The 144,179-nt window shown below is 38.8% G+C and overlaps 8 protein-coding genes and 2 pseudogenes across 8 annotated transcripts; all 10 read right to left on the reverse strand.

Annotated features, from left to right (window-relative positions):
* Positions 1 to 9,246: 9,246 nt before the first annotated feature.
* Positions 9,247 to 10,211, reverse strand: LOC138420506 (olfactory receptor 52N4-like). Its single transcript, XM_069553745.1, is given in 2 exon segments — positions 9,247 to 9,641; positions 9,644 to 10,211. Coding segments are annotated over 2 exon segments (963 nt in total).
* A 17,039-nt stretch (positions 10,212 to 27,250) lies between these two features.
* LOC138420998 (olfactory receptor 56B1-like) lies at positions 27,251 to 28,507 on the reverse strand (annotated as a pseudogene).
* A 16,278-nt stretch (positions 28,508 to 44,785) lies between these two features.
* Positions 44,786 to 45,748, reverse strand: LOC138420513 (olfactory receptor 52N4-like; annotated as a pseudogene).
* Positions 45,749 to 61,490: 15,742 nt separating this feature from the next.
* On the reverse strand, positions 61,491 to 62,456 carry LOC138421250 (olfactory receptor 52P1). The gene has a single exon (XM_069555253.1). It carries the CDS (start codon positions 62,454 to 62,456, stop codon positions 61,491 to 61,493), a length of 966 nt encoding a protein of 321 aa, XP_069411354.1.
* An 8,232-nt stretch (positions 62,457 to 70,688) lies between these two features.
* Positions 70,689 to 71,678, reverse strand: LOC138420067 (olfactory receptor 52P1-like). The gene has a single exon (XM_069553172.1). The coding sequence runs from the start codon at positions 71,676 to 71,678 to the stop codon at positions 70,689 to 70,691; it is 990 nt and encodes a 329-aa protein (XP_069409273.1).
* Positions 71,679 to 87,646: 15,968 nt separating this feature from the next.
* LOC138420057 (olfactory receptor 52E4-like) lies at positions 87,647 to 88,624 on the reverse strand. Its single transcript, XM_069553160.1, has one exon. It carries the CDS (start codon positions 88,622 to 88,624, stop codon positions 87,647 to 87,649), a length of 978 nt encoding a protein of 325 aa, XP_069409261.1.
* Positions 88,625 to 105,803: 17,179 nt separating this feature from the next.
* Positions 105,804 to 106,781, reverse strand: LOC138421391 (olfactory receptor 52E4-like). The gene has a single exon (XM_069555708.1). The coding sequence runs from the start codon at positions 106,779 to 106,781 to the stop codon at positions 105,804 to 105,806; it is 978 nt and encodes a 325-aa protein (XP_069411809.1).
* Positions 106,782 to 116,817: 10,036 nt separating this feature from the next.
* On the reverse strand, positions 116,818 to 117,768 carry LOC138420605 (olfactory receptor 52D1-like). The gene has a single exon (XM_069553914.1). It carries the CDS (start codon positions 117,766 to 117,768, stop codon positions 116,818 to 116,820), a length of 951 nt encoding a protein of 316 aa, XP_069410015.1.
* A 12,346-nt stretch (positions 117,769 to 130,114) lies between these two features.
* LOC138420537 (olfactory receptor 52H1-like) lies at positions 130,115 to 131,065 on the reverse strand. Its single transcript, XM_069553774.1, has one exon. The coding sequence runs from the start codon at positions 131,063 to 131,065 to the stop codon at positions 130,115 to 130,117; it is 951 nt and encodes a 316-aa protein (XP_069409875.1).
* An 11,626-nt stretch (positions 131,066 to 142,691) lies between these two features.
* LOC138420625 (olfactory receptor 52H1-like) lies at positions 142,692 to 143,633 on the reverse strand. Its single transcript, XM_069553939.1, has one exon. It carries the CDS (start codon positions 143,631 to 143,633, stop codon positions 142,692 to 142,694), a length of 942 nt encoding a protein of 313 aa, XP_069410040.1.
* Positions 143,634 to 144,179: the final 546 nt, after the last annotated feature.

Raw genomic sequence — 144,179 nt, forward strand, 5'->3', positions numbered from 1 at the left:
AAGCTTTGAAATAAGATACTTAAAGTAATTTTAGTTAACCATTTGGGCTTCCCAGGTGGTGCTAGTACTAAAGAACCCGCCTGCCAATGCAGGAGGCATAGGAGACATGGGTTCGATTCCTGGGTCAGGAAGATCTCCTGGAAGAGGGCAGGGATTCCCACTCCAGTATTCTTGCCTGGAGAATCCTATGGACAGAGGAATCTGGTGGACTACAGTGCTTTGGGTCACAAAAAGTTGGGCATGACTGAAGCGACTTTGCAGTATGCATTAACAATTTAGTTAAATTACCTATACATTTATTCTTGACACAATTGCTTTTAAATCAGAAAAAAAAATTCTAAAAAGAAATTAACATTCTCCTTTTGACATTACCAGCAAAAGAAGATTCATATCAAAAACTAAATGATAATAGCCAGGACATGGAAACAACCTAGATGTCCATCAGCAGATGAATGGATAAGAAAGCTGTGGTACATATACACAATGGAGTATTACTCAGCCGTTAAAAAGAATTCATTTGAATCAGTTCTGATGAGATGGATGAAACTGGAGCCGATTATACAGAGTGAAGTAAGCCAGAAAGAAAAACACCAATACAGTATACTAACACATATATATGGAATTTAGGAAGATGGCAATGACGACCCTGTATGCAAGACAGGGAAAGAGACACAGATGTGTATAACGGACTTTTGGACTCAGAGGGAGAGGGAGAGGGTGGGATGATTTGGGAGAATGACATTCTAACATGTATACTATCATGTGAATTGAATCGCCAGTCTATGTCTGACGCAGGATGCAGCTTGCTTGGGGCTGGTGCATGGGGATGACCCAGAAAGATGTTATGGGGAGGGAGGTGGGAGGGGGGTTCATGTTTGGGAATGCATGTAAGAATTAAAGATTTTAAAATGTAAAAAATAAAAAACTAAAAAAAAATAAAATAAAATAAAAAAAAAAGAAAGTGAAAAAAAAAAAAAACTAAATGAATTCTTTTCAGATATTTTTTGCTACTTCTCTGAATAGGCATGCATGGCCTAATCATGATACAAATCACCCTTTTAAATGATTTTTATGATCTGATGAAAATTAAAATCATCTAAATGTGTTTTTAGCAAATTTTAATGGATATGACAAGTAGATTTGGAGATAAAACTAGTTTGACTGTGGACTCTTAGATGAGAGTTCTGAAGGATCCCAGTACAATCCCTTCATCATGAGAGTTTGGAGGTTTGTAGCCCATTCAGTCGCTCAAAGTCTGGTATTTTTTTCAAACACTCATTTATTACCATGCATTCTTGTATCATTCTTGTAGCTTTGACATTTTTCCCATTTTCTTTAAATTTTTTCCTTTGATTGATATTTGCTTGCATGATACATGTAAGAGAAGGAACAAGTCTGAGTTCACAAAAAGAAAATAACTTCTTCAAAAATTTTCAGCAATTTGAGGTTATCAGTTAATATATGAATCTTGAAGATAATCTGGCAATAATTTTTAGAAGAGGTAGTTTCTAGAGCAACCATTGTTCAGTCTCTAGGTGATGTCCAATTCTTTGTGACCACCTCCCCCTTGTGTTTCCCCCTGGCCATGGATTGCAGCCCATCAGGCTCCTCAGTACATGGGATTTCCCAGGCAAGAATACTGGAGTGGGTTGCCATTTCCTTCTCCAGGGGATCTTCCTAACCCAGGAATTGAACCGGGGTCTCCTGATTTGCCAACCTAGATAGCATATTCAAAAGCAGAGACATTATTTAGCCAGCAAAGGTCCATCTAGTCAAGGCTATGGTTTTTCCAGTAGCCATGTATGGATGTGAGAGTTGGACAGTGAAGAAAGCTGAGTGCCGAAGAATTGATGCTTTTGAATTGTGGTGTTGGAGAAGACTCTTGAGAGTCCCTTGGACTGCAAGGAGATCCAACCAGTCCATTCTCAAAGAGACCAGTCCTGGGTGTTCTTTGGAAGAAATGATGCTAAAGCTGAAACTCCAGTACTTTGGCCACCTCATGCGAAGAGTTGACTCATTGGAAAAGACTCTGATGCTGGGAGGGATTGGGGGCAGGAGGAGAAGGGGACGACAGAGGATGAGACGGCTGGATGGCATCACGGACTCAACGGAGGTGAGTTTGAGTGAACTCCGGGAGTTGGTGATTGACAGGCAGACCTGGTGTGCTACAGTTCATGGGATCGCAAAGAGTCGGACATGACTGAGTGACTGAGATGAACTGAACTCCTGCATAGCAGGCAGATTCTTTACCAATTGATCCACCAGGGAAGCCCATGACAAACCTAAACAGCATATTAAAAAGCAAAAAAGCAGAGACATCACATTGCCAACAAAGGTCCATAGAGTCAAAGCTATAGGTTTTGCAGTAGTCATGTACGGATGTGAGAGTTGGACCGTAAAGAAAGTTGAGCACCAAAGAATAGATGCTTTCGAACTGTGATGCTGGAGAAGACTCTTGAGAGTCCCTTGTACAGATCAAACTAGTCAATCCTAAAGGAAATCAACCTTGAATATTCACTGGAAGGATTGATGCTGAAGCTGAAGCTCCAATACTTTGACCACATGAGGAGCTGACTCATTGGTAAAGACACATGATGCTGGGAAAGATTGAAGGCAGGAGGAGAAGGGGATGACAGAGGATGAGATGGTTGGATGGCATCATCACTTCAGTTCAGTTCAGTTCAGTCACTCAGTCGTGTCTGACTCTTTGCGACCCCATGAATCGCAGCACGCCAGGTCTTGCTGTTCATCACCATCTCCTGGAGTTCACTCAGGCTCACGTCCATCGAGTCTGTGATGCCATCCAGCCATCTCATACTCGATCGTCCCCTTCTCCTCCTGCCCTCAATCCCTCCCAGCATCAGAGTCTTTTCCAATCAATCAACTCTTCACATGAGGTGGCCAAAGTACTGGAGTTTCAGCTTTAGCATCATTCCTTCCAAAGAAATCCGAGGGTTAATCTCCTTTAGAAGGGACTGGTTGGATCTCCTTGCAGACCATGGGACTCTCAAGAGTCTTCTCCAAAATTACAGTTCAAAAGCATCAATTCTTCAGTGCTCAGCCTTCTTCACAGTCCAACTCTCACATCCATACATGACCACAGGAAAAACCATAGCCTTGACTAGATGGACCTTAGTCGGCAAAGTAATGTCTCTGCTTTTGAATATACTATTTAGGGTGGTCATAACTTTTCTTCCAAGGAGTAAGCGTCTTCTAATTTCATGGCTGCAATCACCCTCTGCAGTGATTTTGGAGCCCCCAAAAATAAAGTCTGACACTGTTTCCACTGTTTCCCCATCTATTTCCCATTAAGTGATGGGACCGGATGCCATGATCTTCGTTTTCTGAATGTTGAGCTTTAAGCCAACTTTTTCACTCTCCTCTTTCACTTTCATCAAGAGGCTTTTTAACTCCTCTTCACTTTCTGCCGTAAGGGTGGTGTCATCTGCATATCTGAGAGTCTTGATATTTCTCCCGGCAATCTTGATCCCAGCTTGTGTTTCTTCCAGTCCAGTGTTTCTCATGATGTACTCTGCATAGAAGTTAAATAAGCAGGGTGACAAGATACAGCCTTGATGTACTCCTTTTCCTATTTGGAACCAGTCCGTTGTTCCATGTCCAAATGGACATGAATTTGAGCAAACTCCAGGAAATGGTGAAGGACAGGAAGGCCTGGCATGCTGCAGTCCATGAAGTCTTAAAGAGTCAGTCACGACTTAGTGACTGCACAACAACTTAAGATCATAACATATAAGCATAATCACCATTCTACTTTCCAATTCTATGGGAAGTACATTAGGTACTTCATACAGTGGAATCATGGCTTCCCTGGTGGCTCAGATGGTAAAGAATCTGCTTACAACACAGGAGACCTGGGTTCGATTGCTGGGTTGATATATCCCCTGGAGAAAGGAAGATCCCTGGAGAAGGAAATGGCTACCCACTCCAGTATTCCTGCCTGGAGAATTCCATGGATAGAGGAGCCTGGTGGGCTACAATCTATGGAGTCACAAAGAGTTAGACATGACTAACAAGGGCTTCCCTAGTGATTCAGATGGTAAAGAAACGGCCTGAAATACAGGAGACTTGGGTTCAATCCCTGGGTTGGGAAGATCCCTTGGAGAAGGGAATAAATACCCACTCCAGTATTCTTGCCTGGAGAATTCTATGAACAGAGGAGTCTGGCAGGCTATAGTTCATGGGGTTTCAACGAGTTGGACATAACTGCAGTACTAACACATTTTTTAAACATAGTAGAATCATATTTGTCCTCTTGTGACTGGCTTGCATTTATGTCTGATTATTTCATCATGTATATAAACTACAAACTGGAGCCTATTATACAGATTGACGCAAGCCAAAAAGAAAAACACCAATACAGTATACTAACGTTTATATATGGAATTTAGAAAGGTGGTAATTATAACCCTGTATGCGAGACAGCAAAAGAGACACAATGTATAGAACAGTCATTTGGACTCTGTAGGAAAGGTACAGGGTGGGATGATTTGGGAGAATGGCATTCAAACCTGTATAATATCATATATGAAACGAATCACCAGTCCAGGTTCAATGCATGATACTGGATGCTTGGGGCTGGTGCACTGGGACGACCCAGAGGGATGGTACGGAGAGGGAGGAGGGAGGTGGGTTCAGGATGGGGAACACGTGTATACCTGAGGCAGATTCATGTTGATGTATGGCAAAACCAATACAATATTGTAAAGTAATTAACCAACAATTAAAATAAATAAATTTATATTAAAAGAAAAACTAAAAAAAAAATAAACTACATTGTGTTTTTGTTTGTTTGTATTTAAATTTTTTAAATTTTATTTATTTATTTTTTTATTTTACTTTACAATGCTCTATTGGTTTTGCCATACATTGACATGAATCCACCACGGGTGTACATGAGTTCCCAATCCTGAACCCCCCTCCCACCTCTCTCCCCATATCATCTCTCTGGGTCATTCCGGTGCACCAGCCTCAAGCATCCTGTATCCTGTATCGCACATAGACTGGTGATTCGTTTCTTGCATGATAGTATACATGTTTCAGTGCCATTCTCCCAAATCATCCCACCCTCTCCCTCTCCCACAGAGTCCAAAAGACTGTTCTATACATCTGTGTCTCTTTTGCTGTCTTGCATACAGGGTTATCATTACCATCTTTCTAAATTCCATATATATGTGTTAGTGTACTGTATTGGTGTTTTTCTTTCTGGCTTACTTCACTCTGTATAATAGGCTCCAGTTTCATCCACCTCATTAGAACGGATTCAAATATATTCTTTTTAATGGCTGAGTAATACTCCATTGTGTATATGTACCACAGCTTTCTTATCCATTCATCTGCAGATGGACATCTAGGTTGCTTCCATGTCCTGGCTATTATCAACAGTGCTGCGATGAACATTGGGGTACATGTGTCTCTTTCAGTTCTGGTTTCCTCCATGTGTATGCCCAGCTGTGGGATTGCTGGGTCATATGGCAGTTCAATTTCCAGTTTTTTAAGGAATCTCCACACTGTTCTCCATAGTGGCTGTACTAGTTTGTATTCCCACAAACAGTGTAAGAGGGTTCCCTTTTCTCCACACCCTCTCCAGCATTTATTGCTTGTAGACTTTTGGATTGCAGTCATTCTGCCTGGCATGAAATGGTACCTCATTGTGGTCTTGATTTGCATTTCTCTGATAATGAGTGATGTTAATCATCTTTTCATGTGTTTGTTAGTCATCTGTATGTCTTCTTTGGAGAAACGTCTGTTTAGTCCTTTGGCCCATTTTTTGATTGGGTTGTTTATTTTTCTGGAATTGAGCTGCATAAGTTGCTTGTATATTTTTGAGATTAGTTGTTTGTCAGTTGCTTCATTTGCTATTATTTTCTCCCATTCCGAAGGCTGTCTTTTCACCTTGCTTATAGTTTCCTTTGTTGTGCAGAAGCTTTTAATTTTAATTAGATCCCATTTGTTTATTTTTGCTTTTATTTCCAGTATTCTGGGAGATGGATCATAGAGGATCCTGCTGTGATTTATGTCGGAGAGTGTTTTCCCTATGTTCTCCTCTAGGAGTTCTATAGTTTCTGGTCTTACATTTAGATCTTTAATCCATTTTGAGTTTATTTTTGTATATGGTGTTAGAAAGTGTTCTAGATTCATTCTTTTACAAGTGGTTGACCAGTTTTCCCAGCACCATTTGTTAAAGAGATTTAAGTATAGTTGGTTTATTTAATGTTGGTTTACTTAACGTTTACTTAATGTTGTGCTAGTTTCAGGAAAGTGAATCAGTTATATGCGTGTGTGTGTGTGTCTATATATATATATAGGCTTCCCCTGTGGCTCAGCTGGTAAAGAATCTGCCTGCAATGCAGCAGACCTGGGTTTGGAAGATCCCCTGGAAAAGGGAAAGGCTACCTATTCCAGTCTGACCTGGAGAATACATGGACTACATAGTCCATGGGGCCACAAAGAGTCACACATGACTGAGCTAATTTCACTTTCATATATATATATGTGTATATATATATATATATATATATATATATATATATATATATATCAATTCTTTTTCGGATTCTTTTCCCATGTAGATTTTTATAGAATATTGAGTATAATCATGAGTAGAGGCCTTGTTAGTTATCTATTTTATACATAGTGAAGTGAAATCACTCAGTACTATCCAACTCTTTGTGACCCCATGGACTGTGTAGCCCACCAGGCTCCTCCATCCATGCAATTTTCCAGGCAAGAATACTAGAGTGGGTTGCCATTTCCTTCTCCAGGATATCGTCCCAACCCAATGATTAAACCTGGGTCTCCCACTTTGCAAGCAAACACGTTACCATCTGAGCCACCAGGGAAGCCCATTTTATATACATAGTAGTGTGTATATGTTAATTCCAATCTCCTAATTTATCACATTTCCCCTCTGGTAACCAGAAGTTTGATTTTGAGATATGTGAGTCTGTTTTTATTTTGTAAATAAGTTCATTTGTACAATTTTTGTTAGATTCCACATGTAAGTGATATCATATGATATTTTACTTTCTCAGTCTGACTTACATCACTTAGCATCATAGTCTCTAGGACCATTCACATTGCCGCAAATGGCATTTCGTTCTTTTCTTTATGGCTCAGGTGTTTCATATAGCGGAATGATATTTGCCCTTCTGACTATCTTTTTTCATTCAACATTATTTTTTAAGTTCTATCTATGATGCAATCTATGACAGGATGTCTTATTTTCATGTATACAAATCATATTTCCTTACTTAGGCATACATCCATGTACTTTAGCTTTTTTTCACATCTTAGATACTGTGAATAATTGAGTGATGAACATGAAAGTGTGTATATCCCACTGAGATTCTATTGTCAGTTTTGGGGGGTAAATAACCAGAAATGGGATTGTTCTAACCATTCAATAAGTCTATTTTTAATTTTTTGAAGAACCTACTCTTTCCATAGTGGCTGCACAATTTTATATTCTCACAGAGGAGTTCACAAGAGTTCCAATTTCTTGACATCCTCATTAACAAATGTTTGCTAATTTAATTATGATTGCTATCATAACAGGATGTGAAAAGATATCTCATTTGTGATTTTGATTTGTCTTTTCTGATAATTAATGACATTGAGCATGTTCTTATATATCTGTTGGCCATTTTTATGTCTTCCTTCACAGGAGTGAAGAAAATCATAACCTGTATTGTGCATCTGTAGTTTTAAAAATGGTAGTTTTTTAAAAATTAATTTATTTATTTTAATTGGAGGCTAATTGCTTTACAATATTGTGTTGGTTTTCACCATACATCAACATGAATCAGGGTGTAGAGGGTGTGGTGTTTCAAGATACTGGAAATGCAGAATTGCGTTCTTTATTCCTGAGAGGAAGCATTAGATGAACCCATAAAGAACTTTATTTATTAATGTGGAAGTCCTTAGTGAGACTGACAGAAGCAATTTCAGTAAATGGAAGGGATGACAGAAAGAAACACTAGGGAAAGAGTGATTTCAAGTTGAGGGGAAAAAATGGAGAGAATGTTGAAAACTCGTTTTAGAAGTTTTGAAGTCAAGGTGAACAGAGAAATGGGATGATACAGGGAGGATAATTGCAGTTTAGCGGGTAGAGTTGCTCTGTAGGATTTTACAAGATAGCAAAGACAAGCAATTAAATAATTCAATGCAATTTTGTGTGTGTGGTTAGCTGAATTGGGGAGAGACAATGTATGTTTTTTTTAGTTGAAAAGAGAGATAAAAGTAAAGATTCAGTTTACTCTAAAATTCTTATATATAGTTGACTAAGTTCTGAAGAAACTAATAAAAAGTACCATTTCCTTTAGTCCCTCACTTGTTTATTAACTTGGAACAATCTTAATGATTAGTCCCTCACTTGTTAATCAGAATCTTAATTATCTGAAAGATTTCATTTTATTAGTTTAACAATTGGGGATAAGATGAAAAAAGTCAACTTTGATCCAATCTCATGCCATTCTTATAAAAATAAGTTATGCTGTTTTTGTAGATTTGCTTGAGACTTATCTACCTCACCTTCCAGAAGTGTGCTTTCAAATACAGTTTCAAAGGAAAATGAACATCAGATTAGTCTGTAGTATAATAGTGTGTGTAGTCTGGCTAAGAAAGATCTATTCAGTGTAAGTGAAGTGAAGTCGCTCAGTGGTGTCCAACTCTTTGCAAACCAATGGACTGTAGCCTACCATGCTCCTCTGTCCATGGGATTTTCCAAGCATTTTATTCAGTGTAAAGTAAGATTCTAATAAAATTCCCAGAAACTTAAAATTCATCATAGGATACTTTCTACCTGTTCCTTGGAAAGAAAGAGATATTTTGTTAGTGATTAAAAGTAGAGAGTATATATTTTCAGGGGAAAGTCACAACTGGCTATCACTATTTAAAACAAAATTCACTATTTAAAACAAAATCATGTCCTCTCATTTTATTCACCTTTTTATGAAAAATGGTCTAATTTGTTTATGTTCAAGAAAACTTGGGTTAGTTATTAGATTAGTCTTTCACAACAATGAGAAATAAGATATTCATAGAAAGATTGCTGGGTGTGCAGGTGATATTGAGATTCTCATGACAGGACATGCATTTGGAGATGCACTTACTACTAGATAAGTCCCATTTTACTGGCCAAAATAGAACTTGCAAAGGTTTTGCCAATTCCTGCCTAAACAGATAACTAAAAGTCATCTTTCTCTTTCCTTTCCTGGGAATGCCCATTCATATGTTTTGGGATTTGGTATTCTTAGAACCTGAAAGGATTCCTGAAACACAGTCTCTTATCTGCTTGGTTTTCACCCCATACACAACAGGATTCATAGTTGGAGGCAACAGTAGGTAAATATTAGCTATAATGATGTGACAAGAGGGAGGGATTGTATGGCCCCCAAAGCGATGGGAAAAGAAGGAGAAGAAGGCTGGGCTGTAGGAGAAAACTATAGCACAGATGTGAGCCGTGCAGGTGCTGAAGGCCTTCCGCCGAGCTTCTGCTGAGGAGAGGCTGACCACTGCCCTCAGGATCATGGTGTAGGAGACTGTGATGCACAGGATGTCAAAACCCCCAATCAGGAGGGCAACAATCAGACCATAGATGGCATTGACCTTGATATTTCTCAAGACAACTTGGCCACAGACATGTGGTCATAGTAAGTGTGGGGGATTACATTGCCTCTGCAGTAGGGCAGGCGCTTGGTGAGGAAAGGGAAGGGAATGATGAGCAACACCCCTCTGAGAAAGGTGGACAGACCCGCCTTTGCAATGACGGGATTTGTAAGGATAGTTGAGTAGCGCAGAGGGTAGCAGATGGCCACGTAGCGATCCAGGGCCATGAGCATGAGCACCCCAGACTCCATCCCCGTGAAGGTGTGGACGAAGAACATCTGAATCAGGCATCCATCAAAGCTGATTTTCTTGAGATGAAGCCAGAAGATGGAGAGGGCTTTAGGGACTGTGCTAGAGCACATGACAAGATCCGTTAGGGAAAGCATGGCCAAGAAGTAATACATAGGTTTGTGCAAGGAGTCCTCACAGTAGATGAGGTAGAGGAGGCCACAATTCCCTGCCATAGCTACAACATACATGGAGCAGAATGGGAAGGAAATCCAAATATGCACCTCTTCCAGTCCTGGGATTCCATTCAGAATGAATGAGGATGGGACCCGCTCTGTTTTATTCAGTATTAGCATAATCAAATAGACTTAAACTTTATGTGACTTTTCCTAGAGTAAGATAAAGACAAGAGAAAACATAGTTTATGGTTACTTTCTCTTTTTCTGTGTTTTAAAATTCTGTAGTTTATTTGATCAAACAGTCAACTTTCCTGAGTGATAGTGAGTATGTCTTCTGTTTGTTTATTGATTAGTTCATTTATTCACTCAACAAATTTTTATTAAGCAATTCAAGTTCACATCACAGACACTGATTCAAAATTGTTTTCTGAAACTAGTTTTTCATCCTCATAGATTTATAATAAAAAGTAATTCTGTTATATCTTCTCTAAAGAGATTTTGGATAGAATACTTCATTTGTTAATAAATCTCCCTGTGGATGTGATCTTAGTGTCCTTTGGTCACTATACCCATGAACCAAAAGATATGAGGACTTTAAAAATTCTTATTCTTGTTTAATAGCTGATCGTTGATATTTAATTATTAAGGCACTGTTTGAAACCTTTTGTAAATATTAAATTATGCATTTCTCAATGGAGATCGAGGTCTCACAAATCAGAAAAATTTTGATTTGTTTTTTTCACATTTAAATTGACTTATTTTTGCCTTTTCTTATCATGGTCTATGTGCATTTATTAGAATGCTCTTAATTTCTAATCAGAATAAGCTTTCAGTAATAGGTTGTAAGTGGCTAATCTTGTTTAGGATGCATAAATATATCAATGGTAATGAATCCTTTTTTAATTATGTTTTTCTACCAATCTTTCTACTTTACCTTTAAACATTGTCCTCTGAGATTATCTGGTATCTTTAGTAAAAACAAAGCAAACTAGTTTCACACTATTATACTTTACTAAAATAATTCATGTACTTTGCCTTGATTATGCTTGTTTCTCTAGTAATATTTATCATTCAATAAATACACTGACATCTCCAATTTTTATTGTTTTCTCATTGGTTGTCTGATCTTTTGAATTTACGTTTTCATATATTTCACAATGGAACACGTTAGTCGAGTTCTAGTAGGAGATGGTATAAACAAATGCAACTTTACATTTGATATTTCTTACTTCACATCAAATATATTTCTCATCTAAGAGAAAAATTAATTCCAAATTCCATGCTTATGGCTAAATCTCATTTTCAATTTAAGTATCTGAGATAAGTAAGTGCTACCTCATCCTTTTATTAATCTTTTAATTTCTCATATATATGTATTGAACATCTAAAATGTGACAATGTGGAGTAGAAGGGCTTCACTCATTAAGGACATCAGAGTTAATGGACAAAGATGCAAACAATTTATCACAGTAAATGTAATAATTAAAATAAAAGTATGTGCAACCTCCTAAATGAGCACTAGACTATTAAAGTGATGTTTATTGTTGTTGATGGGATTTTGAAGGAGGAGTTGGTGATTATAAAGAAAGACTATGTTGAAGAGAAGGTGTTTGGTACCTATTCAGAAGGGAAAACATGCTGTAAAGGAGACACATTTATAAAAGGAATTCCAGAGAAAAGACTCAATAAGCAAAAGTATGGAAATCAAATGATCAAGTCCGTGAGAAGTCACTGGGTTTGAGGGGACAAGTGATAATTTAGATGCTTGACCAGGAAGTAAACCACAAAAAATCATGCAATTATCAGATAATAGGAACTTCATTGTTGCTAAATAATAAGTGTTAAATAATTCATAAATATCCAGAGAGCCATTAGTTAACTTCATGGTGCTTGGAAAGCATTGGGCACTGAAGAAGCTAGAATCCTCTCCTACCCCTCCCTTAAGAAATATGGTCTGCAGTGTCTAGGAGTCAGGTCAGAAGAAGGAAGGAAAAAATTTAGTGCTATTGTAGTCTCTGCTAAACAGGTAAGAAAAATGAGCTTCATGCAAGCCTAAGGCTGATTGCAAACAACAGATAATAATTTAGCCAGTGGGCTCTAAATCACCAAAAATGTATGTAAGCTTTATACTTGGAATGAAAATAATTCTGTGACCAATTTCCCAAGGAAAAAAGAATTGGTTTCTATTAAACACCTTAATAACCCTACAATTACCAGAATATGAGACAGTTTATCATATTTTTCACAGAAACATGGTCAACTATCATGATGGAAATCCCACCAATTTATAGGATAGAAAACTGGATTCTATAATTGATTTTTATAGTTCACTTAATCTCCTTGAGATTTTATTACATCTCAATTTTTCCAAGATCAGGTAGTACAAAAAGAGCAGTATAGAAGAGAAATATATAGATTTTAACCTTATCTTTCCATTTCTTAAAGATATGCATGAGGATAATTTCTATAACTTCCTTAGAAAACAAATTACTCATCCCTTTAAGTGTAGTTAAAAATACTATTATAAGAAGTACAGAGTCCAGAAACCAAATTCTGAAACACACATTAAGCCATTTAATTTATGGCAAAGGAAACACTATAGATTGGGAGAAAATACACCATTTTCTATAAGTATTACTGGATCAGTTGGATATACATTGTGGGAAAAGATACACATTTTGTTCATACAACAGTTTTTTTTTAATGTAGAGTTAAATGTGAAATGCAATATACATATCTTCTTTAATATTTGGAATAGACCACAAAAGGTGCTTCCCACAGAGAAATAACAGTGTGATTTAAGTTAAAATTAATTTTTTAAATTAAAAAACACTGCCAAAAATATGAAAAATGAGCCACAGACTAGGATAAGATATTTGCAACATATAAGTTCAACAAAAATGAACATTCAAAATATCTAAAATACTCTTAAAATAGCAATAAGAAAAAGAGGGAGGGACAAATTACATAAAATATATATTTCACAAAAGAGGAAAAAAGTGACAATAAACATGTAAGTAGTCACCAATTTTTACAATAATTTGGAAAATAAATGCAATCTGAATGTCTCATGGCATAGAAACACATACCAAACTAGATAGTTAAAACAAAAAAGCATAAAAGATACCAAGTATTGGTGAAGACATGGAATGACTGGAATTCTCATACACTACTGGTATGAGTGTAGGTTTGAAATAATTTTGGCATATCTTGATGGTGAGTGTACATATAGCCATCACATCCATTCCAACTAAAAATGTGTACATATATTTGCCAAAACAAAGGCTTCCTTGGTGACTCAGACAGTAAAGCGTTTGCCTGCAGTGCGGGAGACCTGGGTTCGATCCCTGGGTTGGGGAGATCCCCTGGAGAAGGAAATGGCAATCCACTCCAGTACTCTTGCCTGGAAAATTCCATGGACTGAGGAGCCTGGTAGGCTACGGTCCATGAGGTCACAAAGAGTCAGACACGACTGAGCGATTTCACTGCACTATCAACTATTAATTGAATGATTATTCCAATATTATTTGTAGTATATTAGTAATCTAGATCTAGAAGATATCTAAATTTCTATTGATATCAGAATGGGTAAATAAATTTTGGTGTGTTCCAACAGTGAAACTTGATGACAATAGACAACCTATAACTACATGCACAATATGAAAAATATAAATCTCACAACTGTTAATTTTAAAACCTAAACAAAATAGAGTGTAATGTTTAACACCATTTACATTAAATACAAAAATGGGTCAAAGAAATAGGTGCTATTAACACACAAGAGTGTTTTTCCCAGGTGTGAATGAGTGAAAAGAAGCATGAGGAGGAGGGGTCTAGTGACATGCTGGGAATATTATCTTTCTTGATCTAGTTGTGAGAGAAATGGGTTTCCAGTTGTAAAATATCATCAAGATGTAATTGTGAAAATTTCATGTGCATATTATGCTATTAAAGTCAGAAAATCATATTGAAAAGAACATTGAAGGAGCATACTGAAACATGCTACCACATTTTGTGTGTTCAATATTTGTATATTTTTTTCAGACTGACAGCAATTTTGCAATGCTTACAAAAATTAATGCTCTAGAAAACCATTGGGTGCCACTAAATGAATCCTTTACTGCGTTCCATTGGAGAGAATATTCATTCTACCTTCCATTAATAAATGTGTCTATTTCAATATCATTATCTATAGGGAATATAATCACTTCGAAATTCTGCATCAGAAAGTGCCACCAAGAAATGACAGATTAGATTTGTTAAAGGTTTGTTTTGGAAAAAAAAGAAACACAGGTTGCACATATTGATATACACACCCTTCAAGGACTTCTCCTTGTGTCATTACAAAATCTAAGACAGTTATACTGACTGTCACAGGACGCTATCTGCTGTTTTCTATTCATATCACACTGATATTCTCTGCTTTGTGATATGTGGTTCTCTGCCATTTCAGTGCTCATCTTCCAACCTTCATCAAATATAGTTAATTCATATTCATTAAAAAAAATTCCTCAGAAAGAATTGAATGTCTCTTGAATGTGATAGTAGTGAAACATTCTATAAATAATCTTAAAATAATATAGTTATAAACTGCCATAATTAGAGGCAAGGAACTGATCTATTCAAATAATAATCATTTTCATTGTATTTAACTCATGGTGCTATAAAAATCAATTTGTAGTGGGAATCCTCCACAACTCAGTAAAATTATTTATGTTAAGGACAGTTTGTATAGTTTTAAAAAGGACAGTTTGTATTTATATTAAAATCCCCAGGATCTAACAACCACCTGATACATATCAGATAACCTTTAAAATAAATGAACAGATGGATGAAAGAAGAAATAAATAAATGAATAACATTTTATGTTTGACTTTGAAAATTTTTAAGTTATAATCTAATTAGTATTACTTGGAATGCATAAAATAAACTAGTAGAATACAAAATACAAAGCATCTTCCTCAAGATCTCTAGAGTCACACATATAGGAAACAAACAAGGTTATCAAGGGGGAAAGGAGGAGAGGGATAAATTGGGAAATTGAGATTGAAATATACAGATATTATATATAAGATAACTGATAAGAAATTTTTGTATTAGCACAGGGAACTCTACTTAATATTCTGTAATGACCTATATGAGAAAAGAATCTAAAAAAGAGTACGTATAAGTATACATAGAGCTGATTCACTTTGCTGTACATGTGAAACTAACACAACATTGTAAATCAACTATACTCTAATAAAAATTAATTTTTAAAAAAGATCACTAGAAAGATACACAAATAAACATTCCCTTGATAAAGTAGGGAAACAAAATACAGAGTGGTAAGAATAAGATGACAAACACAGAACAAATATATTCTTTTGGTCAATAGAGATAAATTACTTAAACCACCTATCAGTTTTAACATAATTCTAATTAAATGAAAAATAGGATTTCTATTCCTTTCTCCATCTATCTACTTTAAGGCATTGAAGAGTTTCTCTTAACTGTGATATTCAATACCTGCTTTGAACTGTATTGTTGTTTAGCCACCCAGTTGCGTCCAGCTCTTTGCAACCCCATGGGCTGCAGCACTCCAGGCCTCCCTGTCCCTCACCATCACCTGGAGTTTGCCCAAGTTCATGTTCATTGCATCAACGATGTCATATAGCCTTCTCATCCTCTGAAGCCCTCTTCTTCTGCCTTTGATCTTTCCCAGCATCAGGGACTTTTCCAGTAAGTTGTCTGTTCGCATCAGATGACCAAATACTGGAGTTTCAACTTCAGTATCAGTCCTTCCATTGAATATTCGGGGTTGATGATCTCCCTTAAGATTGACTGGTTTGATCTCCTTGCTGCCCAAGGGACGTTCAGGAGTCTTTTCCAGCACCACAGTTCGAAGGCATCAATTCTTTGGAGTTCTGCCTTCTTTATAGCCCAGCTCTCACAACCGTACATGACCACTGGGAAGCCCATAGCTTTGACTATATGGACCTTTGTCAGCACAGTAATGTCTCTGCTTTTCAACACACTGTCTAGGTTTGTCATCACTTTCCTGCCAAGAAGCAATCATCTTCTGACTTTATGGCTGCAGCCACCATCCGCAGTGATTTTGGAGCCCAAGAAGAGGAAATCTGTCAGTACTTCCACCTTTTCCCCTGTTTGCCATGCAGTAATGGGGCCGGATGCCACTATCTTAGTTTTTTAATATTTAGCCTGAATCTGGCTCTTTCACTCTCCTCCTTCACCCTCATCAAGAGCTTCTTTAGTTCCTCTTTACTTTCTACCATTGGACTGGTATCATCCGCATATCTGAGGTTGTTGAGGGTTCTCCCTCCTGTCTTGATTCTAGCCTGTAACTGATCCAGCCCAGCATTTCACATGATATCCTCAGCATACAGGTTAAACAAACAGGGTGGCAGCAGACAGCCCTGTCATGCTCCTTTCTGGATCTTAAACCAATCAGTTGTTCTATGCAGGGTTCTAACTCTTCCTTCTTGGCCTGCATACAGGTTTCTCAGGAGACAAGGAATATGGTCTGGTATTCCCATCCCTCTAAGACCTTTCCTCAGTTTGTAATGATCCACACAATCAAACGCTTTAGCATAGTTGACGAAACAGAGATAGATGTTTTTCTCTGAAATTCCATTGCTTTCCCTATAATCCAGCGAATTTTGACAATTTGGTCTCTAGTTCCTCTTCCTTTTCTAAACCCAGCTTGGACATCTGGAAGTTCTTGGTTCTCATAATGCTAAAGCCTAGCCTGCAAGATTTTATGCATGTCCTTACTAGCATGAGAGGAGTGTGATTGTCCGATGGTTAGCACATTCTTTGGTACTACCCTTTTTGGGAATTGGGATGAGGATTGACCTTTTCCAGCTCTGTGGCCACTGCTAGGTCCTCCAGATTTGCTGACATAGTGAATGAAAAACCTTGAACTGTATATTGCATTGTAAATAGCAGTGTACAATGCAATACTGCAGCTTCTCTTGGAGTAAAAGGGTCTCTTGACAAGAGTGAACAATGTCAGTTCAGTGCCTTAATAATTTCTCTGCAGAAAGAATAATTACTTGTGTTGAAGACAAATAGGGTACTGGGGTGTGTTCAGAGTTACTGGAATAATAATACAAACACAGGAATATGGCCACTTATAAAATACATCTCTGATATATCTGTTGCCTATCTTCATCCTTAAACTTAATAGGTAATAGATGTATTTTCATTAGACCATGTTTAATCCTTGGATTCATATTTTTCTTTTCATTTGAGGGTTGTTTACTCCATGTAATTTTTTCTATCCAAAATCAGTGAAACAAAAGTCATAGGTCTGTCTCTGCAGTACATAATCAAGGCAAATTACATTATGATTAGGAGGAATAAGAAAAGAATCAGGGAAAAACAAGAGCACTTTTACCATCAGACTAATGATTGAGAACCATTTTTCTAACTATTTTCCTATTTCTCTTTGTCATGGGAGTGATTTGCTTCTAATTTCTCTTTGGATAGAGAAATAAGAGAAATAATCATAACCACAATGTTACACTTGGGGAAATGCATATTTTTCAAGAATGTCCAATATCATACAACACTTCTGCCTTAAAATTGTGTGACTAGAATCAAAGATTTATTTCTGGAGAAATAATAAGCAATTGCTATATATCCATAGACCTTCTTCACTTTGTCTTACTGCCTACAAGACAAAAAGAAAAAAAAGTAATCCTGCCATTATTCTTTCTTTTGTATATATTAATTACCTTATGCTTTGCTTTCACAGCAAAACAGTGAGCTGAAGGCAATCTGGTCCAAGTATTCAGGGTCTTGGTTAAAAAATATTCAAATCTTAGAATAAATGTGCTTGCATAGCAAGCAACCTCTTGCTTCCTTGCTATCTGTACTATCAAACTGAGCCTTTAAAGGAAAATGTGTGTTAAATGTCCCAATGGGATATTTCAGAGTATCAAGATACAAGTGTTGATGTGGGAATCAATCCTTTATAAAAGGAAGAAACAGAGTAAACACTTTCCACTTTTAGTGCTGAAATAATGATACACAAATATGTGAATACTCTCATATATGTGTGTTTGTGCATTAGCATGTATATTTGTTAGGGGAAAGATTGAAAGTAAACACAAATTATTTTAATGAAAACTAGGATTAAATATTTTCTTTTAAATATTTTATCTCATGTGTATATTTGCCTTTAGGGTTTTCCTGGTGACTCAGCAGTAAAGAATAGCCTGCAATGGAGGAGACACAGGAGACATGGGTTTAATTCCTGGGCCAGGAAGATCCCCTGGAGGACGAAATGGCAACCCACCCCAGTATTCTTGACCGTGAAGTTCTATGGACGGAGGACCTTGGTGGGCTACAGTCTCTGCGGTCACAAAAGAGTCTAACAGAGCTTAGTAACTAAACAGCAAGCAATATTTCTCTTTTACCCACTGCCCTTTGGAAAACATATCAAGAGCAATTGAGTATGGACTCTCTTTCATTCATACCTTGATTTATTTGTTAACATTTCTTCTTTTATTCATGCATTAGTTCATCTCCACATTTAGTAATGCTTATTGAGAATTTTCTACTCTTTAAGCTAAGCTAGGAGGTCTATGAGCATGGCCCCTGGTTTATAAAGTTTACTTTCAAGTAAGGGAAGTGATAAACATTATGGTGGTCTAGAAAAAAAAGTCTTGGACAGTTTAAGCATATTATACTTACATATTAAGTTAGGAAAAATTAGATTAATATATATCCTTAGGATAATAATCATGATAATAGCAGTAATTTTAAAGATAACTGATTCAATTTTTATCTACTTAAAATAGATAATAAAAATAATGTCAACATATATTGAATAATTTGGAAAAACAGGAGGTATTTTAAAAAGATATTAAAAAGCACCCATAGTCTACAACTTAGAGGAAACCTCACATGTATTTTATCCTGATTAAAAAAAATACATGTATAAAATATAATTATATATATATATATATTTATTATATATGTTTTAACAAAAAAATCATAATATGCTACAGTATACACTGGTATTTTTATTTAACATTTATGAGTCCATTTTCATCAGAATTATTATAATTGAATAAAAGTTCATAATTTACTTAAAGATACCCTAATCTCATATTATGGATCCTGTTAAAAATTCTATAGCAATTGATCCATATGTGAAACTTTTGCATTTCTGATCTGATTATTTCCTCAAGACAAATTGCTGTTTTGTATTGGACTCCTCCTCTTCCATTCCAAAAGTTATGTGCCAATTTGGTAAGAAACTGCTGTCTTATTGTCAGTTAATTATGCTCTTGGTTACTTATTAAAAATGCTATTTTAAAATTTTATACTACTAGTTTTGATTCACTGTGATGAGAGCTGCTTGTTTCATTTCTCTCTATAGGGCTTGTTGATGGTATTGTGTAATCTGCTTTACAAAAGCATGATATTTTGTTAATTTTTCACATGCCCCTGAGAAGAATGAATATTGTCTGTTATTGGGGTATATATTCATAAATATCTCATTTATTAGGCTTACTTTTTGTGTATATTCTTGATTTGCCTTGAAAAAAAAATAGTGTATTCACATCTTCCACTATTAGTTTTTCTGTTTATTTCTTCTTGCAATTGTGTTAAGCTAGAAAATAAAATGCAATCATAATAGTTATTTAATCCTCAAGAAGGCAAAAAAAAAGAAAAAGAAAAAAAAGCAGCAGCAAAGGTAACAAAGAACACATAATAAGTAAAAAAGCAAGTAAAAGATGATACACTAAAGTTAACCATTTCAATAATCTTGTTTAATAGTAACGGTAATGTTGAAGTAAAAAGACACAAATAGGTTAAAAGTTAAAGGATGAAAAAAGTTACACAATGCTAGTACTAGGCAAAAGGGCTTCCTAGGTAGCGCAGTGGTAAAGAGTCTACCTGCCAAGCAGGAGACGCAAGTTTGATCCCTGTATTGGAAGGACTCCCTGGAGAAGGAAATGCCAACCCACTCCAATATTCTTTCCTGAGAAATCCCATGGACAGAGGAGCCTGGCAGGCTAGAGTCCATGGAGTCACAAAGAGTCAGACATGACTTAGCAACTAAACAACAATGACACCACTAGTCAAAAGATAGCTGAAGTGACTATTTTAATATCAAATACTCTTAGAGCAAATAATTTTACCAAGGGGACAGCCATTCTCCAGGATCTATCTTTTTTTCTGCAAGGGCTAGACTGGAGAATTAAACCAAAATAGGATAGGGACAAGGTAATGGCACACTGCTCCAACACTCTTGCCTGGAAAATTCCATGGATGGAGGAGCCTGGTAGGCTGCAGTCCATGGGGTCACTACGAGTCAGACACGAATGAGCGATTTCACTTTCACTTTTTACTTTCATGCAAAGAGAAGGAAATGGCAACCCACTCCAGGATTCTTGCCCAGAGAATCCCAGGGACGGGGGATCCTGGTGGGCTGCCGTCTATGGAGTCTCACAGAGTCGGACACGACTGAATCGACTTAGTAGGAGCAGCAGCAGGATAGGGACAATCACTATTTTCAGGTACTTTAGATCTTTAGTGTAGCTCTGAGAATGTCTCAGCCAGGCTACCAGGGAGTCCACAAGCAAAGTCAGATCATTAAAAAAGCTCCATTTTTGGCAGGAAGGACCTAGCTCAAGTTCCTCTACTTTGTTCAGTCTTGTCTTGGAACAGCCAAGGGAAGCACGGTCTTGGTGTGAGTGTCACAGCACGTTCCAAGGTGCAGCAGTCAGCTGTCATCAACAGGGCTCACAAATCAGCTTCTCTTGAAGGCACATGTCCAAGGCCACCACACTAATTATGAGAAAACCCCAGTCAATCCCAAATCCAGGGCTGTTTTGCAAATGCCTACCATATCTCTTATAAAATATAAAGATCAAAGTAATGCGAGGAAATCTTATATCAAAATGAAAACATAGAGAAATCAACTAAAATGTTTGGTATTTTATCCCAAACCTAGAAAGATTTGCTACAAATGACATCATAAAGACCATTGACAAAATTTGGATGTGTACTGTGGATTGGATTATTGTAAAGTATCAGCATAATTTACCTGATTCTGTTGTATGTGTTATAGTTATGCAAGTAAATGTCTTTATTCTTAGAAATACACACTAAAATTTGTAAAAATAAACAGTCATAGTCTCTCCAACTTACTTCAAAACTGCTCAGAAAAAAAAAGTATATAAATATACACACATACAAAAGGAAAGGGAGAAAATTATTTTTTTAAATTGATGTAAAATGCAACCTATTGGTGAATCTGTGAAAGAATATGCAAAATTTGTTTTACTTCTATAACTACTCTATAAACATGAAATTATAGCAGTAAAATCTATATCTAAATTTTGTTATTGATATTACCTGGTAATAAATTATATTTTTCAGGATTCTGTAGTATATGTGAAATTATAGCTGTTAAATTTGTGTTATTAATTTTTTCTCAATTCTAGGTAAATATTTATTTTGTGGTTAATTTTTAAGTGGATCCTTAAATTTGCATGTGCTTCAGAATCTAGAAAACCTGAATGTACTCCTGTCCACACTCATAGAGAAGTAGAGAAAACTGACCTACATGAAGAGAAAATTGGGCTAGTTCTCTTTCGATGTCTCTCTCATAGGCACAGAGAAGGTAAGAGACCATGCTGCTCAAAGGCATAAAATACTTAATATGGGAATTCAAACTTCTGTGTTAGGAAGCCCAGTTTCACTTTCTCCCTGGCTTTTGTGATAAGCCTCTGAACCCTCCTAAGTCACATACTTTTGGCTGATGTTGGTTTAAGGGAGATTCTGCTTCCTAAAACCAAAAGAAACCCTCTTGATTTCCAGTCTCAAGAGTCTACATTTGTATAGAATAAATGCTCATTACAACTTTAATGCATGTGCTTGACTTTATTTTCTTTATTACATAAATCCTTTATTTTGAAGTAATGCATTGCTACCAAGTTAATTCAGTATTTAGAGTTAGAGTAACATCACGATTTTGAAAACCACAGCTAACAGCTTGACAATGCAAGAGTACATTAGGTCCTACATATACCAGGTGGCTCAGATGGTAAAGAATCTGCGTGCACTGTGTGAGACCTGGGTTAGATCCCTGGCCAGGAAGATAACCTGGAGTACAAAATGGCAACCCACTCCAGTGTTCTTGCCTGGAGAATTCCATGGACCGTGTAGTCCATGGGGTTGCAGAGAGTCAGGCACGACTGAAGTGACTGAGCACGCGTGTACACGCAGCACACCTGACTGCCGTTCATGTTTGAGTCTGAGTGTAGTCTCGCCTCAAAAGCTTCGCGTTCAACACCATTTCAAATTTGAAGAGAGTTTGATGACAAAGTTTTAAAACAAATAAACATTTATCAAATCAAGTATTTTGGAGAAATTATGTCAATTGTTTACACTTTGGATATGAGAGAAAAATGCACTTTTAAGGTAGTTTTTTCTCTATAACATCCATTTATACTTACTTTTCACATACCATGCCAAGTTGCTTCTGTTATGTCCAACTCTTTGTGATCCCATGGACTGAGCCCGCCAGGCTCCTCTGTCCATGGAATTCTCTAGGCAAGAGTACTGGAGTGTGTGGCCATGTCCTCCTCCAACTTCTTACATAATTGTATGCTTTTACTTATTTACTTTTCCCTTTTAAAAGGTAGAAAAATCTGCACTTATTGAATGCAACAAAATATTGTTAAAGGAACAAAAAGGATCAGGCAGATAGAATATCGTAGAAATCCACTGATTTTAAGAATTAAGTCTATAAAGAGTTTGCATTATATTCTTCATAGTTAGTGACACTGGCAAATTTTTACTGCTATAACAATAAGCAAAGGACACTCATATCCACATACCTTCTGACCAGAGTTCTCAAGTAAAAAATAGAACACTGTATGGCAATCAAAATTGCTGTCTAATAATATTCATATCTAATCATCTAAACAAGCTCCAAGAGATGGACATTCTAACAGGGAAAAGGATACATAAAGATAAAATACAGGCCAGTGTAAAGGGCAGAATTTAGAAGGAGAGCATAAACTGATTCCTTCACTGGCGGCTCTGAAGATCCTGACCGCAATTCCATTCTTCCCTGTTAATTGCTTTGTGGGAGATTTTGTCAATTATCACTACTTTTTACCTCTTGGAAAATATAAATAAATTTGTCAAAACATATCTTCCCATACTTATTCAGCAAGTTGCTATCCAACATAGAATTTTGCATAATTTCTCTCATTTAATACCCAGGTATGGCATATTGGCTTCCTTCAGCTTAAGGAGTTCATAGTCACAAATGAATCCATTGCTATTGAGGTCAACTACTGCAAAAGACTCTTCAAGTGCATCAAATCTAAGTGGGAATCATCTTGCTTATTTTAAGAAGATCTATGATATTGAAATGCTGCTAAAGATGAACAGCTCAGTAGACAAGTTGAGTAAAAACAACTTTCAGAACTGTTCAGAATGTAGCATCACAGAGTACCAGTTCTGGCCCAGCAGCCTGTAACCAATGCACCAAGACAAACAACTTCAGCTGCTCAAAATCTCTGCAGCTGATTGATTTTCATTTCTGTAACAAAGTTAATGGGTTATTTTGAAAATTTATGGTCTGCACTTCTTCAGTGCAGTGCAGTTCAGTTCAGTCGCTCAGTCATATCCGACTCTTTTCGACCCTATGAATCGCAGCACATCAGGCCTCCCTGTCCATCACCAACACCCGGAGTTCACTCAGACTCACATTCATCGAGTCCGTGATGCCATCCAGCCATCTCATCCTCTGTCGTCCCCTTCTCCTCCTGCCCCCAATCCTTCCCAGCATCAGAGTCTTTTCCAATGAGTCAACTCTTCACATGAGGTGGCCAAAGTACTGGAGTTTCAGCTTTACATCATTCCTTCCAAAGAAATCCCAAGGCTGATCTCCTTCAGAATGGACTGGTTGGATCTCCTTGCAGTCCAAGGGACTCTCAAGAGTCTTCTCCAACACCACAGTTCAAAAGCATCAGTTCTTTGGCACTCAGCCTTCTTCACAGTCCAACTCTCACATCCATACATGACCACAGGGAAAACCATAGCCTTGACTAGATGGACCTTATTAGGCAAAGTAATGTCTCTGCTTTTGAATATACTATCTAGGTTGCTCATAACTTTTCTTCCAAGGAGTAAGCGTCTTTTAATTTCATGGCTGCAGTCACCATCTGCAGTGATTTTGGAGCTCTCAAAAATGAAGTCTGACACTGTTTCCACTGTTTCCCCATCTATTTCCCACGAAGTGATGGGACTGGATGACATGATCTTCGTTTTCTGAATGTTGAGCTTTAAGCCAACTTTTTCGCTCTCCTCTTTCACTTTCATCAAGAGGCTTTTTAGTTCCTCTTCACTTTCTGCCATAAGGGTGGTGTCATCTGCATATCTGAGGTTACTGATATTTCTCCCAGCAATTTTGATTCCAGCTTGTGTTACTTCCAGTCCAGCGTTTCTCATGATGTACTCTGCATAGAAGTTAAATAAGCAGGGTGACAATATACAACCTTGACGTTCTCCTTTTTCTGTTTGGAACCAGTCTGTTGTTCCATGTCCAGTTCTAACTGTTGCTTCCTGACCTGCATACAGACTTCTCAAGTGGCAGGTTAGGTGGTCTCGTATTCCCATCTTCTCATAAATTTTTCTTCATTTTTTTAATGCCTTTGAAAATTCTCACTGTTACTCTTGCATAAATTCTTGACATTTAAATTCTGTTAGACTGTAATGTGTAGATTATCTCTGCTGGAATGACATGCAATTTTTGTTTTCTTTCATGGCACTTTGATGGTGTCATTGTTATTTAACAGAAATACCATTTTCTTGTATCTTTATTGAAAATATCAATCATGTGTTTACTTAAATTATTTTAGTGCTCTGAAGTATGTTACTATTAAAGAACATAGTTTCACGAGTGCATGGAACATTGGGTTTTCTCTTTGTCAGCCTCTAAATGAATATAAATAAATGCAAGTTTGTGTGGAAAGCCAGATTAATAAGGAAAATTACTCCATGCTGTTTTCAGAATACTTGAGAATGATAGAATTTACTTTTTAATTCTAGCTATAAAATGAGTGACTATAATCAATGTGAAATAAAAATACTAACATCTAGTGGGCCTGCATACAAATTAGACCCCATTTTTCAAGTGGTAACCCATAACATATCTCAGCAAGTTAATGAAATATTCTGAGCATGGCCTCAATTTAACCAGCCCAGATCATAACAAAATATATGATGCAAAGAGCCATTTCACTGGAAAAGATTGTGATCCTGGAAAAGATTGAAGGTAAAAAGAGAAGGGGGTGACAGATGATTAGATTATTAGACGGCAAAAGAATAAGGGGATGAAACAGGACATGTTGGTTGGATGGCCTCACCGACTCAGTGCACATGAATTTGAACAAACTCCAGGAGATACTGGAGGACAGAGGATCCTGGAGTGATGCAGTCTATGGTGTTGCAAACGTCAGACAGGACTTGGCAACTGAACAACAATGATAGCAAGCATGAGCTCAATGTAAACCAGCCCAGAACATAATGAAATATATGACACTAATAGCCTAAGCTTTGTTTCTGCTATCTTTGGTCCTAAGATCATGGGAAAAAAAAAAAAATCAGGGCAAGATTTTTCACTGGGTTGAATATTCTGCATTTGCTTCCTGCCTTACAGATATTTCTGGTTTGATCATCTATAAATTCCTCTCTTACTCAAGCAGCCTATATCCTTGTGTGACTGTTGTCATAGAGGCCGAGAAGTAGCTTGTAGCAGAGGTGTGGTGATAGAGGTAAAGCTGATGAATCAGTCACAAAAATAAACAAAAGACTCACAAACAATGTGACTCAGAAAAGAATTCAGTGAAGTTGATATTAACAGAGTTGTAGGAGGGAGTAGGAAACAAAAACAAATGTTGAGAAAACAATAAATACTGGATTGTTGTTGTTCAGTTGCTCAGGCATGTTTGACTCTTTGCGACCCATGGACTGCAGCACACAGCACACAGCTCTGCACCATCTCCCAGAGCTTGCCCAAACTCGTGTCCATCGAATCAGTGATGCCATCCAACCATCTCATCCTCTGTTGTCCCCTTATACTGCCTTCAGTCTTTCCCACCATCAGGGTCTTTTCCAGTGAGTTGGTTCTTGATATCAGGTGCCCAAAGTATTGGAGCTTCAGCTTCAGAATCAGTCTTTCCAGTGGATATTCAGGGTTGATTTCCTTTAGGATTGACTGGTTGGGTATTCAGAGACTAAGATCATAAGAACTTAATTGCTCCCTTGCCCTAAAGGGGAAAAGAGAGAAAAAAAGTGTTCTTGGGTAAAAACCATAAGAACTGTAGCTGCAAGCAGATGGTCAGCAAGGCAAGACCTTAAGGGACACATCAGAGCCCTGATGTCAAAGCAGGCTAAGGATAAAAGAAAAAAAAAAAAACAAACCCCAAACTCTTTCAACTCATGAACAGTAATCTCCAGCCAGTGAGCTCAATCCAACTGAGTGCTAGACAACAAAGGACACTGGGTCATATGGTATATGAGCTTCAGACTTCTAGGGCACAGAACAGTGTAGAAAGGGCAGAGAGCAGATGTGGAGAAACCAATGGAGCAAGATCATGATCCTTCTGAATATTTCTCTCTCTCCCTCTCTCTCTCATGCATTCATCTACTGATCTAGGACTTTCTCCTCAGTCTGCTCATCTAGCCGTATTCTCCCCAAGCCTTGTTATACTCCAGCTGGGCTTTGCTCATCTGCAGTATTTCCTACCACTGCATCTGCATTCATATTACTGGAATGATGCTTGTCAGCAAGATTGACTTTGCTCCCAAGTCACAGCTCTCAGCAAACAGGCAATATTTGCAATTCACATCCCATTCACTTTTACTTATTTGAATGCAAATGTGTATGTGTGTGTATACCATTCTGACATCCTATTTATTATAGGGGAAAGAGCTAAATCATTAATTACAGTTTTTTATTCCATTTGATTTGTTTGTTAGAAAGTGTTTCCTTTCTTCACATATATTTAGCTCTTGTCCATAATTTGGAGCTACTGTGAAGGCTTTTTTTTTTTCTTTCAAGTAATTTCATGGTTTTTTATATAAAAATGTGAGAAAGGTATCTCAAAGGCATTCACATTTCCCATCATCTCTGAATGTCTAATATCTACTCTCGAAGATGTTGAAGTACCTATACATCATGGAGAAGGTCTTGGGTGCCTTACTTTCTTTTCTAAACTCAGACAAAACCCCTTTTGGAAACCTGCCCTAAGTTCCTTAGTTCTAAGTGAGTACACCATAGGGTTGAGGGAAGGGGGCATAATATTGTGCAGCACATTTAGTAGAACTGGAATCAAAGTAGCTTTTGCCTCTGCCAGGTGAGTTACTCAAATCACTACAACAACTGTATAAAAGAAGAGGATGAGGATGAGATGAGAGCTACAAGTGCTCAATGCTTTAGATGCAGCTTCAATTGAGTTCAGTCTAAGTACAGAGTGCAAATCAAAGTGTATGACAATATTATAAGACTTAGATCATTCCCCATTTCAAGTGCCAAAACCATTTGGCAAATCTGTTCAGCCTCCTGCCATCACAAGCTAGGCTAGTGACCACAAGATTAGAGCATGCTGCAGCTGCTGAGTCGCTTCAGTCGTGTCCGACTCTGTGAGACCCCATAGATGGCAGCTCACCAGGCTCCCCCGTCCCAGGGATTTTCCAGGCAAGAACACTGGAGTGGTTTGCCATTTCCTTCTCCAATGCATTAAGGTGAAAAGTGAAAGTGAAGTCGCTCAGTTGTGTCCGACTCTTAGCAACCCCATGGACTGCAGCCCACCAGGCTCCTCCGTCCATGGGATTTTCCAGGCAAGAGTACTGGAGTGGGGTGCCATTGCCTTCTCCGAGATTAGAGCATAGGCAATGCTCAGTCTCATTCCTGGAGCAATAATTATGCTGGGCAGCAAGCAGAGGTACTGTTATGACAAGCAAGCCATTCTGAAGCACCTTGAACAAGGAAGATTTGAAGATTAAGGATTGGTGATAATTGATGGATTGTGAACAGGGTGACAAATAGCTATGTATCTATCAAAAGCCATGCGGAGGAAGATACCAGACTCCATGCCAACAAAGCAGTGAAAAGCATAAATTTGAGCAAAACACAGGGAGGCTAATGACTTTGGACTCAAACCAGAAAATGGCTAGAATCTCAAGCATAATAGTGGTGGCCAGACCCGTGTCCATCACAGGATGCCTAAGAAGTGGTACATGGGCTGCTGAAGAGCAGGGTCCTGGCAGATGGTGATGAGGATGAGGATATTAGCGCCAACTGCTGAGAGGCAGGGTAACGCCACTGGTAAAGAAAGCCAGTGTTGCCAACTGTGAATTCCTGGGAATCACATCAGGATGATCTCAGAGATCTGGAATTTAGAGCTATTGGAGACTTTAGGAGATGCAGACATATTTTCCTAAGAGTAAAACAAATATATTTTTAAAGTTGCATTCTCTGAGCCTAATTATACTGAACATCATTTTGAAACAGTCTCTGCATAGCATAGTTTATAGTTTGCTGTTATTGAAATGATTCTGTAGCACATCTCACAATAAATTACAATGAATTTCTAGGAATTTAAAGCGGAAAAGTGGAAGTGAAAGTGTTAGTCGCTCAGTGGTGCCTGACTCTTTGTGATCCTATGGACTGTAGCCTGTCAGACTACTCTGTCCTTGGAATTCTCCAGGTAAGAATACTGGAGTGGCTAGCGATGCTCTTCTCCGGGGGAATCTTCCCAACCCAGGAATCAAAGGGGAAAGTAAACACAAAAATAGCAATTATCAATACTGGTTACTCAGAGAAAATTCTTCACGAATCTCAAATTTTTATGTACATTGTCCTCAGTTATTTCAGTTTGGGACCAACACAAATATAGTTCTAGGGTTTGTTGTGGTTGGTGTTGCTGATTTGATTTTTAAACCTTTCATTTTCTTTTCAAAAATTCTGTGAAGTCAAGCAAATGTGTTTGTTTTCTTCATATGTATCTTTCTTGTTTCAGACTATCATTAAGTGACCTTAAGTAGATTTTGTAAATTCAGATTTATTTCCTTTATGTATCATTTTGGAACATTAGCTATGTTTTCTTACTGTACCACTTGAACTTGTAACCGATATGCATTAATATTTTATATACCATTGCAATAATTTGGTATTACAGACTTTTAAAGATTTGTAGACATAAAGCATGTTGCAGATTGAAAGGGGAAAGCTTTCTTTGATGTTTGACTTTGTATGGACTTCTGAGGTGGCCACAGAAGAATAGTTGAAAAGAACTTAAATTTAATGACTAAGTTTGTTAATATAAGTATTCATACAGGAAACAACATTAGCAAATTATTAGTTTTTAGTTGAATCTTAAAGAACATACAAAGACATGTAAAACAGGATTTAGGGGCAGGGAATAAGGTGCTTTTGATTTTACTTAATGAATAAGAATGATGTGTCTTCACAGTGGCCAGTGTAGATTTAGAGTCATGTTTAAATCTAGACTCATTGGCTTTTCTCAGACTCTATTGTTTTTCACGTACTTTAAAAAAAATTGAAGTATAATTGCTTTTCAATGTTGTTTTAGTTTCTGCTGTTCAACAGCATGAATCAGCTATAGGTATACATATATCCCCTTCCTCGAGAGCCTCCCTCCCATGGCCCCTCTACCCCACCCCTCTAGGTCGTCACAGAACACCGAGCTGAGCTCCCTGAGCGATACAGCAGCTTCCCACCGTCTATCTCTTTCAAATATGGAAGTGTATATACATATATATATGTCAGTGCTACTCTCTCAATTCGTTTCCGCCCTCTCCTTCCTGCCATGTTTTCTATATCTACATCGTGCCTACCACAGAGTTCTAAAGAAAAGCCCTGCCTGGACTGCTCCTCATGAACTTTTATTCTGTCCAAGGGCCCAACTAGACAAGCTTGAAATTGACTAACCGGGCTTTCCTTTCCACGATTGCTTCCTCACTCTGTTGTTGATGTCTTTCTTTCGTTGCACTCATACACCCCTTCTCGTCAGTATTATTGCTTCTGTCATCTCACCTGGTCACACCTTCCCTCCCCATGCGTCTCTCTTTTTGTCAACAATCTTACCTTTCTAAAATTGATATTCCCTTGCTTAAAACAATGTATGCCCTTGCACTGTCTTTCAAATATAATTCAAATTCCTTTATAGTGCAGAATGCACTCTTTGACATGAGTGAGTCAACTGAGCATCATCTCTTGATTTTACCTCTTTGTATCTTATACTTCAGATACACAAAATATTTGCTTTTAACTAAATTTTTTTATTTTGCAAGACATTTAATTATCAATATTTTGACCATGTGAAATGCTATTGCAGATTTATGAGCAAGAAAACAGAGACTGGAAAATTATGTTTTAAAACATCGTATGAGAAAGTTTTGAAATAAGATACTTAAAGTAATTTTAGTTAACCATTTGGGCTTCCCAGGTGGTGCTAGTACTAAAGAACCCGCCTGCCAATGCAGGAGGCATAGGAGACATGGGTTCGATTCCTGGGTCAGGAAGATCTCCTGGAAGAGGGCAGGGATTCCCACTCCAGTATTCTTGCCTGGAGAATCCTATGGACAGAGGAATCTGGTGGACTACAGTGCTTTGGGTCACAAAAAGTTGCGCATGACTGAAGCGACTTTGCAGTATGCATTAATAATTTAGTTAAATTACCTATACATTTATTCTTGACATAATCGCTTTTAAATCAGAAAAAAATTCTAAAAATAAATTAACATTCTCCTTTTGACATTACCAGCAAAAGAAGATTCATATCAAAAACTAAATGAATTCTTTTCAGATATTTTTTGCTACTTCTCTGAATAAGCATGCATGGCCTAATCACAATACAAATCACCCTTTTTAAATGATTGCTATGATTTGACGAACATTAAAATCATCTAAATGTGTTTTTACCAAATTTTAATGGATATGACAAGTAGATCTGGAGATAAAACTAGTTAGACTGTGGACTCTTAGATGAGAGTTCTGAAGGATCCCAGTACAATCCCTTTATCATGAGAGTTTGGAGGTTTGTAGCCCATTTGGTCGCTCAAAGTCTGGTATTTTTTTCAAACACTCATTTATTACCATGCATTCTTGTATCATCCTTGTAGCTTTGACATTTTTCCCATTTTCTTTAAATTTTTTCCTTTGATTGATATTTGCTTGCGTGATACATTTAAGAGAAGGAACAAGTCTGAGTTCACAAAAAGAAAATAACTTTTTCAAAAATTTTCAGCAATTTGAGGTTTACAGTTAATATATGAATCTTGAAGATAATCTGGCAATAGTTTTTAGAAGAGGTAGTTTCTAGCTCAACCATTGTTCAATCTCTAGATTGTGTCTGACTCTTTGTAACCCCTGTCGCCACCCCCACACCCTCCCGCCATGGATTATAGCCCATCAGGCTCCTCGGTCCATGAGATTTCCTAGGCAAGAATACTGGAGTGGGTTGCCATTTTCTGCCCCAAGGGATCTTTCTGACAAATTTCAGGAGGATACTTTACCACTGCACCAAGAGGGGGCAACCATACAAACTTAATGTTTTCTAACTCTAGCTGTCAGTTCAGTTCAGTTCAGTTGCTCAGTCGTATCCAACTCTTTGCAGCCCCATGGAGTGAAGCACGCCAGGCTTCCCTGTCCATCATCAACTACCAGAGTTTGGACAAACTCATGTCCATTGACTCGGTGATGTCATCCAACCATCTCATCCTCTGTCATTGCCTTCTCCTTCTGTCTTCAATCTTTCCCAGCATCAGGGTCTTTCCAAATGAGTCAGTTCGTCACATCAGGTGGCCAAAGTAATGGAGTTTCATGTTCAACATCAGTTCTTCCAATGAATATTCAGGGCTGATTTCCTTTAGGATGGGCTGGTTGGATCTCCTTGCAGTCCAGGGACTCTCAAGAGTCTTCTCCACGCCACACTTAGAAAGCATCAATTCTTCAGTGCTCAGCCTTCTTCACAGTCCAACTCTCACATCCATACATAACTACTGGAAAAATCATAGCCTAGACTAGACAGACCTTTGTTGGCAAAGTAATGTCTCTGCTTTTTAATACACTGTCTAGGTTGGTCATAACTTTCCTTCCAAGGAGTAAGTGTCTTTTAATTTCATGGCAGCAGTCACCATCTGCAGTGATTTTGGAGCCCCCAAAAATAAAGTCTAACACTGTTTCCACTGTTTCCCTCTCTATTTGCCATGAAGTGATGGGACCAGATGCCATGATCTTAGTTTTCTGAATGTTGAGCTTTAAGCCAACTGTTTCACTCTCTTTCACTTTCATCAAGAGGCTCTTTAGTTCTTCTCTTTCTGGCTTAAGGATGGCGTCATCTGCATATCTGAGGTTATTGATATTTCTCCCAGCAACCTTGATTCCAGCTTGTGCTTCATCCAGCCCAACATTTCTCATGATGTACTCTGCATAGAAGTTAAATAAGCAGGGTAGCAACATACAGCCTTGATGTACTTCTTTTCCTATTTGGAATCAGCCTGTTGTTCCATGTCCAGTTCTAACTGTTGCTTCCTGACCTGCACATAGATTTCTCAAGAGGAAGGTCAGGTGGCCTGTTATTCCCATCTCTTTAAGAATTTTCCACGGTTCATGCTGATCCACAGAGTCAAAGGCTTTGGCATAGTCAATAACGCAGAAATAGATTTTTTTTCTGGAACTCTCTTGCTTTTTCAGTGATCCAACAGATGTTGGCAATTTGATCTCTGGTTCCTTTGGCTTTTCTAAATCCAACTTGAATATCTGGAAGTTCACGGTTCACATACTACTGAAGCCTATCTTGGAGAATTTTGAGCATTACTTTAGTAACATGTGAGATGAGTGCAATTGTGCGTAGTTTGAGCATTCTTTGACATTGCATTTCTTTGGGATTGGAATGAAAACTGACCTCTTCCAGGCCTGTGGCCACTGCTGAATTTCCAATATTTGCTGGCATATTGAGTGCAGCACTTTCACAGCATCATCTTTCAGGATTTGAAGGAGATCAACTGGAATTCCATCACCTCCACTAGCTTCATTCGAAGTGATGCTTTCTAAAGCCCACTTGACTTCACAGTCCAGGATGTCTGGCTCTAAGTGATTGATCACCCCATCGTGATTATCTGGGTCATGAAGATTTTTTTTTTTTTTGTATAATTCTTCTGGGTATTCTTGCCACCTCTTCTTAATATCTTCTGCTTCTGTTAGGTCCAGACCATTTCTGTCCTTTTTTGAGCCCATCTTTGCTTGAAATATTCTGTTGGTATCTCTAATTTTCTTGAAGAGATCTCTAGTCTTTCCCATTCTGTTCTTTTCCTCTATTTCTTTGCATTGATCACTGAGGAAGGCTTTCTTATCTCTCCTTGCTATTCTTTGGAACTCTGCATTCAAATCAGTGTATCTTTTATTTTCTCTTTTGCTTTTCCCTTCTCTTCTTTTCACAGCTATTTGTAAGGCCTCCTCAGACAGACATTTTGCTTTTTTGTATTTCTTTTTATTGGGGATGGTCTTGATTCCTGTCTCCTGTACAATGTCACAAACCTCTGTCCACAGTTCATCAGGCACTCTGTCTATCAGATCTAGTCCCTTAAATCTATTTCTCATTTCCACTGTATAATCGTAAGGGATTTGATTTAGGTCAGACCTGAATGTCCAGTGGTTTTCCCTACTTTCTTCAATTTAAGTCTGAATTTGGCAATAAAGAGTTCATGATCTGAGCTATAGTCAGCTCCCAGTCTTGGTTTTTTTTTCTGACTGTACAGAGCTTCTCTACCTTTGGCTGCAAAGAATATATTCAACCTAATTTTGGTGTTGACCATCTGGTGATGTCCATGTGTAGAGTCTTCTCTTGTGTTATTGGAAGAGGGTGTTTGCTATGAACAGTGCGTTCTCTTGGCAAAACTCTATTAGTCTTTGCCCTGCTTCATTCTGCATTCCAAGGCCAAATTTGCCTGTTACTCCAGGTGTTTCTTGACTTCCTACTTTTGCATTCCAGTCCCCTCTAATGAAAAGGACATCTTTTTTAGGTGTTAGTTCTAAAAGATGTTTTAGATTTCGTAGAACCATTCAACTTCAGCTTCTTCAGCGTTACTGGTTAGGGCATAGGCTTGGATTACCATGATATTGAATGGTTTGCCTTGGAAACGAACAGAGATCATTCTGTCGCTTTTGAGATTGCATTCAAGTACTGCAATTCGAACTGTTTTGTTGACTATGATGGCTACTCCATTTCTTCTAAGGGATTCCTGCCTACAGTAGTAGATATAATGGTCATCCGAGTTAAATTCACCCATTCCAGTCCATTTCAGTTTGCTGATTCCTAGAATGTCGACATTCACTCTTGCCATCTCCTGTTTGACAACTTCCAATTTGCCTTGATTCTTGGACCTAACATTCCAGGTTCCTATGCAATATTGCTCTTTACAGCATCAGACCTTGCTTCCATCACCAGTCACATCCACAATCGAGTGTTGTTTCTGCTTTGGCTCCATCCCCTCATTCTTTCTGGAGGTATTTCTCCACTGATCCCCAGTAACATATCAAGCATCTACCAACCTGGGGAGTTCCTCTTTCAGTGTCCTCTCTTTTTGCCTTTTCATACTGCTCATGGTGTTCTCAAGGCAAGAATACTGAAGTGGTTTGCCATTCCCTTCTCCAGTGGACCACATTCTGTCAAAACTTTCCACCATGACCAGTCCGCCTTGGGTGGCCCTAGGCAGCATGGCTCACAGTTTCATTGCATTAGACAGGGCTGTTGTCCATGTGATTAGATTGGTTAGTTTCCTGTGATTGTGGGTTTCATTCTGTTTGCCCTCTGATGAAGAAGGATAAGAGGCTTATGTAAGCTTCCTGATGGTGAGACTGACTGAGGGGGAAACTGGGTCTTGTTCTGATTGTCGGGGCCATGCTCAATAAATCTTTGATCTAATTTTCTGTTGATGGGTGGAGCTATGTTTATGTTTCTGGAATTTATGGGAAGTAGTACTAGCTTAGTGAACTAAGGATAATGGATCTCCTTTGGAGAATTGAGAATACAATGGCCCATAGAGAAACCGAATTCCCAAGATAAGGACTTCCCTGGTGGCTCAGACGGTAAAGCGTCTGTCTACAATGTGGGAGAGCCAGGTTCGAGCCCCGGGTTGGGAAGATCCCCTGGAGAAGGAAATGGCAATCCACTCCAGTACTATTGCCTGGAAAATCCCATGGACAGAGGAGCCTGGTAGGCTACAGTCTATGGGGTCGCAAATAGTTGGACATGACTGAGCGACTTCACTTCACTCACTTTAAACTATCGTGGAGGTAATAAAAATAATGGCAACTGCCCTCAAAAGATCCCACGCATGTATGGCTATACTCAGTGCCCCCAACCCTGTAGCAGGCCACCACTGACCCACACCTCTGCTGGGGACTCCTAGACACTCACAAGCAAGTCTGGATCAGTCTCTAGTGGGGTCACTGCTTCTTTCTCCTGGGTTTTGGTGCACACAAGGTTCTGTTTGTGTCCTCCAAGAGTCTAGCTCTATGGTGGAGTTAATGGCAACCTCCTCCAATAGGGCTTATGCCATACCCAAGTCTGCTGCACCCAGAACCTCTGTCCCTGTGGCAGTCCACTGCTGACCCATACTTCCACAGGAGACATTCAAAAATAATTCTAGCCATAATTCCCTTGAATAAGTTCTCCAAGCTTCTATGTCCTTCTAAGGCAGAAGCAAGGGTCACTTTCTTGTCCACAATATTGCCAAAAACAGAATAAGAAAAGTGTAATGATTAGCCTTTGAATGCTCTGGTATTTAACCAATGTGACTATGTCAAGGCTTAGTACTTACTGTGGTTTTATGCTGAGACTCACAGTCTAAGTTCCTAGGAAGAGGAGAGGTTTCCAGCAGGAAGGAAAAAACACAACTATTTAAAAAACTTTTCACATAAGATGAAAAAATGTTCTCAGATGACGCACAGCACAGAAATTATGTTTCTGGAATTTATGGGAAGTAGTACTAGCTTAGTGAACTAAGGATAATGGATCTCCTTTGGAGACTTGAGAAGACAATGGCCCATAGAGAAACTGAATTCCCAAGATATTAAATCCTGAAAGGTTGGAAAGGAGATTAACTTAGCGATGTTCCCAGTAACATAACCTGAGAACTTCCATAAGCAAACAAACAAACAAAATCTTCATTGATGAAACAAAGATGATTCTATAGAGGTGGATAATTTTATTAGACTGTCTGAATTGTTGAGTACAAAAATTCACATGTTCCTAAATTCTGTAGTTAGGGTGTTGCACTCAAAAGAAAAAAATACTCTTAAAGTAGAAAGTACGCTTTGACCCCAAAATATATACTGAATTGCTACTGTACTGAAAAGGCATGGTATGGGGTCACAGAGTTGGACACGACTGAGTGACTGAGTTCAGTTCAGTTCAGTTCAGTCGCTCAGTCATGTCCGACCCCATGAATCGCAGCACGCCAGGCCTCCCTGTCCATCACTAACTCCCAGAGTTCACTCAGACTCACGTCTATCAAGTCAGTGATGCCATCCAGACATCTCATCCTCTATCGTCCCCTTCTCCTCCTGCCCCCAATCCCTCCCAGCATCAGAGTCTTTTCCAGTGAGTCAACTCTTCGCATGAGGTGGCCAGAGTACTGGAGTTTCAGTTTAGCATCATTCCTTCCAAAGAAATCCCAGGGTTGATCTCCTTCAGAATGGACTGGTTGGATCTCCTTGCAGTCCAAGGGACTCTCAAGAGTCTTCTCCATGCCACACTTAGAAAGCATCAATTCTTTCGTGCTCAGCCTTCTTCACAGTCCAACTCTCACATCCATACATGACTACTGGAAAAACCATATCCTTGACTAGACAGACCTTGGTCGGCAAAGTAATGTCTCTGCTTTTGAATATGCTATCTAGGTTGGTCATAACTTTTCTTCCAAGGAGTAAGTGTCTTTTAATTTCATGGCTGCAGTCACCATCTGCAGTGATTTTGGAGCCCCAAAAAATAAAGTCTGACACTGTTTCCACTGTCTCCCCATCTATTTGCCATGAAGTGATGGGACCAGATGCCAATATCTTCATTTTCTGAATGTTGAGCTTTAAGCCAACTTTTTCACTCTCTTCTTTCACTTTCATTAAGAGGCTTTATAGTTCCTCTTAACTTTCTGCCATAAGGGTGGTGTCATCTGCATATCTGAGGTTATTGATTTTTTTCCCTGCAATCTTGATTCCAGCTTGTGTTACTTCCAGTCCAGCGTTTCTCATGATGTACTCTGCATAGAAGTTAAATAAGCAGGGTGACAATATATAGCCTTGGCGTACTCCTTTTCCTATTTGGGACCAGTCTGTTGTTCCATGTTCAGTTCTAACTGTTGCTTCCTGACTTGCATACAGATTTCTGAAGAGGCAGGTCAAGTGGTCTGGTATTCCCATCTCTCTCAGAATTTTCCACAGCTTATTGTGATCCACACAGTCAAAGGCTTTGGCATAGTCAATAAAGCAGAAATAGATGTTTTTTTTTCTGGAACTCTCTTGCTTTTTCCATGATCCAGCAGATGTTGGTAATTTGATCTCTGGTTCCTCTGCCTTTTCTAAAACCAGATTGAACATCAGGATGTTCACGGTTCACGTATTACTGAAGCTTGGCTTGGAGAATTTTGAGCATTACTTTACTAGCATGTGAGATGAGTGCAATTGTGCAGTAGTTTGAGCATTCTTTGGAGAAGGTGATGGTACCCCACTCCAGTACTCTTGCCTGGAAAATCCCATGGACAGAGGAGCCTGGTAGGCTGCAGTCCATGGTGTCGCTCAGAGTCGGACACGACTGAGCGACATCATTTTCACTTTTCACTTTCATGCGTTGGAGAAGGAAATGGCAACCCACTCCAGTGTTCTTGCCAGGAAAATCCCAGGGATGGGGGACCCTGGTGGGCTGCCGTCTATGGGGTCACACAGAGTCGGACGTGAAGTGACTTAGCAGTAGCAGTTGAGCACTCCTTGGCATTGCCTTTCTTTGGCAATGAACTGAACTGAAAATTCATGGTAGGGATAAAATGACCAATAAACCTGCCATAGTCCCTATTCTCATGGAAACTGTGATCTAGCTGGAGCCAAAGGATAAAATATTAGTTAAATAATCAAGCAAACATTATTATAGACTGAAGAATTACTTTGAAACAAAAGTACCCAGAGATCTGAGAACTTAAAATGGAAAGAATTAACTTAGTTTTGATGTCAGATAAGGATTTCCTGAAGTAATACCAGTTTATGTTGATGACAAGTACTTCAATGTGAATTTAAAATGGCATGTTTTTATTGGTGAAAAGGGAAACGGATGAAATATTCTAGGAAGTTTCAGATGCCCAAATGAGAAGGATCTTGGCATATTCAATGTAATAAAAGAGGATAAATATGGCATTAGCTCTGAGATATGGTGGAGAATGAGATATGGTGGGAAATAGAGAAGACTCTTGAGAGTTCCTTGGACTGCAAGGAGATCCAACCAGTCCATTCTGAAGGAGATCAGCCCTGGGATTTCTTTGGAAGGAATGATGTTAAAGCTGAAACTCCAGTACTTTGGCCACCTCATGCAAAGAGTTGACTCATTGGAAAAGACTCTGATGCTGGGAGGGATTGTGGGCAGGAGGAGAAGGGGATGACAGAGGATGAGATGGCTGGGTGGCATCACTGACTTGATGGACGTGAGTCTGAGTGAACTCCGGGAGACAGTGATGGACAGGGAGGCCTGGCGTGCTGCGATTCATGGGGTTGCAAAGAGTCGGACACGACTGAGCGACTGAACTGAACTGAACTGAGTGCTGTTAAGATAAAAGAGGCCAGAAACTTACAAGCAAATTAGTGTTAAAATAGCAAGGGATCACTGAAAGTGGAGGTTTCACAATAGCAGCAAAGTGAAGATGAGATTAAATGTAACAGGGATACAGATCAGATAGGCAACAGTAATCCAAGGAAGAGATGACTGTGTCTTGAACTGGGATAGGGGAAGTGAAAATGAATAAAAGCAGATAGATTTGGAAGATATGTTAGAGATAAAACTGATCATTTTTATACATGAATTGCACTTCCCAGGTGGTACTAGTGGTAAATAATTTGCTTGCAACGCAAGATATGCAGGAGACTTGGGGAACAAGTCTAATTTCTTGGTATATGCAGTGGGCTGACAGGTGATGCTATTCACATTCTTAAAGAAGACCGGAAAAAGAGCAAGTTACAGGGCAAGAGAGAGTTCAAATTAGGTTATTCAAGCAGAGGTGCCGCTGAAACATCCACGTGAAAACTGTTTAGCCACATGGAAAAGTGGTCCCACAAATGGAGAAAGTAGCATAGAAATGCACACACTAACATATGTTAAATAGATAGCCAGTGCGAATTTGCTGTATGACTCAAGGAACGAAAACTGGGGCTCTGTGACAATCTAGAAGGGTGGGATGGTGTGGAAGGGAGGTTCAAGAGGGAGAGAACATATGTATACCTATGGCTGATCCATGTTGATGTATGGCAAAAACCAACACAATATTGTAATTATGCTTCAATTAAATTTTTTTCAAAAAAAGTGGTCCCAGAGAACAAAGAAGCAATTTGAATATAAAACAATAAATGGTCTGTATATTATTTGATCATCTAGCTTATACAATTTGTTGGCATATAATTGTTCATAGTTATTTCTTATGATTCTGCATATTTTGGTGATATCAATTGTGATATCTCTTTCTTTTAGAATTTTACTTTTTTGAGTCCTCTCTTTTCTTACTCTAGCTAAAGATTTATCAATTTTGTATACCTGTTCAAAAACTTAGTTTTTAGTTTCTCATTTTTTTTTCTGGTTTCCATTTTATTTATTTCACTCTGATTTTTGTTATTTTATCCCTTCTACTAACTTTGCACTTAATTTTTTTCTTCTGCTGGTTCCTGGAAGAATACAGTTAAGTTGTTTATTTGAGATCTTTTTTTAATCCCTGAATTTATTGCTATAATCTTTCCTCTTAGAACTGCTTTTGCGGCATCCCCTAGGTTCCTGTGTGCTGTGTTTCCATTTTCATTTGTTTCATATCTTTGAATATCAAATGTATTTTATTTCCTTTCTTTATTTTATTCTATTGCATGAACTCTAGTACAATGTTGGATAGAAGAGTGAACAATTATTGTTTTTGCCTTATCATCCTTGTGGAGAATGATTTTAATATTTCATCAATAAATAGGATGTTAGCTACAGGGATTTTTTAGTATCAAGTTAGGGAAATTCTCTTCCAAATTTAACTTACTTTGTTTTTATCAAGAATGGATGTTTAATTGAACATTTGTTTTCTTTGTCTATTGAAATAATCTTATGATTTTGTTTCTCTTTTAATTCTGAATTGAAAACATATTGTGTTCTCATTAACTTTGAATTCCTAGAATAAATCCCACTTGGTTTTAATTTATTATCATAAAACCCCTGGCACATACATGTACACACAAACACAAATGCTTATGGGGATTTTTATGTAACTGATTAAATTTCTTGGTAGGTCTGTAACTACTATGACTTTACACTTCTTCTTAGATCAATTGTATTGTTTTAAATATATATCTATTTCATCTACATTTTAAAGAGCATTGGCATAAATTCATTTCTAATATTCTATTACTGTTTATTTTGGTAAATGTATTTGCATTTGAGAAATAAAAACTACTTTAGATCTATTGGATATTATTTTCTGTATTGACCAATTGGTTTAAGATGCTTATCTTCTTCAGAACTTCTGAAGCCATTTAGAGCTTTCTAGCTCTTTGTTCTTCATGTACTGAGAGCACATGTTGAAAGATCTATAATTTCACTGTGGATTAGTGATTTCCCCTTCTAGTTCTAACAGTTTCTTCTATGTGTGTGTATATTAGCATGCTGCTAAGTCGCTTCAGTAGTGTCCGACTCTGTGCGACCCCATAGACGGCAGCCCACCAGGCTCCCCCCTCCATCCCTGGGATTCTCCCGGCAAGAACACTGGAGTAGGTTGCCATTTCCTTCTCCAATGCATGAAAGTGAAAAGTGAAAGTGAAGTCGCTCAGTCGTGTCCGACTCTTCCCGACCCCGTGGACTGCAGTGCACCAGGCTCCTCCGTCTATGGGATTTTCCAGGCAAGAGTACTGGAGTGGGGTGCCATTGCCTTCTCTGGTATATTGGCATGCTGCGGCTGCTGCTGCTAAGTCGCCTCAGTCGTGCCCGACTCTTTGAGACCCCACAGATGACAGCCCATTGGGCTCCACCATCCTTGGGATTCTCCAGGCAAGAACGCTGGAATGGGTTGCCATTTCCTTCTCCAATGCATGAAAGTGAAAAGTGAAAGTGAAGTCGCTCAGTCGTGTCCGACTCTTCGCCACCCCATGGACTGCAAGCCTACCAGGCTCCTCGTCCATGGGATTTTCCAGGCAAGAGTACTGGAGTTGGATGACATTGCCTTCTCCGTATATTAGCATAGATGTCTATAATTATATTAAGTACGTGTGAATTTAGTTATTTTATGTTTTCCTGTTGAATTGTTACTATAAATATTACAGAACGCTGTACTTTATCACACCTAATATTTATTGTGTTAAAATCTACTTCGCTATAGCCACACAAACTTTTCCTGTATTTATACACACATGTTTTTAAGTAATATATATTGATATTGAGGATAGTTTTTTATCTTTCATTCCATTTTCTTTCAATTATTTAGTCAAATTACATTATTGTAATTGTTGCCTTTTGTTTTCAGATTTAGTGGTGTACCATGCTCCTACTGGTTTAATTTAGTCTCGCCTGTGTTCTTTTTCCTTTGTTCTTCTTGCCACTTTTGGACCAATTATATAGGTGTTATTATTTTTATTGTTGCAGTTTTCCCCAACTTTGGTTTTTGTTATGTATTCCTTTATGTTGGTGCAAAGATAAACTTAGATTTTGTCATACACATCTTTTAATTATCAATGCATGTTAAAACAGTATACTTATCACTTTAACTGAAAATCCCATGGACGGAGAAGCCTGGTAGGCTGTGTGCAGTCCATGGGGTCGCTAAGAGCCAGACACGACTGAGCGTCTTCACTTTCACTTTTCACTTTCATGCACTGGAGAAGGAAATGACAACCCACTCCAGCGTTCTTGCCGGGAGAATCCCAGGGACAGGGAGCCTGGTAGGCTGCCGTCTATGGGGTCACACAGAGTCGGACACGACTGAAGCGACTTAGCAGCAGCAGCAGTAGCATATTACAAGATTTTAATTCCATTAACTTCTTTTATGCTATTTGTGTAATTATTACTATATATATTTTATCTCTACATTTGTTTAGACTTTATGTGTTATTTTTCCCATTTTAAAAAGTAAATGTTCTTCAAATTACTCTTTTTCTGGTGGTTTTATTAAATTCTGTCATTCTGTCTTCCATGAGTAATCACTATTCTATGTTCTGAATAACATACATTTGTCTATATTAATAAACATTTATCTTCTTTTTGAAGGATATTTTAATCAGATTATAATTTTAAATTGAAAATAATTTTTCAGTACTCCAGAAATATAATTTCATTGTCTTCTGGCTTCCATAATTTTTATTGAAAAGATGGCCACCAATCTAAAGACTGCTTCATTAAAGGCAATGTGCAGAGATTATGAGTAGAAAAACCCACTTCTCTGCATATATTTGAAATAAAATATCACATTCCATGTTTCATGAATATATACACATGTGTATATATGTGTGATATATGTGTGCATGTAAGAAAAATGTTCATCATAGCATTATTTCTGGTGACAGAAGAAAAAAGCTTAGATATCCATAGTCAGGAAATGATTAAGAAAATACTGTTGGTTGCATGTTATGAAAGTCTAAAAAATAATTAGAAGCAAGAAATATACAGATAATAGAAAAAGTACATTTCAAAAAATTCAGTTAAAAGTAAGTGACATCTAATACAGTAAAAATGGATATGTTTCTAAAATAAACATTCAGTAAATGGCTTATTTGTAAGTCATTTACAAATCAAAGAACATGTCAAACACACCACAGTGGTTTCTATGATTGACAGGGCTGAGGATTAGGACTGAAATAAGCACATTAAAGTAAAAACAAAACAGGAAATGGTCCCAGAAATGACACAGTTAATGTGCCACTAATAAAAAGTATCATGAAGCTTACTGCACCTTGAACACACACCTGAGCTTTAATAAATTTATTAATGAGTTTATCAACTTCGGAGTCATCAGCATGCAATGATATTTACAGTCAATTATACTGAAAGGCCTAGGGAAAGAGTGCAAAATGGAGAGACCTGAAACCATGGGAAGTCCAGAAGAAAAGAACAGGCAAATGACACTGTTGAAAAGAAAAGTGATAATGAAGAACAACTTGGGATGTGTGGCACTTGAGAAATCAAGCAAAGAAAGTGTTCTAGACAAAGAGATGAGTCAATTATATTCAGTAGAGATGAAAACTATGACAAGGTTGACACAGAGATAGACCTACTAGGTTTAACATAAACTCATTGGTGAAACTGATAAAAACAATTTCAGTGAAATGCTGAGGGGGAAGGAATTGTGGAGAAAGCCAGAGGTTGGGAATAATAGTTTGGGATGAGCAACTGGAGAGAATTACTGGCAATCTTTAAAATATTTTACTATCCAGATGAGCACAGAAATTAAATATGAAAATAGGATGATTTTGTGATTTTTTATGCATTTATAAAATAAAAAATATTAAAAGATCAATTAGAGAATGGAAATAAATTAGTGTAAGTCATAGCATCAGGGGAAAGTAATGTAGAATTTTGGAAGTTGGTTAAGGAGAATCAACTTTGAAATTCTTTTTATGATATCTGTGACAATGCCATTAAAATTATATTCATAATCTCTCACCTTAATTTTAATTTCGGAAGATGTTGAATATTTTCCAGAAAATGTTTAATTAATTTTATTGTTCAATCTCATTTTATTTCAGCTCAAAAGCAAAAAGGTACACATTGCTATGTATAACCCTGTACTCATAGAAATACATTTATTATAATATATTAAAAATCTCATTAATCTACTTCTCCCTCCAACGTGTGCAAACTTTTAAAGTTTTTTTTTTTTTAAAAGAGACAAAACATTCATTGAGGAGCGAGCAATTATGGGAAAAACTCATACAAGAAGATACCTGGTCAGATTCCAGGTCATTGTGTTTCTCATAAGACACACAAAGGTTTACAACTCATAATATTATTGACCCTGTGGTATACTTTACAGTCTTGCCTTTAAGAAGTTGTTGAGAAAACAGAAGGTTTTATGGAATAAAGTAAATATACTGTGATTTTTCCACAGTTAAATCAGTTATTATATTGAAATTTCAATCACAATTAAAAACGGCAGTTTCAGTCATCTGGTTCCAGATCATTGCTTTTGCCTAATTCAGTTTTCTGGATAATTGCACCAGTTTCCATTAGTATTTTTTCATTCTTGGAACTTGACATTATTGAGATCTGAGTTATACAGAGAACCTAGACTTTAAAAACTCATATGGATGGTGATCTGACATGAAAAATTTTGGAATTCTGCAAAAATAAAAAATAAGATGGATATTATCCACTCACTTGGCAAATTCAGATACCTATTCTTGGAAAGCTTTCTCCTTAGACAAACAGACAGGAGCATTCTTTCCTTTCACAACTCATCATAGGCAAACAGCTCTTTCATATACTATGGGATTTGATATACTTGGAACCTGAAAGAATCTTTATGACACAATCTCGTATCTGCTTAGTTTTCACCTCATAGACAACAGGATTCATAGTGGGAGGTAGGAGCAGATAAATATTGGCCACAATGATGTGGCATGAAGGAGGAATCCTGTGATCCCCAAAGCGGTGGGAAAAGAATGAAAAGAAAGCTGGACTATAGGAGAAACAATGGAACAGATGTGGGCAGTGCAGGTGCTGAAGGCCTTCTGCCGAGCATCTGCTGAGGATAGGCTGACCACTGCCCTCGATCATGGTGTAGGAGACTGTGATGCACAGGATGTCAAAGCCTCCAATCAGGAGGGCTACCATCAGACCATAGATAACACTGACCTTGATGTTGCCACAAGACAACTTGGCCACAGACATGTGGTCACAGTAAGTGTGGGGGATTACATTGCCTCTGCAGTAGGGCAGGTGCTTGATGAGGAAAGGGAAGGGAATGATGAGCAACACCCCTCTGAGAAAGGTGGACAGACCTGCCTTTGCAATGACAGGATTTGTGAGGATAGTTGAGTAGCGCAGAGGATAGCAGATGGCTACGTAGCGGTCCAGGGCCATGAGCATGAGCACCCCAGACTCCATCCCTGTGAAGGTGTGGACGAAGAACATCTGGATCAGGCATCCATCAAAGCTGATTTCCTTGAAATGGAACCAGAAGATGCTGAGGGCTTTGGGAATTGTACTAGAGCTAATGAAAAAGCCAGTTAGGAAAAGCATGGCCAAAAAGTAGTACATGGGTCTGTGCAGGGCATCCTCATAGCGGATGAGGTAGAGGAGTCCACAGTTCCCTACCACAGCCACAGCATACATGGAGCAGAATGGGAGAGAAATCCACACGTGCATGTCCTCCAGTCCTGGGATCCCATTAAGAATGAAGGAGGCTGGTGTCACGTCTGTTTGGTTCAGCATTATCATGATCAGGCTGGTGTAGTCATTAAGAAAAGTGTATGATTTTAGTTTTATGTCTGTATTGCTTTGTTTTTAACCCTCCTAGATTTGGAAAAACAGAGAAAAAGTCTCAGTTGTGGATCTTCTCTCTCTGTGTCTTTTGTCTCTGTTCAGTATTGCACTTTAAATCACAGAACCCAAAAATTTGAATGTCAGGAATTTACAATAGAAACATAGTTTAAATACATTCTTGGTTCATACTCATGCTTAATATACACCAAGCACAGCCTTAGAACTTCATAAATATTAACTCATTTAATCCTCACTACAAGATCATGAAGTCTTTTTTCGATTAATCTGCACTCTGTAATTGAGTAAATGGAGATCGTATGTATATGAGGTTTCTTCATGTACAACTTTCAAAGCTTTTCTCAATCGCTTGACCTCAGTTATAGCTATTAAGAGGAGCATTCCAATTTTGATCCTTTTTAAACTGTTCTTTTTTTTTTTAATGCGGGCTAATTACTTTACAATATTGCAATGGTTTTTGCGATACATTGACATGAATCAGCCATGGGTGTACATGTGTCTTCCATCCTGAAATCCCCTCCCACCTCCCTCTGCATCCCATCCCTCAGGGTTTTCCCAGTGCACCGGCCCTGAGCACCTTCTCTCATGCATTGAACCTGGACTGGCAATCTATTTCACATATGGTAAATACATGTTTCAATGCTATTATCTCATATCATTCCACCCTCGCCATCTCCCACAGAGTCCATAAGTCTGTTCTTTATATCTGTGTTGCTTTTGCTGTCTCACATGTAGGGTCATCATTATCATCTTTTAAAATTCCATATATATACATTAATATACTGCATTGATGTTTTTCTTTCTGACTTACTTTGCTCTGTATAATAGGCTCCAGTTTCATCCACCTCATTAGAACTGATTCAAATGCATTCTTTTTAATAGCTGAGTAATATTCCATTGTGTATATGTACCACAACTTCCTTATCCATTCATCTGCCAATGGACATCTAGGTTGCTTCATATCCTAGCTATTGTAAACCTGCTGCGATGAACATTGGGGTACACGTGTCTCTTTCAATTCTGGTTTCCTTGGTGTGTATGCCCAACAGTGGGATTTCTTGGTCATACGACAGTTCTATTTTCAATTTTTTTAAGGAATCTCCACACTGTTCTCCATAGTGGCTGTACTAGTTTGAATTCCCACCAACAGTATAAGAGGATTCCCTTTTCTCCACATCCTCTTCAGCATTTATTGCTTGTAGACTTTTGTATAGCAGCCATTCTGACCAGCGTGAGATGGTATCTCATTGTGGTTTTGATTTGCATTTCTCTGATAATGACTGTTGTTGAGCATCTATTCATGTGTTTGTTACCCATCTGTATGTCTTCTTTGGAGAAATGTCTGTTTAATTCTTTGGCCCATTTTTTGATTGGGTCATTTATTTTTCTGGTATTGAGCTGCATGAGCTGCTTATATATTTTTGAGATTAATTCTTTGCCAGTTGCTTCATTTGCTATTATTTTTTTCCCATTCTGAAGGCTGTCTTTTCACCTTGCTCATAGTTTCCTTCATTGTGTAAAGGCTTTTAAGTTTAATCTCCTTATGCTATTTACTTTTTGACTCTGGAAATATCTAATATCATTTTAAAATGTCTGTGCTTTCAAGATTAATGCTGATGATGGTGATGATAGAGATATAAATATGCATTGGCATCTTTTATTGTACAGGTACTTACTGGGAATTTTGAATCTGTAAATCTATGATCTTTGGTTTTGGAAATTTTCTTCTGTTAACTTTGGATTATTTCTTCCCAAATGCAGTCCTTATTATTTTCTTATATTTATTTTTAGCCAGATACTGTCTATTCTGTTTTTTTTTGTTTTTTTTTTTTTCCTACTGGTTTCTTTAAAAAAATTTCCCCTTGAACCTCATCTCTCTATTTTTTGGATTCTTTTTCTTAAAAATTCATCAATCATATCTTCCAAATATATTAGCATTTTTAAAATCTGATCTTAAATCTATTTGATCTTATTTTCCTTGAAATTTGTGAATTGACAATAACATATAATTATACATATATATTACACAAATGTGTGCTTTATATATATTATTTTATATTGTAGAGTTTCAATGTTTTATTTTTATATCTTTTTAAAATCTTTTACTTTGGAGTTATTTCTCAAATGTATGGTAACCCTTGGCTAGAGTATTACTTTACATTTATGTGTGTTAGTCACTCAGTTGTGTCTGACTCTTTGTGACCCCGTGGACTGTAGCCCACCAGGCTCCTCTGTCTATGGAATTCTCCAGGCAAGAACCCTGGAGTGGGTTGCAGGGGCTTCCCTGGTAGCTCAGCTGGTAAAGAATCCACCTGCAACAAGGGAGACCTGGGTTCAACCCCTGGGTTGGGAAGATCCCCTGGAGGAAGGCATGACAGCTCACTCCAATATTCTTGCTTGGGAGAATCTCATAGACAGGGAAGCCTGGCAGGCTACAGTCCATGAGTTCCATGGGGTCACAAAGAGGTGGACACGACTGAACGACTAAGTACAGCACAGCAAGAGACTATAGGGGCTTTCCAGGTACAGCTAAAGAACCAGCCTGTCAATGCAGAAGATGTAAGAGACACAGGTTCAAGCCCTAGGTCTGGAAGATACCCTGGAAGAGGGCACGGCAACCTATTCCAGTATTCTTGCCTGGAGAATCTCATGGACAGAGGAGTCTGGTGAGCTAAAGTCCATAGGGTCGCAAAGAGCTGGACACAACTGAAGTGACTTATCACGTGTGTGCACACGCACATACACACAAACACAAGAGACTACAGAAAAGTGATTCAAAATTCCAGGTGATGAGTGAACCTCATCAATTGGTTTCACTCACTTTAAGTGCTGAAGTAGGGATCTCTGCCTCTTTTGAGGCATTTTAGGTATCAGATTCAAACTTTTGTGTTGTTTTTCTTTTTATTTAATGACTAAATTTCTCTGGGAAGGAAAAATGCAATAATCTGTATCCTAAAGGATTATATAATCAGTTGCCTGTGTTTTTAGAGATAAGTTGTAGGCTACTGAAGATCTCACACTTGAATATGAATACTGGATCCAGCCTTCACATATTTAATGATGCTGATCTTTGACCTTTGTCACACTCTGTATATATGTATTCATAGAACATGTTAAAATTTCTTCCCAGGGTAAATTTCCAGTCAGTATAAGAGGAGAAGTAATGTTTAGAATAATGTGTTAATCAGAGGTATCAAATATTTCCTTAGGCAGTTTTTCTGCCTGTGTCTTGGTTTTATTTTCATGTGTTTGCACATAGGATGACAGATTAAATATTGCAAAAGGAAACATTTTTGGAAACAGTAAAGCAACATGGAATAAACATGTTCATAATAGAGTTCTTCAAAGACCTCTTCTTATGCCATTACAGATATCTTAGAGTCAAATAGGAGCTGCTGCTGCTGCTAAGTCGCTTCAGTCGTGTCCGACTCTGTGCGACCCCATATATGGCAGCCCACCAGGCTCCCCCGTCCCTGGGATTCTCCAGGCAAGAACACTGGAGTGGGTTGCCATTTCCTTCTCCAATGCATGAAAGTGAAAAGTGAAAGTGAAGTTGCTCAGTCGTGTCCAACTCCTAGCGACCCCATGGACTGCAGCCCACCAGGCTCCTCCATCCATGGGATTTCCCAGGCAAGAGTACTGGAGTGAGTTGCCATTGTAGGAATGAAAACTAAGTAAATATTGAGTTATATTAGGAAAATTTCCTAAAAGAAATTCCATTTCTTTTAAATCTGAGGCATGCTTATATTTCTACCAGAGCAAAATAAGGAGAGCAGTGTTCTTTCTTGTTGCTGTTCACTATTTCCTACTCAAATCATACTAACATTTTTCGCTTTGTGAATTTGCAATCTTTTCTCCTTTGTTGACATTCTCCTTGTCACAGCCAAAATAGCCTCTAGAATAACATTTTTCAGGAAAATTCCAGTCTCTTGATCAGGTTAGAGTGCCAACCTCTAAAAGTTTATATAATATATATTTGTTATATACATATATATTTTCTAATTTCATATAATTAGCAAAGTACCAGACTTGTAGTTAAGGAATAGATTTGTTGATGAAATCAATTTTGTCACTATTTTACCTATAGGGTATTATGAAAATATTGTTATATCCTTGAATCATCCAGTTTAATAAAGCCCTTAATTTTAGAACAGATTTTATTTTAAACCTGAAGTATATAGCAAGACACCTACTAAATATGACATGCCTGTAAGTATTTTTCAAAGAATGAACAGGTTAATGAATTATACTTTTTATACTTTAAGCATTATTAAATTAAACACTGTGATATAAATATTTTTATTTGGAAAATACAAAGGAACCACCAGAAGAAATGAAACCATAATTTATAGCTCACAAATTACTAGATATTCTAAATTTCAAAGAAGACCCATCATAAAGAAGAGAAAATAATCTCAAGAAAGTAGAAAAAAAAAGTAAGCAAAAGAAAAATACATTGATTTGGTAAATAGGATCAATTATTTGGTAAATATGATCAATGATACCATTTTGTTGTTATTGTTGTTCAGCTGCTAAGCTGTGTTCAATTCTTTACAACCCCATGGACTGTAGCATGCCAGGCCTCCTTGACCCTCACAATTATACTATAAATTTATCTTAATTCAGAGTCATTTTTTTAAAATGTGCATTAAAATAAAGAAGTGTATCAGAAAGAAAAATCATGCTCAAAGCAGGTAGAAATGTTTTCATGCTAAACAGAAAACACCAAAATAGCAGAAAGATACCAAATATTAATTTCAGACAATGCAGAAATAAAAGCAAGAAAAATTTGGATCAAGTTCACATTTGGGAAAAATAAAAGAAGGTATGATGAAGTGCAAATAAGTTGCTGTACCAAACAATTCCATTTCTAGGCTTGGCAAAGATTCTTCACAATCAGAACATTAGAGAGTACAGAAATAAATTCTCTTACTCACTTTGTTGGTCCACAGTAGAAGTTTTAAAATGGTACAATTCCTGAAATCACATTGCAGCTTATTAGCTGATTCTCAATTATATTTTAATGTCATTGGTGTTGCTTTAAAGTAATAATCAAAAGGTTAACAAAAGCCTTAAATTTTGCATTTTGAAAAAAAAGAATACTTTGGATTTACAATTTTACAGTTGTTTTTCCATGAATACCAAAATTGTCAACAGCTTTCTTTCTGGCTTCCCTGGTGGCTCAGATAGTAAAGAACCTGCCACAAATGCTCAAGAACTGAGTTCAGTCCTTGGGTAGGTATGATTCCCTGGAGTTGCAAACAGTTGGGCACAACTGAGCAACTAACACTTAAGACTCTTTCTGTCAGGCTAGTAAAGGTACAATTGTTTGAATACATTCTACTTTTCAAGTTACTTTCACAGATGTACTGAAAGAAATAAGAACACTATAAAAATCGCACATATGTATATATGTATATATATAAATATAAAAGTACCATTGAAATCGACACCGAAATTGATTTTTGATAAATGTGGCTGTGTTATTCAGTTGCCCAATCTTGTCATTTGCCACGACATGGGCTGCAGCATACCAGCCCTCCCTGTCCCTCATCACCTCCAGAGGTCTGCCCAAGTTCATGTTCATTGCGTTGGTGACGTCAAATGTTTGGATAGTGTATTCTAAACTGTTATTAATTGTTGCAAAAATGGCATCACTACTCATTTATTCTTAATACATTTGAACAGTCAACTCTTAACTTCATGTAATCAGTTAAAGAAATCAAGAAAAGTATAGGTATTTATCCAACCTATAAACCTTCAGAACCTCCTATTCTGAAGGAGATCAACCCTGGGATTTCTTTGGAAGGAATGATGCTAAAGCTGAAGCTCCAGTACTTTCACCACCTCATGAGAAGAGTTGACTCATTGGAAAAGACTCTGATGCTGGGAGGGATTGGGGGCAGGAGGAGAAAAGGACGACCGAGGATGAGATGGCTGGATGGCATCACGGACTCGATGGACATGAGTCTGAGTGAACTCCAGGAGATGGTGATGAACAGGGAGGCCTGGTGTGCTGTGATTCATGGGGTCGCAAAGAGTCGGACACAACTGAATGACTGAACTGAACTGACCGTTTTATGATTTAAAAACAGACAACAAATTTCAAAGTGCTGCATTCTGAAGAATATCTTTCCTAAATATCAAATAAATATCCTATTTATACTTTTGTGCTTTTTAAGATATTTTTTCATTACTAAAACTAATTTCTTGTTATATAATAGTTTTAGGTCCCATCTTCAACACATTTGCAGCATTGTCAGAGCTCCATCCTTATACGACATAATAAGACATTTTCTAAAACAAATTGGAAATCATTCAAGTACATTATAATTTAATTTTTATTACAGGGAAAATTAATATTATGCTATGAATATGGACAGCATATATTGGAATAGTAACATTAACACATGAATATCATACTTTATAAAGCACTATTTTGACATCATCTGTTATATATTTTTCCTAAACCCTGTAGACAACAAGCTTGTTTTCTCATTGCTGCTGCTGCTAAGTTGCTTCAGTCGTGTCTGACTCTGTGCGACCCCATAGACGGCAACCCACCAGGCTCCCCCATCCCTGGGATTCTCCAGGCAAGAACACTGGAGTGGGTTGCCATTGCTTTCTCCAATGCATGAAAGTGAAAAGTGAAAGTGAAGTCACTGTCGTGTCCAACTCTTCGCGACCCCAGGGACTGCAGCCCACCAGGCTCCTCTGTCCATGGGATTTTCCAGGCAAGAGTACTGGAGTGGGTTGCCATTGCCTTCTCCATGTTTTCTCACTAGGAGGTCCTCAATTTTAAAAACTCATGATTTTCTCTCAATATGTCAGAGGGCTCCTCTAGGCAAGCGTTATCTAAAATGGATGAAATATAGTCATAACTACATCTCTCTAAAAATGAACCAAAGAAAATTAGACTGTCATTTGAGAACAAGTGGAGGGCAGTTAAAAGTCAAGAGTATTCTGACTATAACTGAGGAGTACTCTCTGACTATCCCCCTATTTCTTCTTGTCACGGGGATGATTTGTATCTGACTTCTACCACAACTAAACCAATCATTCCTACTGGTGAGGGAAACATAGCTATTCATAATCAAGATGGGAATTTACATTGAAATGCAATCTGAGAATTGAAGGAATAAGCATTTCCAGCCTCCCAAATTCCCAGTACATTTCTGCCTTCAAACATAATTAATGAACTCAAAGCTACATTTTTGAAAAATATCATAAACAATTCATATGCATTCAAAACCTCTCTCCACATTATCTTACTTCCCTAATAATTCTATCACTACTGCACTTTTTATTTCCTTAAATACCTTAGCTTCTGGATAGAAGAACAGTGAGCTGAATGTAATCTGGTCTAGGTGTTCAGAATCTTGATCAGAAACTATCATGCTTCTACAATATATGTACATGCGTAGTCCTCAACTTCTAAATCCCTTGATATCTGTATTATTGAATGTGTATTTAAGGAAAATCTGTGTCACATATGTCAAGAGGATAATTCAGATGATAAGAGACACAGATGCTTGTACAGCCATCAGATTAACCTCACAGGAAAAAGAAAGGAACAAGCCTTCCACACTTACTGCTGTATAATACTTAAATAAGTGAATTATTCCATATTTTGGCATCTATGAATGTACTTATGTATGTGCATGTATTCAAAGGAGAGAAAGTAAAATGAATACAAACTAATTTTAGTAAAAGTGAATGTTTTTAGTATTTATTGCAGAGTATTGTCTTTCCGTGGGAGGCATTCTGAGACACAAGTCAAAAGCTCTTAAATAAGAATGTTTCAATTGCTCACATATTCATCAAACTTTTATTTTGTCATGTCTGTAAATAACATCGTAGTGTACTTAGTGCCTTCTAAATCATATTAGGAAATGTGTAGAGGATAGATAACATTGGCCCTGTTATTCAAGAAGTTTACTTTCAACTGAAGTAGATAATGCATATTACGGCATTCTAAAAAGTCATCAAAAATTCAGGTTTGTCATGCATACATATTAAGTTAAGAATAATTAGATGCCTGAACCTTTATGTGATGATGATGACTATGAAAGAAGCAATAATAAAATTCAACAACTGATTCTAGTGGTATGGTTGCACAGTATTGTGAGTGTACTAAAAGTCACAGAATTGTACATTTAATGTTTCACCTTTAAAATGCTCTAAAGAGCAAATTTTATATTATATGAGTTTTACAACATTTTAAAAAATGTCATATACCTCTCTAATTGTGTGCATGCTAAGTCGCTTCAGTTGTGTCCAACTCTCTGTGGCCCCATGGACTAGAGTCCACCAGACTCCTCTGTCTAGGGGAGTCTCCAGGCAAGAATATTGGAGTGGGTTGCCGTGCCCTCCTCCAGGGATCTTCCCAACCCAGGGATCAAATCCATGTGTCTTACATCTCCTGCATTGGCAGACAGATTCTTTACCACTAGCACCACCTAGGAAGCCCACCTCTCTTACTGAGATTAAGCTGTTTTTCTTGGTTAAGCCTTCCCCTAGTTGTAGCAAGTTTTTAATTAGTATTGAGATTTGTGAAAGATTGATTCTGACAATTACTTTTTCAGGTTATCCATTGTTTTATTAGAGACAAACTTTTATATTCCTACTTTGCTATTTTTATTGATGTCATTCACCATCTACTGGCTTTTATGTGAACATAAATATTCATTGTTCTGGGATAAGCATCCAGAGATGTAACGCTAAGCTGAAATAGTTACAGGTTGTGATTTAAACAAATTTCTAAAATATGTTCCAAAGTGGCTGTATCATTTTACATTCCCACCAGCATTCAGCATTCCCATTCAGTTTTTCCATATCCTTGCCTGAATTTCTTCTTAAGTTATACCTATCCATTCTCATATTTGTGCATCCGTATTCTGTTTTAACTTGTGCTTAATAATGCCAAACATTTTTCATGTGCACATTTACCATTTGTATATTTTATCACTGAAATTTCTGTTTGTATTTTCTGTCCAGTTTCTAATTTTGTGGGTTTTTTTTTTTTTTTTGCATTTGAGAAATAAACACTGTACCTTAGAGCTGTCGGTTATTGTTTTCTGCATGAACTAATCAAGATAAGATGCTTATCTTCTTCAGATCTCTGCAGGCATGTTGACCTTTCTAACACTTGTTCTTCAGTTACTGAAAAAGTGAAAGTAGCTCAGACCTGTCCAGCTCTTTGTGACCTCATGGACTATACAGTCCATGGAATTCTCCATGCAAGAATACTAGAATGGGTAGTCTTTCCCTTCTCCAGGGGAATCTTCTCAACCCAGGGATCGAACCCAGGTCTCCTGTGTTGCAGGCAGATTCTTTACCAGCTGAGCCACAAGGGAAACCCTCAGTTACTGAAAAGACCTGTTTAAAGATCCAACTTTAATTTCACTGTGAATTTGTTAATTTTGCTTGGTTCTGTTAAATTCTTCTGTGTTTACGTGTATGTGCATATGTGTCCATAATGATATTAAGCACATGCAAATTGAGTCATTTTATATTTTTGTGTTGAAATACTACTGTAATCTTTATGAAATGCTGCAGTTTATCACTCCTAATATTTATTATGTTAAAATCTACTTTGTCTGTTATAGGCAGAACACAAGTTCTTTTTGTATTTATATACACATGATGTCTCTTAAAATCATATATTTTTATTGAAGTATTTTCTAAACTTTTATTTCATATTCTATCAGTTTGATTGTTTAGGCAACTTACATTATATAGTTTCTGACCTTTTTTCAGGTTTACTATGTTTCTATCATCTTAGTTTAGTTTCCTCTGTTCCCTTTTTCCTTTGTTCCTCTTGCCATTTTAGACCAGTAAAATAGGTGTTATTATTGTTATTGTATTTTTCTCCAATGGTAGTTTTTGTTATCAATTCCTTTACTTTTCTGTAGAGGTTAACAGGTATCACATCGTACTTTACCTCCCAGTGTCTAATGTGCTCAAAGTAGCAAATTTATCACTGTAATAATATAAGAACCTTACTAGACTTTGACTCCATTAACTCCATTCCTGCTCTTGCTATTTATTGCTATATATTTTACCTCTATGTATGTTTAGACCTTACATATTATTTTTCCCATTTAAAAGAGCAAATATTTGTCATTAATATCCTCAGCTTTTTCTTTCTAGTGGTTTAATTTCTGTAGTTCTTTCTTCCATTAGTAATCATTACTCTATATTCTGAATAACATAATTTATGCAAATAAGTATTTTTTTGATGGATATTTTCATTCAATTAGAATTCTAAGATGGAAATTGTTTTTTAGCACTTCAAAAATATAATTTCAGGTCTTCTGGCTTTGATGGTGTCTTTTGCAAAGTTGACTGCATGTATAAAGACTACTGTATTAAAGGCAGTGTGCAGAGATTATTATTCTGCAAGGTCACTTCTTTGTGCATATTCTAAATAAAATATCCCTTGTTTCATAAGAACGTGCCCATGTGTGTGTATGTGTGTATGTAAGAGATGTTTGTCATAAAATTATTCCTGGTGAGAGAAAGATTAGAAAATGTTAGATATCAATAATCAGATAATAATTTTTTAAAATAGTGTCAGTTGCATGTTATGAAAGTCTATAAAGTAATTAGAAGCAAAAGTGAAATATAAATTACATAAACACATTTAAAATGATTGAGTTGAAAGTAAGCAATATAATAGTTAACACAATATCATGAATACTAGTTTCTAAAATAAGCATTCAGTAAATGACTTTATATTCATGTATCTGAGGACATACGTCAAACACAGTATGAGTGAAGTCGCTCAGTCGTGTCCAACTCTTTGGGACCCCGTGGACTGTAACCTACCAGGCTCCTCCGTCCATGGGATTTTCCAGGCAAGAATACTGGAGTGGGTTGCCATTTCCTTCTCCAGGGGATCTTCCCGACCCAGGGAGTGAACCCGGGTATCCTGCCTTGCAGGCAAACACTTTAACCTTTGAGCCACCAGGGAAGCCGGAGGATGCCAATGATTGATGGGCCTAAGGATTAGGAGTGAAATTGGAGCATAAAAGTACAAACAAAAAGCAAAACAAGAACTAGACTCAGAAAAGATGCAGTTTGTGTACCATTAAAAAAAAGATATTAGGAAGCTTACTTCACCTTGAACTTGCAACTGAGCTTCAATAAATTTATTAATGAGTTAATCAGTTTTGGAGTCACTAGCATACATTAATGCTTATGGCCATTTAAATTGGAAGACCTAGGGAAAGAGTGAAAAAGAAACCTAAGCCCAAGGATGTCCTGGTATAAAGAAATCCAGAAAAAAATAAAGGGCCAGAGGATGATCAGAAGTGTTTCATGAGAGTGAAAAGTAAGTTTGAATGTGTGGTATGCTCCAGAAGTCAAGCAAAGAAAATGTTTCTAGACAAAGGGACAAATCAGTTATATTTAGGATTGTTGAGAAGTAGAATATAATTGACATAGAGGTGAAAGTGCTAAATTTAATGACATGAGAGTAATATGTGAAATTGACAAATGCTATTTCAGTGAAATGTTCAGATGTAAGGTATTCTGGAGAAAGCCAGAGGTGGCTAAAAATTATTTTGTGATAAATAGGTAGAGAGAACAAACACTGGCAATCTTTCATTAAATTTTGCTTTCGAGATAAACTATTAAAATATGGTGAGTTTGTGAGGAAAGATTGCTTTGTTTGTGCCTTTAAGAAATGAAAAACACAAAATGATATATCAAAACATAGAAATTAGTGTAACAACATTGGGGAAAGTATTGTGAAATCTTGAAACTGGGCAGGAGGAATTAATGTTGAAATCTTTGCTATGATACCTGTGACAAGTCTATTAAAGTAAAATTACTCATTGTGTCTCACCTTCATATTAATTTTAAAAGACCCAGAATATTATACAGAAAACGTTTACATCAATCTATTAATCTCATTTTCAGCTCAATGGGAAAAGCGACCACTGCTCTCCATAACCTTCTACTCATAGAAATACATTTGTTATAATATTTTATAAATTTCATTATTGTACTTCTCCCTCCAAAATGTGCATTCTTTGAAAGCCCTCTTAAAGAAAGGAGACAACTCATTAGGTGGGAATAAGCAAATACAAGACTCATGCAAGGAGAGACCTGGTCAGATATCAAGTCACTATGTTTCTCATAAGACAAACAGAGGCTTACAATTCATTATATTATTGACCTCATGGTAAACTCTCTATTTCATCTTTAAGATATCATTGAGAAAACAGAGAACTTTGGTGAAAAATAAGAATCTACAGTACATTTTGTTCAGAGTTAAATCACAGTTATTAAATTGAAATTTCTTTCACAAGTGAAAACAGCAATTTCAGTCATCTGGCCCCAGATCATTGGTTTTGTAGATATATGTTTCAAGGTGACTGTTCAGTTTCCCATTCATATTTTTCTTTCCTGGAACTTGATGTTATTGAGACTTGAATTACAGGGAGAACTCATGTGGAGGGTAAGATCGCATGAAATTTACTCGGTATTCTGCAAAAAATATCATGGAGATGGACATTCAAATTTAGAGTTTCTTAATAACCAAAGAGTTTGTTTAAAAAAATTAACAAACAGAAATTTCAATTAAATAGAGTTGGGAGTTCAGAAAGGGAAGCTTTCACAGATTAGAGCCCAACAGGAAGAAAGACCTTGATTCTTTCAGGCAAGGATTCAGCCAGTAAAAAACGCATGAAGCCTTGGTTCACTATGGCCCTCCCAACTTTCTTTCTCCTGCTGCAAAAAAGTTCTTTCCTTGATATGCCAGATACTCATATGTTTCAGTAGGGTTTCAGAGCCCAGACTGTAATTCCCTGGTGATTGCAAATAGACCTATCTGTACTGGAAAAATATCTGTCAGTCTGTTTGCTTCAGGTCAATAGTATTGACATTTCAAAAAATCTCTAGTCTTATTTTACTCAGTTTTGAAATATTTTTTATTATTTTTCCTGTGGACCTCATTGAGGTTTTCTTTTCGATCTAATATTTTTTTCAGAACATGAAGGAAAACGTAGACTTAGAAGAAAAGAAAGGATAGTGTACTATCAAGGAAGTCAATAGCAGACAGATGGTGGAGAAGTACATTGGTCAATAATACAACTTGTTGAAAAGTAGTCCAATTAGACAAGATACTGCTGACTTTGATGACCCACACTTCACTGGAAACTTCAACCTGCATTTGAAGCCAGATTATAATGGAGGGAAGAGATAGGAAGCAAGAAAGCAGAAATGATTAGCTCCAAATATATGCATCAAAAGTTTGCATAAAAATGAAAAGTCACAAGGTCTCTGCTATTAGATACAAAAGTCAGTAAGTTCAAACACATTGTGAACACAAGAAATAGAGAAAGTGAGTGATGGTCTGAGCTCCCAAGAGCATGTTTTGAGAGCTTTCCTTGATCAGAAAAATAAATTAGTAATAAATACAATAATATGAGAAAATAATGACGGTAGATGTCAAAAGATTGGAATTTGAGATAGTTTGCTTCTATAGTGATAGTGAGGTAGTGTTAGTCTTTCAGTTGTGTCCAATTCTTTGCACCCCCTGGACAGTAGCATCCCAGGCTCCTCTCTCCATGGAATTCTTCAGGCAAGAATACTGGAGTGCGTTGCCATGCGCTCCTCCAGGGGATCTTCCCTACTCAGAGATCGAACCTGGGTCTCCTGCCTGGCAGGCAGATTCTTTACCATGTGAGCCACCAGGGAAGTCCAGTTTACTTTTAATACTTTTATTTTTCTTTATGGAATAGAAATTAATGGCATATGGAAGCCATGAGGGGCAGGAGGTACATAACAGATTTAGTAGGATAAAAAATTTATTGCTATAAACCATGTAATAGGTAAAGCATAGTTATGTAATGAGATACAAGTTAAAATCTGAAATTATGAGCAAATGGTGCTTGAAATCGGCCCATTCTTATACTTTCTTCAGAAGTGCTCCATACTGGGAGTATAGCAACATGTGACACAGAGCACAGAATTGTTCCAGAGTTGGTGTTGTAGGGCTTGTGTGTCAGTATGATGGTCATTTTGAGGGATAAAATAGAAATTTAGTTTAGGAAACATGGTGTTAAGAATTGTATACAATTCTTTAATATCTGTTAAGAACATTTCCATTTGAGGACTATAATTAAAAAAAAAATTAAAGTCAGTGCTACTCCACGCAATGGCAATCTTCCTATAGAACAGTGTAATGATTACCTTTCTTTTGAAAAATAGTGTTTGACATATTTTATTGACTTCTAATATTTGCAAACTGTTTATTCCCATCTATGTGAAGCATCAGAATTATTCACATTCATGAGAATGGAAGCTTTAGAAGCTCATCTTAGTATTTTGCCCTTGAGACTGGTGTGGAAAAATCTGTTAATTACAATAGGGAATTTCATGTCTCTTCCACCTAACAGTGTGAGATGGTGAACTGAGAGGATGACAAGCAGACAATGAGAACCATCTATAAGTTCACAATTGAAAATTAATCTGTCAGTTAAATGTGTCAGGCTGATTGTCTGAAGCTATTCTTTTTGGAAAGCAGAAGACTTAGGCTGTACAGTAACAATTTCCAAGCCCAGTTTCAAAGATGTGATTAAGACCTTTCCACTACATTGTGTTAGCTAAGACTGAAAAATTAAGATCAGCTTGGGGCCTTTTTCCTTCTACATAAATGTATGAATGAATGGCTAAGACTTCCTATCCCTACTAGTTTGAGCAAGTGACTAACCTGACTCCTAGGTTCAGAGTTACAAGTCAACGATCTCTGGAAGGACCTCTTGATTACATGAATGCATAATAATATTTAGAAACCTTTGTCCCAGAATGATTTCCAGGTCACTTGGACTTAGGTTGGATCCCTAGAGACTGGAGTCAGAAATGTATCTGTGAGATGAATATTCCAAGTTTAGAAACAGCTCTTCCTTACCTATGCTGTGCCCTCATCCATGAAGGTCTTAATGTTTTAGGAGTCTAGGTTTCAAGCCCTTGATCTGCCACTTGCTAAAACTGAGAGTATTGGTTAGTCTTCCTGCCTTCAAGCTCTAATGGAGAAATATACCATTAATGCAAAAGTGCATAAGTCCCTTGCAGTTCTGATTTCTTTAACTGTGTATGGTCCTATTATCTGATCTTTCTGATGGTAATGAAAGTGAAAGTGAAGTCTCCCAGTCGTGTCTGACTCTGTGACCCCATGGACTGTAGCCTACCAGGCTCCTCCGTCCATGGGGTTTCCAGGTAAGATACTGGAATGGGTTGCCATTTCCTTCTCCAGAAGATCTTCCCAACCCAGAGATGGAACCTGGGTGTCCCACATTGTAGGCAGACGCTTTACCGTCTGAGCCACCAGAGAAGTCTGGTAATATACCTGCCTAAATTATGAGGCTAGAAATCCATGCCCGCAGAACTGGGAGAGGGCCGGGTAGTGAGGAAAGTTCTGATGACTATGCCAAACCTCCTCTAACCAAGTTTGGAAGAATCTCCCCAAGGTATACTTCCTTGGATAAAAATTAAGAATGATGAACCAACTTGAACTTCATTGTGATTTTTTATGCTTTAGAATGGTCTAGAAAATACTGTAACCCAACATAACCTTGTTTAAACCTCTATCCAAGTATCAAACACTAAGGACAGTTTAATCTTGAAAAGCTTATTACCATATGGACTAAGTCCCTTCTATACTCCTAGGTCACTCTGACGCCTTGAGCCCAGTTCCCTGCCCCTTTTGAAACACCCTGACAACTCTTTCCCGAATTTCTTTGGTCTTAACTCCATATACCATAGGGTTAAGAGCAGGCGGAAAGAGCAGATACACGTTGGCCAAAAGAATGTGGATGTGGAGTGGAACATGGTGACCAAAGCGATGGGTGAAAAAAGAGAAGAGGGCAGGTGTATAAGAGATTAGGATGACACAGACATGAGAACCACAGGTCCCGAGGGCCTTGGACCGAGCTTCATGAGATGAGAGGTGAAGGACAGCTCGTGCAATGAGGAAATAGGAAAGACCAATGCAAAACAAGTCCACCCCAATGACCAAAAGTGCTGCCGTCAGCCCATAAACATGATTAGGCCTGGTGTCTCCACAGGCCAGCTTCACTACAGCCATGTGCTCACAGTAGGTGTGCGGGATCACATGGCTTTTGCAGAAGCTCAAGCGTTGAATGAGGAAGGGGCATGGGAGCATGAGAATGGAACCTCGTACCATAGCTACCACCCCAATGCGGGCAATGATGGTGTCAGTGAGGACAGTGGTATAGCGGAGTGGGTGGCAAATGGCCACATAACGATCAAAGGCCATGGCCAGCAACACAGTGGATTCCATCATGCAGAAAGCATGAATGAAGAACATCTGTGCCAGGCATGCAGAGGCAGACAGGTGTCCAGCTCCACACCAGAGGATGGCCAGCAGCTTGGGAACTGTGGAGAACGAGGCAGCCAAGTCAATGGCTGAAAGCATACACAGGAACAAGTACATAGGCTTGTGCAGGGCTGGTTCAGTGGCAATGACCACCAGGATGGTTATGTTCCCCACAACTGTGACTGTGCCCAGGAGGCACACAGGGAGTGAAAGCCACAGGTGGAACTGTTCCAGACCTGGGATGCCCATGAGTATGAAAACAGAAGAGTCCAGGGAAGTATGATTAGGAGACTCCATGGTCTGGCCAAGAGTACTAGGCAACTTCTTGGGTCAGAAACCCTCATACAGTATGACATCACCTAAGGAAACAACACAGAACAGGGATATGAATCAGCTAGAGCCACATTTCTCTTTCTTACTCCACATTTGTATTTAACAGAATACAAGCGAGGTGAACTCTCCTATTGCTTAGTAGACCAGACACTGCATGTACATAGTCACAGGATAAGAAAAATCAGGGAAGAAACTTTTTCATTTTGGACGTCACAGAATATCCTTCCTTACAACGTGGATGAATTTAAGAGATAATGTACCAGATAGCCCAAATGTGTAGAACAAGATCAACTATTGCTGTTTGTTCTCATAAACATAGGGATCAAGAGGAGAGAAGGTTGGTGACAAGCACTATTCTATCAACAGGTCAAGACCAATAAACTACATGACCTCCACAGAAGGTGGATAAATATGGCTTATTCCATTAAGTATTTATGTAGAGTATTGTTGGACACACTGTCCCATGAACTTATATCTGAGGAGGCAGAGACAGCTAAGATCTAATGTTCTGATCTATTTAACTTAGGATCTTTTCATTCCTAAATGAAAAGTCATTGAGGTAAAAGTTTTTACTGTTCCAAAAATGTGAACATTATTTATGTGCTTTGAGCTCTCTAGATCACCACCAAATATTCAAGTGGGAGTATATTCTAGACTCTTTTTTTTTTTTTGCCTTCTCCCACTCTAGTACTCTTGCCTGGAAAATCCCATGGACAGAGGAGCCTGGTAGGCTGCAGTCCATGGGGTCGCCAAGAGTCGGACATGACTGAGTGACTTCACTTTCACTTTCCACTTTCATGCACTGGAGAAGGAAATGGCAGCCCACTCCAGTGTTCTTGCTTGGAGAATCCCAGGGACGGGGGAGCCTGGTGGGCTGCGGTCTATGGGGTCGCATAGACTCGGACATGAATGAAGTGACTTAGCAGTATTTTCTAAGAGAGGCAGGAATATTTTAGAGATACAGAATCTTAGAATTTTTAAAGCTGGAAGGTGTGGTCACACACACACACACAAAGCTTGGGATCCATATAACTGGGAACAAATCTCTACTGACAGTATTGCCTTGGACAAGCTAATTTTCCTCTAAGACCAGATTTCTATTTCTGGTCTGGAATATGGTAATAATACTTTGTAAAGATGTTGAAATGCAAACACCACCTTGTACAGTGTGTGGCTCATAGAAGGTGTTCAGTAAACAATGTCATTTGCTGTTACCATTGCTTTCATATTACTAGGTCAGTGACTTCATATCCTACCTTAACACAACTTCCTTAACCTGCTATTTATTAGAATCTAATCTCATCTTGAGTATTTATACAATAAGAATTAGAAGGTAAACCTACTGACAAAATACATATTCTTTCTGTTTTCGATATGATCTCTACAGTTAAATGATGATCATTCAGAGACTGGAAAACAGCTTCCCAGTCTGATCTCAGCTACACTATATGTCCTCAGCTCTTACTTTTATGACACAGATTTGCTCACTGAGCTAATGTGAAGTGCTCAACATGGATAGCGGAGCAGGAGTCAGATTGTGAAAGCAGAAAACCTCTGCTCACAGCACTACCCCAACCACTTAGTTTATGCCAGACATCCCTATGGCTTTCAGTCTCTCACGAATTCACTCACCCTTAGCCTGACGTTTAATTTGAGGATGGTTCTCTGAGTTTCCTTCCTACTTCTTAAGTCACTGACTCTATGTCTTAAGACTTTTTTTCTTGTAGAAGTTGGACTTATCACGTGTTGCTCATATCACATGACTAGATTGGCTCATAATTGGATTGATGCAAGTGAACACGACCTGTAGTTCCTGTAGTTTTCATCTAAGGAATCCCAGACTTCATGCATACCACCACCTTCATAAGGCCGTGTCCTCTTAACATGTCACTACCATCTCATCCAGCTCACAGGAATAAACCCTTATCTCACACCATCTCTTACATAAAATATTTTATGGTATTGAAAAATATTTGGGATCATTCCTACTCACACCGCAGTTTGAACCTGGCCTTCTGACTAAATTTCTAATCCAGTTCTTATTGTCATGTTAAAGCCAATGCCCTCAGTAAGATCAAAGTTCCAACATCACCATTTGGAGAAACATAGGTTGGAGAAAACTTTCCATGCCTGAAACTGCAGCACAAATCAAAGCCTTCATTCTGTCTGTGTAAGAGCACAGCTAAACTGGAGTACCTCTGGCAATTGTAAGACCATTGAAACATGAAAAAAGTCAGTGGAATCAATAAGGTTCTGCTGATCCCTCTGCCCTGTTGTTGATCTCTGCAAAGTGTCACTACACACACATTCCTTTCAAGTGCTTAGTGAGTAATTAGTTCTTAGCAAATGTCTTGAATTTACTTCATAATGCCTCCCATATCTCTGGTTTGATTAATAAATCACTTGCTACTTGCTTTGTTGAAGGCTCTCCACTCAGCTTCCCTTTCCAACTAGAGGGCTTAATGACAAATTAAAACTCCCATTTTAGGAAATCTGCTGAACAAACTCCAAATTAGATTACATAGAATTGTTATTTAGCAAAATCCCCTTTCCATACCTCTAAATCTCACTTTCTCTTCTTTGAAGTAAATTTTCCATCACCATCTACACAGAAAGATTTTTCTTGAGGACTAAGAAACATCTTTCCTAGAATCTTTCCCTAGCCCAAACTCACATAACCGCAGGACAGCAGAGAAGAGAAGGCACAACATTGTAGAAATATTCTCCGAAGATGGAAAGAACGTTACTAGTCTCCCTCCCTCAACTTTCTGTATGCTGAGCCCAGAGGTTGTTATGCTGATGAAATCTGTCTCACAGTTCCGCTTGGGAGTTAGGTGGATTGCATTGTGTTTAAGGCCAGAGCCATCTAGGGAGCATCTGTGTTTCCCAGGAAACAGAACATCCAAGCCTTTCTTTTCCAGATAATCAGATCAGATTATAGAGGTGAAGCTAGAGGCTTTTGTTAAAGAATCAGGGAAGGAAAAAAAAAAAAAAGAGTCAGGGAAGGAGTATTTATAGTCTGTATCCTTGAAATTCTTTCTCTATTTTTGTTTTGTTTTCTTTCTAATTCTCCACCTCTCAGAGATGGGACTATTTATCTAAGGGCACCTAACATTTTTAACTTGCAGATACAAGTGCTATGGTTATTTGACCTGGATCCCTGTTTCCAAAGCAGCTCCATTTTCCAAGGATCCCGGGATGGATATGCTTTCTCTTTCATGTCCCTGTTTATCCCAGAGTCATTCTGCCTTGTTTACTTTTTCCTGGGACTACACTGTTATACAGGATTTATTGCACATGTCCCCAGACCGCTCACTGTTACATAGTTGCACAATAATTGGCTTTGTTAGACACTTTGCCTTTTTTTTTTTTTTTAAACTTGTGCATGATGTAGCAAGCTGGTAATGGAATTCAATAGGAAATTATACTGGTATCTAGGAGATGTGAATACTAAAGGCAGTTTTTCACCATATGAAGTAATTATATTAAAAAGTCATATACATTAACTATTACTAAACTTCTATCTCCTGTTGTTCTTTGTTGAGAATTTATCAACTGTGCTAATCTCAATGAGGGTTTCCTAGGTGGCTCAGTGGTAAAGAATCCATCTGCCAATGAAGGAAATGCTGGTTCAGTCCCTGAGTCAGGAATATCCACTGGTGGAGGAAATGGCAACCTACTCTAGTATTTTCGCCTGGAAAATCCAATGGACTGAAGAGCCTGGCAGGCTGAAGTCCATGGGATCACAAAAGAGTTCAACATGATTTAGTGACTAAGCAACAAATCTCAGTAAACTGTACTGTTAGAGAGCTCATTTGCATTAAAACCATAATCCTGTCTTCTCTTGGTAACAATACTCTCATATGTAAAGAGTCTACTTATTTGATATAACTTTACCACTCATAGAGTTTACTTACCATGCATCCCAAGACTCTTGAAAAAATGTCTTAAACTTCTATTCCCAGTAAACCAGCCCCAGCCATCATCTAGGGCCTTATATTATGTGGGGATATTCTAAGAATTCTCTGTAGAATTGTGGTCTCTATCCATAATTTACTGCAAGATTTGGTCTCCTTATCACCATTCTAAATGCTTCTCCTCTAGTCCCACCATATTTAAACAGATCAATTTTCATTTGTAGACACTTCACACAATTAGACTAGATCTACGTTCAATCAGCTGCATGCATTCTCTTGATCCTAGTTTGGGAGAGTCTCTCCAAAGTCAACAGTTTTCAAACTTAATGTTCTTCAAAATTACCTGTAGCTCCTGTTAAGACACAGGTTGCCGGTCCATACCTTCAGAATTTCCGATTCACTAAATTTGGAGCAGGGTCCTGATGCGTGCCTTTCTTATGACTTCCCAATTAATGCAAATGGCACTGGTAAAGGAATTACACTTTAAGAAACACTGTTTTAAGAAAATGAACATTAAAAAAAATCTTTTGGTTGGATTTTCCTTATCAAATTGCTCTATGGTCTGCACTTCTGGTGAGTGCTATTGGACAATGTAGCTGTCATAAACACCTTTAACATGTTACCTTAAAAACCTAGAGCAGAACAGGATTGTAGCAACTTTCCTTTCCTGAAACCTGTCTTGAATGTTCTTATCTGTCTACAGCTAAAAGTGCTTTAGAGAAACGTTCAATCCATTTCACTCCTTTTAGTTAAATGAAAAATAGAAATAAAACAAGGGAGAAATAAAGGTTTGCAATGCCTTTGTTCCCCCCTAACCAAGTCTAGTTCTCAGCAAGATACAGGAAAAGTCCTGGGTGGTGCATTCTATGGAGCTTACAGCAGTGCTATGATGTGTCAACTTGGATAGTCTAAACTATGGTTTGATAGGGGAAAATTGTCCCTTCTATTCCTCTTGAGTTCTTATGGCCAGATGAATAATAAAATTGGCACATAAAGATTAGCAGGAGAAAAGGAAACAAATTTAATCCATGCACATTGAGGTTTTGTAGAAGTAGAACTTAACAAATGGCAAAGCAGGCAGTTTTTATACATTTAGAGAAGGAAACTATAAATTTGTGAAGAATTGATAAGACAAAGAAACTTAAAATAATGAATGAGGAATCTAAACAGAGTGTGGGCTTGAAGTAGTATATTAGAAAAGGAACAGCATTTCTTTATACAGGCTTCTTGGCCCCAACATCCTGTCTCTGGTGAGGAGGTTGTCATTTTGACATGAGAAACTTATTGTTTGCTCTCATGGACGGAGAGAGGAGGGTTAAAGTATATCTCTTTCCTTTTTTTTTTTTTTTTTGAGATCCATCTTTATTATTTTTAATTTATTTATTTTAATTGGAGGCTAATTACTTTACAATATTGTGGTGGTTTTTGCCATAGATAGACATGGATCAGCTGTGGATGTACATATGTCCTCCTATCCTGAACCCCTCTCCCAACTCTCTTCCCACCGCATCGCTTTGGGTTGTCCCAGAGCACCAGCTTTGAGTGCCCTGCTTCATGCATCAAACTTGCACTGGTCATCTATTTTACATATGGTAATATACATGTTTCAATGCTATTCTCTCATATCATCCCACCCTTGCCTTCTCCCACATAGTCCAGAAGTCTGTTCTTACATTGTGTCTCTTGCTGTCTTGCATATAGGTTCATTGTTACCATCTTTCTAAATTCCATATATATTCGTTAATACACTGTACTGGTGTTTCTCTTTCTGACTTAGTTCACTCTATATAATAGGCTCCAGTTTCATCCACCTCATTAGAATTGACTCAAATGTGTTCTTTTTTATAGTTGAGTAATATTCCATTGTGTATACGTTACCACAACTTTATCCATTCATCTGCCGATGGACATAGAGGTTACTTCCTTGTTCAGCTATTGTAAACAGTGCTTCAGTGAACTTTGGGTTACATGTGTTTCTTTCAATTCTGGTTTCCTCAGTGTGTGTGCCCAGCAAGAGGATTGCTGGGTCGTATGGCAGCTCTATTTCCACTTTTAAGGAATCTCCACAAAGAATTGATGCTTTTGAACTGTGGTGTTGAAGACTCTTGAGAGTCCCTTAGACTGCAAGGAGATCCCACCAGTCCATTCTAAAGGACATCAGCTCTGGGATTTCTTTGGAGGGAATGATGCTGAAGCTGAAGCTCCAGTACTTTGGCTACCTCATGTGAAGAGTTGACTCATTGGAAGACTCTGATGCTGGGAGGGATTGGGGGCAGGAGGAGAAGGGGACGACAGAGGATGAAATAGCTGGATGGCATCACTGACTCGATGGACACGAGTCTGAGTGAACTCCGGGAGTTGGTGATGGACAGGGAGGCCTGGCGTGCTGCAATTCATAGGGTCACAAAGAGTCGGACACGACTGAGTGACTGAACTGAACACTGTACTCATTTGCATAGTGGCTGTACTTGTTGCATTCCCACCAACTGTGTAAGAGAGCTCCCTTTTCTCTACATCCTCTCCAGCATTTATTATTTGTAGACTTTTTGATGGCTGTCATTCTGACTGGCATGAGATGGTACCTTATTGTGGTTTTGATTTGCATTTCTCTGATGATAATTTTAAGTATCTTTTCATGTGTTTGTTAACCATCTGTATGTTTTCTTTGGATAAATGTCTGTTTAGTTCTTTGGCCCATTTTTTAAATTTCATTGTTTATTTTTTTGGAATTGAGCTGCATAAGCTGCTTGTATATTTTGGAGATTAATTCTTTGTTATTTGTTTCATTTGCTATTATTTTCTCCCATTCTGAAGGCTGCCTTGTTTATAGTTTCCTTCATTGTACAAAAGTTTTTAAGTTTAATTAGGTCCCATTTGTTTATTTTTGCTTTTATTTCCATTACTCTGAGAGGTGGGTCATGAAAGTTGAGAGAGTCAATTCCAAGGCAGGTTGATAAGAAGTCCAGGGTACCTGAGGAGGAGAAAGGGGTCTAGGGCTCTAAAGGAGACAGGAGTCTGGAATTCTCAAGGAGAAGGAAAGGACAAACTTTTTTTCTACATCCTTAGTCTTAGAGATTCCCTGGTGGCTCAGAGGTTAAAGCATCTGCCTGCAATGTGAGAGATCTGGGTTCAATCCCTGGGTCGGGAAGATCCCCTGGAGAAGGAAATGGCAACCTACTCCAGTATTCTTGCCTGGAGAATCCCATGGACATAGGTGCCTGGTAGGCTACAGTCCACAGGGTCACAGAGAGTCAGGCACGACTGAGAGACTTCACTTTCACTTTCACTTTAGTCTTAGTAAGAATTATATAACAACAATGTATCCTGCTTGAGGACACATTTCTCCTTCTTGAGAAATTTCAGACTAATCCTATTATCCTAAAATGTATATAATGGGATTGGGTCTGGTAAGATCTTTCTATTATTAATTCTAATCCTGTCATCTTAAAATGTAAATTGTGGGAGGTCTAGTAAGATCTTTACAACCTTGAGACATTCTTTTGATTTATTGTAATAACCAATTGAAAAAGTATGTAATTCCCTTTCCAAAGACTAGCGAGGGGGGCATTCTCTGTCCCTCTTCTGATGTTTCTGTCAGAAGCTTTCTATCCTTTTTCACTTTAATAAAACTGCTACACAAAAGCTCTTGAGTGATCAAGCCTGGTCTAGATTGTTCTCTATATTTGGGAGTTTCTTTCTGTTTGCTAGTCATTCATGATATTCATTCATGATAACTGATAACACTGTATTTGCCTTTCTCTGATTTATTTCACTAAGCAAAGTACCCTCCAGGTCCATTGCAGTAACAAGTTCAGAAATATTACAAGTTAAGGTGATATTTAAGATAATGAGTATGTCAAGTCCCTTGCAACAATACAATACTATTTAAAAACAGGCATAGAATTAGAGAAATAAAAAATTGAAACAAATAGAAACCTTCCACAAGATAGAAAAAGTTTACCTTGGATCATTCACAGAAAAATTTTGTCTGCAGTTGGCAAACATGAACACATATGTAAAAATTATAAAGAGACCCATGTCATAAGGGTGGTGCTGTTAAATAGACATAGACATCTTGGCTTTCCCCTTTCTAGTTGACAAATCGATGAAAGTGCAATCATATTTTTTCTTCATATAAGCCAGCACATGCAACACACACTTCTTCATGGTCTCCACAGTTCATCTGGAGATACAACTGGACCTTGGTTGGTTGGGCAAAGGTATATATAATCGTCCTCATTGTTCACTTACTCACAGGTACGTGATCAAGACTTATGACCTATGAATGTCTTCCACACAGGCATTTGGCCACCTTGATCTTTATATCCTTTGTCTTCATGCCATAAATGATGGGATTGAACATTGAGGGTAGAAGAAGGTAGAGATTGGCACAGAGAATGTGGGCATGAGGTGGGGTATTGTGGCCAAGGCGGTGGGTGAGAGAAGAGAAGAGTGCGGGCACATAAGTGAGAAGGATGACAGAGAGGTGGGCTGAGCAGGTGTTAAGGGCTTTGCAGATGGCATCTCGAGAATTGAGACGTATCACGGCCTGCAAGATGAGACCATAAGAGAAGCCAATGAGCACTAAATCAAGCCCCACCACAAGCAGAATCACAAAGAGCCCATAGATTCGGTTTGGCCTGGTGTCATCACATGCCAGTTTCACCACAGCCATGTGGTCACAGTAGGTATGAGGAATGACCATGTGGCAGAAGGTCAACCTCTGCAGTAGAAGAGGCATGGGCAGGATAAGAATCACCCCCTTGGCTAAAGCCATCAGTCCCAGGCGTCCAACTAAGGAATGGCTCAGAACCGTGTGGTAGCGTAGTGGCTCACACACAGCCACGTATCGGTCAAAGGCCATTGCAACAAGTAGGGCTGATCGTACCACAGATGTTCCATGGATGAAAAACATCTGAGTGAAACAGGCATTAACAGCTATGTCCCGATCATTGAACCAGAAGAGGCAGAGGAGCTTAGGCAACAGAGCCAGAGCGGATATAAGGTCAGCCACCATCAGCAGAGCCAGGAGCAGGTACATTGGTGTGTGAAGTGTGGGCTCCATGTGCAGCATGTAAAGGATGGCGCCATTGCTGATGAGGATAGCCAAAAACATGGAGAAGAAAGGAAGAGATAACCACAAGTGCTGTGCCTCTAAGCCAGGTATGCCCATCAAAGTGAAGGTCATAAAGTTGGAGCGGTTGAAGACAGCATAGTAGAAACTGGTGGTGGTTGATAAAGGAAGTTTTGACACTTCCCAATGAGACATGGTAGTGTGCTGTTTTTTTATATCAGTTTGGCTTTCAATGACTCACTTGAGTTGGGGCTCAGAGAAAGATGGAAGAATACCCCTTTGGAAACATGGAGTTTTCAACATGGCTTCAGTTCTATCACAACATCATTTTCACACTCACTTCTTTATGAGCCTCAAGCTTCTTTTCTGTATAAGGAATGCTGTAAGGACTTTAACTCTCACCTCTTCCAGTTCAGCAATTCTCTACATCAAAAATTTTGTCTGAAATTCTGAAAGAATAGGAGAAAAGATTTTCAACCTTGATTAAAAGATGGAAGAACATGATAGAAGAACTGTAATATTCCCATTGGGAAGCTTCCTACGGAGAGGAAATATGCTTACCCTTTATTGCAAGAGTGATGAGTTGTCGGTAGTCTCCATGTTCTTTATGTTATCCTTCTTTCAGAAATCTAGTCTCTGGTTATGATTCTGTTTCTTCCCACTGGATTCCTCTGTTTGTTTTTTTCTTTTTTGGACAAAATGTCATAGATATGTTATCTAAATGAAGACAACATCAGCTTGCTCCTTTTGTAGGATAAGCCCTGACAATTGGATTTTCTCTTTTTTTGTAATGTGTTTGCCTTGAGCTTTGATTGCCTAGGCATACACTTCAGAGATGGCTATCTCACATAAACACCTTGGCAGCCAGAGGACTAGATGAATAGGGAGGCCAGGTTCCTTTATTTTAAAGTTCTTAGTTGTTTTTGATATCTGGCCATTTGGGTCCTTTGTTTTCCCTATCCCCACACTTTAGATTTCTGCTCCTATGTTTTATTTATTTTTATTATTTTATTTTATTTTGCTCCTATGTTTTAAATTCATCAACAAACAGTGAGCCTACAAAATCCTAAGCCCACACACTTGACTCCAATAAAAGAAGAACCCAAGATCTAGGTGCTACTCATGACCTCACTGCGTCGTCCCAAGTTTGCTATATAATTTCTAGCATTTCTTAGTAGTAAACATTCTTCTCCTTCCCCACTTGCTGCAAAGTTTCCTGATGGCTATTGCTGAGGGCATCTTCCATTTATGCCAAGAACTACAAGGACAGGTCCAACTACCACACTGGTTATCCATAGGTAGTGTCAAGTACAAAACAATCTCCTACTCTCTCTCTCAAGCTATGTATTTATGCACTTGATGGACAGTCTTCTGTGGTTTTTCTCCTGATTTGTGCATCTTTCTTTCATTACAGTCAGCCCTCATGAATTGCCTTTAATCATGACTAGTTTAATTCGAATTTGTCCACTGGGCTACTAATTTATTCTTCAGCCATATCATGAAGTGTTTGAAGCATGATCAGTTTGTTCCTGCTTCAGGGTATTTGCCCTTACTGTTCAATTTCTCTGTGTACTTTCACATGACCCACTGCCTACCCTTATGTAGGTCTGCAAAAATAAAATAAAATACTGGTTTATTAAACTTCTGTTTTTATCACAATAACTGTATATCATCTTCTAAAGCAGCCATTTTTCTCTATTCCCTCTCCTGGCTTATTTTCCTACTTCATAGAGTCAAAAGAGTGGTTCTCAGTCTTGGTTGCATATTAGAAGAATCTGAAAAGTTTGTAGGCTTCTGATTCCTAGGAAACCTAGGTATATTAAGGAATAGTGAGAAATTCAGTGTGACCTTGCTATCAAGTGAGTAGAGTTCTGGAGACGAGGTTAGAAGTGGATCTATGACTGACAGTTCCTATTACCTAAAATGCTTTCCTAAAATTTACCTAAAATTTCTTTCATTTTTTCCTGAAAACTCAAGAATTATCCTCGCCTCATTGTTACCTTCCCTTTCCTGCTGTTGCTCACGTCATGGGGTGAGTTTAGTCATTAAGTTGGGTCCTTGCAACCTCATGGACTCTAACCTGCCAGGCTTCTCTGTCCATAATATTTTCCAGGCAAGAGTACTGGAGTAGGTTGCCATTTCTTTCTCTGGGGGATCTTCCTGACCCAGGGATCAAACTCTGGTCTCCTGCATTGTGGGCAGTTTCTTTACCAACTGAGCTACCAGGGAAACCACATCATGCTTCTGTCCATATCTCTGCCCTATTGCATAGCATTTAAGCTAAGTTTCCTTTTCTTAAGCAATTTCTCTACTTAAGTAATATTTATTAAGTATATTATGAGCCAAAACTACGGTTTTTCCAGTAGTTGTCTATGGGTGTGAGAGTTGGATCATAAAGAAGGCTGAGCACTAAAGAAATGATGCTTTCAAATTGTGGTACTGGAGAAGACTCTTGAAGGTCCCTTGGTCTGCAAGGAGATCAAAACAGTCAATCCTAAAGGAAATCTGTTCTGAATATGCATTAGTAGCATTGATGCTGAAGCTGAAGCTCCAATACTTTGGCCACCTGATAAGAATAGCCGACTTATTGGAGAAGACCCTGATGTTGAGAAAGATTAATGGCAAGAGAAGGGCCAACAGAGGATAAGATGGTTGGATGGCATCACCGACTCAATAGACATGAGTTAGAGCAAACTCTGAGAGTTAATGAAGGACAGGGAAGCCTGGTGTGCTGCAGTTCATGGGCTCACAAAGAGTCAGACACAATTTACTGACTGTACGATAACAATGAGCTGGGACTTATAAATCAGCCCTACATGCTCATATATAAATACATTTCTACATTATTTGAAAGCCATCTGATTCTTGAAACTTTTATTCTGTTACCTCCTATATACCCTGTAAACCTGTTTACTTTTCTGAAGTGAGGCACTACTTTCAGATATCTGGGGTAGAGGTTGCTAAGTGACTAGCAGATGAATGGCCAGTTCAAAGTAGTGGGTGCTACAGATGGAAGGCACTTACAGAAGACAATCTGATTAAAAGAAAGGGATTTAGGAGTAGTTCTAATGATTTACATCAGAACTTACCTGAAAAAGTTTTCCCATAGTCTTACCAGCTTCGTTTCTTCTGATAACCAGAGCTTGTCATTCCAAAGTCACAATTTGAGTCTGCCTATTTCATGTTTCATAGAACACTATTTTTCTTTTCTGCCATAGTCAATTTTAGCCCCTGGGAAAGGGATCTCTGCCAGCCTGGGTCTCCTCCTGTTTCTTTTTCTTGGGGCACAACATATAGCGTCCTTTCTACATGGACTAAGGCTCTGACACAATATAAGGAAAATTTTGGACTCTATGATTTCATCATCCAAGAACTTAGGCACAGCCTGATTCTATAGAGATCAAAGAAAGAGGGAGGGTTAAAAAAAAAAACAACAACAAACTAGCTCATTAGAGTATCCCATTGGGCTGGATTCATTCAAAGAACAACATAACCTGAAAAGCAACTCTCAGGGGAAAAGAGATAATTTTGACCATTCCCAGTTTTTATGTAATGTTGGTTTTGTATGACTTAACCTCTATTCGGTGGATGCCTACAGATAGAGCTTTAGCTTTTTAATATAGACTTCTTTGCTATTTCTTTAAAAAAATATTTATTTTTAATTGGAAGATAATTGTTTACAGTGTTGTACTGGGTTCTGCAATACATTAAAAGAATCAGTCATAGGTATCAACAAGACTAAGCTCATTCTGCTCACCACATAAGAGGCCAATGAATTGAATCAGAGATGAAATATTGAGGCAAGGAATACTACTTCATCCTGAGCCAGCTGATTAATGTCGCAAAAAAAGCATCTTATTGAGGTCTAGAAGTGCTCTTTCTTTATGATCAGAGATGGAAGGGAGGTGAGGAAACAAAGTAAAAAGGCCAAGAATCTTGCAAATATCTCCTAGAATGGCAAGCTTTAGGTAGGAGATGTGTTAATTCCTTCCTTCCTGACATCCACAGGTGGACAAAGTCCTGAACCAAGGCTCTTAAGCTTAACACCAAGGCAGAGGGGCAGGATTCTCTGAGGCAAGTCATTATATATGATTATAATAACAAAAGCAAGTCAAAGAAACTGTTCGGACTTGGAGTCTGAACTGACTTTTCCTTGCAACAGGTATGCATACATATGTTCCCTCCCTTTCAACCTTCCCACCAACCTCCCCCTCCACCCCGCCTCTCTGGGCTGTCACAAAGCACTAGGATGAGCTCCCTGCGTCATACAGCAAATTCCCGTTGGCTTTCTATTTTACATACGGTAATATATATGTTTCAGTGCTGCTCTCCCAGTAGATCTTTGAATAAGGCCATGCTTCAGATGATAATAGTCTAACTCACATAGCCCTTGTACACAGCAATGCTGTGGTGGCCCAGTGGTGAAAGAATCCATCTGCAATGTAGGAGATGTGGCAGTGATCTCTGTGAGGCAGCAGTGAGTGGTGGCAAGAAGCGAGATCTTAAATCCTTGTCCAGTTGTTGAATCTGGGTCCACCTGGATGAAAACCAGGAATCCTAGCCACCAAACCGACAAGGGCTGGAAGCTAGAGCCTAATTTTCCCTGGATCTTTGTCCCCAGAGAAAAATGCATTTATCATGAAGACAGAAATTGTAAATGCTGGTACAAAGTTTATTATAAGAGACACAGCACAACAGCAAGTAGGAGAGCACACAGAGAAGCAGTTTGTTTAGGTGAGGTAGAAGCAAGGCAGAGATGCATACCTGGAGAGAAAGAGTGTAGGTGTCCCCTCTAATGAGGAAGAACATAGCAAAGAGACAGTTAAGTCATTTATATTGAAGGAGGAAACAGACAGAACAGGCTCCATCTTGAAAGCAGGCCTCCATCTTGGGCCGGACTGTGGACTTTGAACTATATGCCCAGTATCTATGGAAGCAACATACCAACTGGAAAACCAGACCCCCCCAAATGTAGCCTAAAAAAATACCTTAATTATCTGTGTAATTGAATACAATCATAAATTCTATTATGCTTACTGGGTATGACCACAGGCCTACTGATAACTCTCCATTGTTAACTACCTAGGCTTGTTGCTACTGCTGCTGCTAAGTCACTTCAGTCGTGTCCAACTCTGTGCAACCCCATAGATGGCAGCCCACCAGGATCCCCCATTCCTGGGATTCTCCAGGCAAGAATACTGGAGTGGGTTGCCAATTCCTTCTCCAATGCATGAAAGTGAAAAGTGAAAGTGAAGTCGCTCAGTCGTGTCCAACTCTTCGGGACCCCATGGACTGCAGCCTACCAGGCTCCTCCACCCATGGGATTTTCCAAGCAAGAGTACTGGAGTGGGGTGCCATTGAATCACAGGTTAACTTTGATTGTATCTTTCTTTTCCTTGGGGCTTCCAGGTGGCACTAGTGGTAAAAGAACCCACCTGCCAATGCAGGAGATGTAAGAGACGTGGATTCAATCCCTGGGTTGGGGAGATCCCCTGGAGGTGGGCATGGCAAACCACTCCAGTATTCTTGCCCAGAGATTCCCATGAACAGAGGAGCTTGGCAGACTACAGTCCATGGGGTCACAAAGAGTCGGACATGACTTAGCACTGCACCATTCACTGTCATAGGCCTGGGCTGACTCCCACAGCATGCAGTGCTACTGCTATTTGTTTTTCCTTTGTTCAGACTGGTTTCAGGGAATTTAGAGAGGTGGGTTTGGGCACGTACACTTAGGGTATGTAAGGTTTTCACAAAAACTGGTCAGGGTCCTTGGCTAAGAGGAGACTTTGCCTTGGGCCCACCAGTATAATAAACTGCATTCCACTATCTGCACTGTCCTTCTGAGTGTTTGTTTCCTGGAATGAACACGGCTACAACAATATACGGCAATTCTTCTGACTTTGCCTTCCTTCGGGCCAGTTATCTGGTTTCTTTTTCCACACCTGCCCTGCCCTGGGACTCTCTCTTAGGGTGCACATGCACCCCTAAGCCAAGATGGATCTCGAAGTGAAGGCTTCTGGCAGGAACAAGACTCATTATGGCCTGGCATTATGCCTTGGCTTTTGACTCCAAGGAGCCTTTCTGTGCATGTATACTGTCTCCCTTACCTTTTACTCAGAAGAATCTGTGCCTCTTTTTGTCCTTGCCATGATTATTCCCTTGAGGTGTAAACAAGAGACAAAGACTAGCTATTTACCCTGTTCTGCTTTATTGACTATGCCAAAGCTTTTGACTGTGTGGATCACAATAAAGTGTGGAAAATTCTGAAAGAGATGGGAATACCAGACCACCTGACCTGCCTCTTGAGAAATCTGTATGCAGGTCAGGAAACAACAGTTAGAACTGGACATGGAACAACAGACTGGTTCCAAACAGGAAAAGGAGTACATCAAGGCTGTATATTGTCATCCTGCTTATTTAACTTATATGCAGAGTACATCATGAGAAACGCTGGACTGGAAGAAACACAAGCTGGAATCAAGATTGCCGGGAGAAATATCAATCACCTCAGATATGCAGATGATACCACCCTTATGGCAGAAAGTGAAGATGAGCTAAAAAGCCTCTTGAAGAGAATGAAAGAGGAGAGTGAAAAAGTTGGCCTAAAGCTCAACATTCAGAAAACGAAGATCATGGCATCCGGTCCCATCACTTCATGGGAAATAGATGGGGAAACAGTGGAAACAGTGTCAGACTTCATTTTGGGGGGCTCCAGAATCATGGCAGATGGTGACTGCAGCCATGAAATTAAAAGACACTTACTCCTTGAAAGAAAAGTTATGACCAACCTAGATAGCATATTCAAAAGCAGAGACATTACTTTGCAGACTAAGGTCCGTCTAGTCAAGGCTATGGTTTTCCCAGTAGTCATATATGGATGTGAGAGTTGGACTGTGAAGAAGGCTGAGTGCCGAAGAATTGATGCTTTTGAACTGTGGTGCTGGAGAAGACTCTTGAGAGTCGTTTGGACTGCAAGGAGATCCAACCAGTCCATTCTGAAGATCAGCCCTGGGATTTCTTTGGAGGGAATGATGTTAAAGCTGAAACTCCAGTACTTTGGCCACCTCATGCGAAGAGTTGACTCATTGGAAAAGACTCTGATGCTGGGGAGGATTGGGGGCAGGAGGAGAAGGGGACGACCCAAGATGAGATGGCTGGATGGCATCACGGGCTCGATGGACATGAGTCTGAGTGAACTCCGGAAGATGCTGATGAACAGGGAGGCCTGGCATGCGGCGATTCATGGGGTCGCAGAGAGTCAGACACGACTGAGTGACTGACTTGAACTGAACTGAACTGTTGTTACTTTCATTCCCAAATGTGGAGCTGGTTGTAAGTTCCTCAGCTGGAGCACACATATCTCTTATCTCAGGAAATGTAAAGAAGAGGCTGGCTGATTGGGAATTTTCAACCTGGAGCCCATCTCCTACCCAGGAGGAGCTGAAGGTTCCAACCCTGGGCTGGGAAGATCCCCTGGAGAAGGAAATGGCAACCACTTCAGTATTCCTGCCTAGGAAATCCCGTGGACAAAGGAGCCTGGCAGGCTACAGTCCATGGGGTCACAAAGAGTCAGACATGGCTGAGCAACCAAACAGCTAATGGCAACAAAATATGCCACTTTAAAATTCTAAAAACACAATACATAACAAGATCCTGGAACAAATATATGTCTATCAATAGATGACTGCTGAAATAAACGTTGACAAACATCTACAGGAATGCTATAGAATCATGAAATGGAATAAAATAGGTCTACCTATGCTCATATGGAATGATTGCTAAGAGATATTATTAAATAAACAAATTTTAAAAACATACTAATGTGTTATCATTTGTTTTTCATCTGTAATGCTGTCAACAAGTTATCTCTTGTTTAGTTTTCCCAATGCATGTATTTTTTCCATAGAAGACATGTAAAGATACCTGTCTTATCTTTTTCCTTTCTTTTTTATTTTTTAAGTTATGAAAGTATGATAACACATTTACAGAAGACTTGGAAAATACAGAAAAAAGTTACATATAGTGACACCTTTTCTTAAAATGCATTTTTCTTAAGTTCATTTAGTAAATAGCCAAAATTAGAATATTCTACCAACAGATTTATGGTGGTTGCTGAGCTGTAACATCTATCCAGATTTTCATGTCCTGATCCTAGTTTTCAAGATTCCAATTTATCTAAACAACACAATCTGGTTACAGTATAGTGGAGAAGACTGTTGTGATGCTTTGTGGTATTAAAAATAAAAACAATATCTTTGGACTATTTAAACACAAAATTAATTGGTTTTACCATTAATATATTTAAGCAAGAGCAGACTCTTCAAATATGTAGGGTAAGGAAACAATTCAAATTGGAATCATTTTTATTTTTCACCTATCAGCAATTACTGAAACTTTTCTGATGAAATTCCAGGTATATAGCTCAGAAATCCATAGTGGAACTTCCCTGAAATCAAGCCACTTCTGAAATAGCTCAACAACAGTTCAACTGATGTTGACAGACCGCAAAATCTGCCAAACTCTGATGTGGTTTTCTTCCATTGCGGTCAGCAGTGTTTTGCATGACCTATGTGAATATTCCTCTTATTCTTCTGATATCAACTATTTGAATTAATATTTACATATTCAGTTATGGTCCTCTGCCCATTCTTGACAAAGAATCAAATTTGTAGCTTCTTCCATAGAGCTATAATATATAAACTCTGAAAACTTGCTAATAATTCCCAGAATTATAATAGGACGTCTGTTTGGATAGATCTTTATCAGCTCAGTTCAGCTTAGTCACTCAGTTGTGTCTGACTCTTTATGACCCCATGGACTGCAGCACGCCAGGCTTCCCTGTCCATCACCAACTTCCAGAGCTTCCTCAAACTCATGTCCATTGAGCCGGTGATGCCATCCAACCATCTGATCCTGTCATCCCCTTCTCCTCCTGCCTTAAATCTTTCCCAGCATCAGGGTCTTTTCCAATGAGTCAGTTCTTCACATCAGATGGCCAGAGTATTGGAGTTTCAGTTTCAGCATCAGTCCTTCCAATGAATATTCAGAACTGATTTCCTTTAGGATGGACTGGTTGGTTCTCCTTGCAGTCCAAGGGACTCTCAAGAGTCTTCTCCAACACTGCAGTACAAAAGTATCAATTCTTCTTTATATAGTCCAGCTCTCACTTTCATACGTGACTACTGGAAAGGCCATAGCTTTGACTAGACTGGCCTTTGTCAGCAAAGTAATGTCTCTGCTTTTCAACATGCTGTCTAGGTAGGTCATAGCTTTTCTTTTTTGTTTTTGTTTTTGTCTCTTTTTTTTAAATTTTTATTTTTACCTTATTTTACTTTACGATACTGTATTGGTTTTGCCATACATTGACATGAATCCACCACGGTTGTACATGCGATCCCAAACATGAACCCCCCTCCCACCTCCCTCCCCACAACATCCCTCTGGGTCATCCCCGTGCACCAGCCCCAAGCATGCTGTATCCTGCATCGGACATAGACTGGTGATTCGATTCTTACATGATAGGATACATGTTTCAATGCCATTCTCCCAAATTATCCCACCCTCTCCCTCTCCCTCTGAGTCCAAAAGTCCGCTATACACATCTGTGTCTTTTCTTCCAAGAAGCAAGCGTCTTTTAATTTCACAGCTGCAGTCACCATCTGCAGTGATTTTGGAGCCTAAAAAACAGTCTGTGACTGTTTCCATTGTTTCCCCATCTATTTGCCATGAAGTGATGGGATCAAATGCCATCATCTTAGTTTTCTGAATGTTGAGTTTTAAGCCAACTCTTTTACTCTCCTCTTTCACTTTCATCAAGAGGCTCTTTGGTTCCTCTTCAGTTTCTGCCATAAGGGTGGTATTATATGCGTATCTGAGGCTATCTTGATCCCAGCTTGTGCTTCATCCATCATCCATTCTGCATGATGTACTCTGCATAGAAATTAAATAAGCAGAATGACAATATATAGCCTTGACATGCCCCTTTCCCTATTTGGAACCATTCTTGTTCCATGTCCAGTTCTAACTATAGCTTTTTTAAATCTGCATACAGGTTTCTCAAGAGGCAGGTAAGGAGGTCTGGTAGTCCCATCTCTTGAAGAATTTTCCAGTTTGCTGTGATCCACACAGTCAAAGGCTTTGACATAACTAATAAAGGAGAAGCAGAAGTTTTTCTGGAATTCTCTTGCTTTTTAGTTGTCAGTTCACGTACTATTGAAGCCTTGCTTGGAGAATTTTGAGCATTACTTTGCTAGTGTGTGAGATGAGTGCAACTGTGTGGTAGTTTGAACATTTTTGGCATTGCCTTTTTGGGGGGATTGGAATGAAAACTGACCTTTTCCAGTCTTGTGGCCACTGCTGAATTTTCCAAATTTCCTGGCATATTGAGTGCAGTACTTTCAGAGCATCATCTTTTAGGATTTGAAATAGCTCAACTGGAATTCCATCACCTCCTCTAGCTTCATTCATAGTGATGCTTCCTAAGGCCCATGTGACTTTGCATTCCAGGATGTCTGGCTCTAGGTGAGTGATCACACCATCGTGGTTATCTGGGTCATGAAGATCTCTTTTAAATAGTTCTTCTATGTATTCTTGCCACCTGTTCTTAATATCTTCTGCTTCTGTTAGGTCCATACCATTTCTGTCCTTTATTGTGCCTGTATTTGCAAAAAATGTTCCCTTGATGTCTCTTATTTTCTTGAAGAGATCTCTAGTCTTTCACATTCTATTGTTTTCCTCTATTTCTTTGCATTGATCACTGAAAGCTTTATAAATGTGAACAAATGAAGAAACAAAGAAAAATAAAACAATGTTTGTCTGAAGCTGAAGTATTCACCACCTGAATAATAGGCCCTCAGTCAGTTGCACATATGTAAAGTATCAGACTCCGAAATTTAGATCTAAATATACAGACCTACCTGCAGACATCATTGACACAGAATTGAATATTGAAATGTTCTGATAGAGTTGTTAACAAAGAATGCAATGAGATACATGGCTAGATAAATACATATTTTTCTCTAAAGTTAAATAAAGTAAAGCTGAGAAGTTATGAATATGCTAGATTATTCTCAGATGTGTTGGTTTATTAAAACAACAACAGGGACTAACATTTTAAGAAAAGAACTTCTGAGCAGTATTATTTTAAGTAAAGGCATAGAAAACCTATCTAAAAATCTATGTTAAACTGATGATAGGTTTGTTTGGAAAAAGCACATTCAGTCACATGATATGAAATTTAATACCTCAAAAACAGAAATAAACTATTATTTTAAACTACAAACTAAAACCAGTAAACTTAGAAAGCTTCATTTGACACTATTGGATAGGAGGAAGAGAATACCACCAAGCCTCCAACAGAGAAATCAGCTCTCCTGCATATACATGGGAGATTCTCAGGAGAGGCATGTGGAATGGTATTTTTATTTTATCAAAATGGAGCATGAGCTCCAACTAGGAAAGATTTCTCAATGGAGGAAAAATACAAGAAGCACTTCAGGTAAAAGAACCCTGCAGCAGTGGAGGAAACATTGTCCTGGTCAATACAGGAAGTCTGTGACTGGCAACCTGATAATACAAAGGGAAGGGGAACTATAGACTTATTGTCTTTAATTTTCATTTGAAGTAGGTCTGTTTTTGTCTCATGTGTGGTGAAGAAGAATGAATTATACACAGGGAAGTGTTGCTGACCAAAGAGCCAAAGTAGAAAAGTTCAGGACTCGATGAATCAAATGAAAACAAAGAAAAATGCTCCTTGGTCTTGTCAAGAGGCAGAAAAAGGGAATTCACAATTGGCAACAAAGAGAGAAAATTTTAAAATCCTGCTGCACATAAAAGTTCAAAGTTAAATAAATATGAAGAATTGATGCTTTTGAATGGTGGTGTTGGAGAAGATTCTTGAGAGTCCCTTAGACTGCAAGGAGATCCAACCAGTCCATTCTGAAGGAGATCAGCCTTGTGATTTCTTTGGAGGGAACAATGCTAAAGCTGAAACTCCAGTACTTTGGCCACCTCATGCGAAGAGTTGACTCATTGGAAAAGACTCTGATGCTGGGAGGGATTGGGGGTAGGAGGAAAAGGGGACAACTTTTGGACATGAGTCTGAGTGAACTCTGGGAGATGGTGATGGACAGGGAGGCCTGGCGTGCTGCGATTCATGCGGTCACAAAGAGCTGGACACGACTGAGTGACTGAACTGTATTTATGAAAAGAGGAATCATATCTAGATGCTTGTATCTATATGCTTACTTTAAATAGCAAAGTAATTACAGTTAGTTAATTATGCATAAAATCTATTTAAAGGGCTTACTTCCAGGGACCAGTTTCATGTAAAAGAAGAAGGAAGACTTTTACACTTTATTGTGTATCTTATCACATTTGTTTGCTTTACAAAGTGTATGTATTATTTTAACAACAAAAATAGAAATAATAGCAACAGTAAGTAGCAATCTTTATTTCATTCTGTGTAAAAGAGAAGACAAAAAGAAGTAAGAATTGAGAAGAACTATACACATCTATAGAAGCTCTTTTCTTTCTAGGAACACTTTTAAATATTTTAAGAAGAATACTTTTTAGTAGCTATAGTTATGGACGTTGAACCATGTTAATGAGATAAAATTTTATTTGAAGTTGAAAAATTAAAATAATGAATCTATTGGATGAACTCAAGGTGTGAGCCCTTCTTAATCTCAAAGAAAGTTCACAGCTTATGGTGAAGCTGCCTGCATGCTCACTTGCTCAGTTGTGTTCAACTCTTTGTGACCCCATAGACTGTAGCCCACCAAGTTGCTCTGTCATGGAGTTTTCCAGGAAAGAATACTGGGGTGGGTTGCCATTTCCTATTCCAGGGGATCTTTCTGACCCAGGAACTGAAACTGCATCTCTTGTGTCTCCTGCATTAGCAGGCAGATTCTTTACTGCTGTGCCACCTGGGAAGCCTGTGAGGCCTTGGTCGTGCAGATTTTTACGTTAGACAGTTCTTGCACACCATCCACAATCCTCTTGTATTCATTCAAGCAGTGCTGCTGTGACCAGTTCCTAGCAGGTATAATCAGCCAGTCAAGCTCAGGTCATGCCTAGTAATGTGGAACATCTTGCCATGGGGCTTCCCCAAGTCCATGGATAACCCTAGCAAACAGCTCTGCTGTCATGCATAAGTACCTGGAGTTAACACCTGTTGGGCAGGCCAGGAACCCTGTTTGAGCCATTGGGAGAAGTCCTTTCATCCCCTGGGGATGAAATACTCTGATGTATTTCAGAAGGCTCTTTAGATGGTTCTGGCAGGGCTGGACAATAGTCTCCACTAACAGTGTGCAACAGGACCAAAAAATCCTGGCTTTTCGTCTTTCCTGTTTCACTCTATTTTACAAAGGCCCATATTTTGTGACTACATATCTAAATGAGCTGCCAATATGCAAGCTTTTGTCTCGGGCCTGTTTCCTGGGGAATCTAGATTTATATTCCCCAATGTTACAAAATCTTTTGCTCCAATACCTGAAAGTCTAGTCAGGTGTTGCCTCCATGAAAATTTATTACAAGATACTTATTTATATAATTACTATTATATAATTATTTTCTAATTGTTTATATTTTAGGAGCTTGAGACTATTGCTAGGCATATTTGCTGTTTAGTTGCTCAATTGTGTCTGACTTTGTGACTCCATGGCCTGTAGCCCACCAGAACCCTCTGTCCATAGGATTCTCCAGGCAAGAATACTGGAGTGGGTTGCCATTTCCTCCTCCAGCAGATCTTCCCATACCAGGGATTGAAGTCTCTTGCATTGCAGGCAGATTCTTTACCTTAAGTTCTCCATAAAATGGAGATGATAGAAGGGTAGTCAACTCTGTATTAACTCAAATCCGAATACCTAGCAGACAGAAAGCGATTTAAACTTGACCATGATACAAAACATGTGAACATTTTTCTAGCTTTGCATGGCTAGAAACAATTCTATAGACATGAGAAAAATAATAGTTTACATCTAGGTCATATACTATCTTGTTAGCAAGTCTACAGGAGATGAATCAAGCTGATCTTACAGTAGAAACAATAAAACACTTTTAAATAAGAAGAAAACAGGCCAAGAGAAAAAACACAGATCGAATCAGACTTGCTTCTTTTTCTGAGTTTCTCAGCTCTCTGTTTTTTCAGAATCATCTGCTGTTGACAGCTTTCCTGCCACAATTTTCCCAATATGCATTTTATTCCCAAGTTAATAAATGTTTTGCTCATAATTTCAGTAAAAACAGACTTCTTATTTTTATAAAATATCCAGTCGTAAAGCAAAAGGAAGAAAGTAAATATGAGAGATAAGCAATATTTTATTATGCAGATCTCTGCTTCTGTAACTCATTAAATCAGACAGAGATCTCAGCAAAATTAAGTTTTGTGCTACCACAGCCCCTCCAGCTAATGAGTGCCTCAGGTTCCTTCACAAACTGCTACTTATTTGTCAATTAAATGTTTAATCATAAAATATTATGCTGAGTAATTTGTGCATGTGTGTGTTTAATCTTCAAGTTTGTGGTGTCAGATGGGCAGTACTCTGTACCTCAACCATTTTTTCTCCTGTAAGCTTTCCTTTATCTCTAGTTCTCCATTTGTAGAAGAAATATTTCCTAGTAAGCCTCATATTTTTTTCCTCCTGAAGGTTGTGCCCATTATTTCAAGCTTTGAAATATTCCATCTTTCACAGCCCTTGTTAATGAATAGTTCAACATACTGGATTGAACAATATAATGAATTGTTCAAAGAACAATATGTATAATTGTTCAATAAATAATTTATTAGTATTTGTTATAGCTGGTATCACTCTCCGGAGGAGTATCATTTATTTCCCTCTAGATTAGTGTTTTAAGAGTCTCCTTTTAGGGAGTTCCCTGGTGATCCGTTGGTTAGGGTTCTGCGCATCCACTGCGGAGGGCATGGGTTCAATCTTTGGTCAGAAAACTAAGATCCCACATGCTGCGAGGCATGGCCAAAAACAAAAAAGTCTCCTTTAAATGGTAGCTATGTGGCTTCAAGGGTGTTTTTCACTGAGCTTTGTCTTTAAATATTAGTTCTACAATATAATGACCAACCCTAGAATTTGGGGACTTCATACATCTTGAAAGATTTGCACTATATCCTAAATCATTGTCTGAAAGTGATAAATAATATCCTCTGAACTTTATGAATTCCTAAGTTTAGGCACAAGATCTGAGCTCTACAAACTGTCTGAGAACTTGTTTCCATGTTGCCAGAGAAATTGTCTTTCACAGGTCTATAGCCAATGACTTCCAGTATAAAACTGACTTATAACTACAAGCAGTAAGAAAACATTCTCAAAATTTTCTCAGTAAGAGATTCTTAAGAAACAATGGAATTAGTAGAGACAAGCAAGAGAGTTGACAACAAGAATTTTTTAAAATATGAAACTAGTTTAAAGGCATATCCACCTTTTAAGCTTAGGAGCTTCCCATTTCTCCTTTTCCACTGGAATTTCTCTAGGAATTGGGAATTATGTTTCTTGTCCATATTCCCCCTAGTTCTACAAAAAAGCAAGTCCTGTAAACCAAACATTAAGTCTCCTGCAGCAGGTATAATAAATTAGTGTACTTTCCCTGACCTACTCATTCACCCTCAAATAATCTTAACCTCTTCCCACACAACTTGACCAGCCTTGGCAAAGTGGTTGTTTTGTTTTAGTCACTAAGTCATGTCTGACTCTGCAACCTTATGGACTGCAGCGTGCCAGGCTCCTCTGTCTATGGGATTTCCCAAGCAAGAAAACTGGAGTGGTTTGCCCTTTCCTTCTCGTGGCAAAGTGGTAGACAAGTTCTACCACTATTCTCTTCTACCAATATTCTCTTTATTTGGAAACATTCCACCTCATGTTACTTGCATTCAGTGCGTGTTGTTCAAAGTTCTCTTATGTACATCGTCACATTCAGTTTTCCCAATTACCATGTCAGGATGGAGAGAATATGTTATTTTTTCATTTAATGTGAGACGGTAGCCTTGCTTTGGAAATAGTGAGAGTAAGTTCTCCTGTGTCTTAGACTCTCAATTTAAGAATTTTGGCAGATAATTTGTAATATGATGTATTTCTTCCATGAGCTAATTCCTCAAGAACTTCATTTATGTTGATATTTTTTATTTTCTTATAACCAGCAGTGCCAGATAATCAGACAGGTTTCTGACCATAGGTGATATTTATGGGCTCCTTCCTCCAGCACCCATATTTTGTCAATTTGTCCCGAAACTCTTTGGTTTTCACTGCATAAATAATAGGGTTGAGCACTGGAGGTACAAGGAAGTAGAGGCTGCCAAGAATTGTGTGCACATGAGGTGGGATTCCCTGGCCAAAGCGATGAGTGAGAAAAGAAAACAGGGAGTGAGTATAAGAGGTAAGCATGACACAGATATGTGTGCTGCAGGTATTTACTGCTTTTTGGTGAGCTTTCATAGAAGAGCGCCGCATTACAGCCCGGATGATCAGCACATAAGATGAGGCAATAGCTAAGATGTCTACCCCAACAACCAACAAGGCCACCACCAGACCATACACCCTGTTGAGCGTGGTGTCCACACACACCATCTTCACCACAGCCATGTGCTCACAGTAGGTGGTGGGGATGACATGCTTGGCATGAAAGGGCATCTTCTGGAGGAGGATGGGCATGGGGAGAATGAGCAAGACAGCTCTCAGTAAACTCACAAGGCCGATGAGCCCGATGCAGCTGTTGGAAAGGATGGTGGCATAGCGCAGGGGCTCACAGATGGCCACATAGCGGTCAAAGGCCATGGACATGAGGATGGCAGACTGCAAGGCAGAGATGGAGTGGAGGAAGAACAGCTGGACCAGGCAGCCCTCAAAGCTGATGTCAGTCTGGTCAAACCAGAAGATGCACAGCACCTTGGGGATGGTGGTTGTGGACATGCCCAGGTCCGTGAGGGCCAGCATGCCAAGGAGCAGGAACATGGGCTTATGCAGGGAGCGCTCTGTGGAGATGGTGAAGAGGATGGTGCAGTTCCCCACGATGGTGACAAAGTACATGGAAGCGAAAGGAATAGAGATCCACTTGTGTTTGTCCTCCATCCCAGGAATGCCTTGGAGAAGGAAGAAGGAGGGGTGGCCCTGGGAGGCATTACAGTCAGTCATGCTGGCCCCCTGGTGGAGCACCTGAAAAGAGCGATTCAGAAACAACTGAGCCTGGACTTTAAAAAGAATCAAGATTTTCAAAGTAGAAATAAAAGTTGGAATTTTAAGATACACAGAAATAATCGTGGGGGAGGTTGGACAAAGACAATCAAAAGGTACAAAGTTTCTGTTATAATTAGTACTAGGGATGTAATGTGCAATATGATAAATATGTATGACAGTTAAGAGTAAATCCTAAGAGTTCTTATCAAAAGGAAAAATATTTTTTCTATTTCTTTAAAATTTTGTTTATGCATGAGATGTTGGATGTTCACAAACCTTAGTGTGATAATCATTTCATGAGGTATATAAGTTAAATTATGCTATACTCTTTAAACTTATACAGGTGCTGTATATCAACTAAATCTCAATAAAACTGAAAAAAAGAGAATATTTTCAAAACCACCACAGACTGTTTGACTTCCATTTGATCAGAATTGTAGGTTTCCACAGTGTTTTCCAAAGTTCAACACTGAAGATTCAGCACAGTTTGGGTTTTCCTGCAAGCCCACATGTGTCCATCTGGCAAGAAATTTAGACTGTTATAGTTGAAAATATCCTATGAAGCACTGACTCCCCTGTTTTCTAGACTGTATTAAGATAAGCTATAATTTGTAGTAACACCTGGATATGCTAATACTGCTATTGACTTCATGCTCCTGATTCCCCCTCTATGTTGCAGTCTAAAAGAACAACCCGGGACTCCAAATAAAAAATGATAATAAATGAGAAAAAAGGTGGATTTAAAGTAGCATAGAAAATAATTCTGATATCATGATATATATAATCAATATAATATAGTAGCACACTGTAGTATTAGAATAGTAATAATGTGGCATAAAATTAATATCTAAGAGAATATGTTTTATCATAACTATTTTATTAAGGACAGATTGATTCATTGTTTATTATCAGAATATGCTAATTTTTAAGAATATATTACATCTATTTTTAATATATTTTTACTTAAAGACTATAACTTAAAATATGTGAAACAAAAATAAATTCAATGAGAAATTAATAAAATATTACAAAACCCTATCAGCAAACAAGATCAAATAGGTCAACAAAAGTTTTTTAAAAATAATAAAACTTAGGCTTATAATATAATTTCCTATTCAAAAATTTAAATATATACATTTATGATGTTATACGTACAGTGTAATATTATTCAACCATAAAAAAATCTTGCCATTTGGGACAATGTGGATAGACTCAGAGGGTTTTTTGCTAAGTGAAATAAGTCGGACAGGGAAAGAAAACTATATTTTCTTTTTCACTTTTATTTGGAATCTATTTGTATATTTTCACTCATATGAGGAATCTAAAAAAAAAACAATAGCAAGAAATAGTCTCAAAGATACAAAGAACAAACTGTTGCCAGAGGGGAAGGTGGAAGAATAGATGAAAAATGTGAAGGGGACTAAAAGGTGCAAATTACCTGTTATAAAATAAATAAGTCACAAGGATGTAATGCCTAGAACAGGGAATATAATCAATAATCTTATAATAAACTTATGCTTGTAATCTACAAAAAATTGGATAACTAAACTATAAACCTGAAGCTAATATAATATTGTAAGTCAACTACACTTTAATTTTTTTAAAAAAAAGTATTGTTAAAAGGAAGAAAAGGAAAACTTATGATGCAGATAAGGAATATATACATTTATTAATGAGGAAAATTTTTTAAGAACGTGTATCACTTTCATACAGGAAAGCAATCCACAGTTATTTTAAAAATACAGATTTACTGTTCACATGGGACTCAAGGGGACTCTAGTGACTAGAAATGTACAATAATGAATAAGAAGGAAACAGGGGATGAGATTCTGATCACCTGATGCTCAGAGATGAGGCCACCAGAATGTGGCTCTTACTCACCTAGAACCACCTACCTGAATGTAAGGCAACAAGAGAGTGGAAAACTAGTCCCACACGCTGTCTTCTAATATGGACATGTGAGTGTGTGCACATGTATGTAGGCATATCTTAGCAAACATCCATTTGCCTCTTGGAGAGCACATTCATCGTCCTGCATTTCTCCACTCTTCACCTTCAGGCTTTCTTCATGGTGTGGCTCTTTAAATGACCTAAGTAAAGTCCCCCATAATGCCCAGAATTAGCTCTTTTTTAAACTCCCTGATTCCCCAGACATAATCACTATGCATCACTACTATTATGTGTAACATTGATTCTGGAGGTTGCCTTGTGCTCCCAGTAGATAAACCTGGTTGACTCTAGGGATTCTGGGAAGCTTCTAGTGTTTTCCAGTCCTGGAGGAGCCTGAGAGACAGGATGTGAAGCTAAAACTTAATCTAGAACTAGATTAGGGCTTTGCAGTTTTGGTATCCCAATGGCCCTCATTCCCATACATGTGTAGGTAGGAGAGCCAGGAGAGATTTACTCCACAGCTGGAGTAGTCGTGCTCACAAATGCAAGAGGTAAACCCCTGTTGTTGATATCCTGACTTTCACGCTAACCTTTTTGCAGGTCAATGGCTTTTCTATGGACGCTCCCCAGGTCATTTTCTGCAACTCACATTTCCCCAGCCCTTATAGTCTCTCATTTTATCAGAGTCCCAACTTTCTGCACTGGAAGCTGTGTGGTTGTGTCCCTCAGCTGATACATCTTTGCTGGCCTGTTTATATGCTCTCAAGCACTGGATCTAGATTTGGCCAACGTTTCTTTTCTCATGAGTCCAGAGGAAGCAAAGTATTAAAGTTCATCAAAAAGTATGCTGCCAAGACCATTGCAAAATGCACAAGGCAGAACAAAACCATCACAAAATTTTGCAAAAACTAAACAGGAATAGGACTCAGAGAGCTAGACTTAAAACCTGATGTAGTGCAAGTTCTTCCTGCAGACAGGCTCTGTAGGGTGACTTGGTTCAGGGTCAGCGTTAATAAGAGTGAAACAGTGGCAGAGGAATGTGAGTGCCAAAATAAAGGTGCTGGGTCAATTGATATATTAACAGAAAGAGTACATCAATATAAACATAGATGCACCTGCTCATACACACATCCACACAGATTCCCCTGCAGAAGCTGTGGCTCTTTAGTACACTTCAGTTCAGTCACTCAATCATGTCTGACTCTTTGCAACCGCATGGACTACAGCAAGCCAAGCCTCCCTGTCCATCACCAACTCCCAGAGTTTACTCAAACTCATGTCCATTGAGTCAGTGATGCCATCCAACGACCTTATCACCTATTGTCTCCTTCTCCTTGCACTTTCAATCTTTCCCAGCATCAGGATCTTTCCCAATGAGTCAGTTCTTTGCATGAGGTGACTAAAGTATTGGAGCTTCAGCTTTAGCATCAGTCCTTCCAATGAATATTCAGGACTGATCTCCTTCAGAATGGACTGGTTGGATCTCCTTGCAGTCCAAGGTACTCTCAAGAGCCTTCTCCAACAGCACAGTTCAAAAGCATCAATTCTTTGGTGCTCAGCTTTCTTTATAATCCAACTCTCTTACCCATACGTGACTACTGGAAAAACCATAGCTTTGACTAGACAGACATTTGTTGGCAAAGCAATATCTCTGCTTTTTAATATGCTGTCTAGGTTGGTCATAACTTTTCTGCCGAGGAGCAAGCATCTTATAATATCATGGCTGCAGTCACCATCTGCAGTGATTTTGGAGCCCCGAAAAATAAAGTCTGTCACTGTTTCTATTTTTTCCCCATCTGTTTCCCGTGAAGTGATGGGACCAGATGCCATGATCTTTGTTTTCTGAATGTGGAGTTTTAACCCAACTTTTCCACTCTCCTCCTTCACTTTCATCAAAAGGCTTTTTAGTTCTTTGCTTTGTGCCATAGGGTGGTTGTCATCTGCATATCTGAGGTTATTGATATTTCTCCTGGCAATCTTGATTTCAGCTTGTGCTTCATAAAGTCCAGCATTTCTCATGATGTACTTTGCATCTAAGTTAAATAAGCAGGGTGACAAGATACAGCCTTGATGTACTCCTTTCCCTATTTGGAAAGAGTCTAGTGTTCCATGTCCAGTTCTAACTGTTGCTTCCTGACCTGCATACAGATTTCTCAGGAGGCAGGTCTGGTGGTCTGTTATTCCCATTTCTTGAAGAATTTTCCAGAGTTTGTTGTGATCTACACAGTCAAAAGTTTTGGCATAGTCAATAAAGCATCAGTAGATGTTTTCCTGGAACCCTCCTCCTTTTTCGAGAGCTCATTGCCATGATCCAACAGATGTTGGCAATTTGATATCTAGTTCCTCTATCTTTTCTAAATCTTGCTTGAACATCTGGAAATTCATAGTTGACATAATATTGAAGCCTGGCTTGGAGAATTTTGAGCTCTAATTTACTAGTGTGTGAGATGAGTGTAATTGTGTGGTAGTTTGAGCAATCTTCGGCATTGCTTTTCTTTGGGACTGGAATGAAAACTGACCTTTTCCAGTCCTGTAGCCACTGTTGAGTTTTCCACATTTCCTGGCATATTGAGTGCAACATTTTCACATCATCTTTTAAAATTTGAAATAGCTCAACTGGAATTCCATCACTTCCGCTAGCTTTGTTCATAGTGATGCTTCCTAAGGCTCACTTGACTTCTCATTCCAGGATGTCTGGCTCTAGGTGAGTGATCACACCATCATGATTATCTGGGTCATGAAGATTTTTTTTTTTTTGGTATAGTTCTTCTGAGTATTTTTGTTACCTCTTCTTAATATCTTCTGCTTCTGTTAGGTCCATACCATTTCTGTCCTTTACTGAGCCTATTTTTGCATGAAATGTTCCCTTCATATCTCTAATTTCTTGAAGAGATCTCTAGTGTTTCCTATTCTATTGCTTTCCACTATGTCTTTGCACTGATCACTGAGGAAGGCTTTCTTATCTCTCCTTGCTATTCTTTGGAACTCTGCATTCAAATGGATGTATCTTCTTTTTCTCTTTTGCTTTTCCCTTCTCTTCTTTTCACAACTATTTGTAAGGCCTCCTCAGACAGCCATTTCCTTTTTCGCATTTCTTTTTCTTGGGCTTGGTCTTGATCCCTGTCTCCTGCACAATGTCACAAACCTCCGTCCATAGTTCATCAGGCACTCTATGAGATCTAGTCCCTTAAATCTATTTCTCACTTCGACTGTCTAATCGTAAGGGATTTGATTTAGGTCATATCCGAATGGTCTAGTGTTTTCCCTACTTTCTTCAATTTAGTTCTGAATTTGGTAATAAGGAGTTCATGATCTGAGCCACAGTCAGCTCCCAGCCTTGTTTTTGCTGACTGTATAGAGCCTCTTCATTTTTGGCTCCAAAGAATATAATCAATCTCATTTCTATATTGACCACCTGGTGATGTCCATGTGTAGTCTTCTCTTCTGTTATTGGAAGAGGGTGCTTGCTATGACCAGTGCATTCTCTTGGCAAAACTCTATTAGCCATTGCCCTGCTTCATTCTGTACTCCATGGCCAAATTTGCCTGTTACTCCAGGTGTTTCTTGACTTCCTACTTTTGCATTCCAGTCCTCTGTAATGAAAAGGACATCTTTTTGGGGTGTTAGTTCTAAAAGGTCTTGTAGGTCTTCATAGAACCGTTCAACTACAGCTTCTTCAGCTTTACTGGTCGGGGCATAGACTTAGATTACCGTGATATTGAATGGTTTGCCTTGGAAAGGAACGGAGATCATTCTGTCGTTTTTGAGATTGTGCCCAAGTCCTTCATTTCAGACTCATTTGTTGACTATGATGGCTACTTCATTTCTTCTAAGGGATTCTTGCCCACAGTAGTAGATATAATGGTCATCTGAGTTAAATTCACCCATTCCAGTCCATTTTAGTTCGCTGATTCCTAAAATGTTCATGTTCACTCTTGCCATCTCCTGTTTGACCACTTCCAATTTGCTTTGATTCATGGACCTGACATTCCAGGTTTCTATGCAGTATTGCTCTAAGAGAATCGGAACTTGCTTCCATCACCTGTCACATCCACAACTGGGTGTTGTTTTTGCTTTGGCTCTGTCTCTTCATTCTTTCTTGGATTATTTATCCACTGATCTCCAGTATCATACTGGGTGCCTACCGACCTGGTGACTCCATATTTCAGTGTGCTATCTTTTTGCCTTTTCATACTGTTCATGGGGTTCTCAAGGCAAGAATACTAAAGTGGCTTGCCATTTCCTGCTCCAGTGGACCACGTTTTGTCAGAACTCTCCACCATGACCCGTCCATCTTGGGTGACCCTACATGGCATGGCTCATAGTTTTATTGAGTTAGACAAGGCTGTGGTCCTTGTGATTAAATTGGTTAGTTTTCTGTAATGGTGGTTTTCATTCTGTCTGCCCCTTGATGAAGAAGGATAAGAGGCTTATGTAAGCTTCCTGATGGAAGAGACTGACTGAGGGGGAAACTGGGTCTTGTTCTGACGGTCAGGGCCATGCTCAGTAAACCTTTAATCCAATCTTTTGTCGAAGGGTTGGGCTGCATTCCCTCCCTGTTATTTGACCTGAGGGGGGCAAATAGTGGGGGTAATGAAGATAATGGCGACCTCCTTTAAAATGTCCCATGCACGCTCTGCTTCACTCAGTGCCCCCAACCCTGCATCAGGCCACCACCAACCCAAGCCTCCACCAGAGGCTCCTGGACACTCATGGGCAAGTCAGGGTTGGTCTCTTGTGGGGTCACTGCTCCTTTCTCCTGGGTCCTGGTGCACAAAAGTTTCTGTTTGTCCCTCCAAGAGTCTGTTTCCTCAGTCCTATGTAAGTTCTAGCAGCTCTATGGTGGAGTTAATGGCAACCTCCTCCAAGAGGGCTTTTGCCATACCCAGGTCTGCTGCACCAGAGCCCCTGCCCCTGCAGCAGTCCACTGCTGACCCGTACCTCTTCAGGAGACACTCACACACAGTTCTGTCTCAGCCTCTGTGAGGTCTCTGAGTCCTGACACGTACAGGTATGTTTGAGCGCTCTCAGCGTCTCTGGTGGGTATGGGGTTTGATTCTGACTGTTATTTTGCCCCTCCTACCATTTTGCTGGGGCTTCTCCTTTGCCCTTGGACATGAGATATCGCCTCACAATCACTCCAGTGCCTCACAGCCGCTGCTGAAGCACCAGGCAGCTGCTGTGGCTCTAATAACAGGCAAAAATTCTGGGCTCAGTCATTTATTTTTCCAGCTGTCCCAAGTTGGCCCTGAGGGGCCATAATGACAGGTAACAAGAAAAAGATAATCATTTCTTCCTAGTCCTGCTTCCCATTATTTTATCTGTGGTCCTGTCAAATACATGAATGCTACTAAAGAAACTTTTCTTATTTAATATGCCCCGAATTCTATCAAACACCTTCTGTTATTGACCAAAGGATCCTCACTTTAATCAAAACTTTAACCTTAAATTTCTGGACAATCACTCCCATCTGATTTCTCTCCAGATCCTGTATGCCTTTCACTAACATCATATATGGTAAATAGTAGGTAGTTTAGTTGCTAAGTCATGTCCTACTCTTGCAATCCCAAGGACTGAAGCCTGCCAGGCTCCTCTGTCCATGGGATTCCCTAAACAAGAATACTGAAGTGGGTTCCGTCTCCAAGGATCTTCCTGACCCAGGGACTGAACCCAGGTTTCCTGCATTGCCGGCAGTCTCCTGCATTGTAGGCAACTTCTTTACCTATTGAGCCAAGAGGTAAGCCCAAATAGTGGGCATATATAAATGTCAAATGAATGAATAAGCAGATGAATCAGCTCATTTTAATATGAACTTAAAATATATCCTATTTCATAAGATTTCACATGTTTTTGTTTTCTTGTGTCTATAAACACCAAAAGCATGCCTATATTTGAAGACTATAACTTCTCCTTAAATGAATTTGTACATTCAAGGCAAAATTCACATAAATTTTTATCTACTTTGCCTGAAATTTTGGCAAAATGACTCTGAAATTAAATGGGAAAAACAAATATCTGAAGATAATAATTTAACAGAGGGGAGCTTATTCTACTAGAAATTAAAATGCATTATAAAAGTCTTTACTTTGAACAATTAGGTTATGGTTTAGAAATAAATAACTGGGCAAAAGGCATCAACATAGATGCCCAAGTGTATAATGTCTATTATGCAACTAAGGTAATATTTCAAAACACTGAAGAAAAGCTAGATTCTAGATAAAATAATTAATAATTAAATATATGTTTTCAGATGACTTATGATGTTATCTTGCCTACCAATGTCAAATCTAGGTTTCTTTTATTTTAGTCTATTTTGGACACACAAAGCTTATAAAGAATAATATAGAATACATTCTTACATTCATTAGGTAGATTAAGAAACAAAGTGCTACAAAAATATTAAGAGCCTCCTGTGCAGTCTATTCATGTAATATTTGTTTTATTTTTATTCTTCAGAGCTGAATTACATCACTCCCATTTCCATAACATTTTATATGTTTAATTTTCACTACTTAAGTATGAATCCTTAGTTAATTCATAATATTTTAAAGTATATTGTAAACTTGATATAGATAGTGTTATGCCATGCCATTTTTCTGAATTTTAATTTTTGCTCATTTGTGAGATTTCATTTGTGAGATACACATATGTTTATGCAGGTATAAAATTTAATTTGCTGGATACAGTTATGTTTCTGCATGTATGTCTAGAGAAATATTTATTATGCAAAAAAGCAAAATGGCTCTCTGGGGAGGTCTTATAAATAGCTGTTAAAAGAAGGGAAGAGAAAAGCAATGGAGAAAAGGAAAGATATAAGCATCTGAGTGCAGAGTTCCAAAGAATAGCAACAAGAGATAAGAAAGCCTTCCTGAGCCAATGAAACAACTGACAAACAACTAATCTCAAAAATATACAAGCAACTTATGCAGCTCAATTCCAGAAAAATAAACAACCCAATCAAAAAATGGGCCAAAGAACTAAATAGACATTTCTCCAAAGAAGACATACGGATGGCTAACAAACACATGAAAAGATGTTCAACAAAATTCATTATTAGAGAAATGCAAATCAAAACCACAATGAGGTACCACTTCACACCAGTCAGAATGTCTGCGATCCAAAAATCTGCAAGCAATAAATGCTGGAGAGGGTGTGGAGAAAAGGGAACCCTCCTACACTGTCAGTGGGAATGCAAACTAGTACAACCACTATGGAAAACAGTGTGGAGATTCCTTAAAAAATTGCAAATAGAACTGCCATATGACCCAGCAATCCCACTGCTGGGCATACACACTGAGGAAACCAGAATTGAAAGAGACACATGTACCCCAGTGTTCATCACAGCACTGTTTATAATAGCCAGGACATGGAAACAACCTAGATGTCCATCAGCAGATGAATGGATAAGAAAGCTGTGGTACATATACACAATGGAGTATTACTCAGCCATTAAAAAGAATACATTTGAATCAGTTCTGATGAGATGGATGAAACTGGAGCCGATTATACGGAGTGAAGTAAGCCAGAAAGAAAAACACCAATACAGTATACTAACACATATATATGGAATTTAGAAAGATGGCAATGATGACCCTGTATGCAAAACAGCAAAAAAGACACAGATGTGTATAGCGGACTTTTGGACTCAGAGGGAGAGGGAGAGGGTGGGATAATTTGGGAGAATGGCATTGAAACATGTATACTATCATGTAAGAATCGAATCACCAGTCTATGTCCGATGCAGGATACAGCATGCTTGGGGCTGGTGCATGGGGATGACCCGAGGGATGTTGTGGGGAGGGAGGTGGGAGGGGGGTTCATGTTTGGGATCGCATGTACACCCATGGTGGATTCATGTCAATGTATGGCAAAACCAATACAGTATTATAAAGTAAAATAAAGTAAAAATAAAAAGTTAAAAAAAATAAAATGCATATTAATTTCTAAAAAAAAAAAAAGAAAGAAAGAAAGAAAGCCTTCCTGAGAGATCAATGCAAAGAAATAGAGGAAAACAATAGAATGGGAAGGACTAGAGATCTCTTCAAGAAAATTAGAGATACCAAGGGAACATTTCATGCAAACATGGGCTCAATGAAGGACAGAAATGGTATGGACCTAACAGAAGCAGAAGATATGAACAAGAGGTGGAAAGAATACACACAAGAACTGTACAAAAAAGATCTTCACAACCAAGAGAGGCACGATGGTGTGATCACTCACCTAGAGCCAGACATCCTGGAATGTGAAGTCAAGTGGGCCTTAGAAAGCATCACTATGAACAAGCCTAGTGGAGGTGACGGAATTCCAGTTGGGCTATTTCAAATCCTAAAAGATGATGCTGTGAAAGTGCTGCACTCAATATGCCAGCAAATTTGGAAAACTCGGTAGTGGCCACAGGACTGGAAAAGGTCAGTTTTCATTCCAATCCCAAAGGCAGGCAATGCCAAAGAATGCTCAAACTACCACACACTTGCACTCATCTCACACGCTACTAGAGTAATGCTCAAAATTCTCCAAGGCAGGCTTCAGCAATACGTGAACCATGAACTTTCAGATGTTCAAGCTGATTTTAGAAAAGGTAGAGGAACCAAAAATAAAATTGCCAGCATCCGCTGGATCATGGAAAAAGCAAGAGAGTTCCAGAAAAACATCTATTTCTCTTTTATTGACTATGCCAAAGCCTTTGACTGTGTGGATCACAATAAACTGTGGAAAATTCTGAGAGAGATGGGAATATCAGATCACCTGACCTGTTTCTTGAGAAACCTATATGCAGGTCAGGAAACAACAGTTAGGACTGGACATAAAACAACAGACTGATTCCAAGTAGGAAAAGGAGTATGTCAAGGCTGTATATTGTCACCTTGCTTATTTAACTTCTATGCAGAGTACATTATGAGAAATGCTGGGTTGGAAGAAGCACAAGCTGGAATCAAGATTGCTGGGAGAAATATCAATAATCTCAGATATGCAGATGACACCACCCTTATGGCAGAAAGTGAAGAGGAACTAAAAAGCCTTTTGATCAAAGTGAAAAAGGAAAGTGAAAAAGTTGGCTTAAAGCTCAACATTCAGAGAACGAAGATCATGGTATCTGGTGCCATCACTTCATGGGAAATAGTTAGGGAAACAGTGTCAGACTTTATTTGGGGGGGGGGGCTCCAAAATCACTGCAGATGGTGTTTGCAGCCATGAAATTAAAAGTTGCTTACTCCTTTGAAGGAAAGTTATGACCAACCTAGACAGCATACTCAAAAGCAGAGACATTACTTTGCCAACAAATGTCCATCTAGTCAAGGCTATGGTTTTTCCGGTGGTCATGTATGGAAGTGAAAGTTGGTTGTGAAGAAAGCTGAGTGCCGAAGAATTGATGCCTTTGAACTGTGGTGTTGGAGAAGACTCTTGAGAATCCCTTGGACTCCAGGGAGATCCAACCAGTCCATTCTAAAGGAAATCAGCCCTGGGATTTCTTTGGGAGGACTGATGCTAAAGCTGAAACTCCAATACTCTGGCCACCTCATGTGAAGAGTTGACTCATTGGAAAAGACTCTGATGCAGGGAGGGATTGGGGGCAGGAGGAGAAGGGGACGACAGAGGATGAGATGGCTGGATGGCATCAGTGACTCAATGGACATGAGTTTGGGTGAACTCCGGGAGTTGGTGATGGACAGGGAGGCCTGGCGTGTTGCAATTCAAGGGGTCGCAAAGAGTCGGACACGACTGAGTGACTGAACTGAATTGATAAGTCTTTTATTACTACTATATGTATCTATATGCTCCTCCTATGTTTTATTTAGTTAAGACACCACATTTAATTCATTCCTTTGTTCGAATTTAAAAACTGTATTTAATTAATTCATTTTTCTTTGATGAGTATTTAGGTGGTTTATAACTGTTTGTAAATATAATATTATTATTAATATCCTAATATGAGGCTATCTTGTTTACTTGTGAAGTGTGCCTCAAGCACTTATATTTGGGGTGAAATTTCTTGGGTGTAGAATATCTCTAACTTTTCTAAAGATTAGTAAATTGGTTTTGAAAGTAGTTGATCCATATTTAGCATCCCAACAGCTGTGATTCCTATTTGCTATATTAACAGTTAGTGAGGATATAGAGATGATAGTGTTTCTACTTCTCAACATTGACACTAACTGTCAGTATTATTTGATTCAGTTCAGTTCAGTTCATTCTCTCAGTCGTGTCCAACTCTATGCGACCCCATGAATAGGAACACTCCCAGTCTATCACCTACTCCTGGAGTCCACCCAAACCCATGTCCCTCGAGTCAGTGATGCCATCCAACCACCTCATCCTCTGTCATCCCCTTCTCCTCCTGCCCTCAATCATCCCCAGCATCAGGGTCTTTTCCAATGAGTCAGCTCTTTGCATCAGGTGGCCAAAGTGTTGGAGTTTCAGCTTCAACATCAGTCCTTCCAATGAACACCCAGGACTGATCTCCTTTAGGATGGACTGGTTGGCTGTCTTTGTAGTCCAAGGGACTCTCGAGAGTCTTCTCCAACACCGCAGTTCAAAAGCATCAGTTCTTCAGTGCTCAGCTTTCTTCACAGTCCAACTCTCACATCCATACATGACTACTGGAAAAACCATAGCCTTGACTAGACAAACCTTTGTTGGCAAAGTAATGTCTCTGCTTTTGAGTATGCTGTACTCCTTTTCCTATTTGGAATCAGTCTGTTGTTACATGTCCAGTTCTAACTGTTGTTTCCTGACCTGCATACAGATTTCTCAAGAGACAAGTCAGGTGGTCTGGTATTCCTATCTCTTTCAGTATTTTCCACAGTTTATTGTGATCCACACAGTCAAAGGCCTTGGCATAGTCAATAAAGCAGAAGTAGATGTTTTTCTAGAACTCTCTTGCTTTTTCCATGATCCAGAGGATGTTGGCAATTTGATCTCTGGTTCCTCTGCCTTTTCTAAAACCAGCTTGAACATCTGGAAGTTCACGGTTCACATATTGCTTAAGCCTGGCTTAGAGAATTTTGAGCATTACTTTAGTAGCGTGTGAGATGAGTGCAAGTGTGTGGTAGTTTTAGCATTCTTTGGCATTGCCTTTCTTTGGAATTAGAATGAAAACTGACCTTTTCCAGTCCTGTGGCCACTACTGAGTTTTCCAAATTTGCTGGCATATTGAGTGCAGCACTTTCACACCGTCATCTTTCAGAACTTGAAATAGCTCAACTGGTGTACCATCACCTCCACTAGCTTTGTTTGTAGTGATGCTTTCTAAGGCCCACTTGACTTCACATTCCAGGATGTCTGGCTCTAGGTGAGTAATCACACCATTGTGATTATCTTGGTCGTGAAGATCTTTTTTGTACAGTTCTTGTGTGTATTCTTTCCACCTCTTGTTCATATCTTCTGCTTCTGTTAGGTCCATACCATTTCTGTCCTTCATTGAGCCCATGTTTGCATGAAATGTTCCCTTGGTATCTCTGATTTTCTTGAAGAGATCTCTAGTCCTTCCCATTCTATTGTTTTCCTCTATTTCTTTGCATTGATAGCTGAGGAAGGATTTCTTATCTCTCCTTGCTATTCTTTGGAACTCTCATTCAAATGGGTTTATCTTTCCTTTTGTCCATTGTTTTTCTCTTCCCTTCTTTTCACAGCTATTTGTAAGGCCTCCTCAGGCAGCCATTTTGTTTTTTTGCATTTCTTTTTCTTGGGGATGGTCTTGATCCCTGTCTCCTGTACAATGTCACAAACCTCCGTCCACAGTTTATCAGGCACTCTATCAGGTCTAGTCCCTTTGATCATTTGATTATTTTGTTTTAATTTTACTAATATGAGAAATGTGAAAGTGATTCTTTCTAAATTACTTTATTACTCAGATGGTGGAGGAAAGTTTAATATATTTATATTTAATATATTTATAATTCTTTATGCTCAAAGGCTCATGTGGGTATCCCTTGTTGGCAGTACCTTGTGTATTGTCATAAATGGTGACCAAGAGGAAGTAGTACTCTTAAGAGTTCCTTGGACTGCAAGGAGATTAAACCAGTCAATCCTAAAGGAAATAAACCCTGAATATTCATTAGAAGGATTGATGCTGAAGCTGAAGTTTCCGTACTTTGGCCACTTGATGCGAAGATATGACTCATTTGAAAAGACTGTGATTCTTGAAACATTGAGGGCAGGAGGAGAAGGGGGCAACAGGGAATGAGATAGTTGGATGGCATTGCCAGCTCAAGGGACAAGTGTTTGAGCAAACTCCAGGACATTGTGAAGGACATGGAAGCCTGGTGTGCTGCAGTCTATGGGGTTGCAAAGGGTTGGACATGACTTAGCAACTGAACAACAATGATTTCACAGGGAAAAGATGACTAAAACTCCCCATTTGGACCCTTCCTGGACTCTGTTCTGTATATCTTCTACTTCCATTGTTTCACTCTATATCTTCTTGTTATAATAAAATTTTAATCAGAAGTATTTTTCTAAGTTTTCATGATTTCTCTAGAAAAGTATTGAACATGAGGGTAATCATTGTGACCCCCCCAATTTTTAATCATCTGGGGAACCTGAACTAGCTGATGACATCTAAAGTAAGAGTGATCTTGCAGGAATTACTCTCTCAGAACTTACAGTTTGGCCAATTCTAGATAACTATAAACACTGGGTAGAGAAACTTTTTCTTAGTCATATTAGGCTAAATTAACCATAAGGAAAATTTTTAATGTAAATCATGGTATCAGTTATTTATTGTTGATAACAATCCACTTCAAAACTAGTTGTTGAGGACTTCCACGGTGGTACAGTGGATGGGAGTCCACCTGCCAGCGCAGGGGACATGGTTCCGATCTCTGGTCCAGGAAGATTCCGCATGCCATGAAGCAACTCAGCCCATGTGCCACAGCTACTGAAGGCCATGCTCAGTAAAGCTTATTCTCTGCAACAAGAGAAACCGCTGCAATGAGAGGCCCATGCACTGCAATGAAGAGTATCCCCTACTCACCTCAACTGGAAAAAGCCTGCATGTAGTAATGAAGACCCAGTGCAACCAAATAAATAAATAAATTTTAGTAAAAACTAGTAGCAGATACCAGCAATTTTATTTTGCTTACAAATCTGACTTTTTATACAGTGCTCAGAGGGAGACTTTGTTTCTGCTCCTGTAGGTACTGGCTGGGGCATTTGAAGACTAGTTCAATTTGGTATCAGATAGAATGCTTAAATCATCTAAATACTGACTTACTCCGAAGTCTGGTGTCTAGGCTGAATGATAAATAGGTAAGGGCTTGAACAGCTAGGAAGCCTCATTAATCTCTCTCCATCTATACATGATATCATGGCAGCTTTTAGGAAGCTGGAATGCACACACATAAGTGAGAGAGAGAAGAAAGAAAAGGAAATGGAGGAGGAAGAGATGAAAAGGATAAGGGAAGGAAGGCAAAGCTCAGGGAGAGAGGAGAAAAAAAGTCTGTATTTCCTTCTATAACCTAGATTCAAAAGTTCACATTAGTCATTTCCAACACATAATATAAATATTATGATTAATCATAAAACATCGTGCTGAGTAATTTGTGGGTCTTTTTTATCTATATGTTTGCAGGTGTGTTAAATACCTACTCTTGGTATGCAGTAGAGATAGGCAGTGCTCAACCATTATTGCTTCTGCAAGTTTTCTCCATTTACAGAAGACACACTTCCTATGCAATCCATAATTTTATTTTTTCTCCTTGTGGTTGCACCCATTATTTCAAGCTTTGAAATATGCCTCCTCTCTCGACTTTGTTATTGAATTATTCAGTATATTGGAATACTTTATTATTATTTATTGTAGCTGGTACTACACTGGAGAAGTTTTTCATTCCCCTGTAGTTTAAGTATCATGCTGCTGCTGCTGCTGCTGCTGCTGCGTCACGTCAGTCGTGTCCGACTCTGTGCGACCCCATAGACGGCAGCCCACCAGGCCCTGTCATCCCCGGGATTCTCCAGGCAAGAACACTGGAGTGGACCGCCATTTCCCTCTCCAATGCATGAAAGTGAAAAGTGAAAGTGAAGTCGCTCAGTCGTGTCTGACTCTTCGCGACCCCATGGACTGAAGCCTACCAGACTCCTCCGTCCATGGGATTTTCCAGGCAAGAGTACTGGAGTGGGGTGCCATTGCCTTGACTCTCTAAATAGTGGCCATCTTGACCCTATGGTGAATATTCTTTTTCACCAAATTCTGCCTTCATAGATTGGTTCTACAATATGATGACAAATCCTAGAATCATTTTGGTTTCATCCTTCATGCATCTTTAATTATTTGCAGAATATCCATAATCATTGTCTAGAAGTCTTAAACAATAACTTCTAAACTGAATGAATTCCTATATCCGAGCAGAGGATCAGAGCTCCAGAAGCTGCTTCAAGTTCTTGTTCATGACTTCCTCCCCAGAGAAATTGCCTTGTAGACGTCCCCAGAGAAAATTGCCTTGTAGACGTCTGTAGCCAAAGATGTTCAGTATAAAACCAACTTTTATAACTATAACCATCAACAGAATTTCTCAGAATTCTTTCCTTTTAAGAGATTCTGACAGACACTGGAATTAGTTGAAAAGAGTAGGAGAGTTGACTTGAGGAATTAAAATATAAAATTAGTTAAAATACATATGAACCTTTTAAAATTAGAATTTTTCCATTTTTCATTATCTGTTCAAATTTCTCTGTTAATTGGAGATGATATTCACTCCCCAAATTGCCTAGTTATTCAAGGAAGCAACAATTCTTGATGCCCAAATGTAAACCTTCTGCAGCAGGGATAAAAAAATAATGACCCTAAATGCAATTTAGAACATTCCCTGTTCCTTCTCACTCACCTCAAGCTTTCACCACTTTCTATTTCTCCTTAAACACACAGGTACATTACACCTTAGCCTTGATGTGACAAAGTGGTGAGCAAGGCATTGTTTGCTCTTATGTGCTTATGGAAACATACCACCCTACTTTGTGTGTACAGTATGTTACTGTTCCAAGTTCTTGTTCTTACATGTATGACCACATATAATTTGCCCAACATGTATGTCTGTTATGGAAGAATATGTCATTATTTTTATTTAACAGAGGATAACTGCCTTGCTTTGAAATTACTGTGAAAAAGGGGGGTCTCCTATGTCTTAGCCCATCTGTCCAAGGATTTTGGATGCTAATCTACAAGAATGACATATTTTTCCCATGAGCCAATTCCTCCAGGAACAGCATCTACTTATTTTTTTTTTTCTCTCATACCCACCAGCACTAATAATCAGAGAGGTTTCTGATCATGGATAATGTTTATAAGCTCCTTCCTCCAGCACCCATATTTTGTCAATTTGTCCCGAAACTCTTTGGTTTTCACTGCATAAATAATAGGGTTGAGCATTGGAGGTACAAGGAAGTAGAGGCTGCCAAGAATTGTGTGCACATGAGGTGGGATTCCCTGGCCAAAGCGATGAGTGAGAAAAGAAAACAGGGAGGGAGTATAAGAGGTAAGCATGACACAGATGTGTGTGGTGCAGGTATTTACTGCTTTTTGGTGAGCTTTCATAGAAGAGAGCCGCATTACAGCCCGGATGATCAGCACATAAGATGAGGCGATAGCTGAGATGTCTACCCCAGCAACCAACAAGGCCACCACCAGACCATACACCCTGTTGAGCGTGGTGTCCACACACACCATCTTCACCACAGCCATGTGCTCACAGTAGGTGGTGGGGATGACATGCTTGGCATGAAAGGGCATCTTCTGGAGGAGGATGGGCATGGGGAGAATGAGCAAGACAGCTCTCAGTAAACTCACAAGGCCAATGAGCCCGATGCGGCTGTTGGAAAGGATGGTGGCATAGCGCAGGGGCTCACAGATGGCCACATAGCGGTCAAAGGCCATGGACGTGAGGATGGCAGACTGCAAGGCAGAGATGGAGTGGAGGAAGAACAGCTGGACCAGGCAGCCCTCAAAGCTGATGTCAGTCTGGTCAAACCAGAAGATGCACAGCACCTTGGGGATGGTGGTTGTGGACATGCCCAGGTCCGTGAGGGCCAGCATGCCAAGGAGCAGGAACATGGGCTTATGCAGGGAGCGCTCTGTGGAGATGGTGAAGAGGATGGTGCAGTTCCCCACGATGGTGACAAAGTACATGGAAGCGAAAGGAATAGAGATCCACTTGTGTTTGTCCTCCATCCCAGGAATGCCTTGGAGAAGGAAGAAGGAGGGGTGGCCCTGGGAGGCATTGCAGTCAGTCATGCTGGCCCCCTGGTGGAGTACCTGAAAAGAGCGATTCAGAAACAACTGAGCCTGGACTTGAAAAAGAATCAAGATTTTCAAAGTAGAAATAAAAGTTGGAATTTTAAGATACACAAAAATAATTCTGATTTTTATTAGAATAGAAAAGAATTATATACTATGGTAGTAGATTAGTAATAATGTGGTGTAAAATTAATATCTGAGAGAATATATTTTATAGTAACTCTTTTATTAAGGACAGATGGATTCATAATTACCAAAACATGTCATTAAATTTACAAGAATACATTGCATATATTTTGAATGTATTTTTACTTAAAGACTATAACTCAAAGTATATGAAACAGACGTAGGTAGAAATACAGAGAAAAATTAATGAAGTATCACATTCCTTTCTCTACAAACCAAAGGCCAAATAAACAGGTCAACAAAAAACTGTTTATAAAATAAGAGAACTTGAAAACTTACAGCAGAATTCTTATCCAGCTAAATAATACACATTTATTGCAGGCTTAGGAATCATGGCAACTGTCTAAAGCTGAATTAGAATAAAGCAGGCAGTAAGATTCTGATCATTGGAATCTCTGAGATGAGGCCACCAGAATGTGAATATAAAGTCCATAGTCACCTAGAATCACTTACCTGAATGTGAGGCAATAAGAGAGTGGAAAGCTAGTCCCACACACTGTCTTCAAATGTCTGTTTGTGAGTGCATACACATGTATGCAGTCATGTCTTAGCAAACATTTATTTGCCTCTTGAAGAGCACACTCATGGCCCAGCATCTCTCCACTCCTCTCTTTCAGGTACCCAGAATCCACGGTGTGTCTCATTAAATAACTTAAGTAAAGTACCCCCAGGGTGTCCAAAATTAGCTCTTCGTTACTCCTTCATCCCCTAAACATGCACACTACTGGTGTTAATTGTAAGATTGATGCTGGAGGTTCCCTTGAACTCCCAAAAGATAATGCTGGTAGACCTTAGGGATGTTGGGAATAACCCTGTTTTTGGCAGTCCTAGAGGAGCTTGAGAGAGGGGAAAGTCAAAGTGAAGTCACTCAGTTGTGTCTGACTCTTGCGACCCCATGGAATATAGTCTGCCAGGCTCCTCCATCCATGGGATTTCCCAGGCAAGAGTACTGGAGTGGGTCCTTATTTCCTTCTCCAGGGGATCTTGGAGATGGGGGGTGAAGTTAAATCTGAATCTGGAACTAGATTAGGGCTTTGCCGTTTGGACACCCCAAAGACCCTATTCCCACACATGTGAGCATTTGAGAACCAGGGAGACTTTGCTTCCTGGCTCAAGTATTCAAGCGCATGAAATAGTCAGAGGCACAAACCCTGTTGTTGAGACCCTGGTAAAATGGTGTTAGCAGTCTCAAGTTCTGTCTGTCCCTCAGTGCTTTCTGACTTCACTCTTTTCTCAGGTTAATAGTTTTGATCCAAACAGTCTCCAGGGCATTTTCTTCGATACCACCTCCTTCACTCAGCACCCACAGCCTCTTCTGTCTCAGTATCTTATCAATATCTGAGTCCAGATGTGACCGTGTTTCCCTTCTCATGGTTCCAAAGAAAGCAAATTATTAAAGCCTTTAAAAGTATCTCTCTAAGTCCATTGTAAAATGCACAAGACAGAACAAAACCGTCATAAAAATCTTTCAAAGATGTATCAGAAATGGGGCTCAGGGAGCCAGACTCTAAATCCTGATGCGGTGCAAGTTCTGCCTGCAGACAGGCTCTGCAGGGAGACTTTGTTCACAGTCAAGTGTCAACAAGAGTGAAACAACGGCAGAGGAATGTGAGTGACAAAATTAATGTGTTGCGTCAGTAGTACATCAGTAGAAAGAGCACATCAACGTACTTATGTGCTTAGTTGCTCAGTCATGTCCAACTTTGTGCGACCCCATGGACTGTTGATCACTAGGTTCCTCTCTCCATGGAATTTTCCAAGCAGGAATACTGGAGTGGGTTGCCATTTCCTACTTCAAGAAATCATCCTGACCCAGGGATCTAACCCACATCTCTTGTATCACCTGCATTGATTCTTTACCACTGCATCACCATAAGGGCAAACATAGACGCACCTGCTCATAGACAGATCCGCACAGCTTCCCCTACAGAAAGCTGTGACTCTATTAACATGGAGATATCTTGAGCTCAGTCATTTGTTTTTCTCTATGTCCCATGGTGGCCCTGAATGACAGGTAGCAACCAAAAATAACCATTTCTTCCTAGTCCTGGGCCTGTCATTATTTTATCCTCAGGCCTATCAAATACCTGAACACAATTACTAAAGAAACCTTTCTTCATAGTATGTCCCCAATTCCAAAAGCACCTTCTACTATCAACCAGAGGATTTTTATTTTAGTCAAAACTTTTCATCTTAACTTTCTGGATAATCCCACCACTCTGGGATAATAGCCCCATCTGATTTCTCTGCAAATAGGGTGTCCCTGTCATTAACATCATATATGCCACGTAGTAGGCTTCCCTGGTAGCTCAGCTGGTAAAGAATCTGCCTGCAAGTAGGAGATCCCAGCTCAATTCCTGGGTTGGGAAGATCCCCTGGAGAAGAGATAGGCTACCCACTCCAGTATTCTTGGGTTTCCCTGATGGGGCAGATGGTAAAGAATCTGTCTGCAGTGCTGGAGCCCTGAGTTCAATCCCTGGATTGGGAAGATCCCCATGAGGAGGGCATGGCAATCGACTACAGTATTCTTGCCTGGACAATCTCCATGGACAGAGGAGCCTGGTGGGCTACAGTCCATGGAGTTGCAAAGAGTCAAACACGACTGAGATAAGCACAGCACAGCACATGGCACATTAGTGAGTTCAGTCGCTCAGTCATGTCCAACTCTCTGCAACCCCACAGAATGCAGCACGCAAGGTCTCCCTGTCCATCACCAACACCCAGAGTTTACTCAAACTCATGCCCATTGAGTAGGTGATGTCATCCACCCATCTCATCCTCTGTTGACCCCTTCTCCTCCCATCTTCAACCTTTCCCAGAATCAGGGTCTTTTCTGAGTCAGTTCTTCACATCAGAAGGCCAAAGGATTGGAGATTCAGCTTTAACATCAGTCCTTCCAATGAATATTCAGGACTGATCTCCTTTAGGATGGACTGGTTGGATCCCCTTGGAGTTCAAGGGACTTGTGAGAGTCTTCTCCAACACCACAGTTCAAAAACATCAATTCTTCGGTGCTCAGCTTTCTTTATAACCCAACTCTCACATCCATACGTGACTACTGGAAAAACTATAGCTTTGACTAGATGGATCTTTGTTGGCAAAGGAATGCTTGTGCTTTTTAATATGCTCTCTAGGTTAGTCATAGTTTTCTTTCCAAGGAGCAAGCATCTTTTAATTTCATGGCTGCAGTCACCATCTGCAGTGATTTTGGAATCCCCGCCCCCCAAAATAAAATCCATAACTGTTTCCATTTTTTTCCCATCTATTTGCCATGAAGTGATGGGACCAGATACAATGATCTTTGTTTTCTGAATGTTGAGCTTTAAGCCAACTTTTTCACTCTCCTCTTTCACTTTCATCAACAGGCCCTTTAGTTTTTCTTCACTTTCTTCCATAATGGTGGTATCATCTGCATATCTGAGGTTATTAATATTTCTCCCGACAACCTTGATCCCAGCTTGTGCTTCATCCAGCCCAGTGTTTCTCATGATGTTCAGTTCAGTTCAGTAGCTCAGTTGTGTCTGACTCTTTGTGACCCATGAATCGCTGCACACCAGGCCTCCCTGTCCATCACCAACTCCCAGAGTTCACTCAAACTCATGTCCATCAAGTCAGTGATACCATCCAGCCATCTCATCCTCTGTCGTCCCCTTCTCCTCCTGCCCCCAACCCTCCCAGCATCAGAGTCTTTTCCAATGAGTCAACTCTTTGCATGAGGTGGCCTAAGTATTGAGTTTCAGCTTTAGCATCAGTCCTTCCAATGAACACCCAGGACTGATCTCCTTTAGGATGGACTGGTTGGACCTCCTTACAGTCCAAGGGACTCTCGAGTCTTCTCCAACACCACAGTTCAAAATCATCAATTCCTTGTCGCTCACCTTTCTTCAAAGTCTAACTCTCACATCCATACATGACCACTGGAAAAACCATAGCCTTGACTAGACAGACCTTAGTCGGCAAAGTAATGTCTGTGCTTTTTAATATGTGATCTAGGTTGGTCATAACTTTCCTTCCAAGGAGTAAGCATCTTTTAATTTCATGGCTGCAATTGCCATCTGAAGTGATTTTGGAGCTCCCCAAAAATAAAGTCTGACACTGTTTCAACTGTTTCCCCATCTATTTCCCATGAAGTGATGGGACCAGATGCCATGATCTTCATTTTCTGAATGTTGAGCTTTAAGCCAACTTTTTCACTCTCCTCTTTCACTTTCATCAAGAGGCTCTTTAGTTGTTCACTTTCTGCCATAAGGGTGGTGTCATCTGCATATCTGAGGTTATTGATATTTCTCCCAGCAATCTTGATTCCAGCTTGTGTTTCATCCAGTCCAGCATTTCTCATGATGTACTCTGCGTATGAGTTAATAAGCAGGGTAACAATATACAGCCTTGACGTACTCCTTTTCCTATTTGGAACCAGTCTGTTGTTCCGTGTTCAGTTCTAACTGTTGCTTCCTGACCTGCATACAGATTTCTCAAGAGGCAGGTCAGGTGGTCTGATATTCCTATCTCTCTCAGAATTTTCCACAGTTTATTGTGATCCACACAGTCAAAGGCCTTTGCATAGTCAATAAAGCAGAAATAGATGTTTTTCTGGAACTCTCTTGCTTTTTCCATGATCCAGTGGACGTTGGCAATTTGATCTCTGGTTCCTCTGCCTTCTCTAAAACCAGCTTGAATATCTGGAAGTTCACGGTTCACGTACTGCTGAAGCCTGGCTGGGAGAATTTTGAGCATTACTTTAGTAGCATGTGAGATGAGTGCAATTGTGCATTAGCGAATTCTTTGGCATTGCCCTTCTTTGGAATTGGAATAAAAGCTGCCCTTTTCCAGTCCTGTGGCCACTACTGAGTTTTCCAAATTTGCTAGCATATTGAGTGCAGCACTTTCACAGCATCATCTTTCAGAATTTGAAATAGCTCAACTGGAATTCCATCCCCTCCACTAGCTTTGTCTGTAGTGACACTTTCTAAGGCCCGCTTGACTTCATATTCCAGGATGTCTGGCTCTAGGTGAGTGATCACTCCATCGTGATTCTCTGGGTTGTGAAGATCTTTTTTGTACAGTTCTTGTGTGTATTCTTTCCATCTCTTCTTAATATCTTCTGCTTCTGTTAGGTCCATACCATTTCTGCCCTTTATCGAGCCCATCTTTGCATGAAATGTTCCCTTGGTATCTCTAATTTTCTTGAAGAGATCTCTAGTTTCATGGTACATAGTGGGTATAATTGCCAAATGAATGAATGAATGAATAAGCAAATAGTGTCATTTAAATATTAGCTAAATATGTATCCTAGATTGTGAAATTTTACTTGCTTTTGTTTTCCATATATATAGACACCAAAAGCAAATCTTTTAAAAACAATTTATTTATTCATTTATTTATTGGTTGAGCTGGGTCTTCATTGCTGCACACGGGCTTTATCTAGTTGCCACAATCAGGCACTACTCTTTGTTGTGGTGCAAGGATTCTGCAATGTGGTGGCTTGTCTTATGGAGCACAGCTTCCAGGGCATTTGGGCTTCAGTAGTTTGTGGCACTTGGACTCAACAGTTGGAGCTCAAATGTTCTAGAGCATGGACTGAGTAGCTGTGGCACACGGGCTCAGCTGTTCCAAGCCATGTCGAATCCTCTTGGACTAGGGATTGAACCCATTTCCCCTGCATTGATGGGCAGACTCTTATCCACTGTACCACAAGGGAATCCAGCACAACTATTTAAAGGCTATAACTTATTAAATGAATTTATAAATTAATGGCAAATCCAAACACATTTCAATGATTTATTTTATTTGAAATCTTGCCAAAATGATTCTGAAATTCAACTGTAAAAACAAACATTTGAAGATAATAATGCCAAAATAAATGGTGTTTAATATTCTTATTTAAACATATCTGTCACTTGTGCAGTGTGCCTCAAAGGATAATATTGAGGAGTGAAATTTTTGGTTTGTAAGATATGCATATCTGTAACTTTGCTAAATATTTTCAGTTGATCTTGAAACCAGTGGATGCACATTTAATATCCCATTAGTAATGCATAATTATTGCTATTTCTCTATATCCTCACTAATTTTTAGTATTTTCTGATTTTTATTCTAAGTATATGCCAATTTAAGGAGTGTAAAAGTGGTTTTCATTGCCTTTTTCTTAGTACTGATATGGTTGAGGTTGATTTTATAAAAAAAATTTTGTCTATATTTCTTCTGATAAGTGCATGCCTTATCTTTCATTATTAGAAAGATATGCCTTACATTTCATTATCTTTCATTAAAATAATATCTTTCATTATTTCTATTTTTTCCTATTTTACCATTTTTCATATCCATGAATTTCATAATATATATTCTTTTTAATTTTTAAGATAATGAATCATAAATTGTATTTCAAAATGTAAACTTCACTAAACATGCATACACATTAAAACAATAAAATTTACAGTTTCGTTAATTTTTTTCTTCTTTTTGTATAGGGCATCATTACAATATAGAATCTATGTCTTACAAAATACATACGACGTTTTATGCAAGCAAGCGAGGCAAGACTGGGAACTGTAGGGCTGTACTACTTCAGTGTAGTGATGGGGAAAGGCGAAAGGTGGCCTTTGGAAGCATGGTGTGGTGCTGGATGGGAAAAAACAACAAAACCACGAGTTCCTACAGAAAAGGAAAACCTGTTCAGATGGAAATGGTCTTGGACCCTTGGAGTCTAACGTGGGGTTTGGCAAACAATCCCAAGGAAGCTCCATCAATAGCTTTGGGAGGAGGAGGGCCGTCTGAGAAGTCCAGGGAGGCTGAGACCCCGAGTGCACCCAGCAGACAGAGATTCCCACGCCGATTCCTGGCCGTTGGGATCCATGGCGGCCCTGCCTCCTACAATGCACGGCTGCTCAGCTACCCTCCAGCCCTCAGAGTCTCAGCGCTTGGGACAAGGACTCTTCAAGGTGAGCCTCCCGCCACATGCCTGGGCACCCTGAACCAGGAATGGACCCTGGGAGGTGTTCCCCTGCTCCAGGGATGGCAGGCTGGCCTAGGACAGGCGCCCCTGAGCTGAGCAAGGGAATCAGCCTTCACCCAGACCTCTGGCTGCCTGGCAGGCATTCGGCTTGGTTTGCACATTCGGCCTGTTGCCATGTTGCCGGGAAGACGTCCCCAAGCCCGGGGAGAAGGTGTTCATGCATCACTCCCCTACCCTCTGTGCCTCCTGTGTCCCTCTCAGGGAATGCAAGGTGTTCAGGGCAGGGGAAGCCACTTGCTCCAACCCAGTTCCTCTTTAAATAAAAAGTAGTAAGGTTTTAAAGCTGTAGGAGAAGGGGACAGGCTGGGTGGGGCCGGGGGCACACTGTGAGTCCCATATGGCAAGAAGGGTCTGTAGAAACCAAGCACTCATGTCCCTGGGCTCCTGCCTCCCTGCACATCCAACTCTTCTAATTGATGAGAGACGGGGTAGCTGACGGGAGAAGGGCCTCTTCCGAAACAGCGTTCAGGCATTTATCAGAAGTCAGCTAGACGGTGCATCCGAGTTCTGGTACAAAATTCTCTGGAATGTGTCTGGGACAAACCTCTGAAGCTCAAGTCTTGGAGTCAGGAGAATCAGTTACAGGACCTGGCTTTCCACAGGGTGATCTGTATATTTTTATTTTTTCAAATATATCTCAATTACTTTCTTAATTGTTTAATATAGAGACCAGGCACATTTCTGTTAAATACCACAGATTTTGTTGCTACTGCTATAAATTTAAAAATATGCATTCCTAATAGTGGCTTTACATAAAAATGTTTTAGTTTGTGATTTTATTTATTTACTTTGAGCTCAGCAAATTTTTTGAAACATCATTAGTTTTAAAAATCCATCCCTAGAGGCTTAGGGGTTTTCTCTGTAGAAAAATCCTGTCATTCGTTAGTAGTGATATTTGTCTTTCTTCCTTTATGATCATAAGGCTCTATTTCTTTTCATTGTTCTATTATGTCAATTTGGATAACATAAGCCGAAAACTCTATGTCCTGGAGTTTCTAAGATACACAATGTGTTGTTGGTTATATGAGATAAAGAAAATATCAGGATGTGTCCATAATGACCCACAAAATAATTGGCATGTAAAACTTAATCGCTCTGACAATATCGGGAAAATGCAAAGGTCATTGGTCATAAAGTAAATATATTAGCAACAAAGTGTCACTTGAAGTAATTTGTTGAGAAACCTGTGCTGTGGCTTTCCCACTGATATATGTGCTTCCAGACTTCTCACAATAAAGCACCCAGCAGTCATCTTCATCTCTTTCAAACCTAATTCCAGATCCAAAAGATCCTGCCCTCTGACAGCCATCTCTGACCTAGGACTGACAAACACTCTTGATCAAAGAAAGTGTAAACAATCAGTTAATCAGTGTGTGTGTGTGTGTGTGTGTGTGTGTGTGTGTGTTATTCTCAGTTCCTTGGGGCTGACTATAAGTCAATAGTTCTTTTTTGACCACTTTTTATCTACTTCCAGCACATAGGATTTCTTATGTAGAAAGAATAACTTCCCATGGTTCTCACTACCAATTCAAAGTTACTATATTGCTTCCTGACCTTTTCCTAAGAAGATTCAAGAACTATTGGCCCATGAACAGGCCATATAATAACATTCTAGGGAAATAATTTTCTATATATTTAGCAGGTATAAATGAGTTGTTCTTCAAAACCTCTCAGATAATACATGGTACTGACTTGCTGTGACTATGTGGATCACAACAAATGGTGGAAAATTCTTTAAGAGATGGGAATAACAGACCACCTTACCTGGCTCCTGGAAAAACTGTCGCAGAGCAAGAAACAACTGTTGGAACTGGGCATGGAACTGAGTATGTCAAGGCTGTATATTGCCAGCCTGCTTATTTAACTTATATACAGAGTGCATCATGTGAATGCCTGGCTGGATGAATCACAAGCTAGAATCAAGATTGCTGGGAGAAATATCAATGACTTCAGATATGCAGATGACACTACCTTAATGGTAGAAAAAACACAGGAACTAAAGAGCCTCCTGATGAAGGTGAAAGAGGAGAGTGGAAAAATTGGCTTAAAACTCAACAGTCAAAATACTAAGATCATAGCATCTGGTCCCATCACTTCATTGGCAAATGGGTTGGGAAAAAGTGAAAACAGTGGCAGGTTTTATTTTCTTGGGCTCTAAAATCACTGCAGAAGGTGACTATAGCCACAAAATTAACAGATGCTTGCTCCTTGGAAGAAAATCTATAACAAAGTTAGACATTATATTAAAAATCAGAGATATCACTTTTCTGATAGTCAAAGCTATGGGTTTTCCTATAGTCATGAATGGATATAAGAGTTGGACCATAAAGAAGGCTGACCACTGAAGAACTGATCCTTTCTCATTGTGGTGCTGGAGAAAACTCCAGTCCCTTGGACTGCAAAAAGATCAAACCAGTCAGCCCTAAAGGAAATCAGTCCTGAATGTTCATTGGAAGGATTGTTGCTGAAGCTGAAGCTCCAATACTTTGGCCACATGATGCCAACAGCCAATTCATTGGAAAAGGCCCTGATGCTGGGAAAGATTGAGGGCAGGAGGAGAAGGAAACAAAAAAGAATGAGATGGTTGTATGACATCATCGATTCAAAGGACATGAGTTTGAGAAAACTCCAGGAGATAGTGAAGGACAGACAGGGAAGCCTGGTGTGCTGCAGTTCATGCTATCATAGTCAGACACAACCTAGTGACTGAACAACAACTGGCTTGCCAGGATTGGCAGAAACAGCAACTTCTAGTATAAGGATAAGAGATGTTTGAGAAAGTAGAAAATTAATTACAGCTTCACCAGTTCTTCCTCGGGTTACGGAGAGAGTTAACTATCTTCTCCTCATAAAAAAGTCAAATATTCTCAGGCGGATCTGTTTGGTGTTAATGCCGTAGACCAAGGGGTTGAGAACAGGGGGCACAAGGAGATAGAGGTTTGCAAGTACAATATGTGCGTGAGGAGGTACTTGCTGGCCAAAACGGTGGGTGAAAAAGGAAAAAAAGGCAGGTACATAGAATACAAGAATCACACACATATGAGCTCCACAAGTGCTAAACGCTCGGAACTGGGCATCCTTTGAGGGCAGGCGCAACACAGCCCGCAGGATCAGGCCATAGGAAGTGGCGATGAGGACCACGTCCATGCCAGTGACTGAAAGCGCCACAGCGAGACCATAAATAGTGTTGGGCCTGATGCTGGCGCAGGCCAGTTTGGCAATGCCCATATGTTCACAGTAGGTGTGAGGGATGATGTGATGTCCACAGAAAGGTAGGCGTTCTATGAGGATGACAAAGGGGAAAACAAAGAGAAGGGCACGGACCACACATGCCAGACCAATCTTCCCAATCACCATGGCGTTGAGGATGGATGCATAATGAAGTGGACGGCAGATAGCCACGTAGCGGTCAAAAGCCATGGCCAGCAGAACAGCTGATTCTGTGGCAAAGATTGTATGCACAAAAAACATCTGGGTGAGGCAGCCTTGGTAGGATATTCTGTGGGACTTAAGCCAGAAGAGTGTTAGCATTTTGGGCAAAGTGGTTGAACAAAGTACCAGGTCAGTGATAGACAGCAGGCACAGGAAGAGGTACATTGGCTCGTGCAGAGTTCTCTCCTTCACAATGATGTAGAGGATAGTTCCATTGCCAACCAGAGCAAGGATATACATGGAGCAGAAGGGGATGGCAGCCCAAATGTGCTGGTCTCTCATCCCAGGGATTCCAAGCAGAATAAATGTGGAAGGATGGAAGCTAGTGTCATTGGGGACAGATGCAGAAACCATACTGATGCAGAGAATCAGGCTTTACCTCCCCGAAAGCTATTATAAGGTGAAATAAATTCATCCTAGAAACAATCTATTTCTCCTGCAAATCTTTAATTTCATACCTTTCTTCCATTTCTACCAGTTCTACTCCACATCATGCCTTCCTCATTTCTTTCCTGAGTAATTAAAATAGCTTTGTAACTAATATGCCCACTTCTAAGATTTTCATCTTACAGTGAAACTTCTCCATTTCTGCTTAATATTCTAATGTGTGAAAATCATCAACTATCAATATCATGCAAATATAACCTTTCTTAGTGCATGCTGTGAGGAATATCTTGTATTTTTCTCCTTTGGTCAATTCTCTGCCACTTTCTATCTTGTTCTGGTCCCTGGGACACTGGGCTGCAATGACAGAGTCCTTGCCCTCTCATTTCTGGTTTGATGTGACAGTGGGAAAAACCATCTGGAGACTGGAGGGAGGTCAGGGATTTATTCCTTCAGCTCTCTCCCAGCAAGGTTACTGCAAGCTGGACACATCTCTCTGCCAGCAGCCTTTTTGGCTCTGGTTTTCTCTTTTAGCCATATTTCTCCTCTTGTTCCTCTGGTCCAAGGGTTGTGACAGTGTCTGCTATCACTAACCCAATAACTTCATAAGCACTTATAATTTTCTTATACTTACACCACACCTTTGAAAGTGGTTTCCATGTTATGTATGCTATGAAGAAAAGATACATAAGCCAGTTCCTACTTAGAGAAAGCGCCTCTGAGGAAATTAAATTTAGTCTCCAAATCTGAATTTTCCTCAAATGCTTCAAGCATCTCTTGCACAACTCAGTTCCCAGGATTGTCACTCTCTTTATGTGGTCCAATCTGGAAAATAAGAGATTAGATTTAGACTGCCAGGTTCAAACTCTGATCTGATTGCTGTTACTTGCTAACTGGATTATCCTCAGCAAATATTTTATGCCTCAGTCTTCAGTTTTCCAATATAAGTTTCAGATAATACTGTTTTAGGGTTTTTTCAAATAATTAATTGAGAAAATCCTATAAAGCACATACTGCAGTCCTATATTTTAAGAAACGTTTGTTACAATACTCACTGCTAGTTCTCGTGCATTTGCAAATGTCTGAGTCAGTTAGTCTAACTATAGATTTGCCTTTCAGAAGAGGAAGCTTTATTTAGTCCCTCAAGTTGAAAGACAGATTGGTCTTTCTTGAGCTTATAAGCCATGGTTGAAGGCACTGTGGTTTCATCCTCTTTTAAATCAAGACCAGTTTTCAGAGGTAACCAAAACTAGTCCCCAGTTAGTTAGGTTAGGTGGACTCTCAAGATACGGGATGGATGGCTCCTCGTGAGCCCGTCAATATGGCAATATCATTGAGGTCCCCTCATTAATCTCCCTTGGAACCAAGAGACAATTTTGATACATGAGTCTTTTAAAATAAAGGGGCTGTGTTTTGTGCTGCTACCAAAAAAAGTAAAGATGAAGGAGTGCATATCGTTTCTGTTAAAGGAAGAATTTCTCTTAGACAATTCAGTAAGACAGAGATCTGATTTTGCCATGGACAGGACAAACAGAACCTAGGGTAATGCAATAGTTATTCCTAGCTTTTTGGGCTTTGAAACTTTCTGTGTGAGAAATTGTAGGACAGAATTAAGAGAATTAGATTTGGAGGATGGAATCCTCAGGCATGGAGGATATTGGAAATCTAATAAGTTTGCTAATTCCCTAGGTTTTCTGAGGGCACTATAGGGTCCTAGGTACTAAAGTACAAGGTTGCTTTCTAACAAATGTATGTATATTGACTCCTGCCTGGCTGGCCTGACGGATATGAGGGAGAACAAGATGCAGAATGAGACATTCTTACCTCATTATTGCTTTAAAAAAAGCTACTCCTAGAGCTTTGATTGACTTATCTTGAACCCATAAGTAAAATAGTAAGGGACTAAAATCTCTAACTGCATCAAAACAATTGAGATACAAATAAAAGAAAGATTTACTGATGGTTCATTTTGGCATGCCATAAGGCTACCTTAATACTTGAAAGATTCAAGAAACTGTACCTGCTGTAGTAGAGTCAGGTGCCAATCTGAGATGACTTCTGGAGTAGACAAGGACATCAGTATATTTGTAGGATTGTTATCCCTCTGTATCTCCTCCCTACCTCTGCTCTTGGCTTTACAGAGTCTTCAACATTTTTCTATCCTTCTTGTTCATTAAACATTTACTCCCAGTATTGATGGTCAGCTGCACTAGAGAAATCTTGATTCAGCACAAATAGTATATTTCCAGGATCTGAGATTTGGTCTCATTTATCTCTCCCCTCCGAAGACTTTTTAGACCCAAAGGGGCTGTGATGTGGCTTAGAGCACCAGTGCTCCCAGCTGCTAAAAGTAAAAGTGAATTTGCAAAGAAGATCTCTGGGGAAACACAGAGTCACATCAGAGTCTTCTTGTAAATGCTGAACATTTTTTTAAGTCAGGAGGGATCATCACTGTCTCACAGTAAGTTAATACCTGCTCAGCCCTTGAAAAAAAAATGTATTTTGCCAAATTGTGTCAAATGAGAAGGGAAATTCAAAGAGAAAGCAGGCATTATGGAATAAAAATAGACTGGGGAGAGATCTATCTGGAGTTGGATTTTGCACAACTTCCTTTGGTTCTCCTGTTCTCAAGAAAATAATCACTGTGTTTGATCTGAATTCCTCTAGCTTGAGTTTAAGTCTTTATTCTCTTAACATTTTGTGACTCTATTTGGGTAACTTTTGTTCTTTTTTCCTTCATCTAATTGTACCAGATGATAAGCTATATATACTCAAAGGTACTGTTAGTTACAGTCCAGTGTAACATACATGTTTTTCTAACAATGCTCTAAGGAAGTTACATATTTGTCTTCTGAAATATTCTTCGGTGTTCTCCATCAAACTTTCATTTGGTTCAGCTAGGTATCCTGGAGTGGAAATGAAAAATTGAATGTTAGGTTGATTGGGTCAAGAAAAATTCCTATAAATTAAGGCAACATGTAAAGTGTGTACTTGGGAAATATGTGACAGGAAACAATGGCATTTCCTCCCAGAATAGGACCATCATCTAAGATTATCTAGGACTAGAATCATTCTGAGCTATGGGAATATAGCTTTCCAGGGAAGAAGAGACACGGTGGACTCAGATTTATTCCAAGTGTACTCACTGGGCAGATCTCACATCACTGTAAACATCTTAGTTATCCTGTCACCACTCTCCTCCCTCTCATACCCCAGACCTAGCATCTGACTCATTGGTATTGAACTATAAATATGTATTCACTGCAAAATGCTATTCCCAATTTTGTCTGTGAATTTCACGCAAGTTGGTGTTTAAATTTGTGCAAGATTTTTGGAAAGTGATTTGAGAGTAAGTATGAAGAGACTTGGGGTTTCCCAGGTGGCTCTAGTGATAAAGAATCTATCTGCCTGATAGTGAAGGAGATGTAAAAGACAATGGTACAGTCTCTGGAAGATCACCTGTGGAGGGCATGGCAACCCACTCCAGTATTCCTGCTTGGAGAATCCCATGGGCAGAGGAGCCTGGCGGGCTACAGTCCATAGGGTGGCAACACTATTAGAATTGGACACCACTAAAAGGCCTTAGCACACATGCATAAAGAAACTTGAAAGATGATTTCTCTTATTCTAGTGCTCACACACAGAGGAATCTATTTTATACAGGAAATACAGCAGATGGGAATGAGATATACAGATTTGAATCCCAGCTCTGATATTTACTAACTGGGAAATTTCAAATACATTTTCAATTTTTCAGATTCTCAGATTCCTCAACAATAAAGTAAAGCTATTGATTATACTTAAAGTTGGTGGTTTCAAAAATTCACTGTAGACTGGAAATTCCTGGGGCTTTTTATTATAAAAACTGCTGATGCGTTAATCCTACCATAACCATGCTGATTTAATTGATACAACATGAAACCTGGACATTTACAGCAAGTGAATTATCAAGGCCCTGACGTAGACTGTATTTGACGTGTTTGTGAAGATTCAGGAAGGCAAGTATGGCAAGAGCAAGGGGGTCAGTTAATAGTAGTAGATGAGACCAGAGACAAACAAGTCGAGGTTGTGTTGGATTCTGCAATAGAGATTTTTCATTCTCATATGTCTGACTTGTCTTTCCTTTCTGTGTATGTGCCTCTGATGTATTTAGATGGGGGTATGTGGTAGGTTGGACTTCCTAGCGGCTCAGTGGTAAAGAATTAGCTTGCCAGTGAAGGAGATTCAGGAGACCTGGGTTTGATCCCTGGGTCAGGAAGATCCCTTGGAGGAGGAAATGGTAACCTGCTCCAGTATTCTTGCCTGGAAAATTCCATGGACAGAGGAGCCTGGTAGGCTACAGTCCATGGGGTTGCAAAGAGTTGGAACATGACTAAGTGCCTGAGCACACATGTTCACATGTGGCTGGTTTTAGCCAATGAAGTTAGAATAGAAATGACAAGTGTCCTGTCACTGAAAAAGCACAATAAATTGTGTGTGTGCATGTGCACACGCATGCTAGGTAAAGGAGAGTGAAAAGAGGAAAGTATTTGTACCAAACAGTAATTCTAAGAATGAATCTTAAATGCATGCTGGTAAGGAGGAGAAAAAATGAGGCAATATGAAAATGTAATGAGTTTTATTATTACTGCATTGAAATTGAAGGATTATTGTATTCAGATTCAAGAGAAAGTGAATTAGAAAACAGGAGGTAATGGGTCAGGAACTGAATGCCTATAATTTAGATTATGAAGAATACACACACACACACGTATATATATACACATGTATATATATACACGTATATATATATATACACGTATATATATACACGTATATATATATATATATAGATATAGATATATGGAAACACAAATTCTAATGTATTTCCAAACAATGAAATAAATGAAGTAGAATGGTTAACAGTTTTGGAGAAAAATTCAGAGTACTGAAAATCAAATTGTTTCATTTATTTATAACTGCATTACAAACTACTCCTCCAAAGTTGTGACTTAAAACAATTTATTATTATTGTTATGATTCTGTAGATTTATTGATTATATGGGCTATTGTCATTTGAGATTTCTCCCACACACACAAATGACTGCAATCGGATTTTTTATGAAGTTGTAGTCAAGGCAATGGCGCCCCACTCCAGTACTCTTGACTGGAAAATCCCATGGATGGAGGAGCCTGGTAGGCTGCAGTCCATGGGGTCTCCAAGAGTTGGACATGACTGAGTGACTTCATTTTCACTTTTCACTTTCATGCATTGGAGAAGGAAATGGCAACCCACTCCAGTGTTCTTGCCTTGGAGAATCCCAGGAACGGGGGAGCCTGGTGGGCTGCTGTTTATGGGGTCGCACAGAGTGGGACATGACTGAACTGACTTAGCAGCAGCAGCAGTCATTTCTAAATTTCATTAAAATTGATGCAATTGATTCTGGCTATTAACTAAGAGCTCAGATAGATTGTCAATCACATAAACCTTCCATGTGGGTTGGGATTCTCACAATATAATGTCTGTGTTATAGAGACAATGTCCAAAAATACAACAACACAAATGAGGAAGGTGTAAGATTTCTTAAAATCTAGCCTTGGATATCATGAAACATTACATCTATTGCATTCTTTTTTTCCAAAGTCTCTAAGGCAGCCCAGATAAGAGGGGGTAGAATTACACTGGACTTTCTGAAGCAATAGCAAGACCATATTGCAGACAGTACATGGGATGGAAAATACTGTTTTGGCCATTTTGGGAAAATAAAACCTGCAACAACGTACACTTTGGCCACAATAATGATCTCCTCCTACATGCAAAATGCATTCACCTTTTCCCTAAGATTTCCAAGTCTCATTCATATTATGGGATTAGTTCAAAGTCCAGAATTTCAACCTTTAAATCAGGACAACGTGTGAATAGGACTCCTTGAGCTCAGTTCCTTGCACAGAGATCCTTGAGTGCAGTTCCTCTCAAGACCTGTGGAGTAAAGAAATGGGAAAGAAATCAACTGCTCACACAGGCAACATACCATGGTGATACACAGAGATAACTGCAATACTCATTTGTAAAATATTGGGAGAATCGTCTTACAGTCACTAGTCCATTGTAGTTTTAAAAATCCATTGAAAGGTAAGTATCATCAGTTTCTTAATAAGAACCCACTTCTACCCCTGGGAATGATTTTCCATGGCTCTTGGCTAAGCTAAGTGTTAGTCACTCAGTCGTGTCTGACTCTTCGTGACCCCATGGACTGTAGCCCTCCAGGCTCTTCTGTCCTTGGAATTCTCCAAGCAAGAGTACTGGAGTGGGTTGCCATTCCCTTCTCCAGGGGATCTTCTTGATGCAGGGATCGAACCTGGGTCTCCCACATTATGGACAGATTCTTTACTGTCTGAGCCACCAGGGAAGCCCTTTACGTAATTAGCTCTATATTCCATATGACCTTTGCTTTTCAATGAGAAACAAAGTGTGTTTATATCTGTGTATTTTTTTCAGTTTATTTCCAGATGAATAAAGTTGAAAACCCAAAATCCCCTTCTAATTTTGCACTCTGTCCCTTTTAGTCCAAAATGATGGTGCTTATGTCTATTTTGTCTTAAAAATTGTGATTTTCTATGACTTTTTTGGTGTTTACCCCATTAGACAAAAGTCATACCTACAAATATCTTCCAGATTGCCACCTGTCTGATTTTGCATGAGTTATGCTTCTCTGGGAAGATTAAGATTCTTAGAAGCTTCTTTATCTAATTAAAAAGATTTATTAGGCATATCCTTAAATATTTCTGTATTCTTAACAAAGGATCGTACAGACTCATCCTAAAGATGACTTTATACCCTGAGGGCATTTTTTTCTTTTGTGAGCTCCTTTGTCATTTGGAAAGACTGTTGTGTGGGTAATTAAAAAAAAAATAAAAATAAAAACTTTGATCCCTAACAGTCATGACTTCTTTGTATTTACTTTAACAATGATTAAACACTGAATGTTTTCATTTTAGCTTATAACTCTTTATTTGTACTTTATCATAACTGCCATAAAAATAAGGTTGGTATTTTTGGTATTCTACTTCAAAATCTCCTCAGCCAAAAGCATCAGTTAATAGTTATATTTTCTGTCTTTCACAGTATTGCAAGTACGATATTACCAAGCTTTCTACAACTATATAGTCCTCATTTGTCTTCAGCCTCTAGTAATAATTTTCTCATTGTTTTTCAAGACTTCATTGACAGCCTCCTCAAGGCCCTTTCAGCTTCTGCCTGTGGCCTTACTCCACAGCGAATGCTGCGTGTTTTAGACTTTTTTGTATACCAACACCATACTTCCTATTACCAATTTTTACAATATTTATCTATTGTTTCATGACTAACCATTCCCATATTTATTGGCCTAAAATAGCAAATTATTACTCTCATGGTTCTATGGCTTGGCTTTAACTAGATGAAGAGTTCTGTCTTTTAGTCTTCGTGCGTTATAGAGAGATGTCAGTTGAGATCCTATAGATACCTGAAGTCTCAGCTGGACTGGAAGTTCTGGATGGCTTACCAACATAACTGGCAGTTGTTGCTGACTGTTAACTGGAGTCTCAATTGGGGCCACCCTCTAGAATATTTAGACATGACTTCTCCATGTTGCTGGGGATGTTCATTGCACAGTAGTTGGATTCTAAGAGGGAACACACCAAGGTCAAGTATTTCAAGAGACTTAGCTAGAAACAGCAAAAAAAAAAAAAAAAAAAAAAAAGGTCTAACTTCAGAAACTTCAAATATTACTAACACTGAATTCTGTTTGTAAAAGAATCCCTAAGTCTAGTGCAGATTCAAAAGAAGTAGAATTATATTCCACTTGTTAACATGGGAATGGCAAGTTTGCACTACAGAAAAGCATAGAAAATGGAATATATTATTATTGTGGCTATCTTTGGAAAATACAATCTACCACACCAAGTTATTAACGGTCATTTCTATGGACATTAATATAATCAACAATATTGATAAAAAGCTTTTGTGCTCAAAGTCAAAATGCTTTAAAAACTGCAATAAGTATAGATAATTGATAGTATATATTTAAGACGTGAAATTTCAAGTTGTGAACAATATGAGGAAATAATAAATAATACGAGGAAAGAAGTAAAGAAGTAGCTATGCTGAACATAAAGAACTATGCTACTTCCAGGCCCAGGAAGTTACTACAAGAATCAAGTCTACAAATTTTCCAAGGACCAAGACTTTTGATCTGAAGGATTCAAGATTTTTTAGGTATCAGAATTGTACAAAGAAATGTTAAAAAAAAAACCAAAACCCAGTGAATTACAATCTAGCCTGGGCCTCTACATTTTTGCCAAGTTCCCTAGGTGATTGTGGCACCAACCAATGTTTGAGAACCATGTGTAGATTAATAATTTTCCTGAATGATTCTTAAAAGAAGGTAATCACTTGTTAGCTTTTATAACTCTCAACTGGAAAGTGTCTTACAAAGATATTCCAAATTGATAGACCTTCTTATCTCTTGTAACCTATTAATAATACTATAGTCTATCCTTGGACCCTACGTCCAAGGAGCAGTGGCTGCGTGGGTGCAGGAGGGCCTAGAGGAGCATTCCCACGTTGAAAGTCAGGAACGGCAGCAGTGAGGAGATACCCCTCATCCAAGGTAAGGAGCAGCAGCTGTGCTTTGCTGGAGCAGCCATGAAAAGATACCCCACGCCCAAGGTAAGAGAAACCCAAGTAAGATGAATAGGTGTTGCAAGAGGGCATCAGAGGGCAGACACACTGAAACCATACTCACAGAAAAATAGTCAATCTAATCACACTAGGACCACAACTTTTTCTAAGTCAATGAAACTAAGCCATGCCTGCAGGGCAATCCAAGATGGACGGGTCATGGTGGAGAGGTCTGATAGAATGTGGTCCACTGGAGAAGGGAATGGCAAACCACTTCAGTATTCTTGCCTTGAGAACCCCATGAACAGTATGAAAAGGCAAAATGATAGGATACTGAAAGAGGAACTCCCCAGGTCAGTAGGTGCCTAATATGCTACTGGAGATCAGTGGAGAAATAACTCCAGAAAGAATGAAAGGATGGAGCCAAAGCAAAAATAATACACAGTTGTGGATGTGACTGGTGATAGAAACAAAATCTGATGCTGTAAAGAGTAATATTGCATAGGAACCTGGAATGTCAGGTCCATGAATCAAGGCAAATTGGAAGTGGTCAAACAAGAGATGGCAAGAGTGAACGTTGACATTCTAGGAATCAGCGAACTAAAATGGACTGGAATGGGTGAATTTAACTCAGATGACCATTATATCTACTACTGCAGGCAGGAATCCCTCAGAAGAAATGGAGTAGCCATCATGGTCAACAAAAGAGTCTGAAATGCAGTACTTGGATGCAATCTCACAAATGACAGAATGATCTCTGTTCATTTCCAAGGCAAACCATTCAATATCACAGTAATCCAAGTCTATGCCCCAACCAGTAATGCTGAAGAAGCTGAAGTTGAATGGTTCTATGTAGACCTACAAGACCTTGTAGAACTAACACCCAAAAAAGATGTCCTTTTCATTATATGGGACTGGAATGCAAAAGTAGGAAGTCAAGAAACACCTGGAGTAACAGGCAAATTCAGCCTTAGAATGCAGAATGAAGCGGGGCAAAGACTAATAGAGTTTTGCCAAGAAAATGCACCGATCATAGCAAACACCCTCTTCCAACAACACAAGAGAAGACTCCACACATGGACATCACCAGATGGTCAACACCGAAATCAGATTGATTATATTCTTTACAGACAAAGATGGAGAAGCTCTATCAAAAACAAGGAAACAACAAAAGTCAACAAAAACAAGACCAGGAGCTGACTGTGGCTCAGATCATGAGCTCCTTATTACCAAATTTAGACTTAAATTGAAGAAAGCAGGGAAAACCGCTAGACCTCAGGTGTGACCTAAATCAAATCCCTTATGATTATACAGTGGAAGTGAGAAATAGATTTAAGGGAAAAGATCTGATAGATAGAGTGCCTGATGTACTATGGAATGAGGTTCGTGACATTGTACAGGAGACAGGGATCAAGACCATCCCCATGGAAAAGAAATGCAAAAAAGCAAAATAGCTGTCTGGGGAGGCCTTCCTAAATAGCTGGAAAAAGAAGAGAAATGAAAAGCAAACGAGAAAAGGAAAGATATGAGCATCTGAATGCAGAGTTCCAAAGAATAGCATGAAGAGATAAGAAAGCCTTTTTCAGCGATCAATGCAAAGAAATGGAGGAAAACAACAGAAGGGAAAGACTAGAGATCTCTTCAAGAAAATTAGAGATACCAAGGGAAAATTTCATGCAAAGATGGGCTCAATAAAGGACAGAAATGGTATGGACCCAACAGAAGCAGAAGATATTAAGAAAAGGTGGCAAGAATACACAGAAGAACTGTACAAAAAAATATCTTCACAACCCAGATAATCATGATGGTGTGATCACTCATCTAGAGCAAGACATCCTGGAATGTGAAGTTAAGTGGGCCAAAGAAAGCATCACTACGAACAAAGCTAGTGGAGGTGATGGAATTCCAGTTGAGCTATTTCAAATCTTGAAAGATGATGCTGTGAAAGTGCCGCACTCAATATGCCAGCAAATTTGGATACATCAGCAGTGGCCATGGGACTGGAAAAGGTCAGTTTTCATTCCAATCCCAAAGAAAGGCAATGCCAAAGAATGCTCAAACTACTGCATAATTGCATTCATCTCACATGCTAGTAAAGTAATGCTCAAAATTCTCCAAGCCAGGCTTCAACAGTACGTGAACCTTGAAATTCCTGATGTTCAAGCTGGTTTTAGAAAAGGCAGAGGAACCAGAGATCAAATTGCCAATATCCACTGGATCATGGAAAAAGCAAGAGAGTTCCCGAAAAGCATCTATTTCTGCTTTATTGATTATACCAAAGCCTTTGGCTATGTGGATCACAATAAACTGTGGAAAATTCTGAAAGAGATAGGAATACCAGACCACCTGACCTGCCTCTTGAGAAATCTGTATGCAGGTCAGGAAGCAACAGTTAGAACTGAACACGGAACAACAGACTGGTTCCAAATAGGAAAAGGAGTACATCAAGGCTGTATATTGTCACCCTGCTTATTTAACTTCTATGCAGAGTACATCATGAGAAACGCTGGACTGGAAGAAACACAAGCTGGAATCAAGATTGCCAGGAGAAATATCAAGAACCTTAGATATGCAGATGACATCACCCTTATTGCAGAAAGTGAAGAGGAACTAAAAAGCTTCTTGATGAAAGTGAAAGTGGAGAGTGAAAAAGTTGGCTTAAAGCTCAACATTCAGAAAACGAAGATCATGGCATCTGGTCCCATCACTTTATGGGAAATAGATGGGGAAACAGTGGAAACAGTGTCAGACTTTATTTTTTGGGGCTCAAAAATCACTGCAGATGGTGACTGCAGCCATGAAATTAAAAGACGCTTACTCCTTGGAAGAAAAGTTATGACCAACCTAGATAGCATATTCAAAAGCAGAGATATTACTTTGCTGACTAAGGTCTGTCTAGTCAAGGCTATGCTTTTTCCTGTGGTCATATATGGATGTGAGAGTTGAACTGTGAAGAAGGCTGAGTGCCGAAGAATTGATGCTTTTGAACTGTGGTGTTGGAGAAGACTCTTGAGAGTCCCTTGGACTGCAAGGAGTTTCAACCAGTCCTTTCTGAAGATCAGCCTTGGGTATTCTTTGGAAGGAATGATGCTGAAGCTGAAACTCCAGTACTTTGGCCACCTCATGCAAAGAGTTGACTCATTGAAAAAGACTCTGATGCTGGGAGGGATTGGGGGCAAGAGGAGAAGGGGACAACAGAGGATGAGATGGCTGGATGGCATCACGGACTCGATGGCCGTGAGTCTGAGTGAACTCCGGGAGTTGGTGATGGACAGGGAGGCCTGGCGTGCTGCGATTCATGGGGTCGCAAAGAGTCGGACACGACTGAGCAACTGAACAGAAATGAACTGAATAGTCTATCCAAATTATACATGATCCTCCTCTTATTCCATAAGACTCAGAAATCTACTTCATAATGGTATAGAAACGTTTTGTTGATCTATCTTTTCAGGTACACATTTTCTTCAAATTTTGTCTCCCTTCTTGACATCTACTTCCTTGTCTCATTGCTTCTTACAATGATGTGAAGTTGGAGTTCCACTTTCAACTCACAGTGGAAGTTTAGGATTTCATAAAAAATTTAAGTTTTCATTGTGTTCTAGCTTTGAAAAACATGAAATGTGTTCCAAAACTGATATGGTTACCTGTTTTCTTTCCCAAACTCTCAGTCTTATGTCACTGGGTCCCTTTAAGAAAGAATAGTAGGATCATCTTTTCCCGAATCTGCTTGGTTTTCACCCCATAGATGATTGGATTGAGTGCAGGAGGAATGGCTACATAGAGGTTAGCAATCAATATGTGGAAGGAGTGAGGAATACTGTGACCAAAACGGTGAGTGAGGACAGAGAATATGGCTGGTATGTAGAATATAAGCATGACACAGACATGGGAGCCACATGTGTTGAGGGCTTTCTGGCGGGCATCCTGGGATGGGAGGTTAAAGACAGCACGAAGAATGAGAGTGTAGGAGATGCCAGTGAGGATCAGGTCTGATGTAACAGTCATTACAGGCACAGCAAAACCATACCAGATGTTGATGGAGATGTCGGCGCAGGCGAGCTGGGCAATGCCTATGTGCTCACAGTATGTGTGTGGAATGATAAGTGTTTGGCAGAAAGGCAGTCGCTTTAATAGGAACACGCATGGGAAGATGATACAGAAGCTCCTGCTGACAATACCCATTACAATCTTAGTAATAACCTGACGGGTGAGAATAGTGTTATATCTTAGGGGGAAGCAAATAGCAATATAGCGATCAAATGCCATAGCCAGCAAGGTGGCAGAATCCATGGCAAAGCTATAGTGAAGAAAAAACATCTGAGTAAGACATCCAGGAAAGCTGATTTCCTGAGGACCCAGCCAGAAGATGCTGAATGTTTTGGGTACACATGTGTTAGACAGGATGAGATCTGTAGCCGCCAGCATGGAGAGGAAAAAGAACATGGGCTCGTGAAGGCTGCGCTCCATGGAAATAAGATAGAGAAGGACACTATTGCCTGCAAGAGCCACAAGGTAAATGATAAAGAAGGGAATCCCGATCCAGATGTGGAAGCGCTCCAGTCCTGGGATTCCCAGCAGGATGAATGAACCTGGATTCGTGAAGCTGGTCAAGTTGAATGCGGCCATCATGATCTTGGATAGGTTGTGCCTCACAGACTGAAAGTGAAAAGTTCATGACTGATTGTTAACATTATCTTCACACATGCATCTCTGAGCCTTCTCCTGTATCATCTGCTCACCTTCAGTTCTAGAAAGTGATAAACTATCCTTCTCTTCTCTTTACTCATAAATATTTGCAAAGATTTTAGTCACAATTTTAAGGCATAATAGAAGTGGTGTCAAAATAATTTTTCCCAGAGATACAAGTCATGTAACTCTAAAGCAAGTCCTGCCTGGCTACCAGCAATTCAATAAATTTTATAAGAAAATATGTGTAAAAATAATATTAGGCAAAGAAACATCACTGGTCAGGGATTTGGAAAAAAAAGTTCAGTGTAAAGCCCAAGGGTCACAAGGGGCTGAAAAGATAGGCTTAATGTATGAAACCAGACCATGCAGTCTCTTCTTTTTTATCCCTTCCAAACATAAAGAGAAGACAAAATTCTTCTATAAAATCTAAGACTGAGGTGGTTTACTCTGCCACTTCAGATATGCCCAGGTTGGAAAAGTTTTGAAGGTCAGACATTCTCCAGTAACTTACTATGTCAGATTTGTCTTACTGAAAGAATGGAACCCTCTTCTCAATCCTGGAAAACTGCCCCTGCAGAGGGAGCCCAGTCTCCTGGCAGCACTATGCAATGGTCTTCTTGACCCTATCTAATCTGAAAAATTACTCAGTCTTATGAACCTTCATCAAAACTGTTGAGCCTTTCCTCCAACCTGTCTTATTTTGTGACATGACCCAGAAATTTTTTACTCCAACTTCAGTATTCACTTGTTTTTCTACTTGTTCTTTTTTAATACACTATTTTATTTATTTACTAATATTTATGGATGGCTGTGCTGGGTCTTCATTTCTGCATGGGCTTTGTGTGTGGTGAGTGATGTGCATCAGCTTCTCGTTTCAATGGCTTCTCTTCCCGCGGAGCATGGGCTCTAAGGTGCACCGGCCCTAGTAGTTCTGACACACAGGCTTAGCTGCTCTGCAGCAGGTTAAATCTCCCCAAATCTCCTGCACCGGCAAGTGGATTCTCTACCACTGAGCCACCAGGGAATGAGCCACCCTTTTCTACCTGTTCCTGAGTGTTGGTATTTTTCAGTGCTCTGACCATGTCTGTTGCTTTCTAGGATGACAAACTCCACGTGGGAAATATCTCCAAACACCATGACTTTAACTGTGACTCCTATGCTGAAGACTGTTAAATTTATAGTTTTGAAAATATTCCTCTCCTCAGTCTTGAAACTAGTTAGCTTATACTTTTTGCAACTAGTTATCCTATGCCTGCCATCTTCACTTTAAAACCTCACAAGTGCACCCAACTCAGTATGTTCCAAACTACCACATTTCTCTTCTTGTTGCCCCAGATCTGTTTCTCCTATAATGTTTTTCAACTCAGCAACTGATAGTGTACCACCATCAATTTCTATATCTAAAAACCTTGAAATTATCTTAGTCATATCTCCCTCATATCAGCCACCCTATTCATCTTTCAAACAAACAATTAGCACATTACAGGCACTGATTCCCTGAGTATGTCTATATTACATCCACTTTTTACTACCCACGCATTGACTGCTCTTGCATACCATCATTCCCCATCAAGACTTCTGCATAGGCTAACTCAAACATACTTAATATTTCTTGAAAAATTAAAGGCAGATGTGATGCAGGGTCTATCCTAACCAGTGAGAAAAAGGAAGTGGAAAGATTGTAATTCCAGATAGAAATGCTAAGGCTGGCAGTCAGGAGCAGTGTCAGTACCATCTGTGCTCAAATCTAGGTAGGATCCATTTCATTAAAAATAGATTCAGTTAAAAAAAAAAAAAAGATTCAGTTACAGGAGAGACCAATGCACAGAGAAGCAAAATTACATAGGAGACAGTAAATCACAACAAAAATAGCATAATTAAAGACTAATTTAAGGGAAAAATACAAAATTCTGTTAATATACATATTTATGTAGCACAGAGACCTCTACTTAATACTCTGTAATGGCCTATATGGGAAAAGAATCTTCTAAAAAAGTAGTAGATATATGTATAACAATAATGTACTATGAGAGATGGAATGTAGATGCTGATATGAGAATCCATCTGTCTTCTATAAGGCCAGATATCAAAGAGATTTACAAAATACAAACATTGTTATTAAAATATTTACTTAAGGTATTTTTAGAAATCACTACAGTAAAGTCCTTTGACTCAGTGGGAAAATTGACAATAATTATAAACAAAGTCATGTAAAAATAAATTCTAATCTTTAACACATATGTAGGATATTCTCAGTCTCAGAAATAATCAAACTCAATATAAAACAAGGATGTGGTATACGGAAGGATTAGAAAAGTCATAAATACTGATTATATCATTGATGTCCAACTCTGTTAAGGGTCTGAGGAAAGAAGAACTATTATAACTATTTTACAAGGGTTTACTGTGTAACATTCTTAGAAACTAACTTGGCAAAATGTATCAAAACATAAAATGCGCATATTCATTGCCCCAGAGTAGTTCCAACTAAGGAATATTTCCAAAGATTCAGTTAAACAAATTTTAAAAAACGGCATGAAAATATTCATCATAGTAACATTTAATCTAAAATTTGAGTGAAATTATAACATAAAAATATGAAAATTGAAAAAGTGACACAAGTTTAACTTTTAATATGGAAATGACTTTAACATTTACAATCTCTTTGTATAATGGAAGAATATAGAGTTGAGAAAAAGAATAAGGTAAAGCTATGTTTATGGGAATTAAAAGATGACAACATATATTTAAGCGGAAAAAGATTGCAATGTAATGTTATTATGTTAATATTGATTTGGTATTTATGGTATTTGCATTCAAAAGGCTGGAGGAATATACATCAACAATTCTAAGCAATATTTCTCAAATTCAAGGTAAGGTGAAGAAAGAAATTTGAACTTTTAACTTCATATGTATGTAACTTGTTTTATAAAAACCAAGGAAACCAGAATCGAAAGAGACACATGTACCCCAATGTTCATCGCAGCACTGTTTATAATAGCCAGGATATGGAAGCAACCTAGATGTCCATCAGCAGATGAGTGGATAAGAAAGCTGTGGTACATATACACAATGGAGTATTACTCAGTCATTACAAAGAATACATTTGAATCAGTTCTAATGAGGTGGATGAAACTGGAGCCGACTATACAGAGTGAAGTAAGCCAGAAAGAAAAACACCAATACAGTATACTAACACATCTATATGGAATTTAGAAAGATGGTAACAATAACCCTGTATGTGAGGTAGCAAAAGAGACACAGATGTATAGAACAGTCTTTTGGACTCTGAGGGAGAGGGCGAGGGTGGGATGATTTGGGAGAATGGCATTGAAACATGTATAATATCATATAAGAAACGAATTGCCAGTCTAGGTTTGATGCAGGATACAGGATGCTTGGGGCTGGTGCACTGGGATGACCCAGAGAGATGGTATGGGGAGGGAGGTGGGAGGGGGGTTCAGGATTGGGAATAAGTGTACACCTGTGGCAGATTCATGTTGATGTATGGCAAAGCCAATACAGTATTGTAAAGTTAAATAAAGTAAATAAATAAATAAAACTTCCAAAGACATTGCAAATGTGACATTTTAAAAAATGAGTTTTTATAAAAAATAAAATACTAAGAAATAATTACTGCCAATTATTTTATTATAACAAAATCCACTTAAGATTTATATTTAAAGGGTAATATGATTTCAGAATATATTTAAAATTAATAAAATAGATGTTAGGAACATACTTTAAATAATAAATGAGTCCTATATTATTTATGAGTTAAAGATAAAATGGCATGATTAATGTCAATATACTTATTAAATATATAAATATAAAAAATGAATTAAATAAACATAAATAAATTACATAGCATAATGATGGCTCAAGAATAAATATGCCCAAAGAGCAAAATATACAGCTGCCAAATGAGTCATAACTTGAATACTGTACACAATTGGAGGAATCAAAAATCAGTGAGAAAATACAGAATTATTCCACAGCTAGTTTGACAATTATTTATTGCCTATTGCAGAAAAAATGTAGCTAGATTCACAACTCACTCTAACTATAACAAAATTCCTCCTGAATCAAAAAAGTACATGTAAATTAAGTCACAATTAAACCTCTACCTAAAATCCATATAAGAATGCTTCTAAGAAATACATTTAGGTAAATAAGTAAGCAACAAACATTAAATAAAGAAGGAAGACAAAATGTAGATATAGTACAATCTCACTAAATGGCAAGACTTCAAAAAGTATTAGAGGCTGCTTTAATATTCAAATTTTAGTCTTAAACTCACTTTCAAATGAATGAGAAAAACTATAATATGAATAGTATAAATATTATCTTTTGCTCCATAACTTGATATTATGTCAAAAGTTGGAAACTAATTATTTTAAAGAGAAAAATACAGTAAATTTAATCAATTGAATTGTCTCTAAAAGCATGAGAAAGATATAAGCATGATGATTAGAATCAAGATAAAAATACTCTCTAATGATAAAAATATATATTTTCTAACAATAGTGATACTTTAAAAATTTATTCTAATGTTTTGACAAGTAAAGTAAAATTGATGATACTCAGGAAAATACAAATTAACAAATATGATTCATGGATAATAATAAAACCTAAATAAACAATTCACATGAAATAAAAAGAAAAGGTTGGCAGAGTTCTATCTTCCTCCAAATAGTGCCCAGACTAAATTTAATCAACAGTATCATTTGATATTACTTTTAAAGACTAGATATTTTATGTAGGATACAATTGATTTCTGAGCATATAGGAAGCCAGAAAATCTAGGTTTTTTTGAAATCCATTATAACTATTTAATAAACTTTGAAACAGTGAATTTTTTTAAAGTCCTAATGTGTGCCCAGATGGAAAGAGAACACGTTGTGTAAAAAGCACTCCTCCTGCTGCTGCTGCTGCTGCTAAGTCGCTTCAGTCGTGTCCGACTCTTTGCGACCCCATAGACGGCAGCCCACCAGGCTCCCCCGTCCCTGGGATTCTCAGGCAAGAACACTGGAGTGGGTTGCCATTTCCTTCTCCAGGGCATAAAGTGTGATAATTGCCACAGTGAGGTGGACAATGGAGACCTAAACGAATGCCACAGAGGAGATTAATAAATTTCTTTCAGAGACAGAAGACAGAACTGGTAAACTGTGTCAATTGATAGGACTGAAGGAAAGAGTAATAAAAGAAACATCATTGTTCTTTCATCTCTGCAACCTTGAAGCAAAGTATGTCTTGTGTTTTCTTGTCTTCCCCTGTGTCTTCTGGCATTACTGAGTGATTGGAAAGATTATTCAAAATATTCCCATTTGTTTTCTATCTAATAAGGTAAGCAAATGGATATTAATTTGAAGACACACATTAACTGGCTGTGTGACTAGTATCCACATCTTTACATCTCTTATTGGCATACCTCCTAACTGAAGAATCTATATACAGCTCTTGATTTTCTACCTCATCAGGCCCCATGGCTTTTCTGACACCACTGTCATCATGTGGTTCCTCGATGCCACTTTAAAGACCCTCAGTGATTTATTTTGTTCAGTTTGAAACAAGTATTATATTAACTAACACCAGATTCCAAGTGGCAAAGGCCATGAAGTGTCTCCCATGTCAAAAGAGAGATAATTTTGGTCTACCAATACCCTCAACATGACTTTCAGTTTCTGAGAATATTTTTGTCTGAATTATTTTGCACCTAAGTTTGATCTTGGTCATTTCTTCAGCTTAACAGACTCTCCTTCTCTAGGTAACTTCTACTTATCTACAGTACACAGCAAGCTTTCCTGAACAATCCTCAAATTAGATCATATGCCCAGGTATATTCCTGGCACTCCACATTACCCAAACAGAACATTTATCACATTTTATTTAGCTTTCTCCCTTAATAAATGGTAAACTTTAAGAGGACAGATACCATGTCTGCTAATTTAATTGTTCTACCCCTGCTCAGTGTCTGCTGCAGAGCATTCAATAAATATTTGTTGAATAAATGAGTGACTGAGGCAGCCTGTTGGTCTTCACTGGCCTTGACTTCATCATGAACACAGTTTACTCAAGTATCTACCCTACCATTCACCTTCTTCTCCCTCAATCTTGTACCCTTCACAACCTACCAAAACACAACAGGCTCCTACACTTCAACTCTGAAAACGGAAAGTCTAGAAAAGCATGAAAATTTGCTTCTCATATTAAATACTTCTAAACCAGGTAAAGACTCCCGCTGACAGACCTAGGAAAACTAGACACTACAAACCACTCAGATGGTCTGGAAGGTAGGACAGAGCTAGATGAGAAAAATTAGTGAACCTTGCTCACCTACCTTCAAAGTAGATAACAATGGAAAGGTCCCTGCCTTTACATTTTCATACTTTGTTGAAACTGTCCTGTAGTCACTATGATGCATTCTTTTTAATAATCAGTACTGTCTCTGCCTTTGATTACAGTCTTTTTCATGACAGAATCCTAAACAGAATCTTGTCTTCAGCATGCATTCTAGTCCCACCTTATTTACTGGTCTGTGACTGATTGCTGAGCATTTTCTTCTTCTCTCCTAAGTTTAGGTATATTACAATGACATGCCCTATATCTCCACATGCTGTTTCCTCCAGCACTAAGTTAAATATGGGATAAGTCCTTCCAAAACACCTTGATCATGAAATATTATAATCTATGCCTTATGATTATTTTTCTTTTTATGCTGTGTGCCTTTGTGAAGATCTCCCTTCTGCCTCTTTTGAGGAAGGGGATACTCATGGTTGGTCCATGGGTCACAGAAAGACTGTTGTAAGACTCATTTCAGAAAGTAACCGTTCACCTCCATTAGGTATTTGTTTGTGTCCCTCCATGGTGTGTAGGACAGATGGATATCTTAGTGCTTGCTCCATCATCCCCCCAAACAGGACACATTCAAAAATGCATTCACAAATATAAACCCACGCTTACACAAAATATCCTAAGTCTCTCAGGTGGTGTACTATGCTGTGTTTAGTCTCAGTCATGTCCAACTCTTTGTGACCCCATGGACTACTGCCTGTCAGGCTCCTCTGTCCATGGGGATTCTCCAGGCAAGAATACTGGAGTGGGTTGCCATGCCCTCCTCCAGGGGATCTTTCCAACCCAGAGATCGAACCCAGGTCTTCTGCATTGCAGGCAGATTCTTTACCATCTGAGCCAACAAGGAAGCCCAAGAATAATGGAGTGGGTAACCTATCCCTTCTTCAAGGGATCTTCCTGACTCAGAAATTGAACCGGGGTCTCCTGCATTGCAAGCAGATTCTTTACCAGCTGAGCTACCAGGCAGCATACCAATTTTAATTTCTGCTTGGTGGGCCCCAGTTGGCTATAACTATTCCTAAGTCTATCATGACCATTTATTCTCTTTAAATTTTTTAAAAATATTGTTAGCACTTAACATTTTTACTTTTCAGAAAAATCTAGAAACATTTTGGGGCAAACAATGGGAGAGAGACTCAGAATTAAGCTTCTAATAGATAATTACTTTTCATATCATACTCTTACCATAAATATCATCTCTATTAATAGAATCTTATTCAAACTTCTAATCTTAGCCTTTCCTATTTCCTAGAGCCCACTTTTTCCCCACTTCCCTCTCTCTTCTCACCACCTCCATTTCTCACCAGCTTTACTCCCTGCTCGGTGAAACTCAATAAAGTTCACCACTGGCTGATACCTTGGAAGTCCTGGTTCTGGAACTGTTTTGCAAAGTCAGGGTAAGAACCGAAGACTGCAGAAACACGGCAATCAAAAAATGGATCAGAGGGAAAAAAAAGCAGTCCCAGGGTTAGTGAGAATAGTCAGCACAACAAGGGAGAAAGCCATAGGATCATGCTTACAATAGAGAAGGATAAACAAAGTCTGGAGGAGTGGAGTGCAAAAGTACTTCCCTTGTCATCTCCAGGGATTAGAGACAAGTTAGAAGAGGACCTCTGAACCAGAGGGAAGTATGGGTCTCAAGTCCCAAGGCCCCAGGCCAATCTAGGGCATGAGCCAGGATCCAGCCGAATTAACACTTTCCCAGCTTAGGAAATGACACCTCTGCTTTTACAAGTGGTGGCTTGGTAATTCTAGAATCTAGGATGGTAGCATACGTGCGTTTCAGTGGGGTCTTGACCTAGCTTGATCAGTAATTTGATAAAGAAAAAAAACAAAAAAACAAAAAACTCCGCCATGCCTCCAGATCCAGTCCAGAACTCCTGAAACTTCTGGTGCAGAGAATGTTTCATTTTATTTTGAATCCCTTGTTTCACACTGGATAATCAAAAAAAATGTCTGTTGAATTGAAATGCCTCTACTTCTAGCCTTAGACAATAATATGCTGGAAACAATTCTCACTGTGGCTGCCATTTTCCCAGGTGGGAAGATATTTCTAAAAACAAATGTCTTTTTAGATATTTACTTCAGTGTTCAGAACTGCTTGGCAGTTCTCTCCATCTTCCATCAGTTGAGAAGCATCACTTTGTGTTCAACTCATTATTTAGATTGCAAGCTAGTAATTCTTTGTTAATGTGGTGCAGATCTCTAACACAAAGTGCAGGTCTGCAGACCATAGACAGCCAGTCTAGGTATAATCTATTGGTATAGACTTCCAATAGGAAGACCTTCAATATGCCTGCCCGTCAGCTCAGTGAGGTAGTCTACTTTCACTGTCTAGTGGTCAAAATCTGTAATTTATCCCTTGTTCCATTCATCTCTTCCTTTGTGCTCTAATACAATACTTAAACTGTTCTGGAAATGTTCAGCTTCTACAACTATGGAAAGGTAATACCTTGGAAAAGACTAAAGAAGAGCTTTGAGGAATAAGTGGAAAAACAGCTAGTACCTTACTGTGGACAAAATGTCTTTTCCTGTGACTCCATAAATCCAGATAGACTCCCATCATGCAAAATGGGGATTTTACTCATTAAACAAAAATCACTTTCTTCAGCAAGTACTTGTTGCATACCTGTAATAAACTAGGAGCTTTGCAAGTGATGGGAAAGTGATGGAAAAAAGGCAGAAACTAATCTGGTCCTCAATGACATAGTTATGTATACTAGCACTCATCTTATTCAACTTGTGATAAGTCCTGAAATAAAAAGGACTTTGTGTAATGAGAATGTATACAATAGATACTAATCTAATACACAGAGTTAAAGGGGGAATATCTGAGGAAGGATTTTCAACTGAAGCCTGAAAAGGAATTTCCAAGCAAAGAATAAAGAAAAAACACAGGTAGAAGAGACAAGAAGAAATCTGATACATCTGAGAAGCTGAAACTCAGCAAGTATGGTGGTATATTGTCTTACTTTATTAACGGTAGTATCAATGTGCCCTGTGGGATCATTTTTTCCAACTTCTTCAAAATATAGGGCTAACTTTGTTTTTTCTGGAATGTCTTTTCTCAACTGAGTGAGTAAGAGAGAAAGTTGAATTTAGGACAAATTGCATTTAGGATAAACAAATAACTAAAATGATACACTATGACATCTAAACTGGATAGAGGAGAAAGGAAAACAGACAATGGCATGGAGGAAGGGGTTCCTGATGAATTTTGTGTATGCATGAAACCTTTATGGAGAACACATGGTGTGTCAGGTATTTTTATAAGACAGGATGTAAGAAGAGGCCTAGGTCTAAGTTTCTACCTTCAAGGAATTCATAATATAGGAGTAGATTGATAAATAATAAGCAAATAAGTGTGATGGTTTATGAGACTGCTATGAATAAAACAGTCCTTGCATGTGTCTCTTCTAAACTCTCTAAAGCGTATTGCAGACAAAAAGAAAAAAAAAAGTCAGTACACACATATACAAAGGATCTTATTTTTGAATGTCAGTTTTACTCTTTACTTCTTATTTACTCTGAAGGAATTTAATTTGTTCATATTGATTAAAAGCATGGCTTCTTTTTAAGTTGAGATTTCGGAACAGTCGGTTTTATCCTGGGACAGTTTCTTAAGAGAATAGATGACTCCTATCCAAATCCAACCAACATGCATTCTACCCACAATGAGTTTGTTTTGTTTTCCAAAATAACAGAATATTGAGTATGACAATCCAAAAGAAAAAAAAAAACAACATGTTTGAAATTAGTTGCTCAAAGAGTCAGGGAAGTGTAAATAAAATGAAAATAAACATAAAGTGTGAATAAATGTAAATTAAGTGCAAGGTTCTGATTTTCATGGTAGATTGCTCCTTTTATTAGTCTTCCATTCCCTGGAGTGATCCTAAGGACAATACTTATTCATATCTAAATGATGGAACTATTGAAGACTTTCAGTGCACAAAGTGACACCATCATATTTGACTTGTAAAATGAACACTTTGGCTTTTATAGACCAAGTGGTTTGGATGGAACAGGGTTGGAAGTCATTTAAAAGGATGATTTTGAAAGGCTCTCAAGAGAGACAAGTAATAGATAAGGATCCAGAGCAGCTGGCCATGATAAAGGTGAGAATGTGACGTATATACCCACTGTAATGGCTTTTAAGCTCTTCAAACTGAAATATTCAACTCAAATACTGAGTTCATTTTGTTGGACAATGACATAGAAAAAATAAAAGACAAACCACAGCTTTGGAATTCAGGTTTGAAGTGGTGCTATTTCCAGTACAGAAAGACAGGAAAAGAAGAACACTTTTTATAGAGAAAGTTACTGAATTTCCAGGACAGTTTTGGAAAATTAAGTTTCAGAAGACTGTGACCCAGTCCAGTGAGTAGCTATCCAAGAACCAATGGGATAAAGAACACAGAATTAGACAGACTTGGGTTTGGATCTTAAACCTCTATTTGTCTTTTGGTAATCATGTTTCTGTTTCCTTATAAATTAATATTCTCTCAAGTTATTTTTAAATTAAATATATTTTCAAAATAATTTTAAGTTAAATATTCAAATATAAATTTTTAAGTTAAATATAGTTAGTATAAATTAAATTAAAGTTGTAAAATATGGGCCAAGGGCAGTGAAAACTTTATTGGAGCACTCAGTTGAAGACAATAGATATAAAAGATAATCCACTTTTTGTCATCTGATATTGGTAGGGAAAATAGCAAAGTAAAAACAATAAAGGACAGAGGAGGAGGGATTAATAATGTATAGAATCAAGAACTGAAGTGTGAAGCCCTAAGTTTGTTAGTTGTAGTAGAAAGAATTAATAGCTAGTTAAAAAGGCAGGAGGCTTTGCCTTTGATTAAAAAACTGGGAAACACAGGGGTAGGCTGCACGTTAGGAAATATCTAGCCATCAAATCTCAAAATTGGGAATAGAAACTATATAAACCTTACTCTTACTGCTATTCTGTACCCATCATCAGTTTCTCCATACAAGTGGTAAGAAAAGCTAAATCAAGAAAATCTTTGATTTTCTAGAAGTCCCAAAGACTTTGTTTCTCCCCTCTCCCTCCTGCTTAAATGTTTATTACATGAGTAGAGCTCTAAAATTTCGAGTAAATAGTAGTTACAACTTTATTTTATGTCTTCCCATGTTATGTAAAATTTTATCTTATCAGTATTACCTAAATTTCTCCTTCAGTGATGCTCCCCACTCATTGTGTCTTCTTCAAAGTAAAGAGGAGAACAAATTTGTCCTGGATCTTCTTGGTCTTCACTCCATACACTATAGGATTTAGAGCAGGAGGGATGGCCACGTAGAGGTTGGCAAATAAGATGAGCATATTTCGAGGTACACTGTGCCCAAAGCGATGGGCGAGGATGGAGAAGAAGGCAGGCGTGTAAAACATGAGGATGACACAGACATGGGAACCACAGGTGCCGAGTGCCTTTTGGCGGGCACCCGGGGATGAAAGATGAAAGACAGCACGGAGGATGAAGATATAGGAGACAGCAATAAAGATCACATCTGAGACAACAGTCATGAGAGGCACTGAAAATCCATACCAGATGTTGATGGAGATGTCAGCGGAGGAAAGCCGAGCAACACCTATATGCTCACAGTATGTGTGGGGGATGATTCGTGTTCCGCAGAAGGGCAACCGCTTCAGCAGAAAGACATCTGGCAAGATGACCGAGAAACTCCTCACGACAATGCCCACCACAAGCTTGATAATCACCTGAGGAGCCAGGACGCTGGTGTATCTCAAGGGGAAGCAGATGGCCACATAGCGATCCAGTGCCATAGTCAGCAGGATGGCTGAGTCCACTACAAAGCTGAAGTGGAGGAAGAACATTTGGGTGAGACAGCCAGTGAACGTTATTTCCTGGGAGCCAAGCCAGAGGTTACTGAGCAGTTTGGGCACCGTGGCAGTAGACAAGATGAGGTCCGTGGTGGCCAGCAGAGAGAGGAAGAAAAACATGGGCTCATGGAGGCTATCCTCAACGACAATGAGGTGGAGGAGGGTGCCATTGCCCACAATAGCCAGAACATAGATGGCACAAAAGGGAATCCCAATCCAGATGTGAAACTTCTCCAGGCCAGGTATTCCAGCAAGGATAAAGGAGCCAGGATTGTAACAGCTCAAGTTATACATGGTCTTTTCAGTCTGGGATCCACTGGTTTTTGAGCCCTGAGGACAAATCAGTTGTCAGAATATATCATGAAAGGCAACAATTCCACCCTGGTGGTGAGCACTCTGGTGGTGAGCTGTTGAGGACAGCAGCTGTCACATTCAGCGTTCCTCTATGAGAAGTACCTTCTCCCCTGGATGAACTAGCATCTATAGAATCGACTTGTTATTGCCCCCTTTGCTTTGCCATTGGCCCCACTTCATTTCTTTATGCATTTGTTAATCAACCATGTGAAATAGTTATTTTTGTAGGTCAGAAATTTCATATGATTAAACCTAAATAATCATGTCCCTTTAACCAATGAAGAATATTTAGGATAGGCATAGGTTCAAATGAAGAAATAAATTATGTATGAGGAGAAAGGAGACATATGAGGGAGACAGAGAGGAAGAGAGAGAGGGGGAAATAGAAAAATATTAAAATTATTAAATGGGATGAGACAAGACAAAAAGGGAGTAATTGACCTGTAAGGAGTAAATATTATGTCTTAGACACTGGATTTGATAAAA

This window comes from Ovis canadensis, chromosome 15, assembly GCF_042477335.2.
Source record: "Ovis canadensis isolate MfBH-ARS-UI-01 breed Bighorn chromosome 15, ARS-UI_OviCan_v2, whole genome shotgun sequence".
Taxonomy (NCBI): domain Eukaryota; kingdom Metazoa; phylum Chordata; class Mammalia; order Artiodactyla; family Bovidae; genus Ovis; species Ovis canadensis.

Coding starts and splice junctions, on each gene's coding strand:
- LOC138421250 (XM_069555253.1), bottom strand. CDS start 62,456: ATGGAGTCTCCTAATCATACTTCCCTGGACTCTTCTGTTTTCATACTC.
- LOC138420067 (XM_069553172.1), bottom strand. CDS start 71,678: ATGTCTCATTGGGAAGTGTCAAAACTTCCTTTATCAACCACCACCAGT.
- LOC138420057 (XM_069553160.1), bottom strand. CDS start 88,624: ATGACTGACTGTAATGCCTCCCAGGGCCACCCCTCCTTCTTCCTTCTC.
- LOC138421391 (XM_069555708.1), bottom strand. CDS start 106,781: ATGACTGACTGCAATGCCTCCCAGGGCCACCCCTCCTTCTTCCTTCTC.
- LOC138420605 (XM_069553914.1), bottom strand. CDS start 117,768: ATGGTTTCTGCATCTGTCCCCAATGACACTAGCTTCCATCCTTCCACA.
- LOC138420537 (XM_069553774.1), bottom strand. CDS start 131,065: ATGGCCGCATTCAACTTGACCAGCTTCACGAATCCAGGTTCATTCATC.
- LOC138420625 (XM_069553939.1), bottom strand. CDS start 143,633: ATGTATAACTTGAGCTGTTACAATCCTGGCTCCTTTATCCTTGCTGGA.